Raw genomic sequence first — 144,179 nt, 5'->3', positions numbered from 1 at the left:
GCTGAATAAGATATATTTCCTTTCATATCTGACTTACAGGAATTATTCGTTAGCATGCATTGCTAAACAGAGCTCACTGCATCTTTAACCAGGGATCCTCCAGACATTTGGAAGTCTGATTTTTTTTGTCAGCATCGAAATTTCCACAGATACCATGCATTTTTGCAGTCATTTGTAAAGAAAGTTGGATCTTTGTGTCTTTTAAAAAAGGACAAAGACAAGGAAAGACTATTATATATTTTATAAGCAGACAACCACAATAATGATAACTATAGTGGCTGGTGCTGTGGCAAAGTGGATAAAGCTGTGGCAGTGACATCCCATATGAGCACCAGTTTGAGACCCAGCTGGTCCACTTGTGATCCAACTGCCTGTTAATGAGTCTGGGAAAGTAGTGGAAGGTGTCCCAAGTGCTTAGATTCTTGTACCCACATGGGAGAGCAGGATGAAACTCCTGGCTCCTGGCTTCAGATTGGCCCAGCCCTGGCCATTGCAGCCATTTGGGGAGTAAACCAGTGGATGGAAGATCTCTCTCTTTCTCTCTGCCTCTGCTCCTCCCTCTTTGTAACTCTGCCTTTCAAATAAATAAATAAATAAATATTTTTTAAGTGGCAACTAGTATTCACAATGATGACAATACCTCTAATGTTTTTCCATAATAAAAAAGTTCAATGCCAAACTCAGAAGCTCTTTCTAGGAGACGATGTTGTCATGGCTCACCAGCACACTGAGCTCTATAATGACGAATAAAGTTTAAGTAGAAAATGTGTATTCTAATATTTCTTATTATAAATATTAATTTTATACAAAAAAGCTACATTTAACATAACCCACACCGTGGCCAAGGAGGCTGCTGTGGGGGTGGCCCCTGCTGTTAGTGTTGAGTTCCAGGTGTGGTGATGGCAGCAGCTGTGGCTTCTACCATGGCTTTTGTTACTCTCCTTGCTCTTCATACTTTTCATCTTTGTGAATCCTGAAACAAACAACATAATTTTTAAGAAGATAATAGGACACAAAATATTTTCAACATATATAGAAATATACCTTATAGTCTGCAAATATTCCTTTGACACATTTGTGCAAACATTGTATGGGGGGCTTTAGTTTTAAAGGATTGCGAGTGCAGTCTCTTACTTAGAATGAATGCGCACTCCTTGAAAATAGCCAGGCTTTGCTGGCAATGTAATCGAGCCTTTAGCAATTTGTTTTTCTAGTTTATGGTTTGCTTGTATGCAGCCATACACATACTTTTCAATGTTTTGTCATAGGGACTTTGTTTCAAAACAAATGTTAAAGTTCTTATTTTTCATAATTTAAAATTAAAAGTTAAATAAGTTCTTTAATCTTTGCCAGTAGTTTTTTTGTTTGTTTGTTTTTGTTTTTGTTTTAGCCCTCTTATCCTTCCCAATGTAAAAAAAAATAGTTTTTCTGGCAAGAACAAGAAATAAGCAACAATGGCTCTGATTCAGTATTCCTTAAATCTCATCTTTAGTGCATGGGTGATCACAGCTAAAGCTTGTTTTCTTCATCAGTAGAAGATGTGTTCATCAAAGAATTTGAATTCACTTGAGGAATAAGACCTACTTTGTGTTTGTGGGATGATCTGAATTTTAATTGGGAGGTCTCTGGTTGAATCTTCCAACCAAAGAAAATAAATCAATTGTAGTACCTTTTGATGAAATAGTACTCTGTGTTGTTGTAATTTGAAGTGGAGAAACAGAACCTGAGATATCACAGATAAAGCATAATTTTTAAAATGTTTACTTGGGGTAGGCATTTGGCCTAATGTTTAAGAAGCAGTTCAGAATGCCGCATTTTGCATCAGGTACCGGGTTCAGTCCCCGGTTCTGGCTCCTGGTACCAGCTTCCTGAAAATGCAGACCCCGGGAGGCAGTGGTGATAACTCAGGCAATGGGGTTCCTACCACCCACATGGCAGACTTGGATTGAGTCCCTGTCTCCTAACTTCAGCCTCTGGTTGATGTGGGCATTTAAGGAGTGAAACAACATGGGAGTTTCTCTCTCCCTCCCTCTCTCTCTCTCTCTCTCTCTCTGCCTCCTTCTCAAATATGTAAACATTTTATTCTTTATTTTAAAAACTAGTATATATTATACACTCAAAAATGAAACCTCACTAAATGTCATCTACCAAAAAAAATTATCTAAAGTAGAATGCAATGAGAGATAGACATTTAAAGGCAGGCAGACTCAACTTGAAAAGCAGAGGGACTGAGCAAAACAAAGCAGTGAAATCATATACAGAATGCTTAGCCTCACTTGGTACAGATCTAGCTGGTATAGTCCAGTTGACCATCCTTGCAAAGTAAGTACTATACTATATCATGATTAGGCACAGAATTAAAAATCAAATTTAAGTTACATTTCAAATTAACAAGGGTCATCACCAAAAGCATCTTTGGAATGAGCAAAAATATTTGACACTTTTAATTAGTAATAATACTATTTGTAAGTTTTATGTCTTTAATAGCCACAGCATAATAATTCTTTTTAAAAATATTTATATACTGATTTACTTGAAAGGCAGAGTTACAGAGAGGCAAGGAGGGTGAGAGAAAGAGATTTTCCATGCTGGTTCACTGCTCAAATGGCCACAATGACTGGGGTTGGGCAGGCCGAAGCCAGGTGACAGGGGCCCAAACACTTGTGCCATCTTCTGCTCATTTCCCAGGCACATTATCAGGCTTACAAGAAGCCAAGAATGAAATCAATGTTCGTATGGGATGCTGGTGTCGGCAGGTGGTGGCTTAACCTGATGTGCCACAATGGGCCCCTTGGTAATTATTAATTCAATGTGCCCTACAATAATGATTTTTAATCATCATATTACTGTTCACAATGCATCATAATATGCATTATCTCATTAAAACACGTCCAAGAAATAATCATGATTCCAATTTAGTATCTATCTAGTATGTTCCAAATAGATTTCTGAGGACAATCCAGAAGCCTAGTGGGATAATTACAACCAGCTGTAGTCCTTGCCTTTGTGAAGATGGCAGTGAGTCACCTTTACCTCCCGGCTCTCACTACCGCTGCCACTGCTGGGGTGTGCTGCCAGGGCCACTTGGCTCCGTCCACACTGCCAGTGAAGTCTTGTGCCCTCTCGAATGCTCCCACTGCTATTGTTGCTCTTGGCACTCCTGCTGCTCATCTGCCCCAAATCACTCCCTCTGTTGGGCCTTTTTACTTCTGGTTTCTTCCACGAATGTTTATTTTTGCTCTCTCTGCTGCTTCTGTGGCTGAAGCTGAGGCTGCCCAGGCCTTTTCATTGGGCTGCTATATGGGTGTTCTTACAGGGGAAGCCCACGCTCGGACCTCTGCTGTGGCACTGCTGGTGCTGCACCTGTGTTGTATTGATCCTGTGTTGGGAGCCCACATCTTGCTAGTAAGCTGGCTCTTTCCAGAAGATCTTAGCATTTTCCAGGAGGAAAAGGATACAGACTGGGATGGAATTTTCATGCCAGCTCCAGTCCAAATTTCAGTCATGGTCTTATTTTTCTTTAGATACATGGTTCTTATGTTTGCCAAGCTTGGTTTTGTTTTATTTTGTTTTGCTTTTTTCCCCCCTAATTTATTTATGTATTTGAGAAGCAAACAGGAGAGGACAGAGAGAAAGAGAGAGAAAGAGGATGCCTGTTTGTTGGTTCACTTTCCAAATGCTGGCAATGGCCAGGGCTGGCCTGGGCTGGGAGCTGGGAATTCCATCCAGGCTCCCATGTGGATGACAGGGACCCTGTTAGGTGAGACGTTACTACTGCCACCCACGGTCTATATTAGCAGGAAGCTGGAGCCAGAAACAGGAGCTGGGACTCAAACAGAGGCCCTCCAATATGGGACATGGTCAATGTTCACCAGCATTTTAACCTAAATGTCTAGATGTCCACCTCTTGATTTTGCTTTTATGTCATAAGTAAAATTAGTATTTATGATGATGATGATGAACAGAGAAACTAGTAGTCGAAACTCTCAACTCTCACTTCTGCCCAATTTGACCATGAGAATGTTGTTTAACTCCCTGAAATTTGTTTCCTCTTCTTTGAAATACAGATGACAGTGCTGTCATTATCATGGGATGTTATGAGAGTCACATGAAAAAAGAAGGTACATGTAAAATACTTGGTATACTGACACACAGTAATATTGTCATTACTCATATTACTGGAATATCAGTTATTATATCACACATAGCAAATAGGGTATTTTGTATATATTCAGTATTATGTAAACTTTGGTTTTTAATTAAATAAATTAATTTTATTAATAGATGGTATCTCTAAAATTACACAAAAGTTGCATATCATTGTGTTTAAATATCAAGTATATTTATTATTAGTTGATAACATTTGGAAAGATTTTTGATCAAAGTGATTAAAAAACAATTTGCCGTGGTCCAGCTTCAGCAGGTCCAGGGGATCCCAAAGGAGGCGAGGCATCAGCAAAGAAAGGAGACGAGGAGACGGGGTTTAGGGAACAAGGGAAGGCATCACTCTGCCGTTCCTCCTCATCGCTCTATTTTATACTCTTCTTCTTTTTTTTTTTCTTTTTTTTTTTTTTTTTTTTTTTTTTTTGACAGGCAGAGTGGACAGTGAGAGAGAGAGACAGAGAGAAAGGTCTTCCTTTGCCATTGGTTCACCCTCCAATGGCCACCGCAGCCGGCACACTGCGGCCGACGCACCGCGCTGATCCGATGGCAGGAGCCAGGTGCTTCTCCTGGTCTCCCATGGGGTGCAGGGCCCAAGCACCTGGGCCATCCTCCACTGCCTTCCTGGGCCACAGCAGAGAGCTGGCCTGGAAGAGGGGCAACCGGGACAGAATCCTGCGCCCCGACCAGGACTAGAACCCGGGGTGCCGGCGCCGCTAGGTGGAGGAGTAGCCTATTGGCCTATTTTATACTCTTCTTACACATACTTTTCATTAAGCCTTCTTCCTCCTAAGCCTCTATTCTTTCTGAGAAAGAACACATCACAAGTGATCATCTATGCGTAACCTTTCTCTATTAATCTTATTTTGTGCCATTTTCCTTTCATGGCCTCATCGTAACCTTCCCATTAATCTTTTTTCTATTCATAGTGGATACGTCAGCTATGTTAAACTTGCTTAACTTATCTAAAGGTGCTGGACAAAAAGTCTAAGATTTTATAGGTTAATCAATTTATTTTAAGATGTTAAAACTGTATAGAGGAAGTTCTAATGATTATCTCCTATTTTTTTAAAGGTAAATCACACTCCCAACAGCTGTATTTTTTATAAAACCTATTCCATTGCCTCATGTAAGAGTTCCTTGTTCCTTTGTTCTACATTTCCAAGCAGGGGCATAACGTCCTAAGCTTTGTAAGAATGGTAGTGCTTGTTCATCAATCCACTTGTTGTAATATCAGCTACGTACCTACTATTCTCATCATACGCTCCTGTGTAAGGTGGGGGGGGGGGGTGAGGTCTGTGAGAACAAGCACCTGCATGCTCTTTCTATTCTATTTTCTCATAAAACTCCTCATTACTCATGTTTCCTGTAATATTTTGCTCTATACAAATTTTAGGAGATTCCCCTCTTATTTCTCCAGTACCTCCTGTAACTCAATTTTTTTTTACAAGAAACAACAATTTTGCTTACATTGATATCCGTGATTTCCGCACTCAAACCCAATGATTAGATCATTATTAAGTCTAATCAAAACAAGAGTGGAAGGCTTCAGTTCAGTCAGGGGCTTCCTGCTTTGCAGAGTTCCCCCTCCTCCATCTGTGACTTTGTCATACAGCATGGATGACATCGCCTCTGCCAACAGTTTAGATTTCTGTAAGAAGTTTACCTGGAAGACCTTAAAATTAAGAATTCAATCTCTCTAGGTGAAAATATAAACCTCAAACTGAAAAAAAGCCATAACAAATAAGTATTTAAAGAGGAATAGCAAGTAAAATCCATCCATGTTTATTTATTCATTGTCTTAGATAACATCTGATGAATATGCATCAAGTATTATCATATCCTGAGATTATTCCATTATTAACTACTTTAAGTTAATTGTTGGCTGCTGAAATGGCTGCATTAGGCTGAGGCCTAGAAAACGTTCAAGTTGGGGAGCATGGCTCTGTGGCATAATGGGTTAAGCTTCAGCCTGTGGCACTGGCATCCTATATGGGTGTTGGTTCGTGTCCTGGCTGCTCCACTTCCAATCCAGCTCTCTGCTATGGCCTAGGAAAGCAGTGGTAGATGGCCCAATACTTGGATCCCTGCACTTGCGTGGGAGACGAGGAAGAAGCTCCTGGCTCCTAGCTTCAGATCAGCCCAGCTCTGGCTGTTGCAGCCATTTGGGGAGTGAACTGGTGGATGGAAGACCTCTCCCCGCCCTGCCATAACTCTACCTCTCGAATAAATAAATAAAATCTTTGAGAAGAAGGAGAAGGAGAAGAAGAAGGAGAAGAAGAAAAGCTTCAAGGGGACTTAAGGGTCAGACGAGTCCATTCTGAGGCTCAGCTCTGCCCCTAGAATTTTTGGGGCTTCAGTCAAATGGGGAAATGGCCCCTCCATTCAGCCTTCTCTGCTGGACCACGCTCATTACAACCTCGGTGCTGAGGTGTCCCAGGGCTCACTCTTCTTAATAATACTCACATTTTGAGTGATTTCTTTCTATCCTGTGAATAAATACAACCTATTCCTATGATTCCACCTTAATCTCACACCGCTGAGTTCCAGGTGTGCACATTTGATAGCCTCCTTCATGTTTTCATTTGGGTTTTTCCTAGTCATGGTGAACTCATCATGTCAAAATGGAGCTGCTGATCCCCATGCTACATCTTCTTTTCCTCTTTCCCATCGCAGGAAGGTCCCATCCAATCACCAACTTGCTCCAGCCAAAACCCTGTCTCTCTCTCTTACACACCTACCTCATTCATCAGCCTCAAAGTTTCTCATCTCCTCCTCTACCACCAATCCAAACAACTAAGATCTCTCTTTGGACCAACTATTGTGGCCTCCTAATTAGACACCTTACCCCCTCAAAGTAGCCAGAATTATCTTATTTTTTTAAAGATTTATTTATTTATTTGAAAAGAAGAGTTACAGAGAGGCAGAGAGAGAGATAGAGATCTTCCATCCACTGGTTCACTCCCCAGATGGCTGCAACGGCCTGAGCTGTGCTGATCCAAAGGCAGGATCCAGGAGCTTCTTCCTGGTCTCCCACGAGGGTTCAGGGGCCCAGGAACTTGGATCATTGTCTTCTGCTTTCCCAGGCCATAGCAGAGAGCTGGATCAGAAGCGGAGCAGCCGGGTCTTGAACCAGCGCCCATATTGGATGCCCTCACTGCAGGTGGTGGCTTTACCCGCTATGCCACAGTGCTGGCCCTTGAATTTGTAGTTCTTATACTACTCTGATACAGGGAATGCACTCAATAAATACTTGTGGAATAAATTAACATCTCTGCTTCACTCCCTACCTGGGAACATGGCACCATGGCAGGCTGAAGTTCAGTCCCTTGCCTCTTCTCTAATGTTTACTTTGTGCTAGGTGTTTTCCCTCAATATTCCTTGTCTTTTTTTTAAAGATTTATTTATTTATTTGAAAGTCAGAGTTACAGAGAGGCAGAGACAGAGAGAGAGAGAGGTCTTCCATATGCTGGTTCACTCCATAGATTGCTGCAACAGCTGGAACTGTGTCGATCTGAAGCCAGGAGCCAGGAGCTTCCTCCGGGTCTCCCATGTGGGTGCAGGGGCCCAAGGACTTGGGCCATCTTTTACTGCTTTTCCAGGCCATAGCAGAGAGCTGGATTGGAAGTGGAGCAGCCAGGACTCAAACCGTCATCTAAATGGGATGCCGGCACTGCAGATGGTAGTTTTACCCGCTATGCCACAGCGCTGGTCCCACCTTATCTTCTTTAATACTTACAACCTGTAGGGTAGGTATTTTATGGCCATTATTGCTTCTTTCTCCTGTGTTCTAGATGAGGGCATAGAAGTCAGCAAGGCTCAGCACTTTGACCAGCACAGCTGGGCAGAGACAGAGAGGCTCCGAGAAGTGGCAGGGGCAGCCTGCTGATACTTGCACAGTTGGTGGAGGCTGTGCCTTGGGCCTGGGAATTTCCCTTATGTGGTTGGAAAAGGAGCCTTACAGTGTATGCTGGCCAATTTCCTAGTCTGTGACTTGCCCTCCCCATTCTAGATCTGATTTGTACTTCCTTGTTTTGCTGCAGTGTGTGTCATATGCTGTCACGCGGCACCTTGCCCACGCCACAGCTCTGTGTTTTCCTGATGGGTGGGGAATCAGCTCCTTCACCTGCAGCTCAGGAAGGGTGCACGCAGACCATCTCCCGGCCTGGCTGTGAGCCATGGAGGACCAACACTCGCTGTTGAAGCTTTAATCGCTCGCTGCGTTCTCTACATCAGTGTTGTTCCAGTCACTGCCATGGTTTTCTTGGCAATCCCATCACCTGTAAGCCATGCAGGGGGTGGGCTTCTGGTAATGGGTACGCTTGTTTTGTCCTTTGTCCTCCTCCACAAAGTGCACCTCCTCCCCTGGAGGTGGTAATAGATATCACTCACTGGATAGTAAGCAGGGTCACCAACAAAATACACTATGACATAATGGAGGTGCAAGGGTTTGTGGGCACAGAAACACCCCCAGGTGATGCTGGCTCCCGGGGTGACAGAGTGGAGATGTGGCTACACGGGGATAAGTGGGATGGATGCAAATAGTCTTTCTATCAACAGGAAAGAGCTGGGAAAGTAATGAGGGTGGACAGGTGAGGTGGAAGCTGTATGCTGGCTCCTGGCTATGTTTGTGGCCTCACGCCAATTGCCAGCTGCCAGAGTGTCCCAGGGAATCCAGGGTCCCTGCCTGGAGCTCCACCAGGGCTGGAGGCTAGGAAGCTCCAGGTGAGACCTGGTTTCACTCAGCGAAGAACCACTGCTGACATTGCTGGAACGGAACTGCTGGAACAAGGCTCTTCTCAAGAATAAAATGTGGAAGTTGAGAGACAGATAGGAGCAGAAGCAGAGTCCCCCTGGCTTCATTGGTGCATCCTCTGCATGAGGGGCTTTGCAAACCCAGCTGTCTCCCATGGTGGGGTACAGTCTGGGGAAGCAAATCACTGGGCCCTTCCCACAGGTGTTTTTGCCCCCACTGAACCAGATAGAAATAAGCCTGGGAGGCTATGGATCTGGGAGGTAGGGAACATGTAGGCAGTTTGCCAGGTTCTCTAAGAGTAAGATCCCCCCTGGAAAACCATTCATGAGGCCATAGCTGCTCTTTAGGTAGAAGTCATCATACTGGCTATCTCACCCCACTCCAGGGGATATAGATGACACAGTCCCTACCTGGACTGCGTTGGAATTCTTCAAGTGGAGAGAGCTTCCCCCAGAGAAGACTCAAACATCCCCATGGTCTCCTGGAATGCTGGGTGGGCAGCAGTGGTAGAGAAGCTACAGTGAGATGTCCCACTTTGTGGTGAAAACTGTAAAATAGTTTCAGTAGTTTCCAGTGACTCAGGCCCACTGAATGGAAACCCAACCAAGGGAAGCTGTGCCCAAAAGGTCAAAAGAGTAGTCCAGGAGGTGACAAGAGGACAAGGAAGTAGAGAGCAGGGCCAACCCCCAGAACAGTGTGACTTTAGAGATGAAATGGAAATTGATGGGCTCCCTCAAAAGGCCCCCACCCATGCTATCAGGGGGAGGAGATTCCTCTAAATTGGAGGCCAGGCTCAAATCCAAGTCATAAAAGAACAAAAAGAGAAGGAGGAGAGGGAGGAGGAGACTCACAAGACTAGAAAGATTTAAAATCTTGTATAGCAACTCTGACTCCTGAAGGGTCTGGGCATGGGGCAGTGCGCATGTTGCTAAGACTTCATTGTGCTCCAATGAGAACCATGAAGAAGGCCATTTTGACTGGAACTACAATGCGTCAGACAAGGATGATTGCGTATTCCCCAGCCTTACAAAGGGAGCAATTAGGGGTTTGATGGAGGGCTTTAGGTCCCCTCTGGAGAGTGATGGCCCTACACAGCTGCCAAGGTGAAAGGAGAAACAGGAGGGAGGAACTCAAGCCCTGATACTGGCGTCCAAGTGACAGTCCTTCTAGACCCCGGCAGGGGAAGGTTATCTGGAGGCCCTTGGAGGTTTTGGAATGAGCGTAGTGCTCCATGGAGTCAGGTGCTCATGCTGCTGCTGTTTGGGTCGTTGGTGCCTGGTGACGGTGGTTCCCACTACCAAGTGCATCTTGGCTGTTGGTGGTGTGGTACTTCACGGCTGCCTCAGGGGCTATGCCACCTCCAGCAAAGGACTCGAGTCTTCACAGTGGGGCGTATCCTCTTTCACCTACCTCCTAAATTGCACAAACCCCAACAGGTTGTTCAACAAATGTGCTACCGCACACCCAGCACAGAAAAGGATATTTCCTGTTGATACAGGACTTGCTGTAGGCAGCAGTATCACACACCACCGTGCTGCAATTCGATAGTCCAGGCTGGCTCCTAAGAGAGGCCTCAGGGGCATGGAAGCTGACCGTGGACCCCCGCAGGCTGAATGCTGCAGTACGGCCCTCATCCCCCGGGTACCCAACCACACTGCCGTGTGTGGGGAGCAGCTCGGACTAGACTAAGTTACTGGAATTAAGACTTATTCTATGCATCTGCTCTCCCACAATATGGCGCTGGGAGAGAAGTAAACAGCTTCCGCACAGCTGCCTCCAGTTCAACCAATAAACTGTAGGACCTGCTCCTGATTGGAGAGCAGCGTACTCGGCGTGTGGGCAGCCGAGTTGGGATTGGCGGAGGAGGACTATAAAGGAGGAGAGAGACGGCATGCACCAGGAACATCTATGGGGAACATCTAAGGGAACCCGTGCCGCTCCCCTGCGGAAGTGGGGAAAGTGGCAGGGGGAACCGCCCTTCCACGGAGGTGGAAGGGATAGTAGCCAACCCGGGAAGAACCAGCAGCAAACCCGGGGAGGGCCGAGCAGACGAAAGAACAGCGCAGGGTCCTGTGTCGTTCCTCCACGAAGAGGGGGAGCGACATAATGGTGCCGTGACTCGGATATGAAGCCTAGGCAGGGCCCTGTGTCGTTCCTCCACGAAGAGGGGGAGCGACATAATGGTGCCGTGACTCGGATAGGAAACCTAGCTCGGATAGGAAACCCAGGATAGATAGGAAACTTAGGAGGGAAGAAACGGGAAGAAATGGGAAAATACTGGAGAGAGAGACTAGCAAAGAGCCTAGGTGCCGGAAGAAGCTATTGAAAGCCTAGGCATAGACTCGGATATGGACTGTGGGAAAGAAGTTAGGATTGACAGCGAAAGTGAAAGCTTTCATAGACTCGGATGCGGACTATGGCGGGGAAGCTAGGAGACTGAAAGCGAAAGTGAAACCTGGAGGAGGCTTGGACTCGGATACGGACTGTGGGGAGAAGCCAGGAGAAATGAGAGGAATATTGTTGGAAGAAAACTTAGGGAAACACACCGGGTAGAGAAAAATGTTAGGGAGGATGAAGCCGCGAGTGCAGGCCAAGCCATTTTGGAATTCTTCAAGTCACCCCGGGGAGCAAGAGGCGAAGATCTGGAACCAGAGGCAGAGACGTGGGCCGCCAGGATTCGCCAGGTTAGTCCGGGGAACTTGGACTGAATTCCGGTGGTGGCGGAAACATTCGCGGAAGCCGCCGCGTGCAGAGAGAGCACGGGGCGTGAATAGATAGGGAACGGGGCTGGCGCGAGGCTGTGGTTCAGACGCGAAAGGGTTAAGCGTGGAGACCGTGGAGCGCGCGAAGCCGAGCCGGGCAAAGCCGGGAAGCCGCGCAGATCGGAGAAGCGCGGGCTGAAGCGGCTCAGAGCCGGGAAGCCGCCGAGAAGCAGTCTCGGGGCGGGCGCCGGAAAGCCGCAGGGATAAGAGAAACAGAAGTTTGGAAGTAAAAGTGAGAGAAATGGGAATGTTGGCAGACAGAAGTAAAATGGGAGAAATAGGAATGCCCGGAGATAGAGAAATAGAGAAATAGAAAGGCCTCCCTACAACACTGCAATGTGAGAGCTTGGATTCGGTCTGCCTGATTAAGTGAGGCGATGAGCACCTGGGCGGCTAGCAGCTTGTGCGCCGCAGGTCACCGAAGACAGGCACGAATTAACATCAGTAAGGCTTCCCCACAATGCAACAATTAGGAGGCTTGGATTCGGTCTGCCTAATTAAGGCGGTAAGCACCAAGCAAGCAGCTCGACCAGAGTATGAGCTGCAGGTCACCGAAGATAGGCACGAACCAACACTAATAAGTCTCCCCCACAAAAAGGCAATGAGAAGGCTTGGATTTGGTTTGCCTGATAGAGCTTGTAAGCCCCTGCAGGCTCGACCAGAGCATGCGCTGCAGGGCACCGAACACAGGCACGCATCAGCGCCTAAAAACCTCCTCACAACATGGCGAAGAGAGGACCCGGATTCGGTTTGCCTGATTGATAGGACTTGTAAGAGCCTGTGGCAACTCTAGCAAGTAGAGCAGAGTGTGTGCCGCGGGACACCGAAGACAGGCGCGTATCAACGCCAAAAAAAAATAAAAAGAAAGGGGGATCTGTGGGGAGCAGCTCGGACTAGACTAAGTTACTGGAATTAAGACTTATTCTATGCATCTGCTCTCCCACAATATGGCGCTGGGAGAGAAGTAAACAGCTTCCGCACAGCTGCCTCCAGTTCAACCAATAAACTGTAGGACCTGCTCCTGATTGGAGAGCAGCGTACTCGGCGTGTGGGCAGCCGAGTTGGGATTGGCGGAGGAGGACTATAAAGGAGGAGAGAGACGGCATGCACCAGGAACATCTATGGGGAACATCTAAGGGAACCCGTGCCGCTCCCCTGCGGAAGTGGGGAAAGTGGCAGGGGGAACCGCCCTTCCACGGAGGTGGAAGGGATAGTAGCCAACCCGGGAAGAACCAGCAGCAAACCCGGGGAGGGCCGAGCAGACGAAAGAACAGCGCAGGGTCCTGTGTCGTTCCTCCACGAAGAGGGGGAGCGACATAATGGTGCCGTGACTCGGATATGAAGCCTAGGCAGGGTCCTGTGTCGTTCCTCCACGAAGAGGGGGAGCGACAGCCGTGACCAAAACTGGCTGAAGTGGCTCACATGGGAGACTGGTCTGCTGTCATGGATCTAGCTAATGTTTTCTTTCTTTCCTTCTTCCTTTTTTGTTCTGATCTCAGAACAAAAAAAATATGCTTTTTAAAAATTTTTTTAAAAGTTATGCTTTTTAAACATTTTTTATTTGTATAAAGGTAAGAAATTTCATGTATTTCATATATACAGGTTTTTTTTTTTTTTAAAAAAAGATTGATTTATTTATTTGAAAGACAGAGAGAGAGAGAAAGAATGGTCTTTCATCCACTGGTTCATTCCCTAAATGGCCTTATAGCCGGAGCTGGGCCAGTGCAAAGCCAGGAACCAGAAGCTTCTTCGAATTCTTCCACGTGGGTGTCAGGGCCCAAGGACTTGGGCCATCTTCAGCTGCATCCCCAGGAACATTAGCAGGGAGTTGGATCAGAAGTGGAGAGGCTGGGACTTGAACCAGTGACTTGAACCAGCGCCCATATGGGATGTTGGCATCGCAGGTGGCAGCTTTACCCACTGTGCCACAGTGCCAGCCCCCATATATACAGTTTTAAGAACATAATGGTACTTCCAACCCTACCCTCCCTCTCTCACTCCCATCCTTACTCTTCCTTTCTTATTTCTCTTTTAATTTTTTGCAATGACATACTTCAATTTACTTTATAATCACAAGCTTAACCCTCCACTAAATAAAGAATTCAAGAAGTAGTAAATAGAAAAACCACTGTTCCTCAGGAATATAAACAAGGGCTATAAACAATAATCAAATCTCATCTCAAAAATGTCAATTTCACTCATTGCTTTTTTCTCTACATATTAGTTACCATAAATCAGAAAAAAAATGGTATATATACACAATGAAATCCTACTCAGCCCATTAAAAAAAAAAAAAAAGAATGTCTTTCACAACAACATGGATGCAATTGGAGATCATTATGCTTAGTGAAATAAGCCAGTCCCCAAATGTTTTCTTTTTGAACATTTTGTGGGATGAGAAACAGGCCCAGTCACATGGAGTGGCCTGTAGAACTTTGCAGGGTTACCTCAGTTTGTTCTCAGTGTGCCAGCCAGAGTTCGGGCTAGAGCCGCAGCAAGGCAGATCAGCCCACAGAAGCACTTGTCATCCACCATGCTAACGACATCCTCGCTGCAGCCCCAGAAACTAGTTGCTCAGGTGTCAAATAAGGCCCCAGGCCATAGACGCTATGACACACATGGGCTAGGCCTCCAAACTTGACTAAGTGCAGGGATTTGCTTAACAAATGCACTCATGGGAGCCACCTGAGCTGGCAACAGGAAGCGTATTCTTGATGAAGACAAACACAAATAGGTGTGACAGCTGGTGGGCCTGTTCGGCCACATGGGCCACATCTGGGCACTCTTTGGCCCCTTTACTCAAGGTCATCTGCAAAGCAACTTAGTCGCATAAAGGACAACTGAGTCACTATTGGTAAGATATTGAGAAATGATGGGGAGCAGAAAATGTGTCTGAAGCGGCAAATATCACACAAATGTTTAAGCTATAAAAGGTAAAATCTGGGGAATCTAGCAGAACACACATCTACCAAAATTCTGGAATAGATTTTGAAACTGATGGTTTCAGAGCGTTTCAGGAAGACACCCATGCAAAACCAGTGAGAGTTCACTGTCAACATTCATAAAAGGTGGGCTCAGTTCCACTTCTAATATGCTTCGCAGGTCAGGAGCCCACAGGAGAGGCCCCTGGCTCTTGATATTCACAGGAGTGGCATGGAATGACGTTAGTGAGTGAGGGAAAGGCTGGCCATCGCGGCTCCACACCTGAACTGTCTATTTCACCTCTCGAGAATTCAGAAATAACTGTAGCCTCAAAACCTCCAAAAAACAAAGCAGAGCATAATTTATCTCCATAAACACAGAGTGTCCTTTGGAATACAGCGTGATTTCAGAAAGTCAGCTAGAAAAAGTATATTCCGTCCACTTAGATTTGAACTCTCATTTTAAAACCACTTTAAAATTGAAAGAATTACGGATTGCCCTGATTCCTATGATTTTTTTTAAAAAATGTATTTATTTATTTAAAAGGCAGAATTACAAGGAGGCAAAAGCACAGGGAGAGAAAGAGAGCGATCTTCCATCAGCTGGTTCATTCCCCACATGTCCACAATGGCCGTAGCTGGTCCAGTCCTAAGCCAGGAGCCAGGAGCTTCTTCCTGGTCTGCCACATGAGTACAGGGGCCCAAGGACTTGGACCATCCTCTGCTGCCTTCTCAGGCACATTAGCAGGGAGTTGGATTGGAAGTGCAGTGGAGCAGCTGGGACTCAAACCAGTGTCCATATGAGATACCGGCACTGCAGGCAGTAGCTTTACTAGCTATGCCACAGTGCTGGCCCCACCCTATGATTTTTTTTAGAGTGCCTGATGAGAAGCTATTCCCTCTGTTGTACCAAGGTACTTCAAAAAGTTCATATAGGAGGGCCGGCTTTGTGGTGCAGTGAGTTAAGCTGCCACAGAGTTACACTCCAAGTCCTGCTGCTCTGCTTCCAATCTAACTCCCAGCTCATGTGCATGGGCCCCTGCTATCCCCATGAAAAAAAACAAATAGAGTTCCTGGCTCCTGGCTTCATCCTGGCTCCGACCTGGCTGTGGCAGCCATCTGGGAGTGAACCAGCGGATGCAAGATCTCTTCCTCTCTTTCTCTGTCTTTTCTTCTTTCTCTCTTGCTCTGCCCTTTAAATAAACAAATATATCTTTAAAGAAAACAAGCTCATAGAAAATGAAAGTAAAATAAAAGTTTATTTTGGTGCAAAACATTTTGAAATGCACCCACAGCTTTTTTAATACCATGCATATTCCCTGTATATTTGAAGTGCTGTTGGACTCACTATAGCTGTTTGTAGAATGAATCATCAAGAGCTGGAGCCATGGCTCACTTGGTTAATCCTCTGCATGTGGAGCCGGCAGCCCATATGGGTGCCGGATTCTAGTCCCAGTTGCTCCACTTCCAGTCCAGCTCTCTGCTGTGGCCTGGGAGGGCAGTGGAGGATGGCCCAAGTGCTTGGGCACCTGAATACGCATGGGAGACCAGAAAGAAGCACCTGGCTCCTGGCTTCGTATCAGTGCAGCTCCGGCTATAGTGACCATTTGGGGAGTGAACCAATGGAAGGAAGACCTTTCTCTCTGTCTCTCTCTCTCACTGTCTATAACTCTACCTGTCAAATAAAAAAAAAAATTGAATCATCAGTCTTAGCAAGTGGTAGCTCACAAAGAAGAACAAACCTGCTTTCATTGCCATTGGGTTCATCACCATGAAACTTTACTTGCAGAAAATGTAAATGTGTCCTAAATTCCTGTCGTTAGCATAGTGCTGAGCTGCCAACACTTATACATGTGTAGAATTCGGTTCATTTAGCCCATCATGATCCATTACAAGAATCCCTGATGCAGCAACATAACCTTAGTGTAGCCTTACCTACATTGAATTTTATCTTCAAACTGCCTCCCAATATCATCTAAGATCTCAAAGGTAGATCTGTAAGTGAGCAGAACCAAATCTAGCTATTTTTAAACAACATCATTATGGATTCCATACTAGTTAGGCTCACCTACATTTGGTAAGGCCTCCAATTGGCTGTTTTTTAAAATGGAGAAAAGCAATTAAATGTCTTCATTGCTATAGTCTCACATGATGACTTTCCACCACCAATGTAATCACAGATAGCCCATACCTGTATTTCAATGTTTTTCATTTTTATTGGTTGCATTGACATCTGGCCAAATTCTTTAGGGATATGACAGGGTATACCTAGACATTTCTGCATACGGAAATCAGATATGTTAGCTTCATTATTTATTTCCATGGCATTAAGTGAATGCCTGATAGGAAATGAGATTCAAGGAGTTACATTGGCTAGATAATGGAGAAGAAAGCAAGATGTATATTTGGGGGCTGACGTTGTTGCACACTGGGATGGGCCCTGGCTGCAGCATGTGCATCCTGTATGGGCATCAGTTCAAGTCCTGGCTGCTCCGCTACTGATCCAGCTCCCTGCTGGTGTGGCTGGGAAAGCAAAAGAGGATGGTCCAAGTGCTTGGGCTCCTGCCACCCATGTGGGAGACCTGGACTGTGTTAGTTCCTGACTTCAGCCTGGCCATTGTGGTCATTGGGGAGTGAACCAGCAGATGGAAGATTTCTCTGTCCATTTCTCTGTGTCACTTTGCTTTACAAATAAATAAAATGAAGCTTTAAAAATGCATATTTATTCATCATACTCATCCTCTCTCATTAATCCTCACTATAAACTGCAAAGGAAGTAGGACTTAGTCTCATTTTACAAGCCACACATCATTCACTTCATTTTTACATTCAGGAAAGTTTGTTGAGCGCACACTGTATACTAGGTTTTGGGTGAACAGCTGGTGTTGAGTGGGAAACATCAACTTAAAAGACTAAGTCCCTGTACTCAGAGAAGTTATAGGGGAGCTGAGAAAAGTGTTAAGTAGCCAGAAAGTTGCTAACTGTAAGACATATAAGGCCGTGGCGGCCATTTGGGGAGTGAACCAACGGAAAAGGAAGACCTTTCTCTCTGTCTCTCTCTCTCTCACTGTCTGTAACTCTACCTGTCAAATAAATAAATAAAGTCTTTAAAAAAAAAAAAAAGACATATAAGATGGGGCCGGCGCCATGGCGCAGTAGGTTAATCCTCCGCCTGCAGCACCGGAATCTCATGTAGGTGCCGGTTTTAGTCCCAGCCGCTCCTCTCCCAAACCAGCTCTCTGCTGTGGCCTGGAAAAGCAGTAGAAGACGGCCCAAGTCCTTGGGCTTCTGCACCCACATGGGAGACCGGGAAGAAGCTCCTGGCTCCTGGCTTCGGATAGGCACAGCTCTGGCACAGCCATTTGGGGAGTGAGCCAGCGGAAGGAAGACCTTTCTGTGTCTCCCTCTCACTTTCTGTAATTCTGCCTGTCAAATAAATAAATAAAATCTTTAAAAAAAAAAAGACATATAAGAACATGATGTTACAAGACTTAGGGTAGAGTAGCGTCAGGATTCAAAGCCGTAGCAATTGGGCTCTAAATCCTCTCTGATTTCCGATTCCCAGGAGCCTCCCACAGGTAATTCAATGTGCTCACAATTCACTTTCTGTCAATGCAAAGCATGCTTAGTGATCCAATTCAGGTAACACAAACGTACATGTACCCCAGATATATAAAGAAAGTTATACTGCTGTATTGCCTGTTTTAGTCATTAAAATGCGGTGGTTTCTGTGTTTAAACCTCATATTTTGGTGTGTTTGTGTTGCTATAACAAAATACCAGAAACTGGGTAATTTATAAACAATAGAAACTTATTTCTTACAGCTGTGAGGCTGAGAAGTGCATGAGCAAAGCGCTGCCATGGCCAGCGTGTGATGTGGGCCTGTTTCTGCCTCCAAGATGGCGCCTTGGTGCTATATTGTTGCAGAAAGCCAAAGGGCAAAGGGGGCTGAGCCCTGCCTGGGGCCTCCTTGATAAGCATCTTTTTTTGTTATTTATTTATTTATTTATTTATTTTTTTAGCTTTTTTTTGACAGGCAGAGTTAGAGACAGAGAGAAAGGTCTTCCTTTTTCTGTTGGCTCACCTCCAAGTGGCCGCTATGGCCGGCGCGTTGTGGCCGGTGCATTGCAGCCGGTGCACTGCGCTGATCTGAAGCCAGGAGCCAGGTGCTTCTCCTGGTCTCCCATGGGGTGCAGGGCCCAAGCACTTGGGCCATCCTCCACTGCACTCCCTGGCCACAGCAGAGAGCTGGCCTGGAAAAGGGGCAACCGGGACAGACTCCAGCGCCCCAACCGGGACTAGAACCTAGTGTGCCTGCACCGCAGGCGGAGGATTAGCCTATTGAGCCGCGGCGCCGGCCCTTGATAAGCATCTTAACCCCATTCATGAAGGAGGAGCTCTCATGACCAAATGACTTCCTAAATACCCTACCTCTTAGTACTGCACATTGGAGAGTAAGTTTCAACATAAGCTTTGGAGAAGACACAAACATTCAAACCACAGCAATGAGGAAAAACAACCAATTCAATAATTCCCTGGGCCACAAACCCAAATCAACCTAGATGAGAAAATATGAATAAATGGCTGACCTTACAGCAATCATCTGTGCTCAATTTAGGATATTTAAGATGTCTGCTTCTTAGAGCCTTATCATGTAGTTATTATGCCTCCCATTTAAAGATGACAAGCCTGAGACTGAAAGAGTCAAGATGTTCATAGTCGGCCGGCGCCGCCGCTCACGAGGCTAATCCTCCACCTGCAGTGCCGGCACACCGGGTTCTAGTCACGGTTAGGGCGCCGGATTCTGTCCCGGTTGCTCCTCTTCCAGTCCAGCTCTCTGCTGTGGCCCGGGAGTGCAATGGAGGATGGCCCAAGTGCTTGGGCCCTGCACCCGCATGGGAGACCAGGAGGAAGCACCTGGCTCCTGGCTTCAGATCGGCGCAGCGCCGGCTGTAGCAGCCATTTGGGGGGGTAAACCAATGAAAGGAAGACCTTTCTCTCTCTCTCTCTCTCTCATTGTCTAACTCTGCCTGTCAAAAAAAAAAAAAAAAAAAAAAAGATAAGAATATGTTCATAGTCACACAGCTAATAAGTGGCAGAACTGCGAAGGAAAATCTCCCGATCCCGGCTGCTCCCCTGTTCTGAGTGATGCCTCAGCCGGGAAACAGCAGCCTTGTCCAGCTCACTGAAGATGGCAGTCAGTTACAACCTCGGTGATCAGGATGCTTGCCTCTGCAGAGTTCATTCATCTATAAATGAAGCCGTCCCTCTCACAGACTTCTCTATTAGCGTAAGCAACCCAAGGGCATGGCTATTGCTTCCACAGCACTTGGAAATGCAATGGATGACCCTTTGATGTCCCCCATCAGGAAACTGACTCCACAATCCATGCAAGCTTAGATTATTCTCACAATATGGAACAGGAAATGACAGTGCCTGATGATGCTGGGCAAAACAGAACTTCCAGGGCTAGAAGGTGATCCTTGTTCCTCCCACACACAAAAAGCTCCAAATCACAGGCTTAAAAATCTCCTTCAGTCCAGTTGCATTACTGCTGTGTTAAATACTTAGTGAAAAATCTGTGTTGTTCTTTTCCATTTTCTTTTGATAAAATTCACAGGAATGGAAACGCAGTCCTTAATGTTCCCATCTGGGAATGGAGTTCAGAAAATCAGTGCCTCTTTGATCCACTGATCCACATATGCATGTGTAAGGTGCTTACACAGAACAGGGTCCCAGGTCAGATGCAACGATATTCAGGAACCCAGCAGAATCCTTATCCATTTGCCTCGCGAGCTATCACTGTATTTAAAGAAGGTAGCATTTACATTCTGATAAAATTGTGAAACGTTAATGTGCAAAATCAATTAAAAAACAAAAAACACGCTGTTCAATTTAGAAGAGATGCTTCAATTTTTGCATTTTTACCCATATACTCTTCCCCACCAGGAATCCAGAAGAGACCTTCTCAGACTAGGTAGGATCAATTTTTTTTTTTATTTTTTAACTTTTATTTAATGAATATAAATTTCCAAAGTACAGCTTATGGATTACAATGGCTTCCCCCCCATAACGTCCCTCCCACCCGCAACCTTCCCCTTTCCCACTCCCTCTCCCCTTCCATTCACATCAAGATTCATTTTCGTTTCTCTTTATATACAGAAGATCAGTTTAGCATACATTAAGTAAAGATTTCAACAGTTTGCTCCCACACAGAAACATAAAGTGAAAAATACTGTTTGAGTACTAGTTATAGCATTAAATCTCAATGTACAGCACACTAAGGACAAAGATCCTACATGAGGAGTAAGTGCACAGTGATTCCTGTTGTTGACTTAACAAATTGACACTCTTGTTTATGGCCTCAGTAATCACCCTAGGCTCTTGTCATGAGCTGCCAAGGCTATGGAAGCCCCCTGAGTTCACTGACTCTGATCATATTTAGACAAGGCCATGGTCAAAGTGGAAGTTCTCTCCTCCCTTCAGAGAAAGGTATCTCCTTCTTTGATGACCCATTCTTTCCACTGGGATCTCACTCGCAGAGATCTTTCATTTAGGTTTTTTTTTTTTTTTTCCCCAGAGTGTCTTGGCTTTCCATGCCTGAAATAGTCTCATGGGCTTTTCAGCCAGATCCTCATGCCTTAGTGGCTGATTCTGAGGCCAGAGTGCTGTTTAGGACATCTGCCATTCTATGGGTCTGCTGTGTATCTCACTTCCCATGTTGGATCATTCAATTTTCTGTTTGCTTTTAAAATATTTGTTTACATGAAAGGCAGAATGAGAGAGAGAGCGCGAGAGCAAGAGAGAGCGAGAGAGAGAGAGAGATCTTCCATCTACTGGTTCACTTTTCAAATGGCCACAACCACCAGGGCTGGGCTAGGCAGAAGCCAGGGGCTTGGTAAACCATCCAGGTCTCTTACATGTGTGGTAGGGGTCCAAATAGTTGGGTCATCTTCTGGTACTTCACAAATACATTATCAGGAAGCTGGATTGGAAGTGGAAGAGCCAGGACTTGAACTAAGCTCTTGGATATCCCAAGCAGTGGGTTCACCTGCTGTACCACAATGTCTACCCTTGTAGGACACAGTTGAAAACCGCTGACGGACCCAGGACAGCATTGATTAAGGAACACAGACACTGGATGCCAGGCTCTCTGGGTACTAATCCATGGAAAGTGCTGAGGAGACCTAGACCTGAAGCCCATTGAGTACAAACTGGGAAGCTGTTCATTTATGCAGCCCCCATAGTATTCACAGTCATTTCTTAGCAAGACCTGAGGTTCCTGGGCTTGCTTATAATCACTCAGCTACACTTTTGGTCTTCTAGGGTGGCACGTCTGGTAGGCAAAGTCCAGAAATGCCAACTGCAGACAAGAAGAGAGAAAGCAATTTTTATATCATTTGAGCATCCCACACAGCATCTGCAGGGAAAATCAGCAAGCCTGGGGCTGGTTCTGCTGTTTTTCTAATGGTCGTGTGCAGCAGGTGGAGGGTTTCTTGGAATATATCGATGATAGCATTCATATTTTCAGAGGCATCATGTTTGCAACCTTTCCACGTTGTGTTCAGATTTCACAGGAACAGGGAGCTGGGCTGCCAGCACAGCCATCAGCTTCCAGGGAAGAATATGAACAGCTGAGAAAGCTGTGGATTCTGCAAAGTCAAGGCAGGAATAAAGTGGAAGGAAAACATTTAAAAGGAAGCAAAACTGGACATGGTCCCCTCTGTATAGTTTCTCTAAACTTAGATCTTCTGACACATGGACATTATGAAAGTCCCTGCCTCAGGCAGACATTTATTTTGGATGTATTACAGCTTCCTCTCTGTTGGAAGATGTCTGTGAAACACTGCATGCCACCGAGGATCCAGAGCAGGCTTATAAATGTTCCAGGAGAAAAACGAAAAGTTGAAAACAGAAGTGTGGGATCTCTGGCTATTACCAGCCCTCAGAAAACTGCCAGTTTGGGAAATAAACCCGTCCCTGTTTTGTATCAAAGAACTGGAACCTGATCCAATGGATGCTCCACGTTTGTCTAGAACCCTTGAATGAACAACCTTTAAGAGAAAGCTTTATTTACGTCCACAATGCCCAGCAAGCCCCATTTATATCTCATCTCATTTAAAAAAAAAACTAAAACATATAGAAACAAAAAATGGATAATTCATGGACACTTCATTATAGTAATTGATACAAAGGTAGATAGTCATGTTTCTAAGGAGCAGAGAGACCAAGAAAGTGTAAGATGTAAATACATCTCCAGGACTTAGACTCTATGTGAGTCTCAACTGTGTTTTAGCCTCATCAGTTTAGACAAGTCGGATTGTGTTGGCTAAGTTAGGAACAGTAATACATTCCCATCACAGATGGGTTTCCCATAAGCTATTTTGAAACAGAAAGGTTAATAAAGACTTGGAGGCTTAAACATTCATGTCTGTTGTGACATTTTCAGCAACCTTTATGAATTCTTTTGGAGTGGGGTTAGGCACTGAAAGAAAATGTGAAAAATAAGCTGCTATTTCATTATGGATGCAGATGCACAATGACACAGAGCCAAGAACTCAATCCAGGTCTCCCACATGGGTAACGGGACCCAGTTACTTAAGCTATCACTGCTGTCTCCCAGGGTACTCATTAGCAGGAAACTGGATTGGAAGACGAGACAGGACTCAAACTGAGGTACTCTAATACAGAAGGCTGGCATCCCAAGTGGTGTCTTCATGCACCAAACATCGCCTCTGGAGTCTACACTCTTAACCCTCCAGTCTGGGAGAAGAGAGAGAGACTTGTTCAGAGCCATTATCCATTATTAACTAGTTCAACAAACCCTTCTTCAATAACTGCCCTATTCTTGACTGAGAATATAAACAAGACGGCAATAGGGGTCACAGTTGCTTATAATCCTGCCCTCAGAAAGGTCACATTTTAGCAGCAAAGAGAGATCTAGAAGCCAATAATTATGGTTCACCTAATGACAATTACCAAGGGGTACTCAAAGTGCTATGAGATCCAGCAACAGGCAGGATGCATTTGCTCTGTTAGAGGATGACATGTGTGATGGATCTTGCAAGAGGAGCATAAACTCACAAAGTAGAGAAGGGAGAAAGGGAGTGAGACAAGATTGAGGGCAGAAGGAAACACAGGCATGACGTCAAGGAGGGACCATTGTATTGACAAGTCTGAAGAAGGACGAATTGTCCCAGGAGGCTGCATTGAGGACTGTGTGCCAGACCCCCAGGGAGACTAACTCGGCATCCAGTCCCAGGCTGTGTGCCTGTTCTACAAAACCTGAACTAAAACTACATGGACAGAGTACTTGAAGCTTTGGCTTTTGGTATGATCCTGCCAATCAGGTGTACTTTGCAAGGCCTCCCAGTGTGAAGTCTGCAATGGCAGAAGTTATATATAATCACTAGCAGTCACTTGGGCAAAAAAAGTAGATGGAAGTCAAAATTCTGGAAGGCCAAGTGGCTATGGTAATAAGCCTTTATGGAAAGAGTGAAGAATTCCAAGAGTCTGGGGTTGGCTGCCTTCTTGAATTCCTCTGCAAAATAACAACAACAACAAAGATAAGTGTGGAGCATACTGCAGCCTCCCCTATCTGGTACCAACTTCTGAGAAGTTAGAATTTGGCTTAGTGTCAAGGGACAGAGACTCGGCTGGCGCCTCGGCTCACTTGGCTAATCCTCCGCCTGTGGTGCCGGCACACGGGTTCTAGTCCTGGTTGGGGCGCCAGATTCTGTCCCGGTTGCTCCTCTTCCAGTCCAGCTCTCTGCTGTGGCCTGGGAGTGCAGTGGAGGATGGCCCAAGTGCTTGGGCCCTGCACCGGCATGGGAGACCAGAAGGAAGCACCTGGCTCCTGGCTTCGGATCGGTGCTGTGCACTGGCCTTAGTGGCCATTTGTGGGGTGAACCAACGGAAGGAAGACCTTTCTCTCTGTCTCTCTCTCACTCACTAACTCTGCCTGTCAAAAAAAAAAGGGGGGGGGGGAACAGAGACTCAAAATAATAGTGGCAAACCAAGCCAGAAGTTTATTTCTCACAGCCGATTCCAGAGGCAAGTAGTCAGGCTGTGGAGGTCCCTGTGCAGAGCACTTTCCAGCCTGGTGCTCCACCTCCCTCTGTGTGCGAGCCTCCTCTTCCGGGTCCAAGATGCAACATTTCCATTCTGAACCATAGGACAGAGAAGGAAGCAAAAGAAAAGAGGCAAAGGACATGTGCCTGCTTCCTCTTGAAAATGTCCGTGGACACTCCCGCATGATACTTCTGTTTACACTCACTATGCCACCTCTAACTGCAAGAGAGACCAGGAGATGCTGTAATGATCATTGTTGTTTTAACCAGGAAGGAGAGACTGCAGACTAGGCAAACTGGACCATAAGCAGCCATAGGATGTACGGAGGAGAGTGTCAGAGGAGAAAGCTGGGACGATGGAAGCCAACGTTGGTGGGGAAGGACTTGATGTGACATGACCAGAGTTTGGGCTTTCTCTCCCAGGCAATGGGGAAGTGTCAGATGGGTTTAAGCAGCAGAGAAATGTGAACTGAGCTATATGTTCTACCCCTCTCTACGACAGCCGTGAGGATGGGTGCTGCTGCTGCTGTGGCCCAGGGACTAGTTAGAAAGCAGGGGTTCCAGTCACACGAGAAGTGCTGAGAGCCTGAACCATGACGAGGAGCTAAGAGGATGGAAGGGTGAGGTTGCTTAGGGTAGAAGAGGACAGGCCTTGGTGACAGACAGGAAATGGGGGGGTGGGGTGGAGGAAGAGCACGGGGCTTAGAACAATGCCAAGATTTCCAGCTGGAGTAATTTGGCGAATGACAATGCTGCTAAACCAAATGCAGAAAGGAACCCGGAGGGCATAACAGCTACCAGTGGTGGGGAGAATATGACTAGTTTGGACATGTCAAGTTGAAAACACCTATTTGGTAGATGTTCAGAAAGCAGAGGAAAATGCACCGGTGGTGTTGGAGAGGAATCAGAGCTCTATCCATTCAGAGTTGTATGGTTCTGAATGGCAGCTGCAGCCACAAGTTGGAAAGGATTGGCCTGAAAAGAATGAAGGAGCAGAGTCAAAGATAAAGCCTGGCCAAGCACCAGTGTTGTGTGACACCTCCTCAAAGTCTGTTCTAATGGGAGGTTCTTTAAGAACTGCAGTTTAAGGAAGTTGAGGCTACAAATGCACCCGTTTCCCAGCATCCAGAATCTGGGTCAACCTTTCTATTTCAAGACAAAATAAAACCACTAAAGGAGAACTATTAAGATCTTCCATCCATTGATTCACTCCCCAAACAGCCACAATGGCCAGGGCTGGGACAGACCAAAGCCAGGAGCCAGGAACTTTTTCCAGGTCTCCCACATGAACACAGGGGCCCAAGCACTTAGGCCATTTTCTGCTGCTTTCCCAGGCACATTAGCAGGGAGCTGGATGGGAAGTGAAGCAGCTGGGACTTAAACAGATGCCCATATGGGACACTGACACTGTAGGCAGAGGCTTAACCCAGTACGCCACAGCACTGGCCCCATGAAAAAATACTTTGATACCAACGAAATTCAAGTTTAGAAAAAGTCACATTAAAGTTGAGATTTCCATTTCTACTCTGCAATACAGTAGAGCGTGTGCCCAGGAAAACTCCTGCTGCCCTTTTCCGGGAGCCGCCTTGTTGTTATCCTGCCAGGCCTGGGGCCTGGACAACGGCAGCAGGTTGAGACTCAAGTGAGAGGAGCTGAGCAGTCCGAGGAGCCCTCCTCCTACAAGCTGCTTTCAGCTTCCGGGAGATTTAATGCCCTTACGATTGCTTTCAAGAATTCGGGAGTTGATTGTTGGTCCTAGTACCTGCTTTAATTCTAGGAAAGGTTTTTAAAAACCTGTTTGTATATAGCACCCCTTTCATTTCAACTGATGCTTGCTGTCCTGCCACACTCCTTCCCCCTCTTTTCATTTTTAAGTTGTTGGCTAGTAAAACCAATCTGCAAAGCATGGCTTTCTTGAAATTCAATGATTGTAATTTGGAAAAGACTTAGTCAAACAATGTGATATCAAAATGATATCAAAGTTCTTTGGGTGATCACTAGCAGAGTGCCTTTGACAAGAATCCAAGTAATAGGACCTTTATTTATCTAGAAAATTCTACAACTCCAAACTCAACAAAAACAAAAACACACTAAAATCAAAATGAATATCAGAGGCCAGGGTTGTGGTGCTGTTATTTAAGCTGCTACCTGAAACACTAGCAACCCCTGTGAGCAACAGTTGGAGTCCAAGCTGCTCTGCTTCCAATTCAGTTCCCTGGGAAAGCAGCAGAGGATGGCCCAAGTGCGTATGCCCCTGCCATCCATGTAGGAAGCCTGGGAGGAGTTCCTGGCTCCTGGCTTCAGCCCGGCCCAGCCCTGGCTGTTGTGGCTATTTGAAGAGTGAACTAGCCAGTGGAAGACTCTGTCTGTCTCTCTGTAACTCTGCCTTTTTAATAAATAAATAAATATTTTTTAAAAATAAGATAAAAGCCGCAAACTACCTAAATTAGACAAATTTTTATTATCATCTTTGGAGAGCTTGATCACAATATGTCTTGGGGTTGACTTGGTTGGGGTGAATCTCATGGTCACCTTTGACCTTCCTGCACCTGGATAGTTGGAGCTTTCTCAAGGTTTGAGCAGTTTCCTTTTTGCATATGCTTTCTACCCCTTTGTCATTGTCAAGTCTCTCTTGAACCTCAAAAGGTCAGATATTTGCTCTTTTCATGCTGTCTCAGAATTCCTGTAGGCTTTCTTCATTCTTGTATCTTTTTTCTCCAATGGTGTATTTGCAGACAGCCTGTCGTTGAGCTCACTGATTTTTTTTTTCTGTTTCATTAGTTCTGCTATTGATGCCTTCTATTGCATTCTAAGTTTCACTTAGTGTACTTTTCATTTGAAGGATTTCTCTCTGATTTAATGATTTCCACCTCTCTGTATTACAGTACTAACTCATTTCTCTGCATTCACATGAAGTTCATTGAGTCTCTTTAAAACAGCTGTTTTGAAATCTTCATCCAATCATTTGAAAATTCTACTCCCCAGATGGTTGGTTTCTAGGCCTTGACCTTGTTCATTAAGTGAGGTCATGGCTCCCTGGAAGTTCTCCAGGCTTGGAGCATGTCACCTGTGCCTTGAGGAATTAGTTACAATAACCTGGCTTTAATTGGGGCTGCCCTGACAGAAACCTAGGCATTCTGTTTCTTTTCTCTGAGCCTGTGGACATTTCAGCACTAGAGAATACCTTAAACTGAGGTATAGACTACAGCGCCACTGTTGCTGTGTTTCACTGTTTCAGTTCTAAAATACAACCCAAGCTCAGGTTTATCCCAAATCTGCAGTTGATGTGTTCTTCAGAAAGAACTGGAGAAGTGCCTAAAAAGGAGTATCCTGCCTCTACAACCCTTTTTAAGATTTATTTATTTATTTGAAAGGCAGAGCTACAGAGAGAGAGGAGAGAAAGAGAGAGAGATTGAGATCTACCATCCTCTGGTTCAACCCCAAATGACCAAAACTGCTGGGGCTAGGCCAGGCTGAAGCCAGGAGCTAAGAGCTTCTTCCAGGTCTCCCACGTGGGTGCAGAAGCCCAGGTGTTACCAGTGAATGCTAGGGTTCTTGTCTTCCGCAAGAAAGAATTCCGGTGAGAGACAGAGAGTAAGTGGAAAGCAAATAGCAAGGTTTATTAGGGTAAAGACATCCATAAGATCAGATGGGCACCTCTCCAGACAGAACCTGAGAGAGTGCCCAGTTGCTCAGACTGGGGGAGAGTGAGGTTACATGGTTGAGTGGAGAGAATATACCTGGGCAGGCCAGGTGGGCAGCTCAGCATAGAGGCAGAGGGCTGAGCACACAGTCTGGTTGAGGCTGGGGGTTTTTAAGGGGATGGGTCTTGCCTCTCTACCTCTGCTCCTCTTTGAACAAAGGACTTCTTGGATGTAAATAGAAAAGTTCCTATCTGAGTTTTCCCCCTGAAGTTATCAGACAGGGGGAAGCCTGGCTGGTGCGGTCCCAGTTAGAGGAAGGATGGGCAGGACCCCCTGGAGGATCAGGATCCTGAACAGGATATTTGAAATGCAGATACTGGGCAGAAGGGGCAGGGACCCCCACCTGGCCGGTTATCGGGTAGAAGGGGCAGGGCAAGATGCAAATACTGGGCTGCCCCTGGAAGGTTATTGGGATGACTTTGAGATGCATATGCTGGACCTAGATGTCAATTCTTTAGGCCTTTGTCACATACACATAAGCTCATATCTGACTTCCTACCTAACACAAGCACTTGGGCCATTCTCCATTGCTTTCCCAGGCACATTACCCGGGAGCTTGATCAGAAGTGGAGGAACTGGGACACGAACTGGCACTCATATGGGATGCCGGCATTGCAGGCCAGGGCTTTAACCTGCTTTGACCACATTTGTTTTAAAGAAACCACTGACAAGAACAAAATTCATACCAGACTGCCCCGGAACGGCAGCAGGGCCATGGAGACTTTTAGGCTTTGTCTATGAGCCCCTCACAAACACCACACCCAGCTCCGTTTAGGGTTCTATGTGCAGACAATCCAGCCACAAACACTTCTCTCTTGGGAAGGCAAGAAAGAGGCATGTAATCTCCACCTAACTCCCACAGGGAAAAAGATTCCAAGTTGGTGAAAACAAGGTATATATTGGAGCTTGAGTTCTCTGGCCTCCAAAATCAGAGGAAAGTTTCCAATATTGCATTTTAAAAACCAACAAGAAGTGCCCTTTCTTACAGGTCTAAATTGTTATTTCTCAGAAGCCAGCAGGACATGTTCTGATTGCTCCTGGAGTGGATAAAATGACAGGCAGTAGCCGAGTCCATTATAATCACCAACCAGGGAAACTCAAGCCTCCGGCTGTGTGATTAGCAGCCCCCAAGGGCTTTTGGGTGAAGCGGAAATGACTCCCCCAAGCAAGACAGGAAGACTCAGAGCTGCCTGGAGTCAGTCTGTGTATGTAGAAATGAGGACAACCTTCAGAGGAGTTGAGTTTTGAAAATAGCAACACTTCACCCCTGACACACAACAAACACACACACAATTTTCACTGCAAAACATTAAGGAACTAATAATCACTCACTATTCTATCACTTAGAAGTTACCACTGTCAAGTGTTTTTTTAAGTTATCTGAGTTATTTGAAAAACAGAGACAGGGAGAGATCGCCCTTCTGTTGTTAGTTCACTCTGCAAATGCTTTCTGACAGTCAAGAGCAAGGATCTCCATCCTATTCTCCCACATGGGCGGCAGGGACCCACTCACTTGAGCCATCCTCCGATGCCTCCCATGGTGTGCCTTGGCAGGAAGCTGGAATCGGGAGCACAGGTGTAACTTGAATGCAGACACTCCTATACGGCATGTACCCATCCCAAGTGGTGCCTCAACTGCTGTGCCAAATACTCGGTCCCCTCTGCTAACACTTGGATTAATTTCTTCCAGGGACATATGGCTGGCTGGCTGGCTGGCTGGACAAGCATCCATATAGATATCCACACAATAAACATGTGGATACTAATACATTTAAGAACCTTTTACTAGTACTCATCTATGGAAAAAGGAATTGGTAAGAAGGTGGCAAAAGGAGACTGCTTTTTTTATACACATACACTGTTTGCATGATCGTGAATTATCACATATATTGTGAATAGTAAAAGGGAAAGCATGATAAACACTGAAGCTTTTCAGGTGGAATCAGACCATTAAAGGAGGAAATATTACCAACCACTCTAGCTGCTGCCAAGGACTATGAACTTTGGATACCTTCTTTTTTAATTTTTTTTTTTTTTTACAGGCAGAGTGGACAGTGAGAGAGAGAGAGAGAGAGAAAGGTCTTCCTTTGCCGTTGGTTCACCCTCCAATGGCCGCCACGGCCGGCACACCGTGCTGATCTGAAGGCAGGAGCCAGGTACTTATCCTGGTCTCCCATGCGGGTGCAGGGCCCAAGCACTTGGGCCATCCTCCACTGCACTCTCTGGCCACAGCAGAGAGCTGGCCTGGAAGAGGGGCAACCGGGACAGATTCCGGCGCCCCGACCGGGACTAGAACCGGGTGTGCCGGTGCCGCAAGGTGGAGGATTAGCCTAGTGAGCTGCGGCGCCGGCCGGGCTACCTTCTTTTTTATTTTTAAAGATTTATTCATTTAAAAAGCAGAGTTTGAGAAGGAGAGAAAGAGATCCTCCATCTGCTGGTTCACTCCTCAAATGGCCGAGACATCCAAGGCTGGGCCAGACTGAAGCCAAGAGCCAGGAACTCCACTCATGCCTGCCATGTGTGTGGCAGAGTCCCAAGCACTCATGCCATCCTCCGTTGCTTTCCCAGGGGAACTAGCAGGGAGTTGGATGGGGACTGGAGCTGCCAGGGCTGGAACCAGCACTTGCATATGGGATACAGCTTCTTGCAAGTGGCAGCTGAACCCGGAGCCTAGCTCTAGCCCCGAACTAATAGGCAGTGAGGATCAGGCACCGGAGGTTTGTGGAGGGGGCTCGGAGGTTTCAGGGTCTGCCTCGGGGTACCCTTGGCTGCAGGTTTCCCATTCAGGTCTTCCCGAGGTAGGGCGCTGTGCCAGCCCTGGGAGGCGGCAGGGCTCAGGTGTGCGGGTCTTTGCTTCTGCCTCTTAGTGCACCGCATGCTGCTTCACTGGGCACATTGTTAGTAAAATGGTACTGCCTTCCTGAGCCCACCCTGGCTTACTAGAAGTCAAGTGACCAGATGGCCCAGCCACCTACCGGGATTCGCTGTTCCTGCTTCCTTACCTCTACAAAGCTATCTAAGACCTGTTCTCCCAGTACAGGGTGCTGTTCTCTGTGCACGGGGAGGCAGCCTGTCAGGTTTCCCCCACCTGACGATAAACCTTCTCCCTGACTCCGGTGTTTGGTGTGTTTTGTGGTGACCTCCCACACAGGGCGCATTCACCACCACGCTGGCTCTCCGGACCCTGAGAGGGTTTACTGGAAACAACACCGAAAATCACAGTGCCTGGCACCAAATCAGCCAGAGTGAGGACTCAGCGGCGCCGTCCCTTGGGCGCCCTCTTCTGGCCAGAGTCAGATTTGCCAGTCCCAAGCAAAAGGAAACTAGTGGTTGGTTAAGCCAACTTTTGGGTTTTGTTTTGTTTTAGATTTTATCTATTTATTTGAGAGGCAGAATTACAGACAGACAGAGACAGAGACAGAGAGACAAAGATCTTCCATCCGTGGGTTCACTCCCCAAATGGCCACAATGGCCAGAGCTGGGCCAATCTGAAGCCAGGAGCCTGGAGCTTCTTCCACGTCTCCCATGTGTGGGAGTCCAAGCACTTGGGCATCCTCCACTGCTTTCCCAGGCCATAGCAGAGAGCTGGATCGGAAGTGGAGCAGCCAGGACATGAACCGGTGCCCATGTGAGAATTCTGACCCATAGGCAGAGGCTTAGCTTATAATGCCACAGTGCCATACCCTGGCTTTCTGAGATTGAGTTTTTGCTTTCATTTCCACCTTCCTGCTGCTTCATCCACATTACCTTCCTTTGGAGTTTTTGTTTTTGACTTTTTAAAACTTGTATTTAAGAGACAGATAAAGACAATGGGATGGAGAGCTCCTGTGGCCTGGTTCTCTCCACAGGTGCTTGCAGTGGCTGGGGGTGGGCCAGGGCAGGATGCAGCCCGGGTTTCCCACATGGCTGGCAGGAGCCCAGGTACTTGAGCCATCACCACTGCTGTCTGGTCAGAAGCTAAAGGCAGAACTCGAACCCAAACGCTGATGGGAGACAGTGGAGTCGTAGTCACTGGGCTAAGCGCTCGCTGCCGTGTTTTTTGGTTTGTTTTGTTTTAAATAATTATTTTTTTCAGTTCTCCAAAGTAATGCTTATTCATTGTAAAATAATTGGAAATACACAGAAAAGCATAAAGAAGATAATACATGCCTTTCATCTCATCATTCAGAGATAAGCACATTACAGTATTTCAAAGGTGTTTCTTTTCTTCTAATGCTTTTTTCTATACACAGTCATTATAGATAACCAGAGGCAAATGAAGTATTTAAACCAACTGAGCAACGCTGCCAGAGGAGCCAGGCCCAGTGTTGAGGGGACTTCAACAGAAGGCCGGTGACAGCGAGAGGCTCCCTGCCCTTAACAGTGGGGCCTGGCCGCCTCTTGCCTTCATGCACTAATTATTCTAGTGCCTAAGGAAGCTTGCCTTTTCCTCCTCGGCTGCAAGTCACATAAGCTAAACTTACTCCTTTGCTGAGGGGAAGTATAGGGTAGCCAGTTGCCCTGGGGAGGAAAGTTGATCTTAATGTTAATGTATTTTTAAATTTATTTGAGACAGAGAGCGTTCCTGTCATTCTCCAAATGCCGGCAGTGATGAGAGGGATATGTGTGTGGCAGGGTAGTGGGAGTGGAGGGGGATGGAAATGGAACCAGGAGCTCAATCCGGGTCTCCCATGTGCATGGCAGGAACCTGATTACTTGAGCCATTGCTGCTGCCTCCCAGGTTTGCGTTAGCAGGAAGTGGGAGCCAGGAGCTGGAGCTGGGAATTGAACCTCGGCACTCCAGTGTAGGACAGGGTGTCCTAACCTGCATCTGACCACCAGGCCAAAGGCCTGCCCCTCAGTGTCAATCTAAAATAACCAAAAGACACGGACTGTTTTGCCGCGCGCTGGAGCGCAGCCCCACGCGCCTGCTGCTGTCTGAGTCAGCATGCGTAGGTCTCTTGGCTCCTCTGCAGCCTGTGGGTTCCCTCTGGCATGCTGGAATATTCCTCAGAGCTTTCGTCCCTTTCTCCTTTTCCTGGCAGAGTCCATTGGGCCACCCTCTTTGCCTCTTTGTCCTCCATACTAACACTTTTTATTTTTTTTTAAGATTTTATTTATTTATTTAAGAGGTAAAGTTACAAATAGGGAGAGGGAGAGACAGAGAGAAAGGTCTTCCATCTGCTGGTTCATTCCCCAAATGGCCGCAACAGCCGGAGCTGCGTCAATCCGAAGCCAGGAGCCAGGAGCTTCTTCTGGGTCTCCCACATGGGTGCAGGGCCCAAGCACGTGGGCCAGCCTCCACTGCCTTCCCGAGCCACAGCAGAGAGCTGGACTGGAAGAGGAGCAGCCAGGACTAGAACTGGTGCCCATATGGGATGCCGGTGCCACAGGGGAAGGATTAACCTAGTGCGCCACAGCATCGGCCCCTACTAACACTTTTTCTTATAAGGACCCTGCTTGCTCTCCACTGTCACCTCACGTGAGCATGCAGGCTGGATGAAAACAGACACAGCTTTGAGATGAGCCCACCCCCCACCTCCACCTTCCTCCTGGCTAGACTGGGACCCCTAGGCAAGACCCTTCTGTATGGAAACTCTGCAGTTGCTGTGGTTAGACTTGGGATCCAGTCATTGTTTTGGGAGGCTGCATCTACTTCACAGTTTCTGGTGGCATCTGGGGCTCTCCTCCCTCCCTCACTCTTCTGCAGAGAGCAGAGGAACCCACTGTGGAGGTGATGATTGTGGGTTTTTTTTTTAGAGTTATTTATTGATTGATTTGAAAGGTGGAGTTAGAAGGAAAGAGGGAGAGACAGAGAGAGAGAAATCTTCTACCTGCAGGCCAATCTAAGAGCCTGGAACTCCATCCAGGTCTGCCGTGTGGGTGCAGGGGCCCATACACAAATACCTGGTGCTTTCCCAGGTGCATTAGCAGGGAGTTGGATCAGAAGTGGAGCAGCCGGGACTTGAACCAGTGTCAGTGTGGGGTATCAACTCCTCAGACAGTGGCTTAACCTGCCAGCCCCTGAAGTGATGGTGTTGAGCAGAGTGGTGATACAAGGTAACATCCTCCAGCTGTCATTCCCTTATGTGGTGGAGTGCAGTCTGGAGCGACCACACTGCCCAGCCACGGGTGGTGGACCAGACTGGCCTCTGCGAGCACACAGCAGGGCTGAGCTTCCCCCCCCCCCCACCCCTGGAAGTTCCACCAGGGTGCAAACACAGGCCCCAGGAAGTGAAAGCCGGCGCAGCTGGGTGCTGTGGAGGAGACTGGTGTGGCCCCGGCTGTCTGCCTGATTTGTCTTTTTATGGAGTCAGTGGGCGAGGGAGGGGCTGCAGGCCTCAGCATCTCAGGCCGGGTTCTTGTTGGGCTACTTAACAACTGCAGGCTTGGGTGTGAACTACCTAACCTCAGCTAAGCTCAGTTCTTTCAGCGCCGAAAGGGAACAATAGTAGTGCCCAAAGGCGATGCTTCTACGCCTGCTGTGGGCATCCAATGCACTCGAAGGCGGGAGACTTGGTCTTGAAACTGCATTTGCCAATTTTCTAACCTTGGAAGCATTCTACCTCCCTACATTTCTTTCTCTGGCATCAACGGTAAAGCCTCCACCCTGACAAGATGGGCAGCCCGGGACAGGGGCCGTGGCTCAGCACTGAGCTAGCCAATCCTCACCCTACAGCCACAGTGTCGCACTTGCCAGCCAAAGGCTTTCAACAGGACGCACCCTTACCACAGCTGAATAAACCAAGGCTCAGAGAGGTTGGAAACGTGCCCAAAAGAACACATCTTGGCCATGACAGTCACGACCAGAATGCACAACCCCATAAGGCTTAACACCAACCAGTCCTTCCACCACTGGGCTTGTCCCAGGGTGTGGATGTCTCCACGCAGGGGACGCAGAGAGAGGGATAGACAATGTCAGACATTCTTTCGTAGTGGGAGGATGAGCCCATTATTCTTTATGCATTTACACTCATTTTCTTTTTAATGATGCTTTCACAGGCCATAACAGAGCTGAAAATGCATTTAAAAGCCATTTGAAAGTTTTATAGAGTGAATTTCAAAAATAGACAACTTAATAGGCTGCTTCAATGGTGGATGAGTCACTTAAAATTGTCTCTGCATTTCTCAGAACTCTCTCTAGGGGATGGTTTGTTGAAATGGTCTGACCAGAGCCTTTGTAAAGATTGCTTGGCCAGTTTGATGCTAAACACTTTCTGGGCTGCAAGCTGCACCCTTCCTTATCAGTGTCAGAGACCAAGCCCTGAGCTGGCTTCCAAGGAAGAAGCAGGCTGTAAGACCCCAGTACCCTGCACGTGAGCCCACAGAAGATGGGCATCTCATTCTGTCTTGAACAGCCAGTAAGGTTTTCCATTAAGCCACATGCTTTATGTCTTGCTTTATTTTCCTTTGGTCACATTTTGGCCATTTATGAAGTCTACACTCAAACGTAAGAGAACAGGCTCCCTCTGGTTAGCATACTTTGGTCATATATTCTTGAAGAGCACACTGACCCACAGAAGTCAAACAATCTCAAGGGCACCTATCCTGTGGCTTTTCACACTTGAGTTTCTCAGGGCCAGGGATGGGGGTGGAGTACACATGGGCAGGGAAAGATAGGCCCTCCGGATTTAACAAGGATCACAAAAAGGAGCTAGAGTTTGGCCTGGCAGTTGGGACACTCATAGCCCATATGAGAGTACCTGGGTTTGGATCCCAGCTCTGCCCTCAGTAGTAGCTTCCTGCTAATAAGCACCCTGGGAGGCAGCAGGTGATAGCTCAAGTAGATGGGTCCTGCCACCCATGTAGGAGAATGGGACTGAGTTCTTGGCTGCTGGTTTCAGCCTGACCCTGTCCTGGCTATTGTGGGCTGTGAACCATTTGGGGAATGAACCAGCAGATGGAAGGTATGTCTCTCTCTCTCTCTCTCTCTCTCTCTCTCTCTCTCTCTCAATCTCACTCTCTCTCATATAAATAAGTAAATAAAAATATTTAAAAACCAAAGGAACTGCAAACATTTACAGATTGGACAAGGTGAATATGCAATGTCCATGAAGTAGAAAGAGACCATAGAAGTGAGGTTTCTCTTAAAACCCTGTTTTTGCCTGTTTATTTCAATAACTGAGCAGAAGTGAGACTTTTCACATCAGGATGGAGCCTTTTTCCCCCTGGTGCAGAGGATGATAAACAGCTTTCTCACTCTCCCCTGCATTTAGGGGCGGGTCTTGCAGGCTGTGGTATGAGCACTGAGCCGGAACCAGTTCAGACACACAGCCGCTGGGAACAGCGCTGAGGCCACCATGCCAGACAGGGACAGCCCGCCCGCTGCAGGCTGCTTTCAGAATCTCCTCTCCCGAGCTCCCTAACCTCAGCTGCTGACGGGTGGGGAAGAGAACTCTGCTAGGAACAAAGAGATCAGGTAGTAGTAGCTTGTCCTTGGGGAGAGGAGCCAATGAGGCTCAACAGAATGAGTTACACACCTCTAACGATCTTTCTGAGAATTCACCCTTAGCCTTTGGGAACAGCAAACAAGGTCACTGTGTGAGGAGAGCCTCCTCCTCTCCCCAGGACAGATAAGCAGAGCAAGAGGCAGGCAGTTGGGAGGCAGACCTGCCCTGCTTCCGCTTCTCTTGTCTTTTCTGCTCGCAGCACTGCCCTCCCCACTCTTCTCACTTCACTTTGTTAGGAAAAGGTCCCCCAGGAGGGGGACGTGGACAGGCAGCTTCCAGAAAGCAAATGCTTAATGCAACCCAAATGTCGCCTGGTTTGGGGGACCTCATTGCTGACATCGCACCCCACCCAGGGTCAAGCAGACTGCACTCTGCAGGCCCCCAGGAGACAAAAGCTTTAGACAACTCCTTCCAAATAGAGTCTCCTGTGCATTCGAGACAGAGGGAGAGTCTTCAATCTGTAGGTTGACAGCTGTGCAGTTCTGGAGCCTACTCGACCTCCACCAGCAGGCCCTGGGTGGTCTTCAATCCACAGGTATGTGAGATTCAGAGTTACGTTCACGGACATCACCACGAACTCCGGGTGCCTCTGGAGCTGCTGCAGTGGGTCATTTCTCCACAGCGACCTTGCTTTCCAGGGTGGTGTTCTTTCCACCAGTTCTCCCCTTGTCACATTTCTGTGAACCACACCCGCCCTGCATGCCAACCTTCGTCCCTCTCAGAAAAACTCATGAAATGCAATTCTGTGACAATGACAATATGGAGAAGCTTGTATTTGCCCTAAATAACATTTAAAAAGGAACTCATTGAGTCCACACCGCGGCTCACTAGGCTAATCCTCCGCCTTGCGGCGCCGGCACACCGGGTTCTAGTCCCAGTCGGGGCTCCGGATTCTGTCCCGGTTGCCCCTCTTCCAGGCCAGCTCTCTGCTGTGGCCTGGGAGTGCAGTGGAGGATGGCCCAAGTGCTTGGGCCCTGTACCCGCAAGGGAGACCAGGAGAAGCCCCTGGCTCCTGGCTTCGGATCAGCACAGTGCGCCGGCCGCAGCGTGCCGGCCATGGCTGCCATTGGAGGGTGAACCAACGGCAAAAAGGAAGACCTTTCTCTCTGTCTCTCTCTCTCACTGTCCACTCTGCCTGTCAAAAAAATAAAAAAAAAAAAATAATAAATAAAATATCTCCTTTAAAAAATAAATTAATTAAAAAGGAACTCATTGGAGAAGAACCTGCATTCCACACTGGAGTGCCTGAGTTGGAGTCCGGCTCTGCTCTGGATTTCAGCTTCCTGCTAAATGCACACGCTGGGAGGCAACAGGTGATAGCTCAAGTACTTGGGTTCCTGCCATCTACGTGGGAGACTGATTGAATTCCTGGCTTTTAACCTTGGGCTAGCCCAACCCTGTCTGTTGTAGTCATTTGGAGAGTGAACCAGTAGATTTCTCTCTCTTTCTCTCTCTCTCTCTCTCTCTCTCTCTCTCACACACACACACACACACATCTCTATCATCTATCTATCTCCAACTGGATTTCCAACACTTACATGCAAGATCAAACTTGAACCTGAGTTTGCTGTGATGAGATTGGTGTTACAGGTAAAATGGAGGTGAAGAAAGGCAACCTTGGTTCTTGTCTCATGTGAGAGAATTTCCATGCGGACAAGACAATGAACAGAGCAAGATTCATTCAGGTCAGAAACCTGCCACAGCAGCCAGGAGGGGGCGCTCCACGAGAGGCAGACCTGAGAAACTGTGACGGTCGAGTCTTTTAAGCATAATTTTTGGGAGGTAAAAAAACCAGAACAGCAGTTAACAGTCAGAGGTTGAGGACAAAACCCACCCAAAGGCCTGGTTTGTAATCCTGTCTGTCCTGTCGTGCTTGCTCATGATAAAACAAAAAGCCATCAGAAAGTCGTGACGAGTAACTTCTTTCTGTTCTCAGGATAAACCAATACTCCGAAGGGCAGAATCGCTGCTTCCTTGCTATTCCTGCGATAAAACTGGGAACTCTGCAGTGGGATTTGGCGCTTTGATCTTGCTAATGGTAGCTTTGGGGAGAAAGAAGGATTTTGTACCCTCTTAGAGATATTTCTCTTTTCCTCATTTTGATTACCTACCAGCCCACCTGCCTCCCCGAGCTGGGACTGCCAGTCATGTCCCCGGAGGCCCACTCAGCAGCTAGCAGGGCTACTCCACGCCTGGTCAAACCCACTTCTCTCTCAAATATTTTGGGGCATGCAAAAGTTACATGGAATTGAATCTCAGGGTTTATAATGAAAGTTTTGTAGAAACATGACCATTCTCGTTCATTTGCATACTCTCTGTGACTACTTTTACACTAAAACGGCAGAGCTGTGTAGTTGTGACAGTGCCTTCGTGGCTGTCACTGTGTGGCATAGCTGCTAAGTTGTAGCCGTATGCTTTCAATTGCAGTTACAAAAATGACAATGTTTCAAGTGACATGTGTTTCAACAGATAGTGACATTTACAAATTTTTTAAAAATTTCCTGTGGCTAACCATCCTGACAAAACAAGAAAAGAAGAAAAAAGTAGACCCTGATCATTGCATTCTTAAAGAATAGTGGAATGTAGATTTTTGTTTATTGTATTAGATATCAAAGCATTGTTTTAATTATGTAATGACACTGCAACTGTGCTGAGTGAATATAATGTATGCTAATGTTATCAGACTAAGAATTCATCAGATTTTTAACTCATGGGAAAGCAATGTTTACAAAAATTATAAAATTAAAAGTGAAAATGAGACTGTAACAAAGTTTCCAAAGGGCTCATTTGTTAGCCAAGTGAGAAGAATTTTTTGACAGTGGTGAGTTAATTAAATGTATTAACTGAGTTTGCTGAAACAATGAGTTCAGACAAAATGAACTTATTTAAGACTAATAGCTTTTTGGCAATAAAAATCACTCAAAAACTTAGGGACATTGGGACCAACATCAATAGCAATTTAAAATATTAAGGCAGAGGTGGACACTGTGACTCAGGAGGTTAACAGCTCATTGGGACATCCACACCCCATATTGGAGTGCTGAGGGTGCAGTCCTGCCTCCACGTCAGATCCAGCTTCCTGCTTATGTCCCTGGGAGACAGCAAATAATGACCCAAGCACTTGGGTTCTTGTTGCTGCTCACATGAGAGTCTTTGGCACGGCCTAGCCCTGGCTATTGTGGGCATTTGGGGAGTGAAGCAACAGATGGAAGATCTCTCTCTCTCTCCCTCTCTCTCTCTCTTTCTCTCTCTCTCCCTCCTACTTCATCTCTCCCTCCCGCTGTCACTCTGTATTTCAAATAAATACATACATCAATCAATAAACTTTAAAAACCAAAAGTGGGGTCGGCACTGTGGCATAACTGGTAAAGTTGCTGCCTGCATATGGGTGCCGGTTCAAGTCCCGGCTGCTCCACTTCCGATCCAGCTCTCTGCTATGGCCTCGGGATGCAATAGAAGATGGCCCAAATTCTTGAGCCCCTGCACCTGCGTGGGAGATTCAGAAGAAGCTCCTGGCTCCTGGCTTCAGATCGGCACAGCTCTGGTTGTTGCGGCCAATTGGGGAGTGAACCATCAGATGGAAGACACACCTCTCTCTCTCTCTTCTTTCTGTGTAACTCTGACTTTCAAATAAATAAATAAATCTTTTTAAAAAATGCAAGTTAATTGATACTTTAAAATGATAACATTTAAAAAAAACTAAGGCAAGTGATTTTGAATGGTTTTCTTTGATAAGGATCAGATATCATTGATACTGTCCAATTGTTTATTTCAAATACAGACTTGCAGTGATTGAAGATTTAACTGCTGTGGATAGCTGGCCTGGAATAACTACAGGTGAGAACATTTTCAGAATACACTAATTCAGTACAATCTGAAGTAGAATCAGCTAAGATGTGTTACATGTGATGGTGCTAAAGGTATGTGTGGTGAAGCAGATACCATGAAGACAGAGTTGACTCAATTTGGATCTATTTTGCAATGACACTACAGCCGTGGGTCATTAAATCAGTGTGAACTCCCTTCATTTTCACTGACTTAGCCATTGTCAATTCTGTGAGTTCATGTCAGAAATAGAAATCGAACATCCTGACTTTCCCAGTTATAAATCAGTTTGGTGGTTTAGCAGTACTAAAGTTTTACTGTTGGGGCTGGAATTATAGTGTGGTGGGTTAAGTCACTGCCTGCAGTGCTGGCACCCCATATGTGCGAGGGTTCAAGTCTTGGATGCTCCACTTCAGATAAAGCTCTTTGCTAATGCACCTAGGAAAGCAGCGGAGGATGGCTCAAGGTTTTGGACCCTTGCACCCACATGGGAGACCCAGAAGAAACTCATGGCTCCTGGCTTCTGCCTGGCCCTGCCCTGGCTGTTGCAGCCATTTGGGGAGTGGACCAGTGGATGGGAGCCCTCTCTGTCTCTGCCTCTGCTTCTTTGTAACTCTGCCTTTCAAATAAATAAATCTTAAAAAAAAAAAAAGTTGTAGTTTGTTAGCTCAGGTGTAGGATTGAAATTTTTTTAAACCAGAATAACCACCCTCATTACTATTTTCAGACATAAATAACTTTGGAAATGAGGTTTTACTGCAGCCTCAATAATGGTTATTAATGAATTCAGTCTGAAATTGCAAGGCAAGGCAGCACTTGTATGTGAAAATTATTTTGCTGTGAAAGCATTTTGACCACAGCTAAATGAATTCCAAATTATTTTAAGCTTTATACACTTCCCATGTTGACAAAAATTAAAACAAGAAGAAAGCCATTCCAACACAAATTTGTGGCAGTTATATGTTATTAGCTACAAGTATAATTTCAGCAGCACTTTTCAGACCTCAGTGGAAGTACATAGAGAATTTCCCTATTTCAAAGTCCATTTAACTGTGTAGTTAAAAAGCTTGTGCCCAGCTCTCAATTAGGAATGATAACTTGTAATGTAATAACATGGAAAAGGCAGATACCAAGACAAGAAACCAAATCTTTAAGTACTTTCTAAACAATAAAAAGGTTCAATTAAAAGTATATGTTCTGGGGCCAGTGCTGTTGTGTAGTGGGTAAAGCTGCCGCCTACAGTGCCGGTAACCCATATGGGTGCCGGTTCGAGTCCTGGCTGCTCCACTTCCAATCCCGCTCTCTGCTATGGCCTCAGAAAGCAGTAGAAGATGGCCCAAGTCCTTGGGCCCCTGTACCCATGTGGGATAGCCAGAAGAAGCTCCTTGCTCCTGGCTTTAGATCGGTGTAGCTTCAACTGTTGCAGCCAATTGAGGAGTGAACCAGCAGATGAAAGAGCTCTCTCTCTCGCTCTCTCTCTCTCTCTCTCTCTCTGCCTCTCCTTCTCTCTGTGTGTAACTCAAATAAATAAACAGATCTTTTAAAAAAGGTATATGATCATAAATATTAGTATTAAGCAGTATCTGCATAAAAGAACATTTTTAATGATGAAATTAGGTAAAATCTCATTGCTGATCAGTATTAAGCAATAAACATTTGCAATTAACTTTGATGACAGAGTAACTAACTTTAAAACTGATTATGGACATTTTATTACGAATTTTGTAAATAAGAACATTGTGGAAATTTGTTTTCTTTCTTGTTGTAGAAGTAACTAATATCCGAAATTTTATCTATTTGCTGGAAAAGCCTAAAATGTCTATTACCTGTCCCTTGGCAGAAAACATTTGCCAAACTAGCCATTGTCTAATGTATCCTAAGTATCTAAAACAGTGACTAACACAGTAGGCACTCTATAAGTATTTATTGATGATTTTGTTCTGTAATAAATAATAAGAGCAACTAAATATCCAGGATAAGATTGTAACTATGCTTTTTTTCTTTCTTTCTTTATTTTATTTGAGAGGTAGAGTTACAGATGGAGAGAGGGAGAGACAGAGAGAAAGATCTTCCATCTATTGGTTTACTCCCCAGCTGGCTACAACAGCTGGAGTTGAGCCAATCCCAAGCCAGAGGCCAGGAGCTTCTCCCAGGTCTCCCACGTGGGTGCAGGGGCCCAAGGACTTGAACCATCTTCCACTTCTTTCCCAGGCCATAGCAGAGAGCTGGACTGGAAGAGGAGCAGCTGGGACTAGAACCAGTGCCCATATGGGATGCCAGCGCCACAGGTGGAGGATTAACCTAGTGCACCACCGCACCAGCCTCTACTATGCTTCTTTGAGAAATCTATGCACATGATGTTCTTACTGTAACAATATTTCAAGAGATCTAGAACTGTGACCTAAACACTTTTAGTAGTGCTAGTCTTCATTTTCATATTTCTAAACATCAAAGTATAATCAACTGCATAAGAATAATGAATTTAATATCAGCTTTTCAGGAAAGCAGGCCAAGTGTATTTAATATACAAACTGAAGATAAAACATATCCTCCCCAAAAACATATACCAATTTCAGAATTTTTTTAAAATATTTTATTTACTTATTTGACAGGTAGAGTTACAGACAGTGAGAGAGAGAAAGAGAGAAAGGTCTTCCTTTTTCCGTTGGTTCACTCCCCAAATGGCCGCTATGGCCGGAGCTGCGCCGATCCAAAGCCAGGAGCCAGCTGCTTCTTCCTGGTCTCCCATGTGGGTGCAGGGGTCCAAGCACTTGGGCCATCCTCCACTGCACTCCCGGGCTACAGCAGAGAACTGGACTGGAAGAGGAGCAGCTGGTACTAGAACCCGGCATTCATATGAGATGCCAGCACCGCAGGTGGAGGATTAACCAAGTGAGCCATGGCACCGGCCCCTCAGAAATATTAAAATGTTAAAAATATATATATAATATACACGAATATATATTAATATGTATATCTGAGTGTGAATTAAAAAATAGGAATTCAGATACATTTCCACTCTCCATTCAGTTTGGATATACATCCAGGTCCAGTAATTCTTTCTTTCATCTAAAGGCAAGAGACGCAACTCCAGAGAATAAGAGTCTATCTTGTCTCTTATCGAAGCCAAGGAGGAAGTTGTGCATGTGATGTGATCTGAGTCCCCTCCTCTTCCCAGAACCTGGCTGGAGAGGAAGTATTTTTCAATAAATAAATACGTAAATAAAATATAATGACCATGTGCGAAAGGATAAAGCAGAGCAGCAATGCGGAGGGCCAGGGCAGTTTGTAGTTTTAAATTGGAGTCATCAGGGTAGATCTCATTGGAAAGCAGTAAAAACTCAAAGGAGAAAAAACATAAATGGCCAATGAATATGGTACAAGAAACCCTTCAAGTTCAGTAGTAAAAGAAACAAAAGCTAAGAAGAAAAAAAAGCAAACACTATCGAGTCAGCAAATAGAGCCCCAACATAAAAAATAGCACCTAGGTTCATTCACGTGGCACTAGTGGACGTGTGGGTTTAAAACATTGTTTCTGAGGGCCATTTGACAACAGGTAAGAAAAAGTTCATGGAAAGTATGTATTATGGAACAAAAAAAACGACGCTCAGATAAAAAATCTTTGCACCAAAATAAACATCTTTTAATTCCATTTTTCAACAAACTTTTTGAAGCACCAGGCCTCAGACCTATGCCAGGGCAGCTCTTCTCTTAATCTGTTGGCTCAATGGTGCAAACTTCAGCACTAAATTGGACCCAGTTAAATCCAAGAGAATAAACGAGGGAGATAAAATCCTAGGGATAACGATAGCATCATGCCAAACAGAAAACTATGAGGAACCTGAAACCAATCTGCTCCCCTGACAAAACTCCAGATGGCAGCAATCCCAGTTCCATTGATAACTTGTGCGCTCCAGCCCCTGTATTGTAAAGATTTGAGGTGACAAACGGTGTGACTATTAAAGTACCCCAAAGGTTGTATATTCTAGACGGCTGGCGCAGGAACTAGGGTTGGTGGTGCAGTGCGCAGACTCCAGGGTAGCTGCTTCCCGCCCCCTTGGAGTGTAGGCGTGACCCGCGACTTGCTCTGCCCAATAGAACACAGCCAGGTTGCTGGAATGTGCGCCATGACGTGTCCGTGATTACATACACACCATTGTCTAACGATTGTAGGGTGGCTGTTTGTGATTGTAGGGTGTGTCTTGCTGGAGACTTGTTGCTCGCTTTGGGAAAGCAAATTGCTCTGTTGGAGGCTCCCTGTGCGGGCACGGTCACGTGGGAAGGAATTGTAGATGACCTCTAGGATCTGAGGATGGCTTTCTCTCCCCATAGCCAGCGAAACACTGACCGCCTCCATCCTGCGGCTGCAGAGAACTGAATTCTGCAAACAACTTGAGCGAGCCGGGAAGCGCGTCCTTCCTCTTCCCATTGAGCTGAGATGGAGACCACAGGTGGACTCAGCCCATCTGTGCCTGGGCCCTGACCCGCAGGAACCGTGACATGACCAACGCGGTGTTTCAAATCTCCCCCTTTGTACGGCTTTGCTGCGTAGCAACAGAACCGGAATATAGCTAGCTCGGAAAATGAAGGTCTCCCCAAAGGGATGAGAGCGGTGATGAAGCCAATCAGCACCGCGCCCCGGGTTGGGGGGGGGGGGGGTCTTCTTTCCCTCTCTCCTCTGTGCACGCATGGCAAGTTCTAACATCAACTGACCTGGCAGTTATTTTAGTGCCAGTTTCACCAAACTAAGTTCCCTAAGGACGGCAACTTTACTTTATTCATGTGTTTGTCTCCTCTTGAGCCTTCGTTATATACTGGGTAGCTGCAGTGGAAAACAGAGGATCGGATTGCTGGCAACCAAAAGCTTCCTTCGAATACTTCAGAAAATCAGTTACCTTCACTTAACAGATATAGAACGTTTTCCCCTTAAAACATTCTCTTCCCACGGAGTAGAGCTGCGCTAATATGGAAGGCACTGGCCACTTGAAAAGTGGCTGGTCCCGATGGACATGTGCTATAAATATCACGTTTTCAAGCCCAGGATGAAAACAATGTAAACGCACTTAAAACGTAAGAGGTAACAAATCGTTTTACAGTTCAAAAGATAGTGTTTCAGATATATTGGGTTATGCATTATTAAGTTTTACTTGTTTAATTTTACTTTTTAAAATGTAGCTTGTGGAGAATTGAAATTTCCATGTTGACAGCACTGCACGGATGAGAACGGGCGATCTGCAGGGGCAGGTCTGCTGAGTCACAGCAGCCTCGCCGCGGCATCGTGATTCAGCGTCTCCCCTGGCAGGTGTGGCCCTCTTCCAGAAGAGCCTGCTCCACAGCAAGGAAGCCTGAGTTCCATACAAATCCAGCAGCGGCTGCCGTTCAACCCTCCAACCTAAACTGTTCTCTCTCAGCCTTGCGCAGGCTCCGCTTTGTTTTCGTTTAGGTGAAGAGTGTGATGCTGAACTTCCTGGTTGGTTGGCTCTGGATTTTAAATAAGTTTGCCCTTTCATAAAGGGCAAAAATAACACATCAAGTTAAATTTGGGGAGGGGGTGGTGGTGTACCACAACGGGTTAAACCACAATTTGCAACACCAACATCCCATATTGGAGTGCTGGCTCGAGCTCTAGCTACTCCACGTCCAACCCAGCTCTTGCTAATTTGTCTGGAAAGGCAGCAGACGATGGCACCTACTACCCATGCGGGAGACCAGCATGGAGCCCCTGGCTCCTGGTTTCTACCTGCCCCCAAGCTGGTTGTTGTGGTCATTTGGGAAGCAAACCAACAGATGAAAATCTCTCTCTCTGTCTCTACCTCTCTGTTACTCTGCCTTTCAAATAAATAACTTTCTTTTTTAAAAAAAGCTTTATTTATTTATTTGAAAGAGTTACACAGAGAGAAGAGATGCAGAGAAAGAGAGACAGACAGAGAGAGAGATTCTTCCATCTGCTGGTTCACTCCCCAAATGACCGTAATGGCCAGAGCTGAGTTGATCCAAAGCCAGGAGCCAGGAGCTCCCTCCATGTGTCCGACACGGGTGCAGGGGCCCAAGGATTTGGGCCATCCTCCACGGCTTTCCCAGGCCATAGCAGAGAGCTGGATTGGAAGAGGAGCAGCTGGGACTCGAACTGGCGCCCATGTGGGATGGAGGCACTGCAAGCGGCAGCTTTGCTCGCTACGCCACAGCACTGGCCCCATAAATAAATTTCTAAAAAAGATTAAATTTTAGATAATACATGAGGTGGGGCCAGTGCTGTGGCACAACGGGTTAAAGCGCCAGCTTGCAGCCACTAGTCCTTGGGCCCCTGCACCCGTGTGGGAGACCCGGAGGAAGCTCTTGGCTCTTGGCTTGGGATCGACTCAGCTCTGGCCATTGCAGTCATTTGAGGAGTGAACCAGTGGAAAGGAAGACCTCTTACTCCCTGGCTCTACCTCTCTCTGTAACTCTTTCAAATAAATAAATCTTAAAAAAAAAAAAAATTCTGTGGAAATGGAATTTAAAGATGTTTATTTTGGTGCAAAAATTTATTGAAATTTTTTTCTTAATATGAATTTTCCAAAAAACTTTAAAAGATCCTTCATATATGCTGTTTTTATAAGCCATGGAGGCTGTTGAGTTTTTAATACCCACAGATGAATGAAATCTATTTTGTTTTTTCTCTAATCTGGGCTCCAGACAATTTCTGAAGTTTTAATTTTAAAAAGGCACAGAGAAGTCGAGATCAGGACACTGAAACATGCGACCATCACCACCCTCCTCTCAGGGCCAAGGTGTCACAGCCACCTGTGGATGCTGGCTGCCCCAGAAGCTTGTGCTGCCGTGACAGCTGCTGGCACCACCAGTTGTGAGTTCCCCCATCAGAGTTCAGTCTTTCTCTCCCAGGGCTTGCCAAAGGGAGCCCAGGATCCCCCTCCAGGCCCGCATTTCCCCCCAGTACCTCCATGAGCTGCCTGGAGACCACGTCGGTGGAAGCAGTGCAGACCCAGGGTTAGCAGGGTGCTAGAGGTCAGGCCTGACTGTTCCTCCCAAGATAACTTACCCGTCACCTAGGGTTTACCTGATGAGAATAATGCTGGCCGGCGCCGCGGCTCACTAGGCTAATCCTCCGCCTTGCGGCGCCAGCACACCGGGTTCTAGCCCTGGTCGGGGCGCTGGATTCTGTCCCGGTTGCCCCTCTTCCAGGCCAGCTCTCTGCTGTGGCCCGGGAGTGCAGTGGAGGATGGCCCGAGTGCTTGGGCCCTGCACCCACATGGGAGACCAGGAGAAGTACCTGATCTTTGGATCAGCGCGGTGCACCGGCCGCAGCGCACTGACCGCGGCGGCCATTGGAGGGTGAACCAACGGCAAACGAAGACCTTTCTCTCTGTCTCTCTCTCTCTCTCTCACTGTCCACTCTGCCTGTCAAAAAAAAAAAAAAAAAAAAGAATGCTAATATTCCTATCTGTTTCTTGGAGTTAATATTAAAAGGGATGGATAAACTTCCACATCAACTAAATGAAAACAGAAATGGATTCTTCCAGAAGGATAGCTTAGTCCTGTTGTCTAGCAGCAAAAGACTTGCCTCCTATTAAGGGCAATATATTGAACCCCTGGATTACCTCGATTCTGAGAATTTTCAATAAGATCTCCTTCCAATGTCCCGAAAAGTGTGTCTGTGTGTGTGTGTGTGTGAGAGAGAGAGAGAGAGAGGATCACAAGTATAAAAATATATTTCCCCAGATGGCCCATTAGAGGCCACATGCTCAGCTAGAGAAAAAGAAATTTACAAAGCACAAGGCATGGTCCTATTTTTCTCATGGACCTTATTTAAGGCAACAGAATAAGCACATGTAGCAATTGCGAATGAAGGCACTTCATTGCCAGGCATCCAAACACCAGGACAAGTGCCATCAGTCTCCTAAGAGCTCTGCCTGCCTCCAGACCTGCTTCTTGTAGGTCATTCTCCACAGAACCCCCAGCGTGATTCTTTAGAGTGGGATTCTAACCAATTTTATTATTCTGTATTATGACCTTCAATGATTTCAGGATAATTGCCAAGTTCCCATCAGGGATCAGATTCCTGGCTTTCTTGCCACCTCATTTCTGGTCCCCCTCCTTTGCCTTTTGTCACCCAACACCCAATTGTGAGCGATGCCCTGCCCACAGCCCTCCTGGTTCACTCCTAGCCAGCTTTTAAGGCAAAGCTCAAGGGGCCAGCACTGTGGCTAAGCCTCTGTCTGCGGCACCGGCATCTCAAATGGGAGCCAGTGCAAGTCCTGGCTGCTCCACTTCTGATCCAGCTCTCTGCTATTGGCCTGGGAAAGCAGTGGAAGATGCCCAAAGACCTTGGGCCCCTGCACCCATGTGGGAGACCGGAAAGAGGCTCCAGAGTCCTGGCTTCGATCAGCCTGGCTCCAATCATTGTGGCTATTTGCGATGGAGGACCTTTCTCTCTCTCTGACTCTGCCTCTCAAATAAATAAAATTAAAAAAAAAAATCCACAGCTCAGGACACAGCCACACTCTCCCCTGTCAAGATGGAACTGAGGACCTGCTGTGTCCTCCTTACACTAAGTTCTGGAGGGCTCAACATACAGTAGGCACTCAAGAGACTGGCTAAGTGGACCCAGGAAATGAAAAGGGATGCTCCTTGAAGTTACTAAGGAGCACAGTACTGCCAATTTGTGTCTTTGTCTATCTTGATCGTATTAGTCGTCTTTGTAACATTTGAACTTCGTGAAAATTCTCTCCTTCCTAAGGATGGCTTGTGACAGCTTCTTAATATTCACCCTCAGCTCTCTTCTCTTCACGCTGTGAAAAGGGCCTTTGCCTCTGCACCTGCCTGTTTTCCAAGACTCTACCTTGTGTTTCTTGTTCTGTTCTCTGTCCTTTGTGACTGCTGGTGTGCCCACGGTTGGCTTTTTTTTTTTTTTTTAAGATTTATTTATTCAAAAGGCAGAATTAGAGAGAGAGTGAGTTCCATCTGCTGGTTCACTCCTCAGATGGCTTCAATGACTGGAGCTGGGCCGATCTGAAGCCAGGAGCTTCTTCTGGGTCTCCCACTCAGGTACAGGGGCCATCTTCTACTGCTTTCCATAGTAGAGAGGTCACAGCAGAGAGCTGGATAGGAAGTGGAGCAGCCAGCACTGCAGGTGGCGGCTTTACCCGCTAGGCCACAGTGTCGGCCCCAGTGCCCACAGCTTCAATAGCCCTTCATGTACTGACTCTCAGTATCTAGCCCAGACCTTGCTGTTGAGTTCCAGCTCACGTATCACTGTCCACTGGACCCATGCTCCAAACAATTCATTATCCCTGTATCCCACTCTGAGGCTTGATGACTCATGAGGACTCTCAGGACTCAGACCAGCTTTGGCTCATGGCCATGATTTATTGGAGCAAAGAATACAGAAGAAAATCAGCAAAGGAAAAAGGTGCATGGGCCAAGTCGGGGAGAAACCAAGCCCAAGCCTCCAGCTGTCCCTTCCCAGAGTCACAACAGTGTTAAAACATGTTAAGAGATGCTGCAACGCTCACCTGGGCCAAGGTGTTCAGGGTCAAGTAGGCATGAGCACCCATCCATGCAACTCATTACTCAGATCCCAGCCTCACAGGCGACAAGAGGCACTCACCATAAACCACTTTACTGGGATAACTTTACCAGGTCCCACCAGTCCAGCCTGGCCCAAGGCCTCAGGGATAAATTCTTTTAGCAAGGAGAAGTGCCAGGGCTCATGCCAGCCCAGTCCTGCAGACAGAACTTTCTCGAGCATAATATGCAGACACCCCAGGTCTGCTGGCTTCACCATTTCCTGCACATCTTCTGAAGCTCTTCGTCCTTGAGCCCTGTCATCCATCCCTCTGGGCCAGAAGTCAGCCTGGAGTTCCGTTTAAGCCCAGCATCAAGGCAGAGTGTACCCTAAGCCCACCCCCTCCTCTCAATCGCTTCTCACTTGGATCCCTGCAGCCTGGTCTCATTGCCATTTTGCTTTCCTCCCAGCAATTCTCCAGACTGCCTCCACCCACAAATCAGGACATGAGGAATGCGAGGAAGGGAGTACAATCAGGCATTTGTGATCAGTGCTTTAGCAGAGGACTGCTCAGGGTGCTCCCACAAGGAGAGGCATCAGGCTTGTGTCGCATTTGCACTTCAAACATTCAAGAGCATCGTCAAGCCTTCAGGGTAATTCAACCCCACCCCTTACCCAAGACCCACTAGCCTGGCCCCTGCCTACCCCTCCCACTGCCTTCACTCTGGCTACACAGGACCACTGTGGTTTGTGCAAAGGTCATGTGGTTTCACAGCTTTGACCTTGCATGTTGTTACCTCTCCCTGCCAGACAGAGGCAGACACTTGAGGGGTGTGTGTGTGTGTGTGTGTGTGTGTGAGTGTGGTGTGTGTGTGTGTGTTGTATGTTCCTGTTCTGCTTGGCTCAGCTGGTGAGTTTCTGCATTCCCCTAATGTTTCTCATAGCCAGAACACAGTAACACATGCAAACTGTGCGTGATGCTTACATAGTTCCCTAACACATCAGTCCCCTTGGGCATTTATTGAACAAGTGTTCTAGGAGAACGTGTTGCTAGGCTAAGGCCGCAACTTGATTCAATCCTTCAGAAACTGTACCTGAGGCACGAATTACAGTTAGCAGCTTGGGGGCGAGGGAGGGTTCAAAAATCAAAACTCCTGTGTCTCGGTTACTTGGAGATGGTCTTCCACCAGCCCCAGGGGGATTGTCCTTTCCCATTTACACCCAGGGTACAGGCCTGCAAAGAACAGCTCCCTTTTTCACTATCACAGCTTCTCGGTTTGTACAATTCGGGCACATGAGCTATAATCAATGAATCCATGTTATGCAGTGTTTTGAGGTCTACAAACCAAAGCTACCCAGTGCAAAGAAAGTCTCGCTGCCACAGGCTCAAGAGAGCATGGCCCCGGTGGCTATGTCGCAGGTGTACAGCCCTTTCTGACCCTTGTTGCACGGTCAAAGTCCACCTCTGCAATTTACCATGGTCCTTTTGTTTCTAATGGAAGAATTTAAATTTTATTTTTTTAAGATTTATTTTATTTATTTGAAAGACAGAGTAGACAGAGTTAGAGAGTTAAAGACAGAGAGAGAGGTCTTCCATCTGCTGGTTCACTCCCCAACTGGCCACAATGGCCAGAGCTGCGCCGATCTGAAGCCAGAAGCCAGGAGCTTCTTCCAGGTCTCTCACACGGGTGCAGGGGACCAAGCACTTGGGCCATTTTCTACTGCTTTCCCAGGCCACAGCAGAGAGCTGGATGGGAAGAGGAGCAGCCGGGACTAGAACTGGCACCCATATGGGATGCTGGTGCTTCAGCCCACCAGGGCTTTAACTCGCTGTGCCACAGCGCTGGCCCCAGAATTTAAATTTTAAACACATGAGTTCTTGCCCCAGATCTTTGTCCTTGATAAAAATGATGACAGTGCTTCAGAAATGAAAGATCAAAGCTGAATTTGCAAATCTCAGTGATACATTGCCACAGCTTAAGATGGAAAACCATCTCTTCAAGAGCGTATGTGCCAAGGCAGTGTGTGGCTGCTTGCTGGATTTCTATTTTTCTTGGTGGGATTAACATGGAATCTGCAACATTATTTGGAAAAGTTTGGTTTCACTGAGGTCAAGTAATTTTATATTTTTACTACTATTTCTTTCCCTAAAATAAATAAAATTTTAAAAAAATCACAGCTATCAATCATCTGCTTTTAAAGGCAAAAGGATTTTTCAAGTTAAGAGGCAGAGTGGTTTAAATTTAAGCTGATATTCTTTCCATGAAGCATTCAGTCCTGGGTGACTATTAGAACTACATTTGATTGAACCTCTTCACTGATCAAAAATTAAACATATACAAAAGTTTAAAGAGATCTGGGCTGAGAACTTAAAGAAAAAAACCTCCGTGTGGCGAACAGACTGTTATAATTAACACCTGTACTTAGAGGTTAACAGGCTGGTTTGCGGTAGTCAGGGCTAACAGCGAGCAGAGCCGGAACCTGGGGAAGCAGCTGTCTGACCTCACAGCTGCCGGGTAAGATCAGCTCCACCCCTGTAGTCCAGGTGTCACATACCGTACAGAACTGGAGCCAAAGACAATCGAGGGCAGGCTCTCGGTAATCAGTCTTCCGGCTCCAGGGACTATGTAAAAGCTTTGCTTTTTTTCTAATCAGTACACCGTCTGGCGTAAGGGGGCATCAGAACCAGGAATGAGTCTCCACCGACCAGAGTTCAGCATGGAAATGCAGATGCGACAGAACAGTTCCAACCTCCGGGAGGAAGCTAGCCTCCTTACCCGAAGCACAAAAGCCACAGCACGTGCATCCCATCCCCTTGTTTTTCATGAAAAATGTTTCTGAAAGCTCACCTGACCTCTGGACAAAACAAGGTGTTTCTGGTCACTGTGGCTGTAGCCGCAGAGGGACACACACTCACTGCCCCGGAGTGAGTAGACTAAGTTGGAAATTTAGAAATCAGAGGATACATTTAAAAAAAAATAGGGTGTTGTGAGGATTTTAAGATTTATTTCAGAGTTAGAGAGGAGAGCGAGCTGCTGGTTCACTTCCTGAATGGCTCCAATGACCAGGGCTGGGCCAGGCTGAAGCCAGGAGCTTCATCCATGTCTCCCACGTGGGTGCAAGAAGCACACACACTTAGGCCATCTTCCTTTATTTATTTGACATGTAGGGTTATAGACAGTGAGAGAGAGACAGAGAGAAAGGTCTTCCTTCCGTTGGTTCACTTCCCAAATGGCCGCTATGGCCGGCACTGTGCCGATCCAAAGCCAGGAGCCAGGTGCTTCTTCCTGGTCTGCCATGTGGGTGCAGGGGCCCAAGCACTTGCGCCATCCTCCACTGCCCTCCCGGGCCACAGCAGAGAGATGTACTGGAAGAGGAACAACCAGGACTAGAACCCGGTGCCCATATGGGATGCCGGCGCCACATGCGGAGGATTAGCCATGTGAGCCACAGCGCCGGCCCCTAGGCCATCTTTCATTACTCTCCCAGGCACATTAGTAGGGAGCTGGGTCAGAACTGGAACAGCTGGGACATGAACTGGCACCAATATAAGATGTCAGTGCTGCAGGCGGCAGCTAAACCCACTGTGCCATAGTGCCAGACCTGAGAATTTTTTTTTTTAAGTTTATTGAAAGGCAGAGCAAGAGTGAGACATCTTATATCTGCTAGTTCACTACCCAAATGCTTGCAACAACTGGGGCTGGGCCAGGCTCAAGCCAGGAGCCTGGAACTCTATTCAGGTCTCCCACACAAGTACTTGCACATGCTGCCTGCCAGATGCATTAGCAGGGAGCTGGACCACAAGTGCGGAGAAGTCAGGACTCGAAGCAGAACTCTGATATGGGATTTGCATGTTCCAAGCTGTAGCTTAAAGTGCTGTGCTGTGCTTTAACGTCTACCCAGATTCGGGTTTTTAAGTTCTGGTTTTATCACGCCCTAGAGTTCATCAATTAGCATCCAAGTTTGCTGTCAACTCTCTAAAAACAGGAAAATTAATACCTTCTTGTAGAACTACTGAAAGAATTAAAAGACAATGTGAATGCTCTGCACATAAGTGAAACTATACTACCATTTGAACATTTTAAAAAAACGACTGAGATATTTCAAAATGTTTTGCATGAAAAGAAACTTATCCTTTAATTCCATTTTCCCACAAACTTTCTCAGTAGCCTAGTATCATGCACCATGATCCCCTCTGCCCTTCCCCTGACTTGGGAACGCTGGGACCCCATGCATTCCAGGCGGTGCAGTTATAGGTGGACTGGTTCACCCCGGACTGCTACGTGGGCAAGACTGCAATCTCCGCCTATGGTACACCAACGCAGTGCTTGCCACCTGCTGCATGACCTGTTTTCCCTAATACTCTGGGGAAAGAATCAAGCAAGAAACGCAATCATAAAACAAGCTTCCTACCCTCTTGAGAAAGAACAGCTTTGGGGTTCTAACCAAAACTGTATAGTCCATTCATTTCAGTGAGAAATGTGCCATATAAGTTTTATCAGCATTTTATAATTCACATCAACCAGTATGTGCATACTGTGTTAAGCATTATACTAGGTACAGATAGTTCTTAAATCTATGAATATTGAGGCGCATCTTTTCCAGGATCTATATATATAATCACAGACATGACAGCACTTTCTGTACCCTCCAAAATCTATTATTTGCAAATATTACCAAAAATATAAAAAATACCTCAGCAAGACAAGTGAAAGCTTTTATATTAATTTAATCAACAATCCACTCCACTCTTAATTTACATCCAGCCTGAAAAAAGAACACGGTATTTAGGAAAAGGACTGGAATAACCTAGTTCATTATCTTCCATGGTGCGCAAATCTTTGCAAATGCTTTTTCTATTAGATAATAATTCATGTTCATGTGGGGAGAAAATCCTATACTATTTTACAGGTAAACATTTGTATTATAGAAACAAAACCCATAAAAACAAAACCATAATCACATTTAACACCTTCCATACAAATGATGCCAAGACTTTAACTGCAGCCATGTTACTGTTCCAAAATGGTAATGCGGCTCTAGAACAGAAACACCAGTCCACATTTTAAGAACAGAACAAATGTGTGAATAACAGCTATCAGTATTACAACAATGTGCCAGGGTTACATAGCTGGTTCTCCACTTATTTCAGAGTCTCCACTTCAGGCAGTGTGCTTGTCTTCTTATCCTCAAGATCGCAAGCCCTGACATCTATCAGATGCTACATCAAGTACTCAGCCAAAGACTGGGAAAAGGACAAACAGAAGAGTATGCGTATTTACTAGGCTTCCATGATTCACACTTACTCTAAACCCAATCTAGAAATCAGGGCATGATTCACACCCAGATACACACTTGGACGATTTTTACAGCACGGCACTTAGGGAAGGGTCTGCAGAGGGTGCTGCCTGCCACCACCACCCTGGGGCCCGGCAGCTTCCAGCTCCACCAAGGGAGGTCGAGACTGGATTCCAGGGTGTTCTTCTCCTTATCCACCTGGAATGTGTTTGCTCAAAAAAAAAAAAAAAAGTTATCAACAAGCTTAAGAATAATTCTAGTCTGCTAAGGTAGGAAATATACAATTCCTTTCAAATAACAGTGTTATTTCCATTATATCACACGGCAAACAATTTGCTATGGATTGTCCTGTGAGAACTCATCATTTAATACAGTGCTTCTGTAAGAAAATACCCATTAAGTGAAATTGTAGTCCCAACTTTCTGGTATCATTGAATTCTTCTAAGTTGCTCATCATCCTAAGTGGCAAACACAAGCATTTAATAAGATGGTTATCTCAAATGTTTCTTAACCGCTTTTATGCTTTGAAAATTCCAAGTGGATACGCCATGAAAAACAAATGAGGTCCAAAATATTTTAGATTTACATGCTGATAAATAAGAAGGTGCTTATTTAGAATGAGGAGGAGGACTTCCAAGCTAAGCACACTGTGGTACCATTATGTACTCATGGCTGAATGAAACCCTGCAGCGTGGCTCTGGTACACAGCACATTCCCAGAAAGGGAAGAGAAAAACAAAATCCTAGCGGTTTCACGTATGGCGTCGGGAGTTTTCCAACATGAAAACCATGACAATACCCTGGGAAGTGTAGGGGGACGGGGGAGCACTGAGGAGCTGGAACGCACGACACGGGGGTGATGCTATCAGGTAAGACAGGTCATTTCTGGCAGGGACTCTCTGCAAAGAGCAAATGAGCCTGAGTTCCATTTTACTGTTTCTTGCACAAGGAAACCTTCTTTCCAAATAATAAAGTCCTCTTTCAAACGGAAGCGTACAACACAGCTTTTTAGAAATCACTGCCACAGAATAGTGTCTCCTTGAGGGACTTACACTGAAAACCAGAGTATTTGCTTCTGGCAAGCACATCATGGAAATCTCTAGGCGTGCGCGGGGGGCAAAGGGGCATGCTGGATTCCTGACTACTTTTTAAATGTACCTTTGACCATGGGATTGCTACACAGCAGCAGAACAACAACAGCCCAGCTAAGTCTCTTCCTTTGGAAAATGGTAGTATCTTTGAAATTCTGTAACATGTGGAATATTCTACAGAGAAGTGATCATGCATCAAGCTGAAGGCAGTGAGCCACCCATGTTTAAGATGCAGCAGCTCAGAGCCGAAATATGGTTACTGTGTTACAAGTGTCTTCATCAATGTCTCATAAGATACTCTTAATGATAGCCGACCAGCCCTGAAGAAATGGTTGCCACTACCCAACTCCAGAGTCACACAGAGTGAACAGATGACACAAACAGGCTTTTTGTGGGTAATAGGACAAACTTCAATGGAACAGCCACAAACAGGGTTTCTGAGTGTGAGTGCTGAAAAGGGGAAGGCAGCTAGGCCTAAACTACAGGGACCGGACCACCGGGGACTGGATCTGCGTCAGCGTCTATGTACAGAGTCAGGCAGGGTTAGGCACTTAAAGCTTTCTGATGAGGATCCTGGCCCTACAGTAATACGACTACCAGTAATAAGATACTTTTCATGAAGAAACATGCACTCAGGAACATTACAGAGACAGGAAACAGCCTAAGACTGTTCTGGAAACAAAATGACTCTAGATTGTCCAGAGAATATGGATTATAAAATTCAATACTTTTACACTGTCATTGTTTTTAATTATCAGTGGTAAATATCTCATTGAAAAAAATTATTTAAAAATTACTGGCAATGATACAAAGCCCTCACTGGTACAGATATTACTGTATTGGGATCCATCTGGTAAGGAAAATACCACCATCTAGATATCTTAACTATCTTCTATCATCCAAATACCTTAAACCAATATTCTTAGATTGTTTTATTCAAAGATATTTTTGTCCTGCCCCTATACTCTATAATCTTTTTAAAAATTATAATTTTCTACATATATAAAATAAAAATCTAATGCTGTAAAAATCTCAAAAATGTAACATTAGTAATGCTGATTATCTAAAGAACTCTGCTTCATGGTACAGCTTTGAATATTTATTGCCCAGATGGATTAAAAAAATCTTAAATGTAATGTGGCAATGGACCTAAAAATCTGTAAACAGAATATCACCAAAAAATTTTTATTGGCATGAAATGCTATACGTATGGTTGTGTGAAACTTTTAACTCTTAAAGCCTTTTAACATAATCATGTATATCTATGTACAAAACATACATAAATTTCACTTTATTTAAAACATATGAAAGAGGTAATTTCAAATCACACTAAACATAATAAATATAGAACTTGTTTTGTTAAAAATCTACAGTATACATTCAAGTTAAAGGCTAAACTTCCAATTCCAACTATGTTTAAGACAAAAATTAAACATTTACAATAATCAGTTTCCTAAAAGTGCTATTTTTAATACCTATAAGAGGAAACTCATTCTAGTGCTTTTGTTTCCACCCAAACATCTTACATTCCTTCATTCACAGAACCAGATGCTTCTGTTACTAAAAATACATCTCCAAAGCTTTTAGATCCATTTAAATAGATTTAACATTTCAGCTCTTTGGGGGACGACAAGGGAGTCCAAACAGACAACTCAGACCATCTGAAATCATTAGAGATGACCACCTTTATGATATACCCTGTACCCTGTTTCAACTCAGATGTGAAGTTTGATGAACAGGTTAATGAAGACATTCTGGCCGACAAGTCTAAGGTAAGCCATCCTTCTCTACGTGAGAATTTGTATAGGGCGAGAAGCAGCCGCTATAGCAACCTTCCTGTGATCCGGGTCTGGACATCACGCTCCACTTCTGATTTGTACATTCTCTTCCCACCTGATTTGGTTTCGTTTCTTCAGGAGTTATATTCAGTACATTGATTGAACTGTTGGGAAAAGATAGGAAGGTCTTTGTAAGTATCCCCTCCTTCCAGGATAACTTAGGCAGGTCTCAATGTCTAAAGTCTGACGGCCTCCCTGCCCTGTGCCAGGGACACTTCGAGGATGCACTGATAAGAACATTAAAGAACTGTTTCAAAATGGCCTCCCTGGTCACTTCTCGCGCTCCACTGACTCACGTGACCAGTCCATTTCTTTTATTTCTCTCTCAATCCACTCCGAAGGGCATCCCCAAGTGAAACTTAAGGTAGACAGAGAACATGTGGGATTTCAAAACTCACATTACACACTGCTTTCTGCCATTTCCAAATCTCTTAATGCGTTTTTGTTCATGCACACTTGCGTCTGTCCCTCCAGCTACGTAATGAAAGCTCATAAAGGCAGTTAAGAACCAAACATTGAAGGCACAACCTTTAGGTTCAACCAGCCTCAAAGAGATCTGGTTAAGTGACTGCTTTAAAAATCTATGAAGTGTAGCATGTGAACAACACATTTTTATCAATTGTTTATACAGTATAATTTTTTTCACAAAAAATTTTCTAGATGTACATTTCTTGTGACTTTTGCTTACTAACTCAACCTCATAACGTGGTAATCCTAAAAAACATCAAGTTACTTCTAACTCCAAAAACCTAATCAAAATTTTTGTTTATATCAACTTACCCTTCCTTAGAATAGCTTACAATGATTTAGTTCCCAGAATCCCCATGCCTCAGATCTGTCACAGATGCGACCAATGATCAACTAGGTTCTAAGACAGCCTTTAGGTAAAATTCTATCTAACAGAGAAGGAGAGACGGGGCGCTGCTGTACAAATTACTTTGCTGTCCTCTAATCGTAAACCCAGATCCGAGGGGCTTCAGGGGCAAGAGATCCAATTGTAAATCATTTAAAATTTCAAGAAACCATGTCATGCTGCCCGACTTTTCTATTCTACACTCAACTCTTTCCTGCTTCACTCCTAGGGGCTGGAACAGCCAGACAGACTACCTTCAAGCACTGAAATTCTGCTCTCTACTACTGATACCGGCAAGACCAGCCCTCAGGACACAAGAAACAAAAGGCTTTCTCACAGTACATCTGTGTTTTTCGTGTTTTTCCCCCACAGCCCATCACTGAGTGTTTATGATGCACTATGTACCCAGTGCCTTTCCTGTATTAGCACTGAACTCACAATACCCTTTGACCCAGGTACTAAACGGTGGATGCTTTGTTTCTGGAACCCATTCAGGACTATTCATGCCAAGTATTTCATAACCAAAAATAATTATGTAAAATAAAAATTTTAAAAACGTGCGTGCTGAGTACACAGGGGCTCTCCTCTTATTCCCTGTACGTTCGTCCATATTCTAACTTTTACATCTCTCACTTTCTCGAGCTTGCACGCCTTTTTCACTAAACGCCTTCAGCACGGAAACGTGTGTCCCACCTTGGGATCCCTCCACGTCCCAGGGTTCTCTCACTCGGCTCTTCCTTGCCTGCCAGTGCTTGGAGTCCCAGTCCTGCCTGCCTCTGAGGGCAACTACAAATCGCACTGTCTTGTCCTCCTTTTTAAAAGCTTCACATGCTGTTTTACAATCTATTTCACAAATCTTGGCCTGAGAGCCAGCTCCAGGACGATCTCTCACTGCCAAGGGCCAAGCCTGCTGCAGCTCTGGCTCCTCTTTCCAAGGCGCCTGAAAAACTGCAGGCCCTCAGGACCCTGTCTCCTACTTTAATTAAGAGGAAAGATTATCACTGCACTTGCTAACTTCCCCTTTGATCTTTCCTATTCCTTGCTATCTTTTTGTTTTAAAGATGTATTTATTTGTTTGGAAGGTCGAATGACAGAGAGGGAGGCAGATACACAGAGAGAGAGATCTTTCACCTGTAGGTTCACCCCTCAAATGGCAGCAACAGCCAGGGCAACGGGAGACCAAAGAGACTCAAGCCCTGAGCCATCTCTGCTGCACCCCCCCCCCCCCATGCACTAGCAGGAGGCTGGGCTGGAAGCACAGAATAGCTGAGGCTCCATCCCAGGCACGTGGTCCAGGAGATGGGAGCCCCCAGGCATGGTTTAATCCATCACACCACAGCACCTGCCCCGGCTGCTCTTTATCGTACTAGGGATACTCTCTTGGCTTCCTATGCTCAGTTCAAAATTAATCTTGGAATCGGCCCTGAGGCAGAGCATTAACATTATATTTAAGAAAATGATTTAGCAATAGAGGAAAATGCAAAAACGCAGCAATATATGCATTTTCTGGGGACACAGAGCAAGCTTTTTATCACTGTCACCCTTGGGCAGAGATTTTTTTTATCATTCAAGTTGCACAGGTTTTTCCCAGTTCTGCCGCCCTTCAACACCAATGAAATGGGCACACCAAAAAGAACCTGAAAATTTGCACTCTACAAAACCTTTCAAAACAATATCCTTGTAACTAAAGTACTTATTATGTAACTCTTGGAAATGAAACAATTTTAAACATGAACTTAAAAGTTACACAGTCTGGGGCTGGCAACGTGGCTCATTTGGTTAGTCCTCTGCCTGCGGTGCCAGCATCCCATATGGGCGCCGGGTTCTAGTCCTGGCTGCTCCTCTTCCAGTCCAGCTCTCTGTGGCCCAGGAGGGCAGTGGAAGATGGCCTGAGTGCTTGGGCCCCTGCACCCGCCTAGGAGACCAGGAAGAGGCACCTGGCTCCTGGCTTTGGATTGGCGCAGTGCCAGCCATGGTGGCCATTTGGGGGTTGAAGCAACAGAAGGAAGACCTTTCTATCTATAACTCTGTCAAATAAATTTTTAAAAAAAGTTACACATTCTATGATTTAGCTCTAAGAAGACAGAGATCAGATGTACATTGTTCAAAACTATATCTCCAGCATCCTCGCCCAGTCCCTATGTATACTGGACACCAATAACTAGTTGTATAATGAAGAAATCAATCTACTGGAGTAGTGTTGTGGCACAGTGGCTAAAGCCACCCCTGTGACATGGGCATCCCATTAACATCCAGTTCCCTGCTAATTAATGGCCTGGAAAAAGCAGCAGAGAATTGGCCCAAGTGTTTGAGCCCCCGCCACCCACATGGGAGACTCAGATGAGGCTCCTGGCTCAGCCCCAGCTGTTGCAGCCATCTGGGGAGTGAACCAGTGGCTGGAAGATCTCTCTGTCTCTCTCTCGTTCCCTGTCTCTCCTTCTCTCTCTATAACTCTTTTAAATAAATCTTAAAAAAAAAAAATCCACTAACTTCCTCCTCAAAGCTTCTATTGTTGCTAATACTATAGATAAGCCAATCTTCCCTTAGCTGCGCAAATTCAGTGATTTTCAGAAGTATGTGAGCTGTAGACAAATACCTGTGCTCAGACACACAGGAACGTGTCTGGCAGAAGTCTGAATTGGAAGGTGAAGCAGGAAGAGACTGAGTCAGCTTAGACGTGCAGACCGGAGACCCATTAGACACGCCATGAGGTTTCTTTTGCCGTGGCCTCGAGTGCATTATAAGATTGTCTCGATCAGAACCTGTTAAAAAAAAAAATGAAAACAGGCAGTACACATGCTGTGGTGTTAAATGTAGACAAGGCAACGTACTAGCAAGATTCACTGGGGTTCTGAGGGAAGTAAAAGACAGAAAACATTAATCTGAATCTCACTAATTCCGTGATTTCTGTTGCATATTCTGTAAATTTTTGAAGGATGTAGATTTCTAAAATTATAGTTCTAGACTAAATTGTCAAACATGACATTCTTACACACTTAGAACAAAAGTTACGAAAGTCATGCACTGTCCTATCATTCCCACTGGAGCTACAGTAAGTAAAATATTAAAGTTGGTTTTTAGTTCCAATTAGAGAGCTGTACGCTTTATTTAAGTGTGTGTTCAGACAAGAGTGTGTGAGGCACTTACTTCCTGAGAAGGCACTGAAAAGTTTCACATTTTCTGAGTTCTGGTGGTCAAATGTAGTCATATTTAAAAACTGCTGCTTTAACCAACTGGCTCTTTCTTCTTCGAATGCCTTTCTCTACCGTAACAAACCAAAGAAATAGCAATCAGTATGTCAACATCCACACAGCTGCCATTTCACGATTTATCTAGCTATCCGTGTTTGCTTGCCGCCTAAGTACATGAATATATATTTTAAAGAACAACAGGCAGGGCCAGCACTGTGGTGTAGTAGACAAAGCCACCATATGCAGCTCCGGCATCCCATATGGGTACCAGGGAGTCCTGGCTGCTCCATTTCCCATCCAGCTCTCTGCTTATGGTCTGAGAAAGCTGCGGACCTGGACCAAGTGCTTGGACCCCTGCACCCACATGGGAGACCCAGATGAAGCTCCTGGCTTCAGCCTGGCCCAGCTTCAGCCATTACAGCCATTTAGGGAGTCAACCTACGGATGGAAGCTCTCTCTCTCTCTCAATCTGCCTTTCAAATAAATAAATAAATCTTTTAAAAAATAACAGACTAGAAAATCTGTTCTTTATTATTTTGAGAGGTAGAAAGCTTCCATTTTCAAGTTCACTCCCCAAATGCTTGTAGCAGCTTCAGCTGGGCTAGGAACTCAACCTGGATCTCCTAGACATGTGGCAGGAGCCAACTACTTGAGCCATCACTTGCTGCCTCTCAAGTTGCACTTAGCAGGAAGCTGTAATCTGGAGTAGAGCGGGGACCAGAACCCAGGTGCCAGACACTGTGCATCCCAATCAGCACCTTAACTGCGAAGCCAAAAGGCTGCCCTTAGACATAGGTCTTACATGAATTCATGCAGAAACTCAGAATTTCCATGTAATAAAAACTGTACATTTAAAAATAAAATTTAGAAGTGGGCATTGTGGCTTCTGCTCAGTATGTCTGGATCTCATCCTGGAGTCCCAGCTCCTCTGCTTCCAATCTAGCTTTCTGCTAATGTACTTGGAGGGTGGATGAGGGCCAAATACTTAGGTTCCTGCCACTACTCATAAGGGAGATCTAGACAGAGCTCCTGGCTTTGTCCCAGCCCTGCTCTCTTTCTCCCAAGGCATTCTGCCTTTTGAATGATCTATAAAATATTACTCTATTTTTCCCAAAATTGTGCTTAAAAACCCCACTACCACCAGTCCCTTTGGGCTTTGCCAGGCTACTCTGGCTGGAGGTCTCTGACTTAATAAATCTTACTTTTAAATAAAAAAAAAATAGTCTACGTAATAAGCCATCAAGCACTATATCACATCATTTTTTTTCAAAAGATGTATTTATTTAATTGAAAGGCAGAGTTACAGAGAGAGGAGACAGAGATTTTCCATCTGCTGGTTCACTCCCCCAAATGGCCACAACACCCAGGACTGGGCCAGGCTGAAGCCAGGAGTCAGGAGCCTCCTCCAGGTCTCCCACGTGGGTGCAGAGGCCCTAGCACTTGGACCATACTCCACTGTTTTCCCAGGCCATTAGCAGCGAGCTGGATCAGAGGTGGAGCAGCCGGGACATGAACCGGTGTCCATATGGGATGCTGGCGTTGCAGGCTGCAGCTTTAAACTGCTGAGCCACAGCACCAGCCACTATCATATCAATTTTGAATTCAAATAAACAATACAAAAAAATGGAACAGAATATTAACCTGTTGAATAAGCAGACTATTAAAAACATGAAATTACAAATGAGAAAAATATCCTGTACTATAAATTAATCACTTCCAAAAAAAAAAAAAAAGCCATGAGGGTTTCATCAAGCATTTCTCATTCTCTAGCCACCTACTAATCCTAGGAGCCAGGACAACTAAACCACAGAGCCTGTGCAGATGATGTCAAACCTCCCCCTTCCCCACCAGCCAGGGGTCCTAAACCGAACCCCACCCTCCGCCCCTCACTCTGGAAAGGCCCCAGGCAAGGGGAGTGATATGCAAAGCACCAAGAATATCTCTTGGAGCAGCCTGGAGATAAAGCCTCAGAAACAGGGATGATCTCCTAAGGCCGGAGACAACAACTTGGCTTTGCTTCCTAAGGAAGACAACAACTGATGAAGTAGACTTTCACAGCTGTGGAGGACATTCACGTCAGCTACTCAAAATAACCCACACGAACTTTCACTCATAAATATTAATATGGAATCGGGCACTGGCACTGGAAGAAAGAACGTTATGAGAAAAAACGCCAAGACAGATAATTTACCATAGAGAACCATTTAAGAGAAGAAAAAAATTTTTTTTAAAAAGTAACAAGAGCCGGTGCCGTGGCTCACTAGGCTAATCCTCCGCCTTGTGGCACCGGCACACCGGGTTCTAGTCCCGGCTGGGGCTCTGGATTCTGTCCCGGTTGCCCCTCTTCCAGGCCAGCTCTCTGCTGTGGCCCGGGAATGCAGTGGAGGATGGCCCAAGTGCTTGGGCCCTGCACCCCATGGGAGACCAGGAGAAGCACCTGGCTCCTGCCATTGGATCAGCGCGGTGCGCTGGCCACAGAGTGCTGGCCGCAGCGGCCATTGGAGGGTGAACCAACGGCAAAGGAAGACCTTTCTCTCTGTCTACTCTGCCTGTCCAAAAAAAAAAAAAAAAAAGGTAACAAGAAACAGGTTAATAAACATTTGTAAAATACCAATATTATATAGAGAACAAAAATTAAGGGCATTAGGTCATTTACAGGATAAATTATGAAATAAAACTTGGGCTAAAGCAAGAAAAATACTGATCCTGAAAAGCAGTTTGGTGACCCACAAGATAAAGGTAAGAGAAGATCTCAGAATTTTTTTTAAGTTTTATTTTTATTTATTATAAAAAGAGACAGAGACAGAGATCTTCTACCTGCTGGCCCACTGCACAAATGCCCACAACAGCCCAGGAAAGGCCAGGCTTTCAAAGCCAGGAGAACCCAGAACTCAATAAGGGTCTCCCACATGGGTGGCAGGGGCCCAGCTACTTAAACCATCACCTACTTTCTCTCTAGTGAATATCAACAGGAAGCTGGAATTGGGAGGAGTTAATCCAGACACTCCAATATGTGATGCAGGTTTTCCAAGTGGCATCTTAACCACTGCATCAAATGCCTGCCCCTTTAGCTTGGCTTTCAACTTTTAAGTCTCAAGTTTAGACACATTACTTATACTATAGGATAGAATTTAAGTGTGTTAATGCTTGGCAATGAAAAACAATATCACAAACAAATTGCAAAGTAGAGCAGCAAGAGAGGTGGAACAAAGATAAATCCCAGAATTCCTGCATCTTTCTCTGCAGGAAGAAACTGACATTGTCTGAAATGGAACAAGTACACAAAAGAGGCACTATACAGTGTATACAGTATACACACACTATTTATTTATTTAAAGAAAAACAAACAGAACAACAAAATAACAGTATTAAGGAAAAATCAGATGCGGAAGAGGAAGAGTGTAGATGGAAAGTACTAGAAGGACACTAAATATTTTTCATGGCAGGGAACAGACCACTATCAAGAAAGAAAATTTAACCATCAAATGGGACTTCCCAGAAGAAGTACTAACAGAAATGTTGGGTGCAAGTGTGGAATAAAGAAGGAGGACATTTTCTCGTTTTGTAACTTTTGGTATGAATTTAAAAAAATTTTTTTAGCTATGTGCAGATGTTACATCTCTATTTTTGAAAGGGAAAGAAGAGGCGGCGACAAAAAGTTCATGGAAAAATGAAATTAAAAGATGCAAATTTTCCATGAACTTTTTGAGGTCCCCTCCTACACAGGCATAATACATTGTTACCAACAACAAAGGCCACCTTCAGAATTGCACCGTCTATGCAGCAAACCACACTGCTACTGCCTACGGCTGATGGGCGGCAGAATGGAGACAGGCACACTGTCTTCTGATACCACACTACTGAGCCCAAAAGGTATCACCTTCTATGTGAAACTAAATACTTAACAGTAGAAAGTCAGTCTGCAGGAGTGAATGAATGCTAAACAGTTTTCAAAAAAATGTCCGTTTCTAAGTCTGGCAAGGGGGAAAAGACACCACTCTGCAACAGTTTGCATGTTCAGCCTCCCTTCATTTGCAAGTTATTTACTAACTACTTTAGAAAGAACTGAGATGGCAAAGAAGCAACTAAAAGCAGAATGCAGAGCATCGACCTTTCCCCTGAATTTTCAAGACCCTGGAAGTTTTTAACAGAACCTCCAGGGGGCGGCACTGTGCCGCAGCAAGTTAAAGCCCCGGCCTGAGGCGCCGGCATCCCATATGGACGTCAGTTCGAGTCACGGCTACTCCTCTTCCGATCCAGCTCTCTGGTATGGCCTGGGAAAGCAGTAGAAGATGGCCCACGTCCTTGGGCCCCTGCACCCACGTGGGAGATCTGGAAGAAGCTTCAGATTGGTGCAGCTCCGGCCATTGCGGCCATCTGGGGAGTGAACCAGTGGATGGAAGACCTCTCTCTCTGTTTCCACCTCTCTCTGTAACTCTTTCAGATAAGTAAAATGAATCTTTAAAAAAAAAAAAAAAGTACCTCCAATCCTAGGCGAATAGCAGCTTCTGTAAAGCTTCGTCTTTCTCGCTCAAAATTCTTTTTTTGCTCTTTGAAAAGGGACCACTCTTCCTTGAGGCGTTCTTTTTCTTCCAGTAGGTAACAGTCACGCAATAGTGAAGTGGTATCATCATCACATGCAGTAGCGAGCTGCTGCTATTAAATTTCAAAAGATAGTGAGTCCCAGTGGGTACCAGCAACACCCCAACAAGACGAAAAGCAAGCCAGGGCTGAGGTCAAATTTTAGGGCAAGGACCGAAATCACCAACAAAAGCAAGTGAGCAGCCTCCTTTCTCAAGTGCTACTACCCCACCCGGCAAAGTCCGGACTAATTAAGGAATGGTGACATATTCGTTGGCAGACAAGTTAGTTTACATTGGGACAACGTCACATACTATCGATCTTTATGAAATAAAGGAATAAAAATCTTGTAAGAGTATAAAACTGGAGCCTTGACAGGTAATTCACATTTACCTGTAAAAGTTGCTGCTGGGTTTTAATCATTTCTTTACATTGTTGAATTTCTAACTCGAGTTTTTCAGTTTCTTGTTCATGGTCTTGTCGTGAGATGACATCTTCGTCATTGAAACCTTCTACATGTACCTTAGAAACTAACATATACACACAGAAAAAAAAAAAAAAAACCAGCAAATTGACACAGGTTTAATAGCTATCATTCAGTCTTTAGTCTTTGGTGTTTTTGGATATGTATTTAAAAACAAAAATCAATATTTTCTTTTCTTCCCCACAAATTATCTCAGCACACTCATTTCTTTTTTCTTCTTTTTTAAAGATTTATTTCATTTATTTGAAAGTCGGAGTTACAGAAAGATCTTCCACAGATGGGTGAGGGGCCCAAGTACTTGGGCCATCTTCTGCTGCTTTCCCAGGCACATAAGCAAGGAGATGGAGCTGAGGTGGAGCTTCTGGGACTCAAAACCAAGCCCATGTAGCATGCTGCTACACAATGCCAGCCCCCAAAATCAAGACTTTCAGAACTTTTTCTATAATCTTATAGGTTTTCTAAAACATAGTTATTTCCTTTGGCCTTTTTAAATATCACAAGCTATATAACACTAAATCTTAAAACTATGAAAAAATTTCAAAAAGCACAGCACCTATGAGGAATGCATGGCAACTATACAATTTGTGTACTTGTACAATTTTAGGACTAAATGACATCCTTACAATGGAGTACAACTGCCACATTTAACTGGTAATTGATATATATATAAGACTATGTGCTAATTAAAATCAGCTAACATGGCTATATTCATAAAAGAAAAATAACAAATTCATAAACCATGTTCTTGTTGATGTTGCCTCAAATGTTGGGCTATAATTCTTGCTCTCATTAAATTCAACAAATAAGAAGTTCAAACATGTTTTCTAGGGCTGGTGCTGTGGCACAGCAGGTTAACAACCTGGCCTGAAGCGCCGGCATCCCGTATGGGCCCCGGTTTGAGTCCCAGATGCTCCTCTTCTGATCCAGCTCTCTGCTATGGCCGGGGAAAGCAGTAGAAGATGGTCCAAGTCCTTGGGCCCCTTCACCCACGTGGGAGACCCAGAAGCTCCTGGCTCCTGGCTCCTGGCTTCAGATCGGCGCAGCTCCGACTGATGCAGCCAACAGGGGCGTGAATCAGAGGATGGAAGACCTCTCCCTCTCTCTCTGCCTCTCCTCGGTGTAACTCTTTCAAATAAATAAATAAATCTTAAAAAAAAAAATATTTGCTATTAATAGACAATGATGATTCAAATGAATAAAATTTCATGTAAATTAATTTCCATAATAATTTTGCTGAATGCTATGTAAGTTGGCATTGAGTTAGTGATTTCAACAATTTAAATTACATTTTCTTCTAAAAGGCTTCATCTTTGAGCATAAAACTAACTTTCCTGACTTAAAAGCATGGAAACTTTATTTAACAATGCAAAATATCAATTAGAAAGTATATCTATACTACCAACGTGTGGTGCAGTGGGTTAAGCTGTTGCCTGTATGCTGGCATCCCACATGGGTATGAATTCAAGTCCCAGCTGCTCTACTTCTGATCCAGCTCCCTGCTAATGAGCCTGGGAGAGCAGCAGAAGATGGCCCAAATGCTTGGGCCCTGCCACCATGTGGGAGACCAGGAAGGAGTTCCAGGATAGCTCGTGCGGGGCCACTGTGGCCATTTGGGAAACGAATTAACAGATGGAAAGTCAGTCAGTCACTCTCTCCCCCCGCCCCCCCCACCTCCCTCCCACCCCTTTTTTGCACCTGTGCCTTTCAAATAAACAAACAAGTTGTAAAAAAAAAAAATGTATATATAATAGAATATTCTGGTCTCTATTCCGTACATAACACTGAACAATTTGGTCTTTATTTTTCTAGACTTTTCCTTATGGATCTGTAAAATATTTACTTTAAAATACATAAGCAAAAATTGAGTATTACATATTTTTTCTGTGTGCATTTTTCAACTATTTTACACATCATTCCCTATCCTTAAAGATAATTCTGCATTGATAAATATATTCTTTTTAGAATTAATTTATCGAGAGGAAGAGACAGACAGAGAGCTGCTATCCACTAGTTTACTCCTCAAACGCCCACAATGGCTGAGACTGGGCTGGGGCAAAAGGAGACAGGAAATCCATCCAGGTGTCCCACATGGGTGGCACGAGCTCAACCACTTGAGCCATCACCTGCTGTCTCTCAGAGTGCACATGAGCAGAAGCTGGAACTGGAAGCAGAGTCGGGGCTCAAACCAGGCACCCTGATACGGCATGAGGATGTCCCAGGTGGCATCCTACCCACCAGGCCTAAAGCTGCCCTAACATCATTTATTTTGAAAATAATTTTTAAATGAATTATTAGGAACTTAGTAATCTAAGGGATCTGGGAAGAAGCAAAAGGTCACAGTACATGATGAAGAACATTTTTTGATTTTCAAGATTTAATAAAGAAGATTCTGGTCTTTTGATTCCATTGTATAAGGCAATTCAGAGCAGATGGCTACACAGCACCTTCCTTTAAAGAAAGAGTCGCACTGAGAGCAAAGTGCGTTTCTCTTGGTGAGATTCAAACTCCATGTCTGAAAGCAGGCAAAATCTTGCTTTCAAATCGCCAAACTGAGCTACGGCACTCCAAGTGTGAGCAGCACGACTGAAGACAGCGGCGCAGGACGCGTCACCACTCACGCTGCCTGCCGAGAGGCAGTAGCTACCTTGGCTGTCGAGCTTTTCTACGTGACTTTTCAGAATCCTCCACTGTTTCCTGATGCTGTTGGTCAGCTGCTCTCTCACGGTTTCACAGGAAAGGTCCCACGCGCTCTCTCTGCTTAGTTCCCCGGCATCATCTTCCACGTCAGAGATGACCTGCAAGTGGTGAGAGGCACGCAAAGGAAAGACCAGGATCCCGACACGGCGTTCACACTCAGGCAGCAGTCATCAGATCCATTACCTCGACGGCCTCACCAAACTCACTGCTGTGCTCTACCTTACAGTGCATATATAAAACTTTAAGGGGCCAACAACTGATGTGGGATGGGCTTATCCGTTTGCTGGATCTGTGATAGCATAAAACAAATAATCCTCAGATACAGGTTTAAAAAACAAGTTCTGGGCTGGCGCCGCGGCTCACTAGGCTAATCCTCCACCTTGCGGCGCCGGCACACCGGGTTCTAGTCCCGGTCGGAGCGCCGGATTCTGTCCCGGTTGCCCCTCTTCCAGGCCAGCCCTCTGCTGTGGCCAGGGAGTGCAGTGGAGGATGGCCCAAGTGCTTGGGCCCTGCACCCCATGGGAGACCAGGATAAGTACCTGGCTCTTGCCATCGGATTGGTGTGGTGCTCCGGCCGCGGTGGCCACTGGAGGATGAACCAATGGCAAAAGGAAGACCTTTGTCTCTCTCTCTCACTGTCCACTCTGTCAAAAAAAAAAAAAAAAAACCCAAGTTCTGGTAACTTGCTGGTAACTAGCATTTTCCATCGACACTGTCATTTTCAGACTGTAATCCCTAATGTGAACTTTGTGGAAAATGGAATTTAAATTATATGTAAAGCATTAAAAAAAGAATTTTTCACTGTTCTGTCTTCAGACCTCTGCATTTATCATCCCCGTGTCAAATGCTTTCACTATGTTCTCTGGCTCAAGAACACCTACTTGTTTCTTAAAAACTAAGTCAAATGTCACTTTCTCTCGCATTCCTTTACTGCCATGAAAATTGGTCTCTTTTACATTTTGCACCAGCTTACCACAGCACCTAACACAAGAAAAAATAATCATTGCTCTATATCTCACCCAAAAAGAGAATTTTCAGGAAAAAAAAAGTCTAAATCCTTTTTTCTCCCAAGAGAAGAGAACATAACGAACACTCAATGAATTCATGCTCAGTTTCCAAAGTTGGCACAAGTTCACTGTCTGAGAAGCAGAGTGCATGACACCTGGACAACTGACAGGACACCCGGCCCAGCGGCCCCGACCGCGAGCTCTGTGCTCATGAGTGGGGAAGCTGGCGTCAAGGCCGAGTTCTGGCCTGCGTACCGCTGAGCAGTAACCACTGTGCCTGAGCCCTCGTCTGCAACACTGGCAGAGGTGTGGTACCTGGTCGTCAGATGACTACAGTATCTGAAGCCATTTCTCACGTGAGAAATGTCAGGAAACGTGACAGTGCTTATCACGTGTCTATCACAGCGCTGAGCGCAGCTGAAGTCCCCGAGAGTCAGCTCCATCACTTCCCGGGGCACGTCTGCAAACACAGGAGCAGCGGTTCATGGCTGCCACGCTGACGGCAGGCTGCACAGAGCGAGGAGCCACCTTATTCCTAACACCCTGCAATACTCTGGAGTCTTCACTGCTCTGACCAGCAATCTGAAGCCCGTGGAAGAGAGGAAAGAGCCACTTACAGTTCCTGTACTATCATCCGCTCGTTCCCTGGGTTTCTTCTTTTGGGGAGAAAGAAGCGAAATCATTTCCTTTTTCATTTGTTGAAGAACCTTCTTAAGTTCAGCATTTTCCATTAGGATTTGTTTTTGACGATATTCATAATCATTCAAGAGAATCTTATACATTTCATCTTCATTCCTGAGAAAGAAACCATCAGCATGAAAACACAGTGCAGAGAACATCAGGTCTGACAAAATCTGTCTTCGCAAATCGCACTAACCTGGCTTCAGTTTTACCAGTCCTCCACGAGGCTCTTCTTCCATCAGCTCTCCCCACATAATTTAAAACGTCCATGGCTACACAAACATGAACACACAAAACAAATTCTCACCATACATATTTAAGTGTTTAAAACTCCAATGCACTCTAAACATAATAGGGACATAGCTTAGGGTTTACCTCATGCAGCCGAATTTCGAGTTCTAGTTCTAGTACCTGTAAGTACTGAGATCTAGGCAAGTTATTTAACTGCTAAATCTGTTTCTCCATTCATACCATGGGAATCACAAAAGTACCTACCAAAGAGGAGTTGTGAAAATTGAAAAAAAAAATATTAAAGCACATAACACAGTATGAGTGAACACAGTATCTGGTACCCAGTAAATACAAAATAAATGTTATTTTATCATTAATAATGTCATCATCAGAGGTTTGCAAACTACAGTTTTTGTAAATAAAAGTTTTCTTGGGCTGGCGCCGTGGCTCACTAGGCTAATCCTCTGCCTGTGGCACCGGCACCCCGGGTTCTAGTCCTGGTTGGGGCATCGGATTCTGTCCCGGTTGCTCCTCTTCCAGTCCAGCTCTCTGCTGTGGCCCGGGAAGGCAGTGGAGGATGGTCCAAGTCCTTGGGCCCTGCACCCGCATGGGAGACCAGGAGGAAGCACCTGGCTCCTGGCTTAGGATCAGCGCAGCGCGCTGGCCAAAGCAACCATTTGGGGGGTGAACCAATGGAAAAAGGAAGATCTTTCTTTCTGTCTGTCTCTCACTGTCTAACTCTGCCTGTCAAAAAAATAAAAAAGATAAAAAAATTTTAAAAAATAAATAAAAATTAAAAAAAAAGTTTTCTTGGACCATCATTTGTTTACATATTGTCTACAGGTACTTTTTCACTACAATGACAGAGATTAACTAGATGCAACAAGACTTGCAGACCCCACAGGGTAGAAAATACTTACTATTTGGACCTTAATAGAAAGTATGCCACATCCTGTTAACATCATCATCATCAAAGGATGTAAGGCCCCTGACAGGATTATATCTTCTGCCCCAGGTACACGTGGAAGAATTCGGCATAAAGAAGTAAATGTAAGCTAATCTAATTTTAGAGCCAATAAAATCAGTACGAAATTGTTACTTCCAATTGTTATGGATGGGGAAACAGCTAAAGCCCTAACCACTCTGTCTCCACGGTGAAATCTTCAAACTTCTCTAGCTAGACGTTACTCCTATACCTCCAGGATTTCACCCGCTGTTTCATTCATGAATGAATTCAAGGCTAACCAACCTTAAAAATCAATGTTCTCCAAAAAAAGATTTATTAACTCAGAATACTTAAAGATTCCTCTTATGTTAACTGCTTATTATTGCACCTTTATATTTTTCAGTAACTTTAAAAATAAAATATTCAAATAACTACAACATCTCTGCTACAGAGAGTGACAGTGATACAGTCAATATGCTGCCAGCAGGCAGAACTCACTATGTGACAGCCTGAAACATATGTTCATCAGCTGGTGCTGAAATCCACGTTCAGTTTTGGAAAGACAATTTAGGAGTCCCACTGCATGCTGGCTAGAGGCCTGCATACAACCCACTGGGAAACCAACATTCAGTAAGTAAATGTACAGGATTCTTGTTCCTGGATCATATCTGGCCAACACAATGTGTACTGTGTAATTCTACTTGTGTGTGTGTGTGTGTGTGTGGTTTTATTTCATAATCTACCCTATTTACTTGAAATGATATATACACTAGTACTTGAAACAGTTGTAAATTATAGTTGAAGAGAATACTACTAGACAAAGCAGACCCTCTATACACACCGATAACTTCTTCACTCTACCCTTTGACTAGCTGCTTCAAAAATGCACAAACTTACTGAAAGGAACTCAGCTGGTATAACTGATTCGGTCTGAGGAACAATTTTACGATGTTAACTCTAAATTCATTTTTCTTTGTGTACTTGGAAGTTGATACTGATTTTTACTATTATTGGTTCCTTGCTTTGGAAGATTAGATAGTCCTCTGGCTGTTTTTCCTTCATGGCTTAATCCTGACATGTTAAAACAATATGTGCAACTAGTGCAACAAAGCAAAATGACTTATTTTTCAAAAAGCAGTTGTCTAAATTTCTGGTTTATATGGTTGCACACCATTTAAAATCAATTGCACAAAGCGTGAATATGGCTTCATAAATCATTGTGCCGAATCCTTTTACATTTCTTAACATAAGCTTATTTATTCCAGGAGTGTACTCATCTTATCCAGCCTCTTACCTATTTTTTTATCCTTCTTGTTCATAACAAGTTGATGTAGACGTTCCTTTAATTTATTATATTCACGTTCTTTTCTTTTCATATCATGATTATACTGAGTAGCTCGACTTGCAATGATATTCTGTAATTTTTGTACCTGAAAAGAGCATTTTTCATCAAATGAGGATTGATGAACCCAGTTAAAAATCTGTATTTACAAGAAAGCAGTCTTAGCATTTATCTCCCCATATAACAGTTTTAAAATTCTAGGATGACTCTTCCTTGTCTGTAACCACTTGAAACCATTTTTTAAGATAACATTAAAGGAGGGCCAGCGTTGCTGACCAGTGGGTTAAGCCACACCTGTGATGCCAATGCCAGCATCCCATATGGGTGTGGGTTCAAGTCCTAGCCGCTCCACTTCTGATCCAGTTCCCTGCTAATATGCCTGGGAAAGCAGCGCAAGATGGCCCAAGTGCAGGGGCCTCTGCCACCCTCATGGGCGACCTGCATGGAATGTCAGGCTCCTGGCTTCAGCCTGGCCCAACCCCAGGCCATCTGGGGAGTGAACTAGCAGATGGCTGTCCCTCCCTCTCTGTAAACAAATCTTTATTTTAAAAAATAAACATTAAATGAATCACATAGTTTTTATTCTCATAATCTGCAGACATTTCAACTTGCTAAATTATACACTACACCTTTTACTTTACATATAGACTCTGATAATGTAGAAACTAGAAACTCTTCCATAAATATCAAGATGATTAAGGCTTCATCTGAAACTACCAGGATTTATCAGATCGTTTGGAGTGACCTCCTTATACTGACTTGCAATCGCTTTACCTCTCATCAATATCTGACAAAGTCTACCAGCCAGTGGCACCTGGCATCAGGTAAACCATTCTCAAGACAGAGTAAGCCCAGTTCAAAGCTTTGCTGAGCACCTACAATGTGCCAGGCACACTGTTCCAAGTTTGTATCTACTACAGCTTCTCGGGCAGCACCTCTTAGGGAACTGCATTCCACTCTACAGCCATTCCCAATCTCTGCGGGAAACTAACACGACTGACTGAACCAAAACCAAAGATGAACTGCATTCCAACCATTTAAGTGTAATCAACAAATCAAGTTCAACTTTTCTGTGAAATATTTAAGGAATATGTATAAACAACTAATATTTGGTTAAGAGATTAACTGTTCACTAACTAAATATACTATTTAATAACCAATGTGGCAAAATACATATCTAAATCACTTCAAGGGTCTTTTTAAAGAAATACACTCTCCTAAAAGTCTTTAATTATAGTTAAAATCTATAAAACACTGAAATTAAGAATTATATTTTTACATGTATTACATAATTAGAGATCATACTACAGAGTAATAAAAACAATGATTTCAGGGCTGGCACTGTGGTGCAACGGGTAAAGCTGCCACCTGCAGTGCCGGCATCCCATACGGGTGCCTGTTCGGGTCCCAACTGCTCCACTTCCAGTCTAGCTCTCTGTTATGGCCTGGAAAAGCAGTGGAAGATAGCCCAAGCCATTGAGCCCTAGCACCTGCATGGGAGACCCAGAAGAAGCTCCTGGCTCCTGTCTCCAGTCTCCAGATCAGCACAGCTGCAGCCATTGTGGCTATCTGGTGAGTGAACCAATGGATGGAAGACCTCTCTCTCTGCCTCTGCCTCTCTGTAACTCCACCTTTCAAATAAATAAATAAATCTTAACAAAAAAGATTTCTTCTTACACAAGTTAAAAATATTATTTTCAAATGCATTAACTCTACAGGTCCAAGTAACCACTAAAATAGAAATAAGATTTATGTCATTATTCTAAGTAACCATTAGAGCAGAAATTAGAATTCTAGTAAGCAACCATTGCAGGAGAAATTAGAATTATGGTATCTTTTCCCTAGAAATAAGATTTGTAATATGAGTTTCTTGTATGCCAATGTAGTCAAATCACTGGGTGACCAATGTCAACATTTACGACAGTACAGGAAGAGGTGTCAGGGATGCAGCACAATTACGACAGAGAACAGAAGATGCATTTACAGACCCCCGTGCCTGAGAAAAATAGACAGTGACTTTGAGTCCAGGAAGGACAGGCCACTCACCTAAAGTAGTTAATGTACAGGCTCACTACCCCTTATCCCAAATGCCTGCAACCAAAGGCGCTTCAGTTTTTGGATTTGGGAATATCTACATATACGTGAGATTTCTTGGTGATGGAGTCACCTTAAACACACCTTATACACAAAGGCTGAAGGTCTCATACAATGCTTTTAGTGACCTGTTCTGACCACAACCCATCACGTGAGGGCGGGTATGGAACTTCCCACTGTGGCTCTGTGTCACACTGTTCTGCATTTTGGAACATCTCAGGTCTTTGGGTCACGATGCTCAACCTATACTGCATCGGATGGATCCACTGGGGGCAGGGCTGGAGGGCCACAGGGGGAGGGGGTTGCCAACCTTTTAAATATGATGCCATCTTATACACTGATGTCCACTATATCAATTAGACATAGGATGAACAGGCTCATTGTTTTCTAAAGTCAGATCTCACACACAAACAATAAAATTTCACTTAAACCCATGTACACACTCACCTCATCTTTCTCATTTTTCAGCATCTGATGCAAATTCCTGTTCTTGCATTGTAACTGTCTGTCTCTTTCCTGAAGCCCGATCATTTCTCTCCTGGAGGCTTCCAGCTGTTCCTAAAACACCCATATGTAATTCTGATTAAAGTTAACAAAGGATTCCGAACTGAATTCTTGAAGGCTCAGCAACAAGTTGTGACAAATACTAATATTTGTGAGCTAAAATTGAAGTTTAGTGGCTATGAAGTATTTATAGCGATCATTATAAGCGCAACACTATACAATTTGTTTAAATGTGCATATTAAACTATATTTAACTTAAATGGCAAGTCTTGCATGCTTGTACACAGGGGCATCACAGAGGTGCCTGTGAAGGGTTGGTTCTTTACCTGCTCTGCGCACTGCCACTAGGCACTGCTTCCTCCTTGTCTCAGGAAGTCCCGCCGCCCTCCGTAACTCCAGACAGAGACCTGTGAGGCATCTTCAATCCACGGCTCTTACTGCCCAAAGTCCATTTCCCATAAGCTGCTCCCCACTTCATTTCCTAAAGATTCTCCACATCCCATCCTTAGAGGCCTCATTGGCACTACTTTAGTTCAAGTCCAAAAAGACTGGCTAACGGATGTCCTCGCCACCAGGGTTTCTGGGCTCCCACCTCCGTCCCAAATCCAGCTCTGCACTCCTCCTCTAGTTCTTCCATGTACAATCCCTTGGGGAGTCCCTGTTTTCTGGATGGCGCCTTTCACGGCGTGTGGAGCCCAGGCTCTCATCTGCGGATCCATCACACACCCCAGCAGGCACTGAGCTGCTGGTGCTCTGACAGTGCAGCTCTCCCCTCCTGCCACCGCACTAGGCTTCCACTCAGCTTGCTCAGTATGTCTTTTCCAAACACTAACAAAGTTCCATTTCATTCTTCAACTATCAGATGGAGCCTTACCTCTTTGTGAAGCCTTCTGTGCCCTCCCCCGCACCAAGAACCATGAATAAACAAATAATCCCAGCTCACTGCGGCTCCTTCCCTGACCTGCAAGCTACCTGAGAGCGGGACCCGAGGTTTCATTATCTCCGAAACTCAGTGCCTAGTACACAAAACTCAACAAACTTTGCTCAACAAATTAAAGCATATGCAAGATAGAGAAATTTTCAAGGATAGAACAACATTCAATAGACATTTCTGCTCATGGTTGAACCAAAAGAACAGATTCTGGCCCAGGCAGACATCATGAATCTAGAAGACATTCTGGAAAAACACTCTATGCTCTGGGGTCGTCCTAATAAATGAACACTCCTTATGGCAAGGGAGGAGAGTGTCCAGCCTGGAGGCCACAAAAGGCCAACGAAATCATATTCTCAGGCCCCGCCAAGGGAACTGCAAGTGAGACTCAAAATTCAATAAATCGATAGCAGGCTAATTTTTAAGTCGATAATTATGTCTGGCCCATGAATGATATTATAAATATCCAAATGGTCCTTAGCAGAAAAAAAGTTCCCCACTCTTCCTTTAAAGTAGAAAACTTGACAGACTCAGATTAGTAACATAATGATATAATTATTCACTGGCCACTTACAAGACACATGGCCAGGGTCTGGCTTGTAACACAGCAAGTTAAGCTACCTCCCGTAAGGTACAGCATCCCGGCATCCGATACTGGAGTGCTGGTTCAAGTCCCAGTTGCTCCACATCCAATCCAGCTCCCTTGCTAAGGTGTCTGGGAAAGCAGTGAAGATGGCCCAAGTGCTTAGGCCACTGCCATCCATGTGTGAAACCTGGATGGAGTTCAAGGCTCCTAGTTTTGACCTGACCCAGCTCTGTCTATTACAGCCATTTGTGGAGTGAACCAGTAGATAAAAGATCTCTTTCTCTGTATGTCTCTTCCTTTCTCTGTCACTGATTTTTTTTTTTTCCCAAATAATAAAATCAATCCTGGGGGAAAAATAAAAAAGGGAAGAGACAGATGGGCAAGTGTGCCCAGATATTATTCTCTCAAGATTCGGGTAGGCTGTGTTTCATCTGTCCTTGGAGAAGATGATATACAGGAAGAAAAACAAGAAAAGGTAGAGGGGCAAGAATCAGCAGACAAAAAACCAAAAGGAAGCTGATTTACCAAACATACACAAATTGAAAGAGCTTTGATTTTCACATAAGGAAATCTAAGATAGACTTACTTACAGAAAAATTTTGGCTTGAACTGATTGCCTTCCATCCTTAGTAAGACACACCATACTTGTTCCCTCTCCTTGCCAAATTTTATAAACACACACACACACACACACAGTATTTTATTTTCTAGAAGAAGACATAAAAGAAATAAAGGAAGGAAAATGAAGAAAGCAAACTAGGACATTCACTATTTTAAGACAGCATGACCATGGCCCTGTAAAAACACTTCCTTGTTTCAGAGAAAAGTTGGTTTACTGAAGCATTTTTCTGTGTTTTTATTCTAGAGCCCTAGGGACTTCTAAGAGTTAGAAGTTACCTAGCCTATCTGCTCTAGAAAGCTTTCACTTCTTTGGCAAAGAGGTCTCAGGAATATCTTCCGTGGAATTAAATGACACAGCCTCTCTTGGGAAGACTCAACTTTACTAAGCAAGACTCGATGCACTGGGGGAAGCCATATTTTCCTCAGAACATAGATACTTCCTAATCTAACTTTCTGCAGATTAAGTCACTAAATAAAACCTAAACCCTAAAATTTGAAAAAGCAAATGAAAATTTATAGTATTAAATAAATTTATCAAACACTTCAATAAAGCCAATGAAAATACACAGTACTGAATTACATAAAATGGCAAATACAGATGGAAGTGCACATTCTACCTTCAGTTTGGTGTAGCAGTTCTGCAGATGGTCCATGTCACTACCCAATTTCAGGTTCTGTGTCTCCACATTCTCCTGAGCTAGAAGATTCTTCCGCTGAAGCACAAGCAGCTCATTCATGCAATTTAAAACAGCAACTATATTTAATTCTCTCTTTGTCTCTTTGCCTTTGGGTTCTTCATATAATGAAGGAAAACCAAAAGTCGTCAATTCCTGGTAGGAGAAAATGTTTTCTTTAAAGTTGCTTACAGATGAGGAGATGTCAGTCCAAGGATATAACATTTCAGTTAGAGGACATTCAAGGGATCTACTGTACTTGGTGACTGTCGGGAGTAACAACACACCATATTCTTGAAAATCGCCTAAGTAGTCTCACCACGGAAAGTGGTAAGGGTGCGAGGTCATACACATACCAAAGCTCAACCAGTCACCCCCCAATGTAGACATTTCAAAACACCACACTGTACAGGATACATACACACATAATTGTCAATGAGAATTAAATTTTTTAAGTTGGCTAGTGGACAACATAGTAAGCAAAAAACCTTTTCTGAGAAAAACAGAAAAATATCCTTAGCAAGTTAAGGAAACAGTGAACATCCCAAAGGACAGAGAATTAAGCTCTAGGACCACCTGTGACCTGCAGTTAGGCACTGAGGTTAGATATGGTTACTCTCCCCAGGGATCATGGGCTGGAAGCCTGGTCCCTGTGTGGTGATGGGACAGGCAGTAGAACCTTTAGGAGGTGGGTGAATGGGAGCCCTGCCCTGGGAATGGGCTGATGCTGAGCTTGCAGTGTGACTTAGGTTCTTGCGAGAGCAGGTTGTTATAAAGTGAGGCCAGCCCACCCACTCCCCGCTCTTGACATAACCATGTATTAACACAGTGAAGGGGGCCCTTCCAAGAGGGCACACAGATGGGGCCACTTGAATTTGAATTTTCAGCCTCCAAAACTGCAAGCTCGATAAAATTCTTTGCTATGTAAAGTACTACCCTCAGGTATTTTGTTACAGTAACAGAAAAATGGACTGATAAAGATTTTCTGTGTTGGAGCCCCTGGGGCAATGGGGAAGCCAAGCTGCTCCAAATAAAAAAGGCGATCTGAAATCTAGATCCGAAGAGCAACCTAATGTTGTCTAAGAGCAACCGAATCTAAGTACGGGCCACTACGTGTTAAGATATTCATACCTGACAAATGTTTTTCTCGTAAACATAGTGTGTTCTATTTTATGTGATTCTTGCTATTCCTTATAACAGAAACATGTTACCTGATCAAGATATGAAATACTCTGTTCAATATTCTCCGGGCCACTATGTGTTAAGATATTCATACCTGACAAATGTTTTTCTCGTAAACATAGTGTGTTCTATTTTATGTGATTCTTGCTATTCCTTATAACAGAAACATGTTACCTGATCAAGATATGAAATACTCTGTTCAATATTCTCCGGGCCACTATGTGTTAAGATATTCATACCTGACAAATGTTTTTCTCGTAAACATAGTGTGTTCTATTTTATGTGATTCTTGCTATTCCTTATAACAGAAACATGTTACCTGATCAAGATATGAAATACTCTGTTCAATATTCTCTTCTGTGCAGAAGGCACTGAAAAAACTGTGCACATTTTTTGATAAAGGTATTGAAGAACATAGCACTTGCTGTGAGTATAAACTTGATGGAGACATCTTTGTTTCTGAGGTATACTGAGAGATATTTTTGCTTTCTGAAAAAAATCAATAAAAGGTATTAACTAACATAATTTCCACTACCAAAGATTTTGAATTACTTTTCATTTTTAACTATTTTCAAATACAGTCATTTTTATATAAAAAACTACCTTTTTCCAAAACACTACTACTTACATGGTATTCTTAGTAGGCATATTAACTAACAATACACAACTTTAATTTTTACTACTTTATGTTTATAAGTAACAGACTAGGGGTGGGCATTTGGCTCTGCAACACCCACAACCCATGTAGCAGGGCCTAAGTCTGAGCTCCGGCTCCATACCCCATTCCAATTGCTGGTTGATGCTGGGAGGCAGCGGGTGATCAGCTCAAGCAAATGGATCCCCGCCACACATGTAGGAGACCCAGATTAAGGGCTCCTGATGTCAGTCTGGCCCAATCCCGGCTGTAGGCACTTGAGGAGTGAACCAGAAGATGAGTCACCTGTTGTCTTTCAAAATACGTGGGAAAATTTTTAAATGTTAAAAAAAAAAAAGGACAAAACCCACTTGTGCCATTCAAAGTTTATATGATTAAAGAAATAAATCAGAGAAACCTCTTTTTTTTTGACAGGCAGAGTGGACAGAGAGAGACAGAGAGGAAGGTCTTCCTTTTCTGTTGGTTCACCCCCCAAATGACCGCTGCAGCCGGTGCACCGCGCCAACCCGAACGAAGCCAGGAGCCAGGTGCTTCTCCTGGTCTCCCATGCGGGTGCAGGGCCCAAGCACTTGGGCCATCCTCCACTGCACTCCCTGGCCACAGCAGAGAGCTGGCCTGGAAGAGGGGCAACCGGGACAGAATCCGGCACCCCGACCAGGACCAGAACCCAGGGTGCTGGTGTCGCAGCTCACTAGGCTAATCCTCTGCCTGCGGCAGTGGAGTGCAGTGGAGGATGGCCCAAGTGCTTGGGCCCTGCACCCACATGGGAGACCAGGGGTAGGCTCCTGGCTCCTGGCTTCGGGTTGGCGCAGCACACCAGCCGTAGTGGTCATTTGCGGGGGTGAACCAACAGAAAAGGAAGACCTTCCTCTCTGTCTCTCTCTCTCACTGTCCACTCTGCCTGTCCAAAAAAAAAAAAAAAAATCAAAAAATAAAGCTTAAAAAAAAGAGTAGCCACTGAATATATTTCAAATGCCTAAAAATTTCCCCCCAAAATAATAACCATCAATAAAGTTACCTACCCAAGGCACTTAACTCCAATAATTATGGCACATTCTTAGCTTCCCCTGATAATTTTACTGAAGATAAAGAAAATTAGGTTGTTCATAACCATCTACAATACTCTCGAGTCACGTCTTCACTATTTGTGGTGACTATTCTTACAGTGGCCACTCCAGTTCACAGCTATTTCCAATTCGGTTACCTGAGGACAGAGCTGGATCTGTAACAGTCATCCAATCTCCCATAGCAATGTCCAGAGCCAGGGTACCTGAGGATCGTTCAGCAGTGAGGCATGCGGTCCAGTGCCGTCACTCTTTCAGGTAGGCATCTCCTTGGAAACCAAACGACAGAACAGCATCTACTTTAAAATGTGGACGTCAATATGAAATCAGTGTGTAAGTCGTGTGTACTCCAAATAGAAAAAATTTTGTATTATTCTTCCTGTGTACAGATACAGAGAACATGGTAAAGCTTAATAGTAATTATTAAACACATCTAAATAAAATACGTAAGGGCAAGGACGAAAGGCTTCCCAAGTCATCCTGGGGCATGCATGTTACTTCACAGAGAATAAGAATGGTGCATCACTCTCTAGCTCACAAGACAAAGCTAAGGAGAGCCACGTACTACTTCTCTATCACATCCTTTAAAATAAAAGTATAGCTCTTATCTATGTAAATGAGATGAAAAATTTCTTGGCTAGCATCTTTTTGTTCATTTTTCTTAACAATTTATATTAGCAAAACTTATCCTCTAAATTACAATCCCCAGTGTTGGCACAGATGGAGGGAAATGAACACTCCAATGCGCTGCTTTCCAGATTACATAAATTTATACTACCATGAAGTGATATGGCAATATGGATCAAAAGCCTAAAAATAAAAACATATCTTCATCTAGAAATTCCATTTCTAAAGTTTTATCCTAGCAAAAGATACATGTTTATGTGTACAAAGATCCATTGACAGTTTACTTACAATATCAAGACACCAGAAATGAAAGAACATGTCGCACAGTAAAAGACCAGGTCGGTAAGTGATATATAAATAGAACAAGTCACTGCGCTGCCCTGAAACACAACTGTGTAGAATTAGGGTGGCTAACAAAGACCTACAAGCCAGCAATACCAATGAATGACATGGACTAAGTAACATACGTAAGACATAATGAAAGAGAAACATTTCTCCATCACAAGGAAACCAATTCAAATGAAACTGTAAATGGCAACTGGCAACTGAAATCTTTCCATGCTGGAGACAGAGGAGGAGAGGAGACAGCAGGCACACTGGGGAACACACGCCAGAACTCGGGACAGCTGCTTCTCAGCCACAATCAAGCTGTGGTCAAAAGACAAAGCAAGTCCATCACTGACATGTTTTTGTATTTTAAAATAATTGTTTGAATCCTGGATTTGTATGTGAAGATTCCATTTTTTAAATGTCAGAAGCTAAATTATAAAAAGCAACTCTGCAAGCTCTCCTGTGGGAGGGAGGTGACTGGAGAGGTTATCAGAGTCATCTGAAAGGCACAATGTTCTAGTCTGGATCTCAGAGGTTCCCTGGGTGTGCACACAAGAGCACGTCATCTAACTAGACATGTAAGATGCTTATGGTCCATCCACTGGGCTGCAAGTTACTATTTGAACACCAGAAGAAGCTAAGTAAAAGGTGTCTTTAGGACACAGCTGGACTGTGGGTCACGGGTTCACAACCCCTCTTCTGAATATTTAAGATTGTTCAATGTAGAAGTTAGATGAGTAACATCACATTCACAGTGGTACAAACTATGAAGAATATAAAACTCGCTAATATGGAGAGCATCTAGATTAGTCAGAAGAGGCTACACGGAGAGGTAACATTTGAACTGAGACCTAAATGATGTGGAATCAGCACAAGATCATCAATGACCACAGCAGCCCAAGTAGAAGAAACAGCAGGTAGGTGCGAAGATCCAAGAGGGCAATGATCTAGGTTAAGTATAAAGAACAAGGAAGTTAGTGTGTGTAAAGCACAGTAAGCAAGACTTGAAGGCAGGACATATTTTCTCTAAACTGCAATGAAAGCTACTGATGAGCGTAAGTCAGGAAAGTAACATCAGGGGCCGGTGCTGTGATGCAGGTTAAGCCTCGGTCTGCAGTGTCCGAATCCCACACTGGTACTGCTTCGAGTCCTAGCTGCTCCGCTTCTATTCAACTCCCCACTAATGCTCCTGGGAAAGCAGAAGATGGCCCGAGTCCTTGGGCCCCTGCACCCATGTGGGAGACCTGGAAGAAGCTCCTGGCTACTGCTTGAGTCCTGGATGTTGCAGCCATCTGGGGAGTGAACCAGTGGATGGAAGATCGGTCTCCGCCCCACCCCTCATTCCCATCTCTTTGCCTTTCAAATAAATCTTAGAAAACAAAAAAGGAAAGTAGTATCACCTTCGTTATGCTTTAAGATGTAGGTGGGCAACAGTAAAAGGCTGGAAGCAATGAAGAAGCTACTGCAATTGTGCAGACAAGAAGACCAGTATCCCATCACATTCTAACAATGGGTCTGTGGATCAATCAGATATGTGTTCTGGAGGGAACCTCCAGGACTCACACAAATGCATTAAAGTGTGGGCAGAAATCGAGGCTGATTCCTGGTCATAAAGCAGCAGACGATAAATACCAATGCAGACGTTGTCACATGCACATACACACACAGAAAGTCATCCAGATCTCTCATTTTCCACTCACGAGCTTCGGTAAGGAAGGGCTCCCTAACCTATTTCACACTTCTCACTGTTCTTAAATAGGTGCCTTCAGAAAGATGATGTGTAGGATAAAGGTTGAGCCTGTATCAAATAAAAAACGCAATTTTACTTTTGGTTTCCGATACAGCTGTAAGTAAAACAGAATGTAAGGGACAATAAACCCATTTATCCTAATGCAACTTTGCTCTAGGTAAATCATTTAACCTCTCCTGAGTCACAGTTTCTTCACTGAAAAGCCTTGATGATTTAGTGTGATTTAGTGATACAAGGTTATTTAGAAAACTGCTTGGCATATGGGACTCCCCTAATTAATATTAGCTATCATTTTCATCATCTCGACACAGGGCTGACTGGGACAGTGACAGGTTGCTGAAATCTGGAGAACACACCCCTGCTCTTTAATAACGGCTGAACACACTGGCAGCAGACATTTAGACTAGGGGTGTGAGCATCTGCACCCCATATCTGAGTGCCTGGGTACATCCCCGGCTCTGGATCCTGAGTGTAGTTTTCCTGACAATGCAGACCGTGCGGAGGTAGCAATGATGGCTCCAGCAACTGGGTTCCTGCCACCCACATGGGACACCTGGGTTAAGTTCCCGGCTCCTGGCTTTGGGCCTCAGCCATTGTGGGCCTTTGAGGAGTGAACCAGTAGATGGGAGCAAGCTCTCTGCCTCTCGAATTGCGTGTGTGTGGGAGGGGGCGGTGAGCATTTTTAGAAGATCTAGGGTCAGATATCCTTATAAAAATACATAAGGCAGTGGGCTACTTTATAATTGACAGGTCAGGAGAGAAAATCAGATGGAAACAGAAATAAGCACCTTTCCGAGTCCTTTTGTTCTTTAAAGATATTTGGAAATAAGATGAAATAGTGACTTAAGTTCCTCTCTCCTCATACATATCAGTTATTTAAAATTATACCTTGTCAGTTACTGTTTCTCAGGAGTTTAGCTCTGCAGTGTCTACAGAGTTAGATGGTGAATTGCTACCTGCCCAATTAACTAACCACACTCATGAAACAACCTGCAAAATATTCAGGTCCAGTTAAATGGTCACAGAGAAAAACCAAAACTGCATTGTTAAGTCCTAGGAACAGAGAATTAATAGAATTAATTATTAATAATTAATATGACTTCACACAAGCTAGACGTTTCCAGGAATCCCCTCTGTTCAGTGAGGCACCAAATTACATACAATGAGAATTATGATAAAATGTTACTCAACCAGTTTTTCCAAAAACTGCAACTTGAGACCCTTAATCAATACACATTCTAAAATCAAAAAGGCTATTTTGAGCAAAGTGTTACAATCTAGCTCAATCACAGCCAAAATTTCATTGCTGACAGTTACAAACTTTGAAAATATGTTAATATTAGACAATGGTCATTTGAAAAGCAAAAGAAATAAAAAGGTAACACATTATCTCTGCTTTGCCTCTTCGATCACAAACTCATTTCAATGTGAAAGCTTCTAAAGCAGCCAGGGACTCCGTGACAAACCTGGGCTGAAGTACAGGTCTGCGTTACACAGATTAACCAAGTTTATGCAGTGGCCTGATTATCCATGACATGTTATACAAACTTGTTATATTAACACTGTTATTATAGTTTCAGTAAAAGAACAAAAATGTTGACAAGTGAGTCATGGTTTGGTTCAATGAACCTGTAACAAAACTTTCTATTACAGCCATGTATTATATGGGGACATCATAGTTGATGATGAGCTATATATATACCAGTGGTCCCATGAGATTATACAGCCTAGTGCCATGGTAGCCATCTTTTTTTTTTTTTAAGACTTTATTTATTTATTTCAGAGGTAGGGTTACAGACAGTGAGAGGGAGAGACAGAGAGAAATGTCTTCCTTCCATTGGTTCATTCCCCAAATGGCTGGAGCTGCGCCGATCCGAAGCCAAGAGCCAGAGCTTCTTCCAGGTCTCCCATGTGGGTGCAGGGGCCCAAGGACTTGGGCCATCTTCTACTGCTTTCCCAGGCCATAGCAGAGAGCTGGATGGGAAGAGGAGCAGCTGGGACTAGAAATGGTGCCCTTATGGGATGCCAGCGCCGCAGGCGGAGGATTAACCTACTGCGCCACGGCACCAGCTCCCAAGGCATCTTAGTTTGTATGAGCACAGGCTAGGATTTCCCAGAACACATCTCTGTGGTTAAGCAACACATAAGGATACCAATCACTGTTGAGGATAGCTGTCCAGATTTCAACATAGGTCAAATTCAAGAGTGAATTTTATTAGTAAAACTTAGAAATTAAAGAACCTAAATACATATCTACCCTGTGAAAGCCATTTCATTTATGTCAGATTATTGGAAAACAGTCTTGAAATACATATAAGCATGGGGCTGGTGCTGTGGTGCAGCGGGTTAACACCCTAGCCTGAAGTGCCAGCATCCCATATGGGCACCATTTCTAGTCCCAGCTGCTCCTCTTCCAAACCAGCTATCTGCTGTGGCCTGGGAAAGCAGCAGAAGATGGCCTAAGTCCTTGGGCCCCTGCACCCACGTGGGAGGCCTGCAAGAAGCTCCTGGCTTCGGATCAGCACATCTCCGGCCGTTGAGGCCAGCTGGAGAATGAACCATCAGATGGAAGACCTCTCTCTTTCTCTCTCTGCCTCTCCTCTCTTTGTGTAACTCCGACCTGCAAATAAATAAATAAATCTTTAAAAAAATATATATAAGCAAGAGAAAAAATCGAGAAAGCAATCATAAAGAAATAAGGAATCATCTTCTATTATCAATATCACAGGAACATAGTTTTTTTTCCTTAAGATTTATTTTTTCCAGAGTTTTATTTATTTGAAAGGCAAAGCCACAGAAGGAGAGAGAGACAAACAGAGATATCTGTCATTTGCTAGTTCACTCCCCAGATGGCCACAACAACCAGGGCTGGGTCAGACTGAAACCAGGAGCCAAGAACTCAACCATCAGCTGCTGCCTTCCCATTAGCAGGGAGCTAGATCAGAGTGGAGTAGTGGGGACGTGAACCAGCTGTCCAAAAAGGGATACTGGCATCACAAGCAGTGGCTTAAGCCACTGTGCCCACAACACTGGCCCCTATTTATTTATTTGGAAGACAGAGTAAGAGAGGGAGGGAGAAGAAGAAAAAGAAAGGGAGAGTGTGGGAGAGAGCGAGCGAGCTATCTTCCTCCTACCTGTTCATTCTCCCAAATGCTTATTAGAATGGCCAGAACATCTGGTCTCTTATATGGCTGGCAGGAACGCAAGTGCTTGGGTCATTATCTGCTGCCTCCCAGGTACATTAGCAGGAAGCTGGATCCAAAGTGCAAAGCAGTTGGGCTCCGATATGGGACATGGGCCTTCCAGCTGCAACTTAACCCAAGGCATCACACACTCACCCCAGAGCCATAGTTTTGTTCACCACTAGCAGGCAATGAGTATACACAGCCATCTAAAAACTGGCGTAAGTACTTCTCAACACGGATTCCAGTCAGTGAGTCTTCATAATAGAAAATTTTACTCATTACAGAAAATCTTCAATAATCTGGGTTAAAATGTTAACTACTTTTGAAGTCTACTCAGCACTTTTAAACTACTTTGTCTTTCCAACATGTTGCTATGGTTCCAGAACATATAGTTCATATACAACATATACTGTAGGTGTAAATAAACAAGGGCACTCTGGTCTTCTCTGGTAAAATGATTATGCAGAGCTTAATTATCAAGAAGCTTTTCTAGGTTAGAATCTGGACTGGAAAGCACTGAGACATCTGAACTTGTAGCCCCCACTTCTGAAAGGAAACAAAGATCTTATTAAATTTCATAAATCTATCATTCTTCACATGATCTAAGTATTTTCATTCTTCTGTGAGCTCAGAGTGCAACAGGATTGCCACAGTCACATTTCTCACTGGGTGTGAAGCAAGGACACAATGTCAGTTTTCAAAAGTGTGGTTTTCACCCTATCACCATTCAAAGTTTCAGCACTGTACATGCAAATCTACCTACCTACTTAGCACTTGAAAGCAGAATACAATCAAAGAGATTGTCCATCAAGTTTCTTTAAAAGACAGTTTCTGTAACCCACTTGAAATTATTCTACTTCCATCATATAATTTTTTTAAAGATTTATTTATTTTGAAAGACAGAGTGACAGAGACAGAAAGAAAGATCTTCCATCTGGTGGTTCACTCCCCAGATGGCTGCAACAGCCTGCTCAAGGCCAGGCCGAAGCCAGGAGCTTCATCTTAGTATCCTACAGGGGTGGCAAGGGCCCAAACACTTGAGCCATTTTCTGCTGCATATCCCAGGACACTAGCAGGGAGCTGGATGGGAAGCGAAGCAGCCGGGACACAAACTGGCACCCAGGGTTGCTAGCATCTCAGGCAGTGGCTTTACCCGCTGCAACACAATGCCAGTCCCAGATTGTATAATTCTTACAGGAACTTACTTAAATTTGTCCCTGCTTTGCCACAAACAATTGCTTCTTTCTTATTTATAAATTCTCTTCTTAGAGTGAATGTTAATACAACATTGGAGTTAAATTTATAAATCTTTAAAAATTTGCAGTTCTAGTTAAGTGCACCTGCATTTTCTATCAGGACCATTCCTCAGATACTTCATTTTCTTCCTCTGCACTCAAGACATAAGACAGCCTCAATACACAGCAGTAAGTTGTACAACCTTGGAGAGGTAGGCTCTAAGAGGGCCCCTGGTTATTCTTGCCTCCTGGGGTGCACTCCCAAGGGTTATTTTGTTCTTCAAGTATAGGTTTGATTTAATGACTAGCTTCTAACAAAATATAGCAGAAATAATTGGATTTTACTTCCAAAACAAGGTTATAATCTGGCTGGGGTGGGGGTGAGGTGGGGGGGTCAGGCATTTAGCCTGGTGGTTAAGATACTAAGATACCAGTTAAGATGCTCAGGTTCCACGTTGAAATGCCTGGGTTCAATACTCACCTCTGGCTCCTGACTCCAGCTTCCTACTAACGCAGATCCTGGAAGGTAAAGTGTGATGGCTCAAGTACTGGGTCCCTGTCACCCAAGTGGGATACCTGGACTGAGTTCCCAGCTGCCAGTTTCAGCCCAGCCCAGCCCAGACTTGGCTGTTGTGGGTATCTGGGGAATGAACCAGCAAATAAGAGCACACATGTACATGCTTTCTCTCCACCTCTCAAATAAATACACAAAAACTTCCTTAAGAGCCTGTGATTTCCATCTGGGGCATCATTTCACCGTCTCTCAGATCCCTCTTTCTGGGGAAAGTAAACCACCACGTGGGAAGTAGCACAATGAAGAAATCCATGTGGCAAGGAATGGACAGCTGCAGCCCACAGGGCCTGTAATCTGCCAAGAGCCATATGAGTGATTTTGGAGGCTCCTATCTCAGTCAAACCTTGGATGACTTAAGAAGTCTGCAGACCTGGCTAACAACTTGACGGCAGCCTGGACAGGTGAGAGGTCCTGAACCAGAGACACCCAGCTAATAAGCCATGCCCAGATTCCTGACTCAGAAATTCTAAGACAATAATTGCTTGTTTTAGTCGCTGAATTTTGCAGTAATTTTTTTTTTTTTTTTTTTTGACAGGCAGAGTAGACAGTGAGAGAGAGAGAGACAGAGAGAAAGGTCTTCCTTAGCTGTTGGTTCACCCTCCAATGGCCGCCGCTGCCGGCGCACCGCACTGATCCGATGGCAGGAGCCAGGTGCTTCTCCTGGTCTCCCATGGGGTGCAGGGCCCAAGCACTTGGGCCATCCTCCACTGCACTCCCGGGTCACATCAGAGAGCTGGCCTGGAAGAGGGGCAACCGGGACAGAATCCGGCACCCCGACCGGGACTAGAACCTGGTGTGCCGGCGCCGCAAGGCGGAGGATTAGCCTAGTGAGCCGCAGTGCCCGCTTATTTTGCAGTAATTTGTTACACAATTGGTAGCTAACATAAAGCCATGCCCACACATGCACATGAACGGACACACACATTTCTTCTAAAGTGTCTACAATTTACATGCCTCCTGCTGAAACATAACTAAGAATGACAACATATCCTAAAAACAGAACTGACTGGGCCCAGCGCTGTGGCACAGTAGGCTAAGCCTCTGCCTGCAGTGCCAGCATCCCATTTGGGCACCAGTTCTAGTCCTGGCGGCTACTCTTCCCATCCAGTTCTCTGCTATGGCCTGGGAAAGCAGAAGATGGCCCAGGTCCTTGGGCCCCTGCACCTGCGTGGGGGACCCAGAAGGGGCTCCTGGCTCCTGGTTTCGGATCAGTGCAGCTCTGGCCATTGCAGCCATTGGGGAAGTGGATTCAAGACTGTCTCTCTGTCTGTAACTCTCTCTCTCAAATAGATAAATTAAAAAATCTTTAAAAAATAAAAGAACTGATCAGGTTTATGGCAATTATATCACCTAGTACTACGGTGAATCATTCCCTGTTATCACAGTTGGAAGGCCCTCATTAACCATGTCCAGAGGACAATGAATGTATTCATCTTCATATCTCCCAGTTCCTGAATTACAGCAGCTGCTCAGCAAATGTCTGTAAAATGAAGGGGCTCCCACACAGGGTATGCCCACTTTAGTCTGTGCTGTCTTATTCCGCCTATCCCCAAACCAACACCCTCTCAAAGAACAGCGGAACCCCAAGCAGCCCCCTCACCTAGCCCTCTCCAAACCCTCGGGCCCTTGGTACAGAAACTCTAGTCTCCAAGCCCTCATTGTACTGCCTAGCTTGTCTCCTCCTCCCCAGCTACACTGACATTTCTGTATTCCCGCCTCACACTGAGCTTCCTGGAGGCAATCATCAGTAGTGGCTCAGGTAAGCAACACAAGTTAACACCTTCATTCCGGCAAGCCAAAGTGGACAGAGGGCAGACAGCAATGGAAAAGAGGAGCCAGCCTTTTAGAGAAGAGTATTACACTTCACTCCCATTCTCTCATCCCCTCTACCCCTCAAGTCTCTAACGCACCTGCACACCGAAAGGGAGCGCAGCAGAAACACAGTCTCCCAAAAACAAGAAGCCCTTCTCACGGTGCACTACTGTCAGTGCTCCTTTCCAGTTTACTTGAAATTCAAACCTGAGAAAAGGCAGTTGCCGACCTAATCAGAGTTCTAAAACAAACTCCTATCGTCAGAAAAGAACAGTTTCCCATTCCACAGGGACATAGTAACATTATACTATCTGGACTTCCAAATACTGCACAGGATCTTTCATAAAAAGCCTTGACTAAAATCAAAGTTAGTGTGACTGTTAAGAAAATAAACGTGTCAGTGTTTGGGGCACCAGTGCTGTGGTGCGGCAGGTTAAGTCACTGCTTGTGATATGTGCATCCCATATGAGGACCGGTTTAAGTCCCAGCTAATCCACTTCCGATCCAGCTTCCTGCTCTTGTGCTTGGGAAGGCAGTGGATGACAGCAGAAGAGGTCGGGCCCCTGCTACCCAGGTAGAAGACCTGGATGGACTTTCAGGCTCCTGGCTTCAATCCAGCCCAGCCCTGGCCCTTGCAGCTATTTGAGGAATGAACCAATATATAGAGGCTTGCACTTGCTCTCACTGTCACTCTGCCTTTCAAATAAATCTTAAAAAATAAAAAAATAAAAAATAAAAACATTAGTCCTATCTTACAAATTCAGTCATAAAACTGAAGGATTCAGTTATAACATAATTTTAAATAATATTCTAAAAAACTAAATATATGATTCTTTAAACATTAACATCACCTAAACTTAATTCTGTCCCGAAGGAAACTACAGTTCTTAATATGGTACACATACCTCCACTACCTCAAGCACAACACAGGTACACGTATCAATACAGAATAACAATTCAACCTTTTTAGAAAACCCACTTTTTATCAATTTTAAATCTAAATTATTTCATCTACAAAGAGTAACAGGACAGTTATTCTCTTTAGAAATAAAGTCTTCTAGGCCAGCAACACGGCTCACTAGGCTAATCCTCTGCCTTGTGGCGCCGGCACACTGGGTTCTACTCCCGGTCGGGGCGCCAGATTCTGTCCCGGTTGCCCCTCTTCCAGGCCAGCTCTCTGCTGTGGCCAGGGAGTACAGTGAAGGATGGCCCAGGTGCTTGGGCCCTGCACCCCGTGGGAGACCAGGAAAAGCACCTGGCTCCTGCCATCAGATCAGTGTGGTGCGCCGGCTGCAGCGCGCTGGCCGCGGTGGCCATTGGAGGGTGAACCAACGGCAAAGGAAGACCTTTCTCTCCTTTCTCTCTGTCTCTCTCTCTCATTGTCCACTCTGCCTGTCAAAAAAAAAAAAGAAAAGAAAAAAAAAAAGAAAGAAAGAAAGAAAGTCTTCTTCATAAATTGAATTTTAAATCTGAATGGCCAAAACTAAAAAAAATTGGTATTACCCTAATGATTTGCTTTCACATTGAGCCTGTAACCACCGCTCAGTATCCCTGATGTGAAAACCTATCTTGGATTTTGCAACATTTTGAATCTTGGATTTTCAGATCAAGGATGCTCACCTGATCTCAAAACATTTTTGTAACTATTCCAAAACCTGATAAGTTTCCAACTGTGAAACACTTGTAGGCCAGGCATTTCAGACAAAGAACACTCAAACCTGTATTAGGAGGATTTAGGGTTAGTGGTGACAGTACAGACACTGCATGCCTCAGAGGCTGGGCTCGGAACCAGGTCACTTACTTACTGCTGGACCATATCCCGATGCTGGTCTCCTCACTTGTAAAACGGGGGCGGTAACGGCTACTTCTTAGAGAGCATTCAATGGGCACTTAATGAGCTCACAGGTGAAAAACTAAGTACAGAATAATTAAGTTATAGGGTACTTTTTTTTTTTTTTTTTTTTTTTTTTTTTTTTGACAGGCAGAGTGGATAGAGAGAGAGAGACAGAGAGAAAGGTCTTCCTTTTGCCGTTGGTTCACCCTCCAATGGCCGCCACGGCTGGCACGCTGCGGCCGGCCCACCGCCCTGATCCGAGGGAGGAGCCAGGTGCTTCTCCTAGTCTCCCATGGGGTGCAGGGCCCAAGCACTTGGGCCATCCTCCACTGCACTCCCTGGCCACAGCAGAGAGCTGGCCTGGAAGAGGGGCAACCGGGACAGAATCCGGCGCCCCGATCGAGACTAGAACCCGGTGTGGGGCGCCGCTAGGTGGAGGATTAGCCTATTGAGCCGCATCAACGGTCTATAGGGTACTGTTTTCATAAACACGAGTGCCAGGCACTATTCTGAACGCTTTGTGTGTATCAGGAAGTTAACCCCCCACAATAACCCTGTGTGTTATTCCCCTTTTACAAGATAAGGAAATTGAGGCAGAGAGATCGGGTCATTTGTTGCAGGTCATAAAGCCAGCAAACGGCAGGGCCCCTCCCACCCCACCCAGGACAGCAGAGCCCATCTCTCGCCATCATCGCGCATGGCCATGTCAGTGGTGAAGAGACTCAGGAAGCAGCATCTCCCATCACCACCCCTCGATGGCCAGAATGCTAAACCATACACCCCAACCAGCCAAAGGCTGCATACAACGATGCAAAGGCACAACTTAAGGTAAAATATTTCCCAAGTATCCCTTTGGATCGAGGAATACAATCTCAGGGATGCTCCCAGTCAAGGCTATCAATAGAAAGCTCCCCTCTTCTTAGCTCAGGGAGCGGATAGCTACATGCTGAACTTTGCACTCCTTACATATCCTTGAACTGATTGTTGTTGCAGAATGAGAAACGTTATGGCATAACAGCTAAAAGCACAGGATCCAAAGAGGACACACCTGCTTTCAAACACCAGCTCCCCCACTTATCAACTAAGTGATCCCGAACAGAAATCTTCCCTTGGCCTCATGCAAAAGGAGAGGGAACACTGTCTTTACTTCAAAGGAATGTTGTATAGTAAAACAAATTTCATTATCATATTTAATAATTTTATTAAATAAACATACACATGGAAGGAGGTTTTGGGCTCATGGTAGGTTCTCAGCAAGCACTGGCTATTTTACGAACTTGCAAAAGTTTCCACATTTTATTTAGTAACAGTTATCTAATATGATCTTAGTCTCTTCAAAAACTTATTTATTAGAAAGGCAGAACAACAGAGGAAAAACAGAGAAGGGAAAGTCAGAGGGACAGCTTCCACTTGCTGGTTCACGCCCCGAAATGTCCGAAAGAGCCAGGTCTAGGCTAGGCTGAAGCCAGGAGCCAGGAAGTTCAACACAGTCTCCCATGTGAGTGGCAGGGTCCCAAGGCCGTGGGCCATCTTTCACTTTCCAGGCTCAGCTAGGACTCAAAACAGTGCTCATATGGGATGCAGGCGTTGCAGGCAGAAATTTAACCTGCTGTGCCACAATGCTAGCCCCCATGTTTCTGTCTTTATCAAGCAGATTTTTATCCCTATACAAAAGTGCTCTGTAATTCTGCCTTTCAAATAAATCAATCTTTAAAAAAAGAGAAGAGGAGGACCTAAGTGTGTATAAGGACAGAAAAAAATGGAAGGAAAGGGAAGAGGCAAAAACCGGGCTTTGTTCCTAATGTCCTTTCACATACAAACTGAAGATTTCATAGATCACTTATTTGGGGGGGGGGGGTCCAAATTTTCTAGAAGTGATTTTTTATAAGAAAAAATCCATGTTTTAAAAAATGCAATTGCAGTCATAAGCACAAGGCAATGGGGATGAACAGCCCCACTCTCAAACACTAGAACTAATGGTAGAATGACACGGGTAATAAAAAAATATATAAAGCATTTGGGGTGGACACTGTAGTGCAGTCAGTTAAGCCACCACTTGAGATGTCAGCATCCCATCAGAGTTTCACCTCTGCTGCTATGTTCCTGGGAAGCCACAGATGATGGCTCAAGTTCCTGGGTTCCTGCCACCTGCATGGAAGACCCAGATGGCATTTCCTCCCAGCTCCTGGCTTCAGTCTAGGCCAGCCCTGGCTACTGCAGGTATTGTGGAGTGATCCTGTGCAAGATCTTTCTCTCCCTCTCTGTGACTCTGACCTTCAAATAAATAAATAAGCATTCCTTTTCAGACTAATCAATTAATACAAAATATCTTAAAGGTCAAACTGCCATGTTGGGCAAAAACTGGTTAAAAATTATACAAATGTTCTAGAGTTATTCAAATAATTACGCCAGGGAAACAGAACTCTACCACAAGTAGTCATTTTAGAAGGGCTATGCAGCAATCTATGAAAACTTGAAATGTGTAAATCTTTCCACTCATCAATACTTCCAGGCATCTGTTATCACATACCAAGTCATACAAGGGAGCAAGCTCAGTGCACCAAGACACTGTTGAGTGTTGTACTACTTGTAGTGGCAAGCAAACCAGAGACCATCTTAATATCCATCACAGACAAACAGTTAAAAAATCACTGCATATACTACAGCCCAAAGAAGTGCCACCCTGGGATTACTGAGAAGTGACGTAGGTCTGCATATACAGAACGAAAAAAAGTCTCAGATTAATGAGAATACTGTAAGTCCCATTTTCTGTTAAATAAAACTATTCACAAGCTTCTAGGAAAAAGGTCTATAAAAATTACAAACTGTTACAAACGGCATTCCTGGGAGAGGGAGGGCTGGGACAGAGGCAAGCCAGGACTCACTGCAGCAGCACACCCATATATGGCCTGACTGTTTCAGCAGCATGTATCGTTTGGCTATGTTTTCTGAGGTAGGAGATTCAAGCAGAGTAGAAGAAGTTGGGGTGGGGGTGAGAGCACTCATTCTATACTCTGACAGCGGCACCCCCACCCTTTAGTGGAAATCTCAACGGAGACGAGTGGCAAACTCTTCCCATGAAGCAAGCACACTCCCAGCACCTAGCACACACATCCATGCACACCTAGGGGCAAGGATAATGCAGTCCCCACATGCAGGCCTGGCTCGTCAGGACACGGCTGCAGGCGTGCCTGCGGGAACTGGGCCCACCGCGGTAACACAGAAGCCAGGCCTTGACCCCCCACCCCCCAGCTGTGAAGAGCAAAGTCGCAGACTACCAGCACACACAGCAAAGACACACCTTCCCCTGGCTCCATCAAAAATCCAATCTCTGCAGAAGGAAAGGAGAAGACTTTTTTTTTTTTTTGACAGGCAGAGTGGACAGTTAGAGAGAGAGACAGAGAGAAAGGTCTTCCTTTTGCCGTTGGTTCACCCTCCAATGGCCGCCGCGGCCAGTGCACTAAGGCCGGCGCACCGCGCTGATCCGATGGCAGGAGCCAGATACTTCTCCTGGTCTCCCATGGGGTGCAGGGCCCAAGCACTTCGGCCATCCTCCACTGCACTCCCGGGCCATAGCAGAGAGCTGGCCTGGAAGAGGGGCAACCCAGACAGAATCTGGCGCCCCAACCGGGACTAGAACCCGGTGTGCCGGCGCCGCAGGCGGAGGATTAGCCTAGCGAGCTGCGGCGCCGGCCTACGACTAACTTTTATGTATTAAGATTCTTCTCAGGGCTGGTGCTGTGGCACAGTGGGCTGAGCCTCCACCTGAGGAGCTGGCATCCCATAAGAAAGCTGGTTCAGGTCCAAGCTGCTCCTTTTCCGATCCAGCTCTCTGCTTACAGCCTGGGAAAGCAGTAGAAGATGGCCCAAGTGCTTGGGCCCCTGCATCTGTGTGGGAGACCTGGAAGAAGCTCCTGGCACCTGGCTTTGGATCAGCTCAGCTCTGGCAGTTGTCATTTGGGGAGTAACCAGCAGATGGAAGATCTCTCTCCTCTCTAATTCCACCTCTCAGATAAATCTTTTTTTTAAAGATTTATTTTACTTGAAAGTCAGAGTTACACAGAGAGAGAGAGAGAGAGAGAGAGGCAGAGAAAGAGAGGCAGAGAGAGAGGTCTTCCATCCAATGGTTCACTCCCCAGATGGCCCCAAAAGCCAGAGCTGTGCTGATCCGAAGCCAGGAGCCAGGAGCTTCTTCCAGGTCTCCCATGTGGGTGCAGGGGCCTAAGGACTTGGGCCATCTTCTACTGTTTTCCCAGGACATAACAGAAAGCTGGACTGGAAGTGGAGCAGCCGGGTCTCAAACTGGCGCCCATATGGGATGCTAGCACATCAGGCCAGGGCATTAACCCGCTGCACCACAGTGCCGGCCCCATAATTAGATCTCTTTAAAAAAAATTCTTCTTAGCTTACTGATGAGTCACTTAAACTGTGTCTGAATTTGATTCTGACCAAAGTTTTTTTTTTTTTTTAAATATATACATATATTTTCTCCTCACAGAACAATGTTCTTACTCTATCAAGCCTCAATGAATTAAGCCGCTAAAAAGGGGCACTTCTGCTTCAGAAGGGCAGCTCATGAAGTTATGTAAGGATGGAGTTAGGAGTCTGATATTTCGGTGCACACTGACTTTTTTGTTGCTAATGTGCTCATTTGTTTTGGTCTTGGCTCTCCAATTGAACTGTCAGTTGTTTTATTTTTTTTTTTTCAAGGAAGCTGCACAGGTATTGAAAGCATCAAGGCCGGCGCCGCAGCTCAACAGGTTAATCCTCTGCCTTGCAGCGCCGGCACACTGGGTTCTAGTCCTGGTCGGGGCGCCGGATTCTGTCCCGGTTGCCCCTCTTCCAGGCCAGCCCTCTGCTGTGGCCAGGGAGTGCAGTGGAGGATGGCCCAAGTGCTTGGGCCCTGCACCCCATGGGAGACCAGGAGAAGCCCCTGGCTCCTGCCTTCGGATCAGCGCGGTACTGCGCGCCGGCCGCGGCGGCCATTGGAGGGTGAACCAACGGCAAAGGAAGACCTTTCTCTCTGTCTCTCTCTCACTGTCCACTCTGCCTGTCAAAAAAAAAAAAAAAAAAAAAAAAAAGAAAAGAAAAGAAAGCATCAAAACAAGTGTCAGGGACTATGGCTCTCAGCAACACGTCTATCATTTACAACCAGTCATAATTTCTTTGGGTTTGTTTCCACATCTGTAAAATCAGGAGGTCACACTAGAAGATCTTAAGTTAAGTTTCAGTTCTATCACTATGATTTTTATATTCCTCATGGGATGTAATATGGAAAGAGGCAGAGCTATTTATATCGAAACTATTTCTTCTCCATGTTTTTAAAACAATGCAGCCATACTGTCTGACATCCCAATGTTTAGCAAATGAGACGATATCTAATCTTAATAACCAAATTTAAGAATATATCATTTATTTGTAAAGTTTTAAGCATTTTACATGTATTATTCAATCTTACAATAAACCAAATAAACAGTTATTTTCCCCCAATTCCAGTTGTGGAAATTGAAACCCAGAGTATCCTCTTGTCCAAGATCACATAGCCAGACCATGACAAAGCCAAGATTCAAACCCTGGTGGTCCAGCACATTTCACCACTACCTCCTACTATCTCTCCTGTAGGACAGGAGGCAAGGTACTTCCTTCTCTAACACCTTACCTGTAGACTAGATTACAATCAGATAGTAGTGATGTCAGTGAAATAACTAGAATGTGAGCTGTATAAAAAGTTTAAAATTTTATAGCAATTTAAAGCAAGTCTGAAAAAAATATAATGAAATAAGTCTAACTTGCCAAGTTTGCTCCAAACTGCTTATCTACTCTTTGTGCTTCCAAAATGCTATGCATGAACTCTATCATAGTACGGATCTAACATGATGAGACTTTTCTCCCACTCCCTAAACCAAGTCCCTAGTCAGCAGGCCTGTCCTCATACTGCTTATCCTCAACCTTGATATGAAGTCACAGACCCACAATAGGAACCCAACCACGAGTGCTGACTGAATGTCCAACGAGGCTCAACAATCAGCGCCTGGCACGCTATCATAACAAGAGTTCAGAGCCTTAGCACTCTAGCCGTGCTTTAACTTAGAAGGCTTTCTAGGTAATCTTGATTGGTGTCAGCTCAGGGAAGCAGCAAGATTCAGGTCATGAAAATTCAGAGATAGTACACCAATTTCAAATTCTTACAGTACACACAGAAGAACAACTACAATCATATTCTTACAAGAGGAGTAAGAAAAAAGAAATACTAGTTTTAAGCCTTAGTGTTTATGATTAAAAGTTAGCTGAGAAGTCTACATCAGATTTTTGAAATTACTATTTATTGGCATTTCATTCCTAAAATTAAGGAAATGGTAACAACATTTACTACAGGCACTGGAAATGACAAAGATACCAAATATAATTCATGAGTCTGCTCACATTTCAACGATCTAGCCCAAATTCAATCACTGTAATTCTCAGTGGGCAGCCCTGAGAGCAGCATCACCTGGGACCTGTTAAAGATGCCACCTGTCAAGTTCCCTCCAGACTTACAGACCTGAAACGCTGGGGATGGACCCAATACTCAGTACGTCAACAGAACTTCCAAGTAATTCCAATGTATACAGCTTGAGAATCACTGCTGCGGCCTACAGAAAATGTCTCATTTATAAGTTAATATTTATCTATACAGTTCAGATTGTAGAGTACCACATCACAAGGAACTCTTCTCTAAGGACTGTACAAAATGGTTTCCAAGAATAATGTCTACATGTACTAAAGGAGGTTGAAACTAACAGTTCTGGGAAGTATCTGCCTAAGCCAGCTTATTAAGCTTCAGAGGCTGTGCAGGGAAATCTTCAAAAAACAAACAGTAAAAAAGGCAGTTGAACATTCACATATCCTATCCACATGCCCTCCAGCCCAGAGAGCCTGCTCCAGGGTAAAACCCAAAGGGGGGGAGGGGGCGGGGCGGTGCTATGGCGCAGTGGGATAACACCCTGGCCTAAAGCGCGGGCATCCCATATGGGCGCCAGTTCGAGACCCGGCTGCTCCACTTTCAATCCAGCTCTCTGCTATGGCCTGGGAAAGCAGAAGATGGCCCAAATCCTGTGGCCCCTGCACCCATGTGGGAGACCCGGAAGAAGCTCCTGGCTTCGGATCGGCGCAGCTCTGGCCATTGCGGCCAATTGGGGAGTGAACCATTGGATGGAAGACCTCTCTCTGCCTCTCCTCTCTCTGTATAACTCTTTCAAATAAAATAAATAAATCTTTAAAAACAAAACAAAACCCAAAGGATACGCTTGCAGATGTATGCCAGGTAGTGCGTACATAAGCAGCAACCCAACCCCCAGCACAGGAGAATGGACAAGCTGTGGTGCAGTCACAAGAAGGAGTATTTGCAACAACCACAAACCTATAGTGACACACAGTGAAACAAGGTTCAAAAGGCAGGGCATGCAACACATGTACAGCTGACCTTGAACAACACGGATCTGAACTGCACGGGTCCACTGACACAGAATGGCTTCGTTTTGTTGGCTTTGAGATTTGTGACAATATGGAAAAATTAGACCAACTGTATAGCCTAGAAACGTTAAAAAAATAAAAGGCATGACATGTGTACATGAAATACAGGTAGATAAGTCTATTTTGTTACAACTACCATAAAATATACACAAATTCTAAAAAGTTAAAAAAAGTATTAGCAGACTGTCCAAGGCACCATTCCCAGTCTACCTCATGCTGCTATGGTTAAGTGTACAACTGCCCCGTTGCCACTACAGAAGTAAAATGTCACCCTCAGACTTCCAACTGCGTGGGGCCAGTGCCCTTCTCTCCTTTGTTGTTCAAGGGTCAACTACAGTTTTTAATTGCATGTGTATGGAAAATTACAGGTGCAATAAAGCTATGTTAAGATACCCAGGTGAATGATGAACACAGGTTTCAGTAAATGGCTGTCTCAGGTGCAGTCAAAAACAGGAAAAGGGAATGGAGGGGCCCATATAGTTACACAGAGGTTACTGTCAAGGTCCAAGCTCTTCGTTAGGTGGTGTTCGTTATATTATTAGAACTAAATCAATAAATGGGCCAATCAAGATAATATGTCATGGGGTCCACGTTGCGGGGCAGCAGGTTAAGCCGCCACCTGCAATGCTGGCATCTCATATCAGAGGGCTGGTTCAAATCCCAGCTGCTCTGCTTCTGATCCATTTCCCTGCTAATGCACCTGAAAAAACAGCAGAAGATGGTCCAAGTACTTGGGCACTCTGATACCCACATAGGAAACCCGAATGGAGTTCTTGGCTCCCGGCTACGGCCTGGATGAGCCCCAGCCATTATGGTCATTTGGTGAGTGAACCAATGGATGGAAACACTGTGTCTTCTCCCTAACCCTTGCCCTGACACTCTTTCATATAAATAAAATTTTTTTTGGCGGGGGGGGAGAATATGTTCGTGAACCAAAGATTACAGACTAATCTAATTCATTTTACCTAAAGTGCCTGAAAAAAATTTAAAATATATATACCATTCCTCAAAAATTTCAAACAATTCTAAATTCTACCCAATCTGGCTATGGAGGCACAAAAGTCCTGGATTCTAGGCCTTACTGCTAACTTGAGGGTTAAACTGTTTTGGGTCACAGAACCCAAGGCCAAGGACTCTCCCCCCGTTAAAGCATAGAAACAGTTCTGACAACAGTTTCAGGGGCTCTGTGAGGCTATCCACAGACATGCCAAGGATCTAGGCACCAGAGTTAAGAGGCCCCACCCTACTGGCTACATGAACCCAGTACCATCCACTGCTACATGCATAGCTCCATCCTGGGGGTCCTTACAATGGCCCCAGGAAGGAGCAGGTGTAGCACTGTTTACCAATGGAAGAAACTGAGGCAGGTTATTAGGTAACTTACCCACAGGTATAAAACTGGAAGGGAAAAATAAATACCCAGTTGCTGTACCTGGAAGCTAAGAATAAAAATGAGCTACTCACAATTCTACAACCTCACAGACCCTGGCCTCCACCTGAAACTCAACAAGTACCCAGAGCAAATGACAGAAATCCTCTGAGTACATCCTTTCATTTTAAAATAACACAGCAGATGACTGTCCATACCTACTGATGATTTCTAAGATGCTGCCTTGCCTTTATATTCTAGATCCTATCTAGAGGGACATTCCTACTGTTTGGATATAGTATACAAAGACTAACAGTGGAGGTGCCATCTTTCAGATACGAATGCACAACCAAATTATAATTAACTGGCAAAAGACTGACAAACTCAAGACAGCACATGCAAGGGCTGAGACCCATTCTGGATTGTAAGCAGCCACTGACCAAACATTAAGACTCTGTGTATAGCTGTAAGGTCCCATTTAGTTTTACAATTCTTTTAAGACCAATGTTCTACTAATCTGCTCCAAACTTAATGTTTCTAAAATCAGTTCTATTTTCAGCAGCCTGGCACAAACGCATTTTTGCAGTGCTCACTGTATGAAAGGAACTATACCAATTTTTTAAAGTGCTTCTTTGCTTTGTGTCCCAATTTTTTTCCCAAAAAGTATGTACTGCTTTAACCATATGAAAAAAAGTCAAGACAGATATTGCAAAGTTGCCAGTTTATGGTCAGGGGCCAGTGACAATCAACGAAGACGGCTAAAGTGGACAGTTCGGAAGTTGAATGGACAGAACATGGTGGCAAGTGCACAAGAGATAGGCGCTGATCTTCTCTTGTAAAAGCCTGTCTTTGGTACTAGAAAGAGTCATGTCATTTCGACAGAGCACAGAATACGCTTAATAAAACTAGGCTTTAGTGTTCGGAGCTACCGAATTCAGCATACAACTTACTGGGATTAGCGACGCCTTCAGAAGACATTCAACAGGGATACACTTTAGGGCCCAGAGATCAAAGGGCAACAGGGCAGAGTGAGGATCCTCAGTCATCGCCCTGCCCTTAGGCCAGTTCTCATTCAATTCCAACAGTTTTGTTATCAAATAGAATGAGTGCCCGCCATTCTTCCAGGCACCATTCTGGATACCAACGCTATCATCTAAGCATCAAAATCCTATGAAGCATGAATTGTTACTATCCCTCACTTACAAATCAGACCACAGAGGCACAAAGTTACCCAGCTAGTCAAAACCGACAGCTTTGCTTGACAGAATGGCCGGGGAAGGAGACACGTGGACCCCAGTTAACAGATGAAAACCACAGATACTTTAGTTAAGATTGCACTATCTCACTGGTTGCACTCTAATTTCTATATAAGAATTCGGTTTTTTGTTCATCTGAAACACCATTCCTGCCGTCTTAGCCCAGAATCCTCCGCTGCTAAAGGCTGACATCTGTACCTTTCTGAGGCCGCTCAGACTCTGGGCTGCACAGTAACTACTAGTCTCCCACGGAACTGAAGGCTGCTTGATGGAGCTGGATCTTTATCTGTGTATCTCTACCCTCCCAGTCTGAAAAGCAGGAAGCTACTCAACAAAGGTTTGTGATAGTTAATCACTTCTGCTTTTCCACAGTTTTGGGGGGCTCTGAAAAAATATTTTTCCAGTCTAACTGCTGCCTAGGCTTGTTGCCTTTTAGCCATTACTTGGGCTGTCCATGTTCAGGACACTGCTGGATCTCTCATACTGATTTTGGTGGAACTGCCTTTCTAAAGTAAAAATCAAAGATACGGTAATTCTCTCAAATTAGAAACTTTCACCTACTGGTTCTCTATCACCTACTGGTCAAAGTTCACAGCACTGTTCTCCATCTTATCCCCACACAACCCCACCTAGGACCAACTCTACCACCCCTCCCTGACTGCAACTATCTACAGCTGCACATGGTGACCCCTGAAAACACAGCTGAAATTCTCTTCACAGCCTTCCCCTGTCGGCTCTTTCCTTCTCTCCCTTCCTACACTGTGACCTTCCCAAACACAATCCCTTTAGGCAAACATTCATACCTCTATCTTCAGATCTGTCAAATAACAGCTTAGTGTTTAATAAATGTTTACTGAAAGAACAAATTATTAAAGAATTCAGTAAATCTGCTCAATGTATTTTTTTTTAATTTATCTGAAAGAGAGATCTTCCATCCACTGGTTTACTCCCCAAATGGCTGCAACAAACAGGGCTGGAGATTGCCAAACAGGTCCCAAAGCCAGGAGTTTCACCCAGGTCTCCCACGTGGGTACAGGGGCCCAAGCACTTGGGCCATCTTCTGCTGCTTTCCAGGGCACATTAGTGGGGAGCTGAATCAGAAGTGGTACAGCCAGGACCATATGGGATGCTGGCACTGCAGGCGGTGGCTTAACCTGCTGTGACACAGCACACACCTCAAAATATAATTTTTAAAAAGTATTTATTTGAGAGACAGAGAGAGAGCAAGCACACACGTTCATCCCCCAAATAACCACAAGGGCCAGAGACAGGAGCTGGGAGCACAGGACATGTTTCCCATGTGGTGCCAAGAACTCCTTCACCTGAGCCATCACTGCTGCCTCCCCAGGTGCACTTGAGTGGGAAGCAGGAGCAGAGCCAGGACTCGGCACCCAGGTACTTTGATGTGAGATGTGGGTGTCTTAAACGCCAGGCTAAAGGCCTACTGCATACAATTATATCAGTCTACCATCAATCAACACAATTCTGGCTTGTTTTCCAGTACCCGCAATAAATGGTGCACTTCTCTAAACTATCTCATCCCATTCACGGATGAATTCAAGATCTTACACCTTAATCACCAGCTAATCACATCACCATTGCCAAAGATGCCAAACAGGTGCCAGTGAGTATCAAAATCTCTTCAAATCATGAGCAAATAAGGAATGTTCACACTACTGTAAAAGACATAGAAAGGCAACGTTAAAGTGGAATAGCTCCCACTTAAGCACATGAATTAAAATCATATAATTCTGGGCAGTGTCTTCTCATCTCTAGGGGCATACTACAGGGAAGACACTCAAATGCTTACTTTTTTTTAATTTTTTTTTTCGACAGAGTGGACAGTGAGAGAGAGAGACAGAGAGAAAGGTCTTCCTTTGCCGTTGGTTCACCCTCCAATGGCCGCTGCGGCCGGCGCAACGCGCTGATCCGATGGCAGGAGCCAGGAGCCAGGTGCTTTTCCTGGTCTCCCATGGGGTGCAGGGCCCAAGCACCTGGGCCATCCTCCACTGCACTCCCTGGCCACAGCAGAGGGCTGGCCTGGAAGAGGGGCAACCGGGACAGAATCCGGCGCCCCGACCGGGACTAGAACCCGGTGTGCCGACGCCGCTAGGCGGAGGATTAGCCTAGTGAGCCGCGGCGCCAGCCTCAAATGCTTACTTTTAAAAAAACCTGTGTAATAGCTAGGGTTGGCCTCACAGTCGACTAGGTCAGTTTCTAGGAGAGCCCAGGGATATAACCTGACTTTTTGCTACACTTGAGGCCTTTTGCAAACAATCTGAACCACTAACATTTTGGTCTCCTCACTTATCTGCCTCAGTATGCTGAGAACATAATGTGCTTCACAAGTCTTGTCACAAGGTGCAATGTGCTCTGAGGAGATCCTCACTTTTCATTCCAGAATAAGTCTCTGCTGTTATCTTCAACCCAAAGGCTTTCTTATCGTGGAGGCACAGATGGGGGAAGGGAAGGGAAGATATAAAATGACTTGGTTGAAAAGGCCCAGCCAGTCCCTAACAGAGTCTTCATTTTCACTACCAGTTCCTAATCCTCTTATCAAAAAAAATTTTTTTTTGGTTTGGAAAGCTTTTATTGACAGCAGGCAGAACAGGGTCTCAAATTAGTTATTAGCTTCTCATACCCATTTAGTTTGAATGTATAAGTTTCCAAGGCCTGTAGGTTGATAGCTCTAGGGAAAGACACTTGGTGGATTACCGTTTTGATGGCTGGATCCGAGTTCATAAATCTACCTCTAACTTCTAAATTTCAAGACAGCTTGATCTAAACTTTAAAGGCATTTCTTTTCTAACCAGATCTCTAATCTGCAATTTTTTCTTTGTCCTCTAAATGTGTCAAGTCATACTGGCCTCTCCAGCTTACGATCCAATTATAAAAGGCTGCCAGAATCTTCTTTGACCTAAACAGTAAGCCAACCCCTGCTACACTGCAAAGGGTTCCTTGGCCTCCATCATCCATAGCCAAAGATGTTGACTTCCACTCTGAATTGTTATAGGAACCCAGAAACCTGAAGTCCAAGAAGCCCCCACCCTCGCACTTCTGAACCTACTCTAGAGAAAGCCTCTTAATCCTGACCCCATCAGAGTCTGAAGTGGGGGGAACCTCTGTTCTTTCAGATTCAGCAGCACCAGTGGTGAGCATTTGGCACCCCACCTGTGAACCCTTGCAGGTGGTATCAACCTAAAGACTCCCATACCGTGTGTAGTGCTCAGGGCAAGCTACTTAGATGCGCTTTCCTGAGCCCAGGTGACTTGCATAACTGGGAGATTAGCACAGGCTCAAAGGGGTGCAGAGATCACAACTGGGCTCACGGCAGTTTACTGAAAATTCTAAACCAACGCATTCTCACATATGCCTGCCTCTTGCATGATCTAAGTTCTCCCCCTACACTTTCTGCTACACCACTGTCGGTGGTCTTCCTCTGCAGAGGCCACGGGCCACCCGACAACTCATTCTGACGACCGCCTCTTGCGGCTGGCATTATCAAATCGCCGAGCCCGCATGTCCCACAGCCTCTGCTGAGACAGACACTGCAGACCCAAACTGGCCATCCCCTCCTCCTCACGTCTCCGCGTCGCTCGTCTTTCCTGGCCGGTATCCTTCCCCGAGAAGGCTTGAGGCTCCCCGGACCGCAGGCTCCCAGGGCGCAGCGCTGCGACTCCCCCCAGCTGGCACCTACCTCCTCTTGCAGCGCGCCCGGGGTCGATGCTCGCCAGCACCCTCCAACGGCCCCAACGGCCGCGCCAAGCCTCCCGTCTGGAAGCCGGGCGCCGCGCCAGGTGCCGGCGCTCACCTCCGCGCCCACCCACCCACCCCTGTCGGAGCCCACCCCCGCCCGCCCCTGGCCCAGCCGGTCCCTCTACGCCTCCCGGGCCGGGCGCGTCACAATCCCCGCCGCGGGGCGAGGCCGCTCACCGTCACGGCCCCCGGGAACGGCCGGGAGTCACCGCTCGGCGTCCTAGCCCGGCTCCCGCAGCCCCGAGGGCCCGCACAGGCGCGGCGGGACGCAGCGCTCCGCGCCCGCAGGCCCCTCCTCCGCCGCCGCGGGCTCCCGCCTTCCCCGCCCCGGTCCGCTCCGCCCCGCCCCTCGCGGCCGCCTCCAGGCCCCTGCAGGTTCGCAAGGTTCCCACCCCGCCCCCGCGCGCCGGCGCCGCAGGCCTCGCCGCCTCCCATTGGCTCCGCCAGTTGCTAGGCGATGAACATCCACGGCCGGCATTGGCCGGGTGGGGGCCTCGGAGTCTCCTCCTCAAAAAAAAAAGAAAAAAAAAAAACGCCAAGAACCAACCCTTCTCCCTGGAGCCCGAGCGCGCTGCGAGCGCAGCTGCGGCTTCGGCACCTGTTAGCCCTGCGGTTCACCCGGCCGAGCTCTGCTCCCCGCCCCCTCCTCACACCCGGCGCACCCAGGGCTCGGTGGGGGCAGGGGGTCGCCGCTGCTTCAGAGCATATTTTCCGGGCCCCCCACTGAATCCCAACACCCATCCTAGGAGCAAACGCGAACTCGGTTCCCAGAGCCGGGTGCGTTTGCTGGAGCCAAACACCTGGCACCCAGAATTGGGTCAGGCCCGAAGGAAGGGAGGCGCACGCATGGGGGATCGTGGATGCAAATAACCTAACGGGCAAAGTTATGAGGAAAAATTGGGGCAAAGAAACGGACCTCGGTGCGAGTTTGTAAGAAATGGCTCCCGTGAACTAGAAGTTTATGCGAGAAATGCCCCGAAACATCTGCCTGGAAAATGAATGCACATAGGGCTGGTGAGCCCTGGCCACGTGGCAGGCTCCTCCCCCGTCCCGTGTCAGGCTAAAGTTCTAAAGAGAAAAGAAAGCGATCAGACGGCTAAATCGCAGGCTTATGAGTCAGTTTATATATACGGTCTATTTGGATTTTTTTTTTTCTTGTGAAGCCAAGATTTTTACTCAAGAAGAGAAAAAGACAGGTTTGCCTTTTCCAGGAGGCACCTGAGGAAGCTTGAAGCACTAACTGAGAGACAACAGGGAAGAGTGGCCCTCTCCCAGTTTACCCAAACACACTCCACTCCCGGATGAGAGGTCCGGGGCAGAAAAGGCGCAGGCCGCGGTGACAACTTGAGGTCCCAAGAAAAGGCTCCTGTTTGCCCTTGGCCTGCGCCGTCAGGAGGTCCCACTGGATGCGTGGACCACGGCTGACAGCCATATAGCCCAGTGAGATGTCATCCTTGTGAAGGTGCTATCTGCAGAGCTAGGGACTAGGCGAAGCCACTTTCTCCCGGCAATGACCTTGCTCCTAATAGACTAAAGAAGAGGGGTTGGGGGTAACACTGCTCTGGAGAAGGGTTTTGAAATTTCATTCCCAAAACACCACACCTGTTCCCATCTCAGAAAGCAACTTAATGACAGGTTTGCTTTGAAATAGGGCTTAAGGCTTTATTTAGGCCAGTTCACCTCCTCACAGTCTCAATCTTATTAGCTGGAAGTGCTGAGATCAATCACTTCAGTAAGGAATGTCTGGCACCCCCTACTCCCACCCCCACTACCACCTAAATCGTATTTTAAGAAGGTTTGAGTCCCACAGAGGTAAGCTCTGCAAAGTTAAGTCCGGGCCCTGCCCTTCCTCCCCGCCCCAGGAAGGAATCAGATCCCTCTGAAAAACAACAGTTCTCATTGTGGAGAGACCTTTCCATGCATAAAATTACCAAGGGCTCCTAGGAGCTTTTCTTGTCTCTGTTGATGCTACACTAGAGACCAAATCAGAGAAATTTAGAATTATTTTTACAACAATGAATGAAAGTTAATATTAACAGGAATAGCACATTTTATAAAAGTTATTATGTCCCCCCAAATTAGTAAAAAGCATGGTATTACTTTAAAATTTTGCATACTTGGGGCTGGCATTGTGGTGTCATGCCGCCATCTGCAGTGCCGGCATCCCATATGGGCACCAGCTGCAGTCCTGGCTGCTCTACTTCCCATCCAGCTCCCTGCTAATGTGCCTGGGAAGGCAGCAGAGGATGGCCCAGGTCCTTGGTTCCCTGTACCCATGTGGGAAACTTGGAAGAAGCTCCTGGCTCAGCCCCGGGCCATAGAAGCCATTTGGGTAGTGAACCCATGGATGGAAGATTCTCTCTCTCTGACCTCCATCCCCTTCTGTAACTCTGCCTTTCAAATAAATAAAGCTTCTAAAAAATTTTTTTGGCATACTTTTTTTTTTTTTTTTTTGACAGGCAGAGTGGATAGTGAGAGAGAGAGACAGAGAGAAAGGTCTTCCTTTTGCCGTTGGTTCACCCTCCAATGGTCGCCACAGCTGGTGCGCTGCAGCCGGCGCACCGCGCTGATCCGATGGCAGGAGCCAGGAGCCAGATACTTCTCCTGGTCTCCCATGGGGTGCAGGGCCCAAGCACTTGGGCCATCCTCCACTGCACTCCCTGGCCACAGCAGAGAGCTGGCCTGGAAGAGGGGCAACCAGGACAGAATCCGGCGCCCCGACCGGGACTAGAACCCGGTGTGCCGGCGCCACTAGGTGGAGGATGAGCCTATTGAGCCGCGGCGCCAGCCTGGCATACTTTTGTTTCTAATTTTTAAGCAAAGACACAGCAACAAAGAGAGCTCCCATTCCCTGATTTATTCCCCAAGAGTCTGCAATGGAAACAGATGGGGGCTTGCGTGGGAGCTGAAGCTGGAAACAAACCAGGCCTCCCATGTGGGTGGCAAGAATTCAGTTCTTGAGCCATCACCTCTGTATTGGAGTCTACATAAGCAGGAAACTGGAGTCAGGAGCTAGAGGAGGGTATTAAATCCAGGGACTCAAAGTGGGATGCAGGAGTCTTCTCTAGGCTGAGCAGCCACCCCAATTTCCCATATAAAAAGTCATCTTAATTTTCATTTCTGCTTCTGCAATCAATTTGCACGATTTCAGGCAGACTCTGAAAAACTGCACTGTATACTCAGAATGACAGTGAAAAAGTCAAATTATAACAGTATAATAAAAATAGTTTTAGCCATACAGATTCCTTGTGTGGGTCTCAGGGGTCCTCCCGAGGGTTTGCATGTCATGTTTTAAGGACCTCTGGATTCAACATATCTTGATTCTCGGTCCCTCTTCATGTATGACTAGTGAAGGGGCTGAGCGTGTGACCTAATTCTGATCAGACATAATGGGAGGTGGGTATGCGGAGGGACAGGGGTTGTTGGTCACTTTCCAGTGAGAAAAACATGTTTGGTGGCACCCGCTGAATCCATGAGAAAAAAGCCAGAAAAATGCATGAAAGGCAACTCAGAACCCAGATGTCAGAACCCCAGCTCTGCATATCTCGAGACTGAGATAGTAAATGTCCTATTGCGTAAACCACTTTGGGTCAGGTGTTCAGCTACTTACAACCAGGAAGGTCCTGACTGATATACCCAACAAGACAGGCAATTTGGCTGCAGTGTGAACTAGTGTAAGGACATATTTAGTCCAGGGCTAAAAGAAATTGGGCTTGGTAGAACATTGCTATTGAAAGGAAAGACAAAGAAGAAAGATACCATGTAGAAATTATTTTTTTAATGTTTTACCTTAGCTGCTTTCCCCTCTTTTAGCAAAATTAAGGGGATGTGACTATGAAATACTGTTGTTTTTCAAAACACATCAAAACTTCCACTCTTATTCCTCTGTAGCCTGTTTACATTACAGAGGCCAGAGTACTTCTTTGAAAACATAAGGCAGGTCATGTCACTGCTCTGCTTTGGTTGTCCTCACTCATGTCGTGTCCTCACCGTGGCTCCAAAGCTCTTGTCACCTGCCCTCCACGTTTCTGACCTCAGGTCTTGTAGATCCATCAATTGGTCTCTCAGCTGACCGCAAACCACCTGGTTGTTTCTCCACCTTACTGAGCACATTCTCGCCTCAGGGCCCTAATGCTGGTTATTCCTAGTGTTTGAATGTTCTTCCCCTCAGCATCTATTATTACTTGCCACTCCCTTCTCAAGTTTGCCCAAATATTCATCATCTTTGCAAGGCTCAACCTAACGACAGCTATTTAAAACTGGAGCCCTCTGCCAAGTTTCCAAATCTAACCTTGTTCTTGCATAAACTTTAACCAAGATGTATGATGAATTTATTCTGATTGTTTAGTCTGTTTCTCACTACTAGAACATAAGCTCCACTGGAAAAGAGATTTCTGGTAACTTTATTCATTAATGTATCCCCAGTGCCTGAAAGAGTAGCTGGTGCTTGTGTTGGTCAGCTTTCTATTCCCACAACAAAACATCTGAAGCAACTTGTAAAGAAAGGAGGGTTGTTTCAGCTCGTGGCTTTGGAGGTTCACAATCTAAGATCAGGAAGTCCCCGTTAGTTCAGTCTCTGGTGATGGCATTTTTGCTGGCAGAGTTGGAAGGCAGTGCCAAGCATCAACTGGTGACAGGGAGCATGCGTGTCTGTGTCTGCATCTAAGTAGTCTCTTTGTTTTATGGATTTTTTTAAGATTTATTTATTTGTTACAGAGTCAGAGTTACAGACAGAGAGGGAGAAACAGAGAGGGAAGTCTTCCATCTGTTGGTTCACTCCCCAAATGGCCACAACGCCCAGAGCTGAGCTGATTTGAAGCCAGGAGCCCGAAGCCTCCTCCAGGTCTCCCTCACAGGTGCAGCAGCCCAAGCACTTGGGCCGCCTTCCAATGCTTTCACAGACCATCAGCAGGGAGCTGGATCAGAAGTGGAGAAGCAGAGACTCACACATTTGGATGGAATGCTGGCGCTGCAGTCAAAGGTTTAACCTATTATGCCACAACAACAGCCCCCCTAAGGAGTCTCTTATAAAGCCACCAGGATTCAGTCAGGGGCCTTTGCCCCAATGAACCAATGCAATCCAATCACCTGCTAAAGGCCCCACTTCCAAACATCATATTTGGATTAAGTTCCTGTCCTCTTAGAAGTTATTAACATAAGACTTTGGGGATCAAAGCTTTTAACACATGGGCCTTTGGGGCACATTCATCATCCAAATTAATTTGAAAACCATTGTGGTACTCAATAATTATGTGGTGACTAAATAAATGCAAAAAATGAATATTTTCCATGAAACAGGCCATATGCATATTCCAGTGGTGTTGCTCCAAAGTTATCCCATCAGTAGGCAGCAGGCACTGAATTTGCTGAAAATAATTGTTTCTTTAAGAATAAATCTGAGTTTTGGAGCAATCTAAAAGTGAATCAGAGCCAACACATTCTGGAGCCAACTGGTAAAATGCCAACCCTGAATTTTTCTACAGAGTTACTGCATTTGGATAAGTAAGGAAAAGAAAGAAACGAGATGCTTGCTTCTCCAGTACAGACAGAAAACTGACTCTGAATGTAATTTCAAAGAGAAGTGCTATAAAGTTACACCAGTAACAAGCTGCAGAGTAAGTACTATATGTCATTATCACCAGTTTTGTTTAAAAAAATAAATGTACATGTTTGTGTATGTATGTGAATGGATCTCTGCAAATCTGTATATAGACTCCCATTTTTGTGCCCAGTACATCAGAGTCATCTTTCAAAAGTGAAAATCAGGGGTGGGTATTTGGCTCAGCAGTTAAGACCCTGGTTGAGATGCCCATGTCCCACACTAGTGTGCTTGGGTTAGATGCCCAGCTCTGCTCCAGACTCCAGCTTCCTGATGGTACAGATCCTGGGAGGCAGCAGTGATGTTTCTGGGGGTTAGGCTCCTGCCAACAGAGACCCAGATCAAGTGTTTGGCTCCCAGCCAAATTAGCTCCAGGTGGGGCTGTTTTGGGTATTTAGGAAGTGAATTCGAAGACCAGAGTCCTCTCTCTTCCTCTCTCTCCCCCCTCCCCCTCCTTTCTCTCTTTCCCTTTCCTTCTCTCCCTCTCTTGTTCTCCCTCTCTCCATGTCCTTCTCTCTCTCTCTCTCTCTCTCTCTCTCTTTCACATATGCCCAAATAAATTTTAAAAAATTTTTAATGAAAACCAGATTCCTTCCCCTCTCCCCTCAGTTAAGAGCCTTCAATGGTGTCTCACAGTATGAAACTGGACTTCATATGCAGTCCTGTCTGGCGTGATGTGGTCCCTATCCTACTAGGGGACCTCTCCCTTTGGCACACAACGTACCAGCCATAGAGACCTCCTTTTGGTCCCCCGGCTCTTTGCACCTGCCACTCAGTTTCTCTAAAAGGCTTCCGCCAGAAAGGTTCAAGACTTTTCATCGTTAAGATGCCACCTCCACAAGTGAACCTTCCTTGTCAGGCACGGTCTTGTTGATTTCCTTGCCTGTGATCAGTCTCTCTCCACTCAAACCTAAGCCCTGAGAAGGCAGGGATCTTGCCAGTTCTGGACTCCGTGGCCCCTGCTTCTCCATGCCCTCACTGGAGGGTTGCTAACTGCTTTGGTCTGCATATGGCTTGAGTGTGTTTCCCCAGGTTCATGTGCTGGAAGCTTGGTCCCTGGTGTGGCCATGTCGAGAGGTGGTGGAACCTTAAAGAGGTAGGACCTAGTGGGAAGTAATGAGGCTGCTAGGGTCATTGACCTCACACAACATTGTCGTTGTTAGTTCTCACGAGTGGGTTGTTAGGAAAAGAGCGAGCCTGGCCCCTGAACCCCTCTCTAACTTCCTGTCTCATCGAAGACCTCTCCCTCTTGCATGTGCTCCTACCACGATGCCGTGTTAGGATGCGGCCAAGAGGACCTCCACCACTGTTGGAGCTGTGGGGCCTCCGGATCTGGGACTTTAAGCCTCCATGCTCCAAACTGTGAGCTAAAGAAACCTTTTTCTTCATGGAGTGCCCAGCCTTGGGTATTTTGTTATAGCAACAGAAAACGAACTGCTTAGGAGGGAGGGCGATAGGACAGAGCAAACATTTCCTTTACCATTTATTAACTTCTGTTCTGTCATGATTTTTTAAAAAAAGATTTATTTATTTATTTGAGAGGCAGAATTACAGAGAGAGGGAGAGTCAGAGAGAGAGAGAGAGGTCTTCCATCTGCTGGTTCACTCCGCAAATGGCTGTAATGACCAGAGCTAGGCTGATCCAAATCCAGGAGCCAGGAGCTTCTTCCAGGCCTTCCACGTGGGTGCAGGGGCCCAAGCACTTGGGCCATCGTCCACTGCTTTCCCAGGCCATTAGTAGGGAGCGGGATTGAAAGTGGAACAGTTGGGATTCAAACTGGCACCCATATGGGATCCTGGCACTGCAGGTGGAGGTTTAACCTACTACACCACAGCACCAGCCCCTGTGTTGTGATTTTCAAATATTTTAATTCTGCTGAAATAAATAGGCTCTGATTTTAATATATGTGTCAAGTTAGTAACTCATGCCCTTTTCTATTCACATGTATTCCTCAGAAACAAGTGTTTTAAATACCCGAGCAGGCATTCAGGCCACACAGCTTCTGCTAACACACATATTCAAATCTGGATAATAAGGGGCCAACTCTCAAACACTTTCTGCTATAACGCATGCCATCTGGGTTATTTCAATAGCAGCAACAATTTCTAGATCTCGTAGAGAACAGTTGTACTTGGAAGCTACATGCTCTCACAGAAGAGAATGCGGCTGAGTCACCTCTGATTCATAGCCCTGCTTTTGTGGCTTCTGTGTTCTGGCCAGGACTACCTTTCCAGACACAGTGGGGTGGGGACGTGAAGCCCTGCCTGATGCTAGACCGCGCACTTTCATATCCATGGCCTCATTTGATTCACAAGACAAATTTAAGGTTACTTGTAATTCACTGCCATGCAGTACGGGACAGAGTCCAAGGGCTGAGAGACCGCCCAGTCCTCCCTGTGGGCTGGAAGGATCAGGGAGCGCCCCTTGAAGGAGAACGACTGGAGTAGGGCCTTGGGGCAGTCTTCACTTTGCAAACCTGGCAATAGCCCTATGAGAATAGACCCCCAGCTCTGCTTTCCGAGTTCTGAAACTTGGCCTGCAACGTAGCTGGGCTTGGCTCCTCTGACTACCAAAGTGAAGCCCTGCATCACGCTGCGTTTCCAAAAGTGATTCATTTCTGGCCAGTCCCATTGGGTTGGGGCCAGTCATAGTTAAAATAACAGTGTGTCACTTACAAAGTGCTGGCTGAGTTTGCAGAAACAAATGGACCCCTGCTGTTCACTCCTCCTCCCCGCTCGGCCCAGGTGCACATGCCCAGAAAAGCCAACTGTCCCTCTGCATATCACCACCCTCCCTCAGCCTCACCCCATCACACACAAATGCACAGAGCAGCATGTTCCACTCTTCTGGCTGTTCCATCAGTGCTATGGACTTCTGTCTGGCAGACTGAGTATTTTGCCCTACAATTGCTTTTAAAAGGACTCACATGCTAGCACTTCACTTCTCATGTCTCCATTGATCCCCAAATTGAATTTAAATTTTTTATTTGATAGAGTTATACAGAGAGAGAGAGAGAGAGGAGAGAGAGAGAGAGAGAGAGAGATCTTCCATCTGCAGGTTCATGCCTGAAATGGCCAAAACGGCCAGGGCTGGGCCAGATGGAAGCCAGGAGCCAGGAGCTTCTTCAGAGTCTCCCATGTGGGTACAAGGGCCCAAGAACTTGGGCCATCTTCTGTTGCCTTTCCAGATGCATTAGCAGGGAGCTGGATTAGAAGTGGGGCAATCAGGACTCGAACCAGCAACGTTACGGGATACTGATGTCACAGGCGGAAGCTTTACCTATTATGCCACAATGCCAGCCCCAAATTTTTAATTTTAACATAAGTTATGTAAAATTTGACTATCCATAAATACCAAGCAATTGACTAGTTACTTTCACAGAAGTATGATCAGGTCCCCATGGGACTAGTTCAAACGTTTCCAAGACAGAAGCCCACCATCTTTTAGTAAGTGCAGTGCACACATGTGTGCAAAACCTGCACAAGGATAACCAATCTTTTTGAGGGTTGTCTTAAATTCTTTTTAAAAATATTTATTTAATTTATTTTAAAGGCATACTGGCAGAGGGAGAGAGAAAGGAAGAAACAGTGAAAGAGATTTATCATCTGCAGGTTTATTACCGAAATGGCTGCAAGAGCCAGATCTGGGCCAAGCTAAAGCCAGGAGCCAGGAACTCCACCTGGGTCTCCCAAGCCATTGGCAGGGGCCTACGTGCTTAAACAATCATCTGCTGCTTTCCAAGGGCATTAGCAGGGAGCTGAAGAGGGAGCAGAGCAGCTGGAACTCCAGCTGGCACTGTGCCATGGAATGCTGGTGTCTCAAGTGGCAGCTTGACCCACTGCAGCACAACTCCAGGCCCTGTCTTAAACTGTTAAAATTCAACCATTCTGGGGTCTGTCCTGTGGCATAGAAGGCTAAGCCTCTGCCTGCAGTGCCAGCATCCCATAATGGCACCAGTTCAAGTCCAGGCTGCTCCACTTCCCATCCAGCTCCTTGCTAATGCATCTAGGAAAGCAGCTGACGATGGCCCAAGTACTTGGGCCTTTCCACCCATGTGGAAGACCCAGATGAAGTTCCTGGCTACTAGCTTATGCCTGGCCCAGCTCCGGGTGTTGCAGTCATTTGGGGAGTGAACCAGCAGATGGAAGATCTCGCTCTCTGTCTCTCCCTCTCTCTCTGTAACTTCAACTTTCAAATAAATAAATAAATCTTAAGGAAAAAAATCCCACACCAATTTGAATGTTGGAAGTACCATAGTCCTGTAGCTAGACTCCTTTTTATTTAACATGGCCCTTATTTCTCTCCTCCTATATGAAACTGACTTCAGTAGTTTAATGATGATTTATCAAATGATTTCTGTCTGCCAAGCATGGACAACTGTAAGGTAAGAGAAGGGCTTAGCCACAATAGGAACTGGGAGTCTTCTAGGAAGGCATAATAAATGACAGCCAGTATTACAATAAGAAGTAGAGTGTACCATAGGCACTTGATTCATGCTGCCTGTCTGAAATCTTGGTTCCACTACCTGGGTCTGCGTTGACATCACAGAGCTCCCAAACCAACCTGGGCATTCTGTTTAATAAACAATAAGTGCTTTATGCTCTGGGCCACCATTAGTTAGATTTTCTGTTATTTGCAACCAAAAGCAGCTTATCTGATACTACACTGAAAAAAGGACTGTCAGGAGCAGAGGGTGTGATATTTCATTTTATTGGTTCAAAAATGTTCAAGAGTCACAAGTGCAAACAGTCTAGTGAGCAAAACAAATCGTGAGGAATGAAGAATACGAGTTATCTACAAAGTGCTGATTGAATGCAATAAAGGAATAAGAAGCAGGAAAAATGTGGGACTGTTTATGTTTTGTTTTATAAATATATCTCTAAGAAATGAACATTTTTCTTAATTATATTTTTTACTAATTTAATTGGGCCAGAAAAATTCAAGAATATTGATAAATGCAAACTTTTTACAAAATGATTTATTGCGGTTCTGTAGTTTTCACGCTACAAGGTTGTTTGCTCACTAGTACTTGAATAGATATTTTCTGGGAAGAGTAATATTTAAATAACATATTTGCAAATCAAATCATATTCTAAATGTACTACGAGGCTAGATGTTTAAAAGAAAACTATGATAAGCCTTCGGTATCTTGGTTGACACATTTGTAGAACAAGTCATCTCTATCATTGCTCCATTCTATAAGATCCTATTTTATTATGCTATATTTCCTTAAAAGACTTTAACCTACCATGACTTATAACCCAGACTTGTGTGTGATGGTTTTAATGAAGATTTTTTTTTTGTAAAATGAATCACACGACAGAAGGCTCCTTAAGATGCTGCAATCAACCAAGCATTTCATATCTTTTTATTCCACAGTTGGCAATTCAATTTTATCTTTATAAATTTGCATTTGATTATATTATTTATATTTCACTGGGCAAATGTCTTCCCTGCATTTTGCATGAAGAAGAGATCTGGAGGATTGGTTCCTTTTTTTTAAAAAGATTTATTTTATTTATTTGAAAGACAGTTACAGAGAGAGCAAGAGAGCGAGATATTGAGAGAGTCAGAGAGAGAGATCTACCATCCATTGGTTCACCCCTAAATGGCCACAACAGCTGGAGCTGGGCCGGTTGGAAGCCAGGATCCAGGAGTTTTTTCCAGATCTCCCACATGTGTGTAGGGACCCGGTGATCTGGGCCATCCTCTGCTGCATTCTCAGGTGTATTGGCAGGGAACTGGATTGGAAGTAGCAGGCAGAACTTGAACCAGCACCCATCTGCTGCAAGCAGTGGTTTAACTCACCATGCCACAATGCTGGCCACTGGAGGTTTGGTTCTTGATGGATTTTATTTCCTGTTTTGAACCTCTCTTGATGTGCACAAATGTTGCTCAAACTGAAGTACTGTGACGCAGAGTCTTCTATATACTAAGAAAAACACCAACGTGGAATTTCAGATTTCAAAAAATTTGACAATAGTTAAAATATGTAATTGATTTAAAGTAACAGCTTGAGATTTAAAGCTATTTCTAAGTCTGCCTGTCTCTTTAAGAAGAAAAGCAATTGCATTCTGGTTGCTGGGCTCTTGGATTTATTTTATCTTAGCAGCTGCTCCTGAAGTTGATGTTATTCAGATGAGGGTTTTCAAGCTCTTTGTTGTGTTTTTCAACTTTTGCATATGCTATCACACATAAAACCCCAATTTAGAATGAGGTGGGGTGGGGACAGTTAGAAATACTGAAGAAATAAAATAATATGGGGAAAAATTCTCTAATTTTCATTTTAAAAAGCTAAAACTGTTGAACATGATCTGCCTGAAGTCCCTGTAACAGTAGCAAGGCAAAACCTGAACCTGGAAGGCACCAAAAGCTGGATGATATATTTAGTTGTGAGAGTGTGTAGGGGTGGGGAAGGGAGGGGGGTGTCCTAGATGAAAATCATAGAAAATGTGGACGATACAGGAAAGAACACATGGAACCCATCTTGCCATTCTGGAAAGAAGCACATGATAAATTTTGCCTAACAAATTATGGGTTTATCTAGAAAGAATGCTTTTATAACTCATACACCTCCTATGTCCTTTATTTTTGTGTCATCTGTTTTTCAAGAGCTAGTTTAGCTCATTCCTTAAGTGAGGAAACTCTTAAAGGCAGGCACAGCAGGTTAAGCCGCCACCTGACACCAGCATCCCAATAGGGGTGCAGGTTCAAGTCCCCACTGCTCTACTTCCAATCTTGCTCCTTGCTCATGTGCCTGGGAAAGCAGCAGAAGATGGCCAAATGCTTGGGCCCCTGCCACCCATGTGGGAGACTCAGATGAAGCTCCAGGTTCCCGGCTTCTGTGTGACCTAGCCTGGGCCATTATAGCCATTTGGAGAGTGACCCAGGGGATGGAAGATATTCTCTCTCTCTCTCTCTCTCTCTCTCTCTCTCTCTCCTTCTCTCCCCCTCACCATCTCTCCTTCTCTCTGTAACTCTGCCTTTCAAATAAATTTAAAGCAGGGGTGGAGGAAACTCTGGGCAAGAATCATGGCTCTGCCAAATGCTGGCTATGGAAAAATGTGTAGTTTTTCTTTCACTCACAAACCACACCTGTTAACTTACTTAATATCAAAGTAGGTATCAAACCTAAATTTTTATGTCATATATAATCATTTCTTAATGTTAATGATCTATTGAGCAATTACTATTTGTTAAGCACTGTTAGAAGTTCTTTACATATTAATTCATTTATTCCTCACAATAATCCTATAAAGAAGGTATCATTATGCCTTTATTTCCAGATGACAATTAAACAGAGAGAAGTTGAATTATTTTCCCAAGATATGAGGGAGCTTCAAAAAGTTCATGGAAAATGTGTATTACAGAAAAACTTCGCCTGGACTTCAAATTGTCTTGGTGTTAAAATGAACATATTCTTAAATTGCATTTTTTAACTTTTATTTATTCATTCTCACTTTATTTGAAAAGTAGAGAGAGAGAGAAAGAGAGTTTTTTCATTTGCTGGTTCACTTCCTAAATGGCTGCAACAACTAGAACGGGGGCCAGGACAAAGCCAAGGGCCCAGAACTCAATTCCAGGTTCCCATGTTGATGGCAGGGACCCAAGAACTTGAACCATCATCTGCTGCCTCCCAGGGTGCAGGTTAGTAGGAAGGTGGACGGGAAGTGGAGCACTCTGATGTGGGATGCTCGATATTCCAAGCAGCAACTTAACAGCTGCACCAAGTGTCTGTTCCTTAATTCCATTTCAACAAACTTTTTGAAGACCTTTAGGAAATTTTAGAACAAGGTTTAGAGTTCTCCTGTTAACTACCACTTATTACCCATGTGTTCAGGACCGCCTTAACCCCTGAGGCTATCCATTCATCTTTAGTCAAAAACCTGCTGATTAATGAATGGAAGTCTTCAAACCGGGGTAAGCTTTCCACCCACTCCGCCTACCCCCTGCCCCAGGGACGGGAAGACTGAGAGGTTCAGTGCTTTCATTTCTATGCTTTCACCAAAAACTAATCTTCCTGAGAACACACTTGTGGTTTCCTCTCCACCCCCATCCACAATTGCTGACTTCCCCACTCGACAGAAAGTCATTCTTGCAGGTCTCACATCTTAGGCTGGTGCATTGTTCCCAAATACTTATAACACAGTCAACTGGCTTTGAGAAAGGAAATGACTACTATGGGTAACAAAACTGACATCTGATAGAGCATTGAAAGTCATTGGGGCAGGCATTTGGACCAGCAGTTAAGCTGCCAGTTGGGACACCCGCTGCGTCCCATGTCAGGGTACCTAGGTTTTAAGACTTGACTTTGGTTTCCAATTCCAACTTCCTGCTATTATATGTATGGGAGGCTGTCCCTGCCACCCATGCGCAAGACCTGGATTGAGTTTCTGGCTGTTAGCTCCCCATCGCATGTGTATGGCGACTGATCCACCGGATGGAAGCTCTGTCTGTCTGTCTGACTGTCTTTCTTTCTCTGTCTTGCTGACCCTCAAGTAAATAACAATAGATGATTTTTTTACCTTTAAAACTCCAGAAGTCATATATTTAAAATTTTTACTTAACTCATAAGTCACTGCACGACATTTGACATATAATTGAAAGGAGTTAGGGGAATTGAATAACATTGCTATAACAAATTCCTCCCTTTCCCATCTACTTATTTATGTGGACAAAGTACCTCAAATTTAAATCCACAGAAATATTGTCAAACACAGGAACAGAATTAGGCAGAATTCCATCTCCTTCTAACTACAAATAATATTCATCCCCACCAGAAAAGAAAAAGCTCTTTCTGTATTATAGATGCATTTTCACTACAATTTTAATTTTTTTATGTTCAAAAGTATTTATCAATTTATAATATAGCTACTGTTTGATCAGTTGTGTACTTCTACTAATTATAGCAATAACTCCACCTAGAGACATTTTTAACACTTAGAACATTGAAGTCACAGGAAAGTAAAATTAAGTAATCATGTAGTTATTGTGGAGGGTCACCCCAGGACACAGTCCCAAAGTTAAGGCAATGCAGGCTCCCCAGCTCTGCCTAAAAGTGCAAACAACCTACCTGGGAAACACTATTGGAGCACCAGTGAAGAAAAACCTACTCTATCCGACTGCGCTGGTGAATTCTATCTCCACTTACAACACTGGCCTCAATCAGTCCCTTCCCATGACTGTTATAACGTCTGTTGTTGTTGTAGAACCTTAAATAATACCTGGGTTTGCTTGCCCAGCATGCAGCAAGCAATCACTGAACCAAAAGTGGTGGGAGAAAGTAGGTGTTTATTTTGCAAAGCACAGAACAAGGAGTTCAGGCAGTTATTGTACAATTCCTAGACTGTTCAAGGGATTAAGGGTGGTGAACCCTGTAGATTAAAGCTGAGGTTGAGCCATGTGTGTGTGACCACTCATGTGTGGGTCTGGTTTGTCCGTAGTCTGTAGTACTCATAGCCTTTGATTAGGGTCAGGGGTTCCTGTGAAGGATCTCAAAATGGGATTTAACACGAAGACATTAACTATAGAGGTGGTCATTGAATTCTGAGTCTTGTGATGTAGAGTCTTGTAGGGCCAACCTGACCCATGCACCACTCCCTTAATTTAGTGAGTTAATCTTTAGTAAAGAGTTGACTTGGAAACATCAAACTGGAGATAGAGGGACTACAAGCTAAGGGAAAGACAGTAGGACCTGATGACGTTGTATTCGTGATGGGGCTTGCTTTCATTGTAAAGAATGATGTAATGATGAATAAAACATACTCAAGTACAAAAATACAAAATATGGTAGAGTTCTGTGAGGGAAATGGAATGAAAATATGAATTCAAGAAGAAAAGGAATGCAAATTTTCTGACTGTTAAATAAGAGCTGGCCCATGTATATTTAAAATGAATAGTGTTGGGTAACAAACCACTGTGGGATTTAGATTCTATGAGATAAATTTAAAAGAATGAGCTAACAGTTTCCTTTTAACATATCATGAATTGCAGCATGCTGGAAATCACACCCTTTGCAAACTTGTGAGGAAAAATTTTAGGTGACAACATAAAAATGTGGAGGAATATGGTTTTGTTTTTTTTTCTCTGGGGTTATGTGGGCAAAAATGTTTGAAGACCATTGATTTTGAAGGCCACAGGAGATCTCCCAGACTGCTTAAAAACCAGTTCAGGCGATCATTAACGCAAACATTTTACATAGAAAAACACAGCTCCTATGTAAAGTAAAATGTCATTGGTTTTGCTCTGAATGTCCTGGGCATTAAGTAAAGACTTGCAAAAGAGAACATTTATCCACACACCTTTGTCTATAGTTTAGGTTAGTCATTCTTTAACTAAGCAGCCAACTGCTATTTCCTTGATAATTTATTAAATGGTACAGGAAAAGTTATTATTTAAGAATCTGGATAGAGATTTCTTGCTATGACTTGGGTCCTAACTTTTTTTTTTTAACTAACTTGGCTGTGTTTTAATATATTATATAAACTTTCACTCTCTATCCTCCATCAATCTATTTGAGTGCATAGTTTGCTCAATATAAAAGATATCTTTACTTTTTTTTTTTTTTTTTTTTTTTTGACAGGCAGAGTGGACAGTGAGAGAGAGAGACAGAGAGAGAAAGGTCTTCCTTTGCCGTTGGTTCACCCTCCAATGGCCGCCGCTGCAGCCGGTGCACCGCGCTGATCCGATGGCAGGAGCCAGGATCCAGGTGCTTTTCCTGGTCTCCCATGGGGTGCAGGGCCCAAGCACCTGGGCCATCCTCCACTGCACTCCCTGGCCATAGCAGAGAGCTGGCCTGGAAGAGGGGCAACCGGGACAGAATCCGGTGCCCCGACCGGGACTAGAACCCGGTGTGCCGGCGCCGCAAGGTGGAGGATTAGCCTATTGAGCCACGGCGCCGGCCAGATATCTTTACTTTTAAAGATAAACCTTATTGTGTATATTTAAGACATACAACAGGAAGTTATGAGATAAATACATAGAGAGATAGATATAGGAAAATGGTTGTTATACTAAAACAATCACTGTGCTTATCATTTCACATAGTTACCTGTTTGTTTTTGTGGCATGAGGAGATATAATCTACTCATTTAGCAAAATTTTGAGTCCAATATACTGTTTTTTAATTTATTTTATTTATTTGAAAGAATTACAGAGAGGTAGAGACAGAGAGGTCTTCCATCAGATGGTTCACTCTCCAACTGGCTGCAACAGCCAGAGTTGCATCCATCTGAAGCCAGGAGCCAGGAGCTTCTTCTGGGTCTCCCACGCAGGTGCAGGGGCCCAAGGACTTGGGCCATCTTCCACTGCTTTCCCAGGCCATAGCAGAGAGCTGGATTGGAAGAGGAGCAGCCGGGTCTCAAACTGGTGCCCAATGGGATGCTGGCACTACTTCAGGCCAGGGCTTTAACCCACTGCGCCATAGCACAGGCCCCCCAATATACCATTATTACTTACAGACTTCATATTGTACATTAGATTTTGACTTGATGTATTAGGATTTAGCCATCAGTGGATTTAAAGCAGAGGAGTTGCCTGATTAAATGAATGATTAAACAAAGAATGTTCTGGCACAAATGTGGAGAATGGATTGAGAAGGGCAAGATCAGTGAGAGATCAGTTAGGAAGCAATTATGAGGGCCAGCTTTTTGGTGCGGTGGGTTAAGCAGCTGTCAGCGAGACTAGCATTCCCTATAGGCGCCAGTTGGAGTCCCAGCTGCTGCACTTCCAATCCAGCCCCCTTCAAATGCACCTGGGAAAGCAAGGAAAGATGGCCAAAGTGCTTGGGTCCCTGCCACCCACTTGGGAGACCTGAATGGAGTTCCAGGCTCTTGACTTCAGCCTGCTCCAGGCCCAGCCATTGTGGCCATTTTGGGAGAGAACCAGCAGATGGAAGATCTCTTCTTCTCCCTGTCTCTCTTTCTCACTCTGCCTTTCAATTAAATCAATGCAGGCCTAAATCATGACAGAATCAGTGTGGACTTGAAGAAGGAGGACCAACAGCATTATTGGATCAAGTGAGTTTCAATAAACTCCGTTCCCATATTCTTGTTACCTAACAATTGCCCAAGTCAAATTCCAAGAATAATCATACTTATCCCCTCTTAAAGGTGACAGCCAGGTCACCCTATCCTGTCTTAAATGTTTATCGAAGGAACCTCAAGATGTCCAAGCTTCAAAGATTAAACCTTACCACTCAAATCCTTAACACTGTCATCAGAAAAATCCCTCTAACCACACTCCTCTCTGAATGGTCCTTGACCTTCCAGCTCTCAGGGAAACCTGGCTTTGCCATGAGGACACGGAACGCTGCATTCTCATGAGTGGCACCCAGTTTTCTCTCACACATCATTCCCCACTGGGCCAGAAGGAGATGGAAGTGTACTTCTTCCTCCTCACTGTCACTTCCAAACCATCATCTCTTTCTTGTTCTTTCTGTTGGTTGCTTTGAAGCCCGTTTCCTTCCCGCCACACTCCCTTGCGGCCGTCCTTGCCCTCCTGGTCATTCACATACGTTTTTTAGAGATTTCAGCACCAGGCTCCTTGCTTTTCCCCCTCCATTCTCATCATCACTCTGAGTGATTTCAGTCTCTACAGACAGCCCATCGACTTCCACGGCTTCTCCATTCCTCAATCTCTTTATCTCTTTCCAGGGATTTCAGGATAAACAGGCTGGATGTTGAAGGTACAGGGAAGAGGGACTTGAGGCAGGGAAGAGGGCAGGAAGGAAGGCGGTTAACAGCGCATCTGCTTGTATAGTTGGAATTCTTTCTGTTCAAAGTGTCAGGAATTCAACTGAAACCAACTTAAGCAAAAATTGCAATTTATTGGGTTGCAAAAATGAGATAATAAAGGTCAACCTGGCCTAGGATTTCAAACACGGGATCCCATTGTCACTGGGACCTTCTATAGGACTGCTTGACACATTGGCAAGCCAAGCCTGGCACTGGGCCCTGAATCCCAGTAAGCCCTGGCATTTGGAGTTTTTTTCCTCAAAATGTTCATGTCTTCCTCTAGGACAGGATTCTCCAGATCAATGCCACGTACCATGCATCTCAGTCATGTGAGGTGTTCTAAGTCCTCTCTGGGACTGGGACTGGCCAGGGCCAGTAGGGTTACCTGAGCCTGAGTCAGTACTCCCCTGAGCCACTTTTCTCTGTCTCTTGCCTTTGATACACTATTAAAGCTACTATCCCATACGTGGAGTGATATAAATGCCAAAGGAGCTCCAAGACTCACTCTAGGATCATTTTCAGTTTCTAAGGCCAGGCCCCAGTTCCAGGAAGGCAGCTTAGTAAGAAAATCATTCCCATTGGCCAGTGTGCTAATTCTTTTGTGGGATTGTGTGAGATTGGGCCTCCAGGCTGATTTTTGGATGGCACTCAGTCACTTCAAACATAGGATGAGTTCAAGTCTGTGAGGGTACTAACAATGCATTGCTGGCATTTGGACTTGAGCTGCACCTGTGAGCACCTGTGTCAGCTACTGCCTGTCCAAGTTTCAACCACAGTGTGGCTTTCAGTATTGAGGCTGGGGTGGTGGCAGCGAGCATACTTTACCTCTGTGTCCTGACCACTGGCACCCAGGTCAGTCACCCTGCCCCTGCAGATTCCATCCCAAGGGTCAAGCAGTCCTCCAGGGGTGGCTGCACCTCTCCTCTGAGGGCTTTTGAGATCCCTGCTCTGCAAAGCTATTGAACCCTTTCATCAATATCCTCTCTTACCTCCAAGTAATATTGGAGTCAGTCTTAACTTCTCCTGGACCAGGGATACACATTCCTTGTAAAAATAGGTTGCTGTTAGCTTCTGCCTCACAATGAGTCCATTGCCTACCCCCTAGTTTTGGAGGTTTGTGGAAGGCAAGGCTATGGTCAACAGACATGGAGGTCACATTCTGTGAATGGAGTGATTATCTGACCTGAAGGTTCAAAAGAAGATGCGCTGCCCTGTGCTGATGCTATTAAACTACAAATAGTAGATTTAGCATGAGCAGAAAACAAATGATCATTCACCTTTTCCTTCATACTCTGGAGATGCCTTGTCATATCAGTGAAGGATGGTAACCCCATGAGAGTCATTAGACGCCAGTATTATGAGTGTCACCTGAGTACTGATGCAATAAGCATCAAGTAAATAGTATCAGGAAACTCGCAGGGATCAGAAAACCTATGTTCCTGAGATACAGATGAGGTTCTAAAGAACCATGGTCCTGTGAGAAATAAGAACATTGGTACTGATGCATTTGACAATAAAGAAGATAAAGAGGTGATTCTTGGCCCTAAAGAGAAGAGGTGGTATTTAAACACTACAAAGAACCCCCATGTAAGCTGGCTGAACCCTAAAGAAGTATGCAAGTATGTGTTCTCTACCAAGTGTTCTCAATCTTCAGCAAGAAATCCCTGCCCTTTACATTCATCCAAGAACTTTTTAACATATTTTTGATCAGATTGCTTACATAGACAGAGGCCTGCAAAAATGTAGGTGCCTACACTCTGTCTCCATTGCTTATTTCTGCCTCCTACGGTGCATTTGGTTTAATTCTGTCCTAATGCAGATAAGATTTCTTCATGGTGTGTGAAATGTGGATGCAGATAGCCCTGGTTACATCTTGCTGCTTGTCGTGAAAGAATGAGAATGACATTATTCCAGAAAATTCTAGGAAGACACCCCGTCTCAACTTAGATGATGTGCCCACCACTTGAAGTAATCGCTATGTCCTAAGGAATGTGATCAATGAGTAGCCTAGATGGTGTCTCTTACTAAATTCCTCTGCCAATGACAGGAATGCCATAATTGGCAGCCCAACCAGAACCACACCGAGTAAAGGAGGAGCAGTCAAGACACTGGGGCAGTTTCCAAAGAGAAAAGGATGGAGGATGAATGGAAACAACAGATGCACCTACAAAAGAAAAACCTGGAAAAGTGGGTGCCAGACAGATCCTAGAAGACATGATTGTAGTGTATTTACACTATAATTTATTCTATTACCACAGTGGAGTTGGTAAATAAATATAAATGCCTTGTCCAGTCATCTATATAATCCATAAAATAATGTTAAAAGCAATAACCTGATAAAGTAAAACTTAGGAAAAGACAAAAGGAATATAGTTTTTATGTTCCAAGTTGACAACAGGAGACTCATACCCAAACAATATAACAAATACTTTTACATCCCCTTTCAGAAGAAATGAACCTTCAAATGTATCTCACACTTTCCTGAAAACCTAGACGTCAAGCACACTAACATTAAAAAAAAAAACCCTTAAGAAACAAGTGCTTGAAGTTTTTATCTGTACAGAAAGTTTTGCTATAGCCTTTATTTAGGGTAACAGTCGACAGTCGAATGTCTTTTTTTTCTTTTTTCTTTCTTTCTTTCTTCTTTTTTTTTTTTTTTTTTTTTTTTTTTTGACAGGCAGAGTGGACAGTGATAGAGTGAGACAGAGAGAAAGGTCTTCCTTTTGCCGTTGGTCGAATGTCTTCTTAAGGCGAATGTTTACCATAGCAGTTAAGCTGCTGCTTGGGACATGTACATCCCATATCAGAGTTCTGGAGTTCAAGTCATAGCCCCACTTCCTGTTCCATCTGCACTTGATTTTAGCCAAAAGGCTGACAAGCGATTCCCCCATTCCATCTTATTACTAATGCACACCTTGCAAGGTAGCAGGTAATGATTCAAGTATTTGGATATCCACCACCCATATGAGAAATCCAGGTTGAGTTCTGGGCTCCTGGCTTTTGCCTGGCCCACCCCCAGCTGTTGCAGCCATTTGGGGGCTGAACTAATGAATAGAAGATATTTCTCTCTCTTTCTCTCTGTCTCTCTTTGCTGTTCAAATAAATAAAAATAAATAAATAATTTAAAATACAAGAATGGTCTTTTTTAACTGTAGAAAAAATGCAAAAACTATTTAGTAAAACAAGAGGGGTGGGTGTTGTGGCTCAGCATTTAAGGCACTGCTTGGGACACCCACATTTCACTCATACCAGAGTGCATGGGACCAAGTCCCGCCTCCACTTCCCATCAGTTTCTAGCTACTGTGCACCTTGGGAGGCACCAGATGATAGTTCAAACACTTGGGTCATTGCCACCCATGTGGGAGACCCAGATGGAGTTCCTGGCTCCTGGCTTTGTCTTGGCCCAGCCCCATTTGTGAAATGATGGATTCTCTCTCTCTCTCTGCCCTTCAAATAATGAAATAAGCTTTAAAAAATAGATAAAACAAGAAACTCACAAGCCCTACTGGATGTTTTGAAAGGCTAAAGATAAAGAACTGCTGATGACATTTTTAGAACATGATGAACTATTTATAATCCCAACATTTTCAGAATTCAGCCTCTTTAAATGCTGCTACCTGACTGCAGAAACCAAGGGATTTAAGCTAGAAGTGCAAGCAACATGGATAGAATAGTCAAACCCAGACCAGATGGCTCTTTAATGCTATTGAAGTAGGCTGGTGGTAATGTGTTATGTAAGGATCCAGGGGGAAAAAAGCTGCCTTCAAAAATATCTCCCTTATCCAAGAGCCCTGATGCCTGAAAGTCCGCCTTTAGTAATTGGAGAAGGCAGAGAATATATGTTGCTCTTCCCTGCCTGGTATCTACTAGTTCTAATGGTAACAATATTCTGATGTTCCTAAGGAGAGCACTTCTCTCTAGCTTTCCTTGAAAAACTTAAATATAGTTGATTCAGACCATAAATGTAGAGATAAACATGAGACACCATCTGACCAATCAGCATATCACATCCCCTGGCTTCAGCAGTTGACCCAGGGACAGACACATAACGCAAGGAGCTGCAGTTGTGGAACTATGCATGGAGAAATTGGGACAGAGATAACACTTCTTCCCCTGGAAGCTAGCAGTAAGATTGATGGAAACCTGACTCGCCCTGGGGCCAGCCCCTCTCCTCCTCTCCCTCTCTTAGGCCAGCCACTCTGGTGCTGGGATTCGTGACTGCCTTTGTACATGCCCACTTAGGTCCTCACTGACTCTGTTGGTATTTTTCAGCTCTCTGAGATAATCTGGGATGATTCACTGAAGTCTAGAAAGCAATAATGTCTATGTTTCCCACACATGTCCCTCAGGACGTGTTCCAGGAACACAGTTGCCCATATGATTATGTGTTCTTAATGACTGCAAGGGGGGAAAAAGACACCCCACTCGCACAGAATCACTTGGGTTTTCTTCTTTTTTGTATCTGGCCTCTTGGAAAGGAGCTAAGTGGACAGGCAAACTTTCCCATTCCAAAAATAGACTGTACATATTGCATTAACTGTATATACAATGAGACATCCTATATACCGTAAAAACCTTCAAGTATGGTAGTCAGCAAAGATCTTGGAAATAAATTCATTTTCTTCTGCTCCTGGAAGTCTTCCATGGGGACTGACAAAATGCCAACAGTTAGGAGAGAGTGATGGTAAGATTATTTCTCTGAATGTATTTCACTTCTCCCTCACTTCCAACCCTGGCAAAGTTCCAGAAGAAATTATCTACACAACAAGGGGAGGCAGCTTAGCTCTAAGGCCCATTTACACATGTTTAGGAGTAGATAGATCCAGATTTCCATCTGCATTTTACTCCTTCATTCCATTCTCCATTCAAGATCACTTATGGTCTGCCTACCTTGAGACAGAGGGACACTGTGTGACAGGGGTTAGAGCAACAAAAGAAACAGATGAAATTTTTTTCTCTGATGTAATTTATAGCTCCTGTTGGATGAGATACAATGAAGACAAACAAATTACTCAATAAAGTAATTTCAGATGATGATAACAGTATGATGAAAAGAAAGGCAGGCTGGTGCTGTGGCACAGGTTAAGGAGCCCACATTTGAGTGCTGGTTCAGTCCCTGCTGCTCTAGTTCTGACCCAGCTCCCTGTTAATGTGCCTGGGAAAGCAGCAGAAGATGGCCCGAGTGTTTGGGCCTATGCCACACAAGTGGGAGACCTGGATTGGAGTTTCAAGTTCCTTTTTTTTTTTTTTTTTTTAAGACTTATTTATTTATTTGAAAAAGTTACACAGAGAGCAAACAAGAGGCAGAGAGAGAGAGGTCTTCCATCCGCTGGTTCACTCCCCAATTGGCTGCAATGGATGGAGCTGCACCGATGTGAAGCCAGGAGCCAGGAGCTTCTCCTGGGTCTCCTACATGGGTGCAGGGGCCCATTGACTTGGGCCATCGACTGCTTTCCCAGGACATAGCAAAGAGCTAGATTGGAAGAGGAGCAGCCGGATCTCGAACCGGCGCCCATATGGGATGCTGGCACTGCAGGCGGCAGTTTAACCCGCTACGCCACAGCACAGGCCCCGGAGTTCCGGGTTCCTGACTTCAGCATGGCAAAGCCCCAGGCAATGCAGCCATTTGGGGGAGTGAACCAGAGGATGGAAGATCTCAATCCCTCTCTCTGTCTCTGTCTCTTCCTCTCTTTGTCATTCGGCCTTTTGAAAAAATAAATAAATGTTTGCAAAATAAAAGAGTGGTTTGGCTGGGAGATCGGTGAGTGAGGATGTACAGTTTCCGTTCCCCAAGGCTGCCCCAGCACATAACCAGAAGTTCAGGAGCTCAAATGATGCACACTTATCACCGTAGGAGGACAGAAGTTTCACTGGGCCATGCTTCCTCCAGGGGCTCAGAGGGGATCTGTTTCCCTGCCTGCTCTGCTTCTAGAGGTCACTGCCTTCCTTTACCTTGGCACCTCCCTCCGTCTCCACAGCCAGCAGAGGAACGTCTTCAAGTCACTCTGACCCACCCGCTGCCTTCTTTTCTGGGTGAGGACCATTGTGAAGACACTGGGCTCACCCAGGTAACCCAGGATGATCTCCCCACCTCAGAGTCCTTGGCTTAATCAGATCTCAAAAGTCCCTTTGCTTCCCTGGGGTAACAATCTCACGGGTCCTAGAGGTAGAACACAGACATGGGGGGAGAGGGATGATTAGTCTGACTACAGAGAGTAAAGGAGGAAAGCCAGGGTGAGTGCAAGCCTCGGAGTGCAATGGGCAGTCAGGAGGGCAGAGAGCTGATAGAAATCTGTAACAAGACGACTGTGTGGATAAAGGGCCTGGTGATGAAAAGACGAGCGGGCTATGGCTGTGCTTCAGGACAAAGATGAGGACCTAAACCCCAGGAACGTGGCTTAGCTTCTCTGTGCCTCAGGAACCTTGTTATAAAATGAAGTGACTATTGCAGTGTTGTACTGAGTAAGCAGCACTGCGTGTTAAAAATCCAGTGTATTACTGGACTCCAGACAGTGCTCAACCATTGGTACGTATTGTTTTCATTGTGCTTTAAAGCTTAAATTCTAATAACAATATTAGAGCATGAAAGAAACCTAAAGGGTTAAGAAGATGAACATCTGTGGGAGAAGCAACTTGCCCAAGGATCCCTGTAGTCAGCAGTCAGCTAGAAAGCGAGGCATCACAGGGAAGCATGGAGAAAGAGCCGCTTCCTGTCCTGACGATGACAGAAAAGGTAGCTCAGAGCTCAGCAGGAAAGGCCTGCGAGAGGCTGACCCTGTGAAGCTCACAGGCAAAGGCCTTGTGGACGGGGTGGGGGTGGGAGGAGCTGGCTTCAGATCCTATTTAGTGCTTACTGACTGTGTCATCTAGAGCAAGTCACTTAATCTCCACTTGCCAATTTTTCCTCCTTAAAAATGGGCTTAATATTATATTCCACAAAGTTGTCATGAAGCTAAAATGCGAAAGCATAAGAGCGTTTTGTAAACTGCCAAGGCTGTAAAATGAAATCTTTTTATGCCTCTTCTCCCAAGTAGCCTATTTTCCGTTCCCCTCGAATCCTGGAAGGCATGGGACATGTTTGTTTTCTGTTGTACCAGGTCTTACTTTTCCACAAGAGCTTTTGCCAGAATGACAGTCTTCTAATGTCCCTGTCTAGAGAACAGATCCAGCCACATTGTCCGATTCCTACTTCTGACATATCAGTTTTTCCCATCAAAAGCTGATATTCAAATGCAAAATGTGCCTTCTGCAATCATATGGTGCTAGCTTTTCATTTCTGCAAGTTTTTTTTTTCTGCTTGAAAGTTCATTTGTTACAAACTGGAATTTAGATGCAATAAAAATAACTGTACTCTACAGAAATATAGAATAGATTTGAGGCATATGCAACTGGGAATTATTTATAGCAAAGTCAGTTAAGGCTGTATTTAGTTAACTAACATATATATACTTTACATAATAGAGTGTGGAGAAGCTTTACAAAGCATTAGAGATGACGAGAGTTCTGAGACCAATCAGCAGAGAGAAGTCAATGCTACTATCACCCAAAGGCCCAAGCTAAAATGATAATCATACTTGTGGTGTTCACACACATGAGCTTCAGTAATGCCAGCTTGCATATGGCTTCTCTGATATTAAACTGCGACTACCTGCTGTGACTACAACAGGACCCCCCCCCCAGACCCCCCACCCCCACCCCACCAGCACTCTTTGTTTTCGAGAGTTCCCAGCTGTATCAAATGCTGTCTAGTATTAGGCCCACCTCCTCCCAGGGGAGGGTCCACTGGTCTGTCTTCCCTGCAGTGGCCCGAATGGAAATGAGTCAGCCACTCGATACATGTAATCAGATGAAAGCCTGTTCCCGAGGGATGACCTCAATCCCACAGTGAATGGGGAACAGACTGCATACTGCAGATCCCAGGGCACCAGGCATTGTCTGGTAAACAAAAAGAAATGAGAAGCACCGGAGTAGGACGCAAAAGCCAAAACAAATTAATGCTTTATGTGTGCTAGTGTTTATCTTTGTTTAAATAAAGATTGAGACCAGCAGTGAGTCATATGTAAATAAATGTCTGTTAGACCACAGTGTGGGATGGAAGGGGGATACTCATTCATTAGAATGCGTAGATTTTACAAGAAAATCCTTTAGAATCACTGAAAATAACAATAGCTTCCTTCTCCCACCAAATCTTTGTGATATATTGGTTCTGTTTTTAGGCAAGATTCTGTTGTATTGTAGGTATACATATACCTGAAAAGATGGAGAAAACGGAAAAAAATGAGGCTGATGATTAGCAGTAATTATCAGAGTGAGCAGTGGCCAGGACAACATGCTAAATTATGTGATGAGATCAGAAAAACTGAGAATATAGAAGACTCTATAGGGGAGATGATCTAGGTTTTCCAACAAATAACATGCAAGGAAAGGGGTGGGCACTACGATGCACTGGGTTCAGTCACCACTGGGGATGCCTACATCCCGTATCACAGTACTTAGGATTGGATTCTACCTACCTTTCTGATCCAGCTTCCTGGTAACATAACCAGAAGGCAGCAGATGCTGGCCCAAAGGCTTGGGACATGGGAGACCCAGGTGGAATTCCTGGCTCCTGGCTTTGGCCTGGCCCAGTCCCAGCTGTTGTGGGCATTTGGGCAGTGAGCCAGCAGATGGAAGATCTCTATTTTGTGTGTGTGTGTGTGTGTGTCCATTATTCTTGGCTTTCAAATGAATGAATGAATGAATAAGTAAATAAATGAAAGTTTTTAAAAAGTTTTTATACAAGGGCATGGCATGATGTAGCCAGGGGAGATGGAAAGAGTAGCAAGGAGCCAAGGTTTGACAGCCCTGCCCTGCTGCAGCCCTGCATGATACCAGCAAGGCAGCAGGGCTGTGGTGTGACAGCTCCAGTTCACTGGCGAGACAGCTCTGGCTGGCTCGTGAGGAAGACCCAGCAGGCTGGCATAGTGGCTGGCCTGCGTGACTGCCCAGCCGAGCCTACAGCATCCAAACCTCCTTTCTCTGAGCTGCCCAGCTCCCCCTCCTTGTAGCAGAAACCACAAGTTCCACAATGTTGCAACTTAGAACTGGAGCCAGCTAGAAATATCCAATATGGCTACAGGCTGTGTCCTCATGAGGACCTTTAGGTCATTATAATGTCATTATCATGAAGTTACTATAGCCAACACTCCCCCTCCCATCCTGCATCTGGTGACATGACACTTCCAGGATTTCCAGGACACAGAAATGGGGGCCACTCAAATCCTGCCCCAAACCTTGTTCCTCTTTGAATATTAAATTAATTCCCACTCCAGACATCACTCCCATGCCTCCAGATAATATAAAACAACACGCTTGTTGATTGCAGTACATTACTTGATTTTGCGTGAATTTATTCCTTGAGTGTGCACTTTCCCTTTGCTTTAAATAAATCTTGCTTCTCTACTCACCTTTAATCTACATCTCCTCCTTGAATTCTTTCTTGCACTGGAGAGATGAACTTGGACCAAGTCTAGCCAGGGGCCACCACACAACAGGTGTTTGTGGCACAGTGGATTAAGCCACTGCTTGCCATGCCCGCATCCCATTTTGGAGTGTCAGTTCTGGTCTCAGTTATTCCACTTCCTACCCAGGTTCCAGCTAATGTGCACCCTGAGAGGCAGCAGGTGGTGCTTCAAGGGCTTTGGTCCCTGCCACGTATATGAGAACTCCTGGATTCAGCCTGGCCTGCCCCAGCTGTTTTGGGTGTTTAGGGAGTAAACCGGTAGATTAAAGGTATCTCTCTTTGCCTCTCTCTCTCTGCCTTTCAAATAAAATGAAAATAAGTAACTTTTTAAAAAGATTTAATTATTTATTTGAGAGGCAGAGTTACAGAGAGAGAGAGGGAGAGACACAGAGAAAGGTCTTCCATCTGGTTCACTCCCCAAATGGCTGCAACAGCTAGAGCTGGGAGATCCAAAGCCAGGATCCAAGAGCTTCTTCTGGGTCTCCCACATCAGGGCAGGAGCCCAAGCACTTGGGCTATCTTCCACTGCTTTCTTAGGCTATCAGCAGGGAGCTGGGTAGGAAGAAGAGCAACAGGGACTCAAATCTGCACCCAAATAGGATGCCAGCACTGCAGGCGGAGGCTCAACCTACTATGCCCCATAAATAAATTAAAAAAAAAAAAGTCTATGAAATATGGAGCTACAGTCGTGACATACCAGGTTAAGCCATGGCCTGCAATGCCAGCATCTCACATTGAAACACCAGTCTGAGCCCTGGCTTCTCCAATTCTGATCCAGCTCCCCACTAACGTGCCTAGGAAAGCAGTCGAGGATGGCCCAAGTACTTGGCTCTCTGTCACTTATGTGGGAGAGCCAGACAGAGTTCCTAGTTCCTGGCTTTGGCCTGGCCCAGCCCTGGCTGTTGTGCCCTTCTAGGGAGTGAAGTACTAGATGGAAGATCTCTCTCTCTCTTTCTCTCTGTAACTGCCTTTCAAATAAACAAATCTTTTTTTGAAAATCCATAACATAAAACTCAAACTCTAGGGAAAAGTCGCCTTATTCTCTGCTTGTCATATCCCTCCTCTGAGGCCACAATTGGAAAAGAATATCTGACTAACCGGGGAAAGGAAAGATGGGGGAGTGTGTCCACAAATATTTCAATTATTTTTCCTTCCATTCCAACAATGCATGAATGGAAAAAAGTACACAGCTGAGTGAGTTACTTAGCCTTACTCAAATTGCCATAATTAGTTAAGACAGCTTGGCAATGTTTCAGGACATCCGGGAGGAGGATCATATTGAATGTCCGCCCTCACTCCCCGAAAGAGCAGATGAACCATCCAAGGCAGTGTCACAGGTACAGGGAGATTGCCACGTCCATACTTTCCAAGAAGACCTAAAACCTAGGACCAGTAAGAGCTAGGAAGCTCAGAGAAATTGTGGCCAGGTGACATTTGCCAATTGCTGCTCTTCAAGTTTTAGTTGGGGTAGTCAAGTTTTCAGAAAAGTCTTTTTTTAGAACAACATGGAGTTGGAAAAAGTGTGTTTTGTGCTTTTACTTCTGGGTTATTCCATCCTGTTCTGCCTTTGGAAATCTTGTCAGGCCCATGTTTCATTCATTTATTCGGTAAATACTGAGTACTGCGTGCTAGGCACCGTGCTGATAACCCGTGTGACAACTCCAGAAGCAGCGCTCACACATTCATGGGGCAGCGCTCACACATTCATGGGGCTTGCTTTCCCAATCCCTCTTGGCCAGTCTAGGGCTATGAATGTGAACAACTACTACGCCATGGAATGTCTGGCCGGAAACGTGAGTTATTATGGGCTAAGACATGTGTAGTTAGGAGACGTGCGACAACAAGAGACACATTAATAGTGGCTTTCGGCTGAACGGGTGGAGAAGAGAATAAACAGGCCTTCTATGAGTGTGTGACTGTGAGAGAGCTTTGTGCCATCTGGGTATCAGGTTAAATGCCACTGTGTTACTAACGCTCTAATGAATTTCAAAAGTATTGTTTTAACGCAAATCCGGTGGGCAAGAAAGATCAAGAGATTCTGCTGCCACAGCTGAAAACAAGGCCACTACAGAGGCCCATTTCTAAAGTGGTGCACACTCATTCTGGATTGCACTCTGGGCCCATTAGAAACTCCCTCCTCAAAAACAAACATCTCTTTGAACCTGTCATTCTCATTCTTCACCCAAGTTAAAGACTGAGAGAAAAAGCGCTAATTGTAGACTAACAGTTCAAGGACCAAACGGCTATGTGGTCCCCTTATTTCACGGGCTCACACGTTCTTAGGATTTCTAGTGCACTGAGAGTAAAGACACTAATTAGTGTTACATTCTGTTCCTTACACATCACGTCCTTATTTCCACCAAAGTGAAAAGTAAAATCCTATTAATTAGTCATAATCATGAGGTGTACAGACAGCTGAATCAAGTCATTGGCTAGAAAGAAAGATTTCCTTATCGAAAGTACTGAATTTTTGTTTTGTTTTTTTTTTTCTTTTCTATGGCATTGTTTTATTATAGTCAATGGGCCAAAGCTATTTTTATCTGAAGTCTAAAGTTCAAAGTGGGTATTCACATGAACTTCCTTCTGGAGATTGGTAACTTTGAAAACACAACATATAAAGAGAGACGAGAAGAAATACCCCTTCTCACGACTTCGACTGCAGTCATAGCATAAGAATTACCCCTATTTTACGAGCCATATTTCTATTCAAACCATATTTTTGTGACAAAAAATATTCTATACAAACTGACATAGAAATAGTATAAATGAAGAAAGACTCAGCTTCTCCAGTTAAGAGCCATAAAACACCTCATTGTGATGTAAGCAACTGGGAACCATGAATCCGGCTGCAACAGCACAAACCAGACTTTCTGATAGAGGAGAGAGGCTTTGCTGACTCAAGGTCTTCTGGTCTTCCCAGAATGAGGCTATCTGCCAAAGTCCCAGGGTTTCATCTTCAACCCGGGTTTTTTATTTGAAAGGCAGAGAGAGAGAGAGAGAGAGAGAGATGCACAGATCTTCCATTCACCGATCCACTTCTCAAATGTCTGCAATAGCAAAAGGCTGGACCGGGCTGCAGCCAGGAACCAGGAACTTAAATGAGTCTCCCACGTGGGTGGCAGTGATCCAAGTACTTGAGCCATCTCCTGTTGCCTCTCAGGCTGCACATAAACCTGAATCCGGATCCAAATGGGGCCAGAACTTGAATATAGGCACTCTGACACAGGATGCGAGTGTCCCGAGTAGCATCATAACCGCTGTGCCAAATGCCCACCCTGACCTGGGTAATTCTTAGTAACTTCATGCAGGCTTTTCATGACAAAAGGTGATTTAAGACACAGCCTTAAATCCAGTCACTACCTCGCAACCTATTGTTTTGTTTTTCCTTTTTCCAGTCTGCCTAATGCCTAGATCCACGACTCGCTTGTTTTAGACCAACGTCTATTCTTTCCTGAAACCCCAAGAATCTGCTGCTACATTATCCCCTGTACATTGTTGGCTAGTACGTGTGAACATCTATGATCTTGCAGTTTATATTAGTCATTGGAAATTGCTGTTTTAATGTTTCCAGGCTTAATTGGAGTGATTAGACTTTATGCCTTTCTTTTCTTTGTTGAAAGAAAAGGTGGCCAGAAAAGATACAGCATCCTGATTTTCCCACAATTTCACTATGGATGTCTTTCTTTGTCTTTCCCAACCACTGGAAACAGATGGAACACCAAAACCCAGATGTATATCACATGTGATATGAGCTTGGCCTGGCCTGGTTTTGTCTTAATCACCTGCAGTTCCTGGATCTTCTAATATAGTTGGTTTACTGTTTTCGTTAAGCTTTGAGGTAAATACGCCGGACATCAGCTTCTTGCGGCTGGAATTCAGAAATTATGAACTCATCTCCCATCACCCATACGGAAGTAATCAGAACCTTCCCTTACGCAAACAAACCCTAGAGTCCACAGTGCGTCATCTGGTCCCTTTTTTATTAGTTTGAACAGCGTGGGTTAAGTGAGGGTAAGTCAGCCAATCTGATCCACTGCTGGGGACGTTATGTAGCCTTCCTTCCCCACACCGGTCACTGTCACAGGTGCTGCCAAAGTTCAAGTGAATTAACAACTTACTTATGAAGGAGCTTCAAAAAGTTAGTGGGAACTCGAATTAAAAGACATTTTGCTTAATTTTGTGCAAAAAGTATGAAATCCATGCATAGTTTATTTTATTTATTTGAGATACAGAGCGAGTGAGTGAGAGAGAAAGAGAAAGACAGCTCTTATCCACTGGTTGACTCCCCAAATTTCCAGAGCTGGGCTAAGACTGAAGCTGGGAGCCAGGAACTCAATTCAGGTCTCCCACATGGGTGGCAGGGATTCAGTTACTTGCCTTTTTACCATTGCTTCCTAGGGTCTGCATTAACAGGCAGCTGAAGTCAGGAGCCAAAGCCAAGCATTGAACTCAGGCACCCTGACATGAAATGCAGCTGTCTTAACTGCTAGGCCAGTTGCCTGCTCCACAGTTTTGTTTTGTTTTGTTTTGTTTTGTTTTGTTTGTTTGTTTTTTTTTAATATGGCAAGTAAACATGTTTTATACTACATATATTAACTTCCCCAACTGAGAGAAAACATGGGATTTATCTTTGGCTTATTTTCCTTCGTACCAGTGATCTTCAGTCTATGCATTTTGTTACAAATATCAGGATTTCATTCTCTTATGACTGAGTAGTAGACCATCATGTAGTTATACCACATTTTTTTTACCTAATTATCAGTTGAAGAGCTTCAGTGTTCATGGATTGAAACAATTAGTTTTATCAACATATCTATACTACCCAAAGCAATTTAACAGATTCAACACAACCCTTATCAAAATACTAATGACATTCTTTAGAGAATTAGAAAAAAAATCCTAAAATTCATATGGAAACATAAAAGACTCAAAATAGCCAACGCTCTGTTGAAGAGGAATCACAATACCAGATTTCAAAAGACACTGCAGGGCTTTTATAACCAAAACACCATGGTACTGGCATTAAAATAGACATGTAGACAGTGAAACAGAATGGAAACTCCTGAAACAAATCCACAAATCTGTAATCAACTTGCCTCTGACAAATGTGCTAAAACATTCTGTGAAAAAAGGACGGACTCTTAAATAAATGGTATTGGGAAAATTGAGTTTCCATACTAAAGAGAATAGGCTTTTATGTTTAGTTCTGTTTCTCCAATTCCATTGCTCTTTGCTCTGTTGTTCAAGTTTCTTCATGTTATTTCCATTCTAGTTGGAGAACTTCCTTTAGAAATTCCTGTAGCGATAGTCTCTGAGTGATAAGTTCCCTTAAATTTTCTTTTTCTGAGAAAGTCATTATTTGCTCTTCATTTCTATAGAATGATGCAAGTTTTGTGTCAACAGTTGTTTTCTTTCAGCACTTGAAAAATGTATACCTCCTTCTGGTCTTCATGATTGCAGGTGAGAAACTTGTTCTTATTGAAACTGTCATTGTCTCCTTTTTTCTCCTAGCTACTTTGAAGATTTTCAATTTGTGTGTGTTTTTTTTTTTATCTTTTATCTAATGAATATAAATTTCCAAAGTACGACTCATGGGTTACAATGGCTTTCCCCCCCATACCGTCCCTCCCACCCACAACCCTCCCCTTTCTCACTCCCTCTCCCCTTCCATTCACATCAAGATTCATTTTCGATTATCTTAATATACAGAAGATCAGCTTAGTATACCTTAAGTAAGGATTTCAACAGTTTGTTCCCACACAGAAACATAAAGTGAAAAATAATAGATGATTTTTTTTTTAAATGATGATGAAATCAGATCAGACCTATTGTCATGTTTAATCCCAGTGAGAGTCAAGCTGGGAATTGATAATTTCTTTTTTTTTTTTTTTTACAGAAGATCAGTTTAGTGTACATTAAGTAAAGATTTCAATCGTTTGCACCCCCATAGAAACACAAAGTGAAATATACTGTTTGAGTACTCGTTATAGCATTAAGCCTCAGTGTACAGCACATTAAGGACAGAGATCCTACATGAGGAGTAAGTGCACAGTGACTCCTGTTGTTGACTTTACCAATTGACACTCCTGTTTATGGCATCAGTAATCTCCCTATGCACCAGTCATGAGTTTCCAAGGCTATGGAAGCCCCTTGAGTTCTCCGACTCTTATCTTGTTTAGACAAGGTCATAGTCAAAGTGGAGGTTCTCTCCTCCCTTCAGAGAAAGGCACCTCCCTCTTTGAAGACCTGTTCTTTCCACTGGGATCTCACTCACAGAGATCTTTTGCCAGAGTGTCTTGGCTTTCCATGCCTGAAATACTCTCATGGGCTTTTCAGCCAGATCCGAGTGCCTTTAGGGCTGATTCTGAGGCCAGAGTGCTATTTAGGACATCCGCCATTCTATGAGTCTGCTGAGTATCTCACTTCCCATGTTGGATCACTCTCCCCTTTATTTATTCTATCGGTTAGTGTTAGCAGATACTAGACTTGTTTATGTGCTCCCTTTGACTCTTAGTCCTTTCATTATGATCAATTGTGAACTGAAATTGATCACTTGGAATAGTGAGATGGCATTGGCACATGCCACCTTGATGGGATTGAATTGGAATCCCCTGGTATGTTTCCAACTCTACCAATTGGGGCAAGTCAGCTTGAGCATGCCCCAAATTATACATCTCTTCCCTCTCTTATTCCCACTTTTATGTTTAACAGGGATCACATTTCAGTTAATTTTCAACACTTAAGAATAACTGTGTGATAATTACAGAATTAAACCAGTCATATTAAGTAGAACAGACAAAAAAAAATACTATGAGGGATAATGTATTAAGTTGTCCATTAGCAGTCAGGGCTATGCTGATCAAGTCACCATTTCTCATAGTGTCCATTTCACTTCAGGAGGTTTCCTTTTTGGTGTTCAGTCAGTTGTCACCGATCAGGGAGAACATATGGTATTTGTCCCTTTGGGACTGGCTTACTTCACTCAGCATGATGTGTTCCAGATTCCTCCATTTTGTTGCAAATGACTGGATTTCGTTGTTTCTTACTGCGGTATAGTATTCTAAAGAATACATATCCCATAATTTCTTTATCCAGTCTACCATTGATGGGCATTTAGGTTGGTTCCAGGTCTTGGCTATTGTGAATTGAGCTGCAATAAACATCAGGGTGCAGACCGCTTTTTTCTTTATCAATTTAAACTCCTTTGGGTAAATTCCAAGGAGTGGGATGGCTGGGTCGAACGGTAGGGTTATCTTCAGGTTTCTGAGGAATCTCCAGACTGATTTCCATAGTGGCTTGACCAGTTTGCATTCCCACCAACAGTGGGTTAGTGTCCCTTTTTCCCCACATCCTCGCCAGCATCTGTTGTTGGTAGATTTCTGTATGTGAGCCATTCTAACCGGGGTGAGGTGAAACCTCATTGTGCTTTTGATTTGCATTTCCCTGATTGCTAGTGATCTGGAACATTTTTTCATGTGCCTGTTGGCCATTTGGATTTCCTCTTTTGAAAAATGTCTATTGAAGTCCTTGGCCCATCTCTTAAGTGGGTTGTTGGTTTTGTTTTTGTGGAGTTTCTTGATCTCTTTGTAGATTCTGGTTATTAACCCTTTATCTGTTGCATAGTTTGCAAATATTTTTTCCCATTCTGTTGGTTGTCTCTTCACTCTCCTGACTGTTTCTTTTGCAGTACAGAAACTTCTCAATTTGATGCAATCCCAATAGTTGATTTTGGCTTTGACTGTCTGTGCCTCCCGGGTCTTTTCCAGAAATTCTTTGCCTGTGCCAATATCTTGAAGGGTTTCTCCAATGTTCTCTAATAACTTAATGGTGTCAGGACGTAGATTTAGGTCTTTAATCCACGTTGAGTGGATTTTTGTGTAAGGTGTAAGGTAGGGGTCTTGCTTCATGCTTCTGCACGTGGAAATCCAGTTTTCCCAGCACCATTTATTGACTAGACTGTCCTTGCTTCAGGAATTAGTTTTAGATCCTTGATCAAATATAAGTTGGCTGTAGATGTTTGGATTGATTTCTGGTGTTTCAATTCTGTTCCATTGGTCTATCCATCTGTTTCTGTACCAGTACCATGCTGTTTTGATTACAACTGCCCTGTAGTATGTCCTGAAGTCTGGTATTGTGATGCCTCCGGCTTTGTTTTTGTTGTACAAGATTGCTTTAGCTATTCGAGGTCTCTTGTGCCTCCATATGAATTTCAGCATCATTTTTTCTAGATCTGCGAAGAATGTCTTTGGTATCTTGATTGGGATTGCATTGAATCTATAAATTGCTTTTGGGAGAATGGACATTTTGATGATGTTGATTCTTCCAATCCATGAGCATGGAAGATTTTTCCATTTTTTGGTATCCTCTTCTATTTCTTTCTTTAAGGTTTTGTAATTTTCTGTTTTGTTTTTAATAATCACA

The 144,179-nt window shown here is 44.8% G+C and overlaps 1 protein-coding gene across 9 annotated transcripts; it reads right to left on the bottom strand.

The window, feature by feature from the left end:
• Positions 1 to 54,842: 54,842 nt before the first annotated feature.
• On the bottom strand, positions 54,843 to 108,863 carry SSX2IP (SSX family member 2 interacting protein). Of its 9 annotated transcripts, none has more exons than XM_089337123.1 (15): positions 108,101 to 108,238; positions 101,493 to 101,600; positions 82,824 to 82,952; positions 81,284 to 81,453; positions 79,726 to 79,938; positions 76,914 to 77,024; positions 74,325 to 74,460; positions 72,050 to 72,125; positions 71,790 to 71,967; positions 70,113 to 70,263; positions 67,378 to 67,514; positions 66,886 to 67,059; positions 62,360 to 62,474; positions 61,809 to 61,974; positions 54,843 to 58,463 (listed from the first exon to the last, which is right to left on the bottom strand). In XM_089337123.1, the coding sequence occupies exons 3-15, from the start codon at positions 82,864 to 82,866 to the stop codon at positions 58,289 to 58,291; spliced, it is 1,845 nt and encodes a 614-aa protein (XP_089193249.1). In that variant the 5' UTR covers positions 82,867 to 82,952; positions 101,493 to 101,600; positions 108,101 to 108,238; the 3' UTR covers positions 54,843 to 58,288. The 9 variants fall into 9 exon arrangements, with proteins under 9 accessions (XP_089193249.1, XP_089193252.1, XP_089193251.1 ...); XM_089337126.1 differs by having other exon boundaries at positions 66,886 to 67,056; XM_089337125.1 differs by lacking the exons at positions 101,493 to 101,600; positions 108,101 to 108,238 and adding an exon at positions 108,840 to 108,863.
• Positions 108,864 to 144,179: the final 35,316 nt, after the last annotated feature.

Source organism: Oryctolagus cuniculus, chromosome 7 (genome assembly GCF_051225735.1).
Source record: "Oryctolagus cuniculus isolate XC-2025 breed Fujian yellow rabbit chromosome 7, ASM5122573v1, whole genome shotgun sequence".
Taxonomy (NCBI): domain Eukaryota; kingdom Metazoa; phylum Chordata; class Mammalia; order Lagomorpha; family Leporidae; genus Oryctolagus; species Oryctolagus cuniculus.
The sequence above is the reverse complement of the archived record's forward strand: the minus strand, read 5'-3'. Positions and strand labels throughout refer to the sequence as shown.

What these genes read in the sequence shown, in the direction of transcription:
- SSX2IP (XM_089337125.1), bottom strand. Translation starts at nt 82,866, where the DNA reads ATGGGAGATTGGATGACTGTTACAGATCCAGCTCTGTCCTCAG. An exon ending in ACTGCTACACCAAACTGAAG is followed by an intron (nt 77,025 to 79,725) that starts GTAGAATGTGCA and finishes TGGGTGTTTTAG; the next exon opens with GAACAGCTGGAAGCCTCCAG. An exon ending in CCCAGCAGCAACTTTTACAG is followed by an intron (nt 67,060 to 67,377) that starts GTAAATGTGAAT and finishes GAAATTTAATAG; the next exon opens with CAGCAGCTCGCTACTGCATG.